This window comes from Poecilia reticulata, chromosome 14 (genome assembly GCF_904066995.2).
Source record: "Poecilia reticulata chromosome 14, P_reticulata-male-v2, whole genome shotgun sequence".
In the NCBI taxonomy this organism is placed as follows: domain Eukaryota; kingdom Metazoa; phylum Chordata; class Actinopteri; order Cyprinodontiformes; family Poeciliidae; genus Poecilia; species Poecilia reticulata.
Genome location: NC_088843.1, coordinates 13592254 through 13713161, shown reverse-complemented (window position 1 = coordinate 13713161; position 120908 = coordinate 13592254). Strand labels below are relative to the sequence as shown.

Here is a 120908-nt window from a genome sequence, read left to right as displayed (position 1 = left end):
TTGACAATACAAACACCTGCGTTTACTCATATAAATACCAACAAATGTGTAGCTCTGACACTAGTAGCTCTTCTCTCTCAAAATGAAACATGGTACTCACTGCCAAATCACAAATTTTTAAAATCTGATTTTAAGCTCTTGTGGAAATTATTTTGAGGTTTGCAAAAAAAAAAAAAAAAAGACGAGAAAATTTTTGAAGAAATTTAAATGGAGCCTACCAAAGTGTGCCCGTAGAGTCAAGTCGTAGCATTCTGATGCTAAAAATTAGCATCAATGCTAATGTAAGCTACAGTGTACTCAACAGTATGTGGAGAGTCACAAGCATGTTGAGTAATATGGCCTTACTCCATTCAGTATGTTAAAATTAGTGTATAAGCTAAAATTTGCCAAAATGGTAATGATAACATAAATGTTGCCAGTGGCATGTGGGGTATACTAGCATGTTGTCTTACATTGACTTACTCCATTCAGTGTGCTAAATATGGCTAATAATTAAACAAAATAGCTAAAAAGCTTATTTTAGGGAAAAGGGTACTGCTAATGTGGGCAGTAGCTACATTAGCAATGTTTGTGCTAATATTAATGCACTACTTTCTGATTTTTATTTTTGCAAAAGTACTTACTAAAGAATTGTACAGCTGCTGAAATTTGCAGAAAAGTTAAAGTTCTTTTTGTTTTTGCTCTTTTGAAATATTATCGTATATTTCTTAAGAATTATGCAGTTGGGGAATTTTGCAGAAAAATGAAAAGGTTTCTTTTGTTTATGTCATTGGTGGTGGTTATATTATGAAAAAGACATTCAACAAGTCAAATGTTTACTTCGTGGCAGTTCGTTACGAGAGAGAGAAACGTTCATCTCTTAACTCCAAATTAATTATTGTTTATAATGTCTTTTAACATACTGCTTATCTGCTTAGACACAGGAAATTCATAGTTGGTCAATTTAGCAAAAGTAAAAATACGATGTTTACATCGTGGCATTTGGTTACCAGAAAACGCCATCATCGCTGTCAGATTAACAAAAAATATTATTGTAAAAAAAATAAAATAAAGATAAAGATATTTTTTGCTCTCTTGAAATATTACTTATACAAAAAATAAAGGGAACACTTAAACAACACAATATAACTCCAAGTAAATCAAACTTATGTGAAATCAAACTGTCCACTTAGGAAGCAACGCTGATTGACAACGGGGACCCTCGTCGGGTCAATCAGTTGCTCTGATCATCTCTTCACAACAAATATTTTGTTTATACAACACAAGCTCTTTTGAAATTCAGCTTATCTGCTTGGACACAATCAACAGTTGGTAAATTTTGCAAAAATAAAAATCAGATGTTTACTTTGTGGCACTTTGTTAGCAGAAAATTTGTTCATTGCTTAGCAACAGATTAATAACAAATATTGTTATTGTTGAAAAAACATAAGATTTCTACTGTTCTTTTGAAATACTACTTATCTTATATTACTTAACAAGGATTGTGCAGTTGGGAAATTATGCAGAAAAGTCTTTTTTTTTACTTAGCTGGTGAACATATTATAAAACAGACATTCAACACAAAAGTAAAAATCTGATTTTTACTTCGTGTCAGTTCGTTACGAGAAAGAAATGCTCTTCTCTTAACGACAAAATAATGTCAAGTAATATTATTGTTTATAAAACATAAACTCTTTTGAAATATTGCTTATCTGCTAAGACACAGGAAATTTACAGTTGGCAAATTTTGCAAAAATAAAACTCAGATGTTTACTTTGTGGCACTTGGTTACCAGAAATGTGCTCATCGCTTAGCAACACATTAACAACAAATATTGTTGTTGTTAAAAAAACATACGATTTCTTCTGCTCTTTTTAAATACTACTTATCTTAAATTACTTAACAAGAATTGTGCAGTTTGGGAATTTTGGAGAAAAGTTTTTTTTTTTTGTCATTGGGAGTGAACATATAAAACAGACATTCAACACAAAAGTGAAAATCTGATTTATACTTCGTGGCAGTTCGTTACGAGAAAGAAATGCTCATTTCTTAACAACAAATTAATTATTGTTTATAAAATCTTTTGACATACTGCTTAACTGCCTCGACACAGGGAATTCACAGTTGGTCAATTTAGCAAAATTAAAAATCAGATGTTTACTCCGTGGCATTTGGTTACCAGAAAACTCAGTCATCGCTTATTGTTAAAATATATATATTGCTCTTTTGAAACATTACTTATGGTTTACTACTTAAGAATTGTGCAGTTGGGGAATTTTGCAGAAAAGTGACAAGGTTTTTTTTGTGTATATCATTGGTGGTGGTCATATTATGAAACAGAAATTCAACACAAAAGTAGAAATCAGACACAGGTCATTTGCAGTGGGTAAATGGACACATCTTGAAATCAAGGTTCATGCTAAATGAACCTAAAAATTAAGAACCGCTGAAATGCATAATTTATTGCCAAAACCTAGTGAAATTAAGGCTCATGCTGAGCATATTTAAACTTTTGACCAGGACTTTATTCCCTACACCCTAAATTAATATTTTTTTTTCTCTTTACTTTTATCCAATCTTTTTAAAAAGTGCTGATTTCCTATGCTGCTAGTTACTGGACATAAATCTCTGGCTGCCATCATTATGTGAGTAAATGAGCCACAACCACCAAAGGGAATTAGCTTGTACTAGCGGATGGATCCACGTTTAATAGGCGTGGATGTAATTGCTAATTTTAGCACATTAGCCATTGATGTAAAACCTTTAAGGGGTGTACCACTCTGCATTGTCCTATGTCTATTAGAATCCACTTCCGAAGCTATTTTTGCATTTGATCTGAATAAACCTTTTCTTTTTGGGTCTGTCAGGATTGTCAAAATTATTCCTTGCTCATTCAGAAAAAACAATGAGAGACATATTTCATTAGAGATATTGTTTTTATTCCTTTCTGCAAACCCAGAATTTCCCATACATTTTCTTAACCGAGGATTTCACTTCTTGGCTTTTCTTTTGAGATGTTGCTTCAGTATTGTCACATTCCCCATAATGCTAGGTACTTGTCAAAACAGCTGAATATTGTGACAAAATTAACATTAGCCTAAAACCAGACTTCCTGCTCACCAGCTTGTCTAGGCGTTTACAACACTACCAGCTGAGATTTCTGTTTAAAATATCCTATTTTAATTTATATTTTCTGAGACACTTAATTTTGGATTGTCATTTAATGTAAGTCATAATTATCAAAATCCCAAAAGATGAAGAATAAAATTATTTTAATACATTTTATTCAGTGTGACCAAAAATATTTAGTGATTAAAAATACACTAGATGTTTAGTGTATTCTTTTGAGATGTGTCTGTATTTTTTGAAGCACACCATTCCCTCCTGTAGCAACATCTAGACAACACGATGCCGCCTCCACATTTTACACCTGGGATGGGGATCTGAAGCCAGCTTCTGACTTTTTCCCCAAATGTAACGTTTTGACCAAACACTTTAAATTTCCTTTCAACAATAAAACTGGACTTGTCTCCAGGTATTAAGGTCTTTGTCCCTGAGTACATCTGCAAACTGTTATCTGGCTTTTTATGTTGCTTTTTGGGCCTATCTTTGCTCATGAAAGTGATTTTTTTTTTAAAAAGAAGCTAAAACTAAATACATTTACCTTTATTCTGGCGTTTATAAAACCAAAATGACATAATTCTAATTAAACAGGACAGGATTTGGCTGATTTAATCTCCGACAATGAGAGAAAAGTAAATTTTCTATCCAACATATGTAAATATTTGATTTTAACTGTAACAGTCTGTAAATTTCATTGCAGAAATCCTGGGGCGACAATTCATACTGTCTTTTGTTTTTGATTTAGCTTCATGCAAACAGAAATGGGCACAAAGAGAAACAGGACTGAGCCTGAAATTGCTTGTTGATGGCTTTGTTCATTTAAACCACCTCCTGGCATAGACATACTAAGCTATTGATTAAACCCACTTAAACAGAGAGAATGCTTATCACCCCACTTGATGTCAACATTACTTTACACCCTCAGCTCAACATCTCTTCATATCCCCGTGGGATTTTCCGTTCCTGCAACAAGCAAGACTGCTCATCTGCACGCGCATATCCACGGTGTGCTGCTATTCAAATATATCACCTTGAGAAAATTAAATCTCGTAAAGATGCGGCTCACCACGGATGGTACAATTTCATTACATTAGCCAGGAATGAAAGTGTCTATGTCTGTCCTCCAATTATGCTTCCCTTTACTGCATATTAGAAGCTCATGCTAAGCTGCAGTCGGCAGAGGATGCAGTTTAGCAGAGCTGGGATTCCTTTCATTCTATCTGGCAGGCTGCATATGTTAAGAAATCGCTAATCCTCACAAAATTTTCACATTTGGAATACGGGGAAAAAAAAATCTGTTGCCAAATTGATGCTCTCTGTCTGTAAGCTTCTTGTGCCTCCTACGGCTTAGCTTTTTCTTATGGATATGGCTTCAGTGGAAATTCAGCAGTCTGGCTCCTTCCTCGCGGCTTGTCACCCAGTTATTTACCTTTGATGCTACCCTGAGCGTTAACAACTTCAAGTTGAGAACTTAAGCTCGATCCTTCAGTCAGTGAGTTGTGTGTTACGTTTCCGAAGATGGGAGGCTGTGGTGGCAAGAAGCAGATGTGGCTGAATGGTTGAGCAACGCGCATGTTCTAGAAGTCCAGTGTTCAGAGTCTAGGCTGAACTCTGATTTTATTTTTCTTTTCTTTTTTCTGTAACAGAACGTCTCACTACTGGAGTAAAAACATAACCTTGCATATATTTCAAATTTTATGACATTACAAACAAGAACTCATGGCGTTTGCTCTTTTTTTTATTGTAGGAGAGGAGGACCAAACTGTGAAATTGAAGACAAATGCAGCTTTTTTTAAGGTTTTCTTCCAGGATTATCCTTGAATTTGACGTTATTTGAAATTTCACCAAATCAGAAGAAAATCTTCTACATCATGTTGCCATGTTTCACCATTAGAACAGTGTGTGTAGGGCGGTGTTCCTAAACACACTGTCTGCCACAAATAAAAAAGTTCAATTTTGGTTTCATCTGCCTTGATGAACATTTTCCAAGCTTGTAATATACCAAACACTGTTTGAAGAAAACTGGAAAGACGACTTCTTTTGTCTTTCTTGCAGTAAGTGCTCTTTTTTTTTTTTTTACAACTTTTCCATAAGGAACAGATTTGTGAAGTGTAAACTACTGCCAGTTCAACTACCTGAACAGTGAATCTCCCATAGCTTCCCATTGCTATTGTTTGCACCATGTTTTATTTAGTGGAGCGTAAAGGGACTGAATCCATATGCACGCCACACTCAGGTTTTAACTTGTCAACAAATTTATAAATGGTGGACAATTTTGCTTCCCTACTTTACAATTGCATGCTGCCTTACGTTGGTCTATTGCAGGGACAGTCCTTTAGAGTCGGTGTCCTGCAACTTTTCGACGTGTCTCTGCTTCAATACACCTTAGTCAAATAATCAGCTCATTAGGAGGATTCTGGAGGACTTGACTGCCTACCAAAGGAGCTAATTTAGCCATTTGATTCAAGTCTGTTGGACCAAGGACACATCTAAGCGCAACAGGACACCGGTCCTTCAGGGGTGGGGTTTAATACCCCTGGTCTATCGGATAACATCTCAGTATAATCCATTAAAGTTTGCAGTTCTAACGTGTTACAAAATGCGAAAACATTCAGAGGTTATAATGAATCTCTGTGATTCATTAGTTAAGAATGTCTGCTTCCCAACAGGAAAAGAAAAAAAATATGAAAATGATGCATTTCCAGATAGATGTGTGATTAAAATTAAATACATGCAAATAATATATCACTATGATATATTATTCCATGTTCATGTCTCTTTCCTGGATGTCTATTTGACAGTCAGATCAAAGGCATTCAATGACCCAATTGCGACAAAAAATAAATTCATCTGACAGTTTTAGTTGTAGGCATTCTTTAGATTAGAACAAAATGTGTTTTTATGGAAACAGATTTGTCTGGAGAGAGAGAAAAAATATATTTGTATATAAATAAAACAAAAACTCTACAAAATGATTAGGTCTCAGAGCACCATAGTGTTATTCCTGGGTAAAGCATAACTTTCATTCTCATGAGTACTGCTTTCAAAATGAGCCCTTTTCATTGCTTCTATAAGGTTTATTTATTGCAGCACATAAATACAGGGCAGTATTAAAGTACAGAAAACTACCGTTTGTGTCGCTGGATAAGCAATAATCAAAATGGCAATGGGAAGACGGGGTTTGCAGAGGTTGGAAAAATCACAGTGCAGCTTTTCGCACACTGAAAAATGTTAGCAACTTCACATTCGAAGACAGAGGTCTTTGATATTTGATGATGTGCCACTTCAAAATTCCTCTTTTTATTTTACGTCTGAAGGAAGCTTGGTATGGTTTTGCTACAGAAGGGAAGGGAATGGGAAAGGCTTATAGTGTGTGCAAAAATTCAAAATGTGTACAGCTGTGCTGCAATTTCTTTGATTACCTCCAGTAATCCTCTGGATGATACACAAACAGCTCCAGTGCTGTAAGCACACAGTGCAGTGGGTGATGAAAACATTTTCCTCGGGGGTTTTGAGTTCAACTAATATGTCAGCTTGGTTCCTTCAAAAAAAAAAAAAAAAACATTCATGCCCTCTGAACTTCTGTTGTGCATTTTTTTTCTCCTTCAGACAAAACCCACAAACATCGATGTTTTATTCTGATTTTATGTAATAGACTGTATGTAGTATAACTACATATTGGAATTATAGAGAATAGTATTGCCACACAGCAGCTTAATAAAAATGCACCACACAACAGGCTTTTTAGATTTTTATTTGTAGAAAAAAATAAGTAATTATTGATGAGCTACTTTCTAAATTTATTTGTTGTTTATTTTTGATGAACATTGATTGATAAACATTTGATGAACATAAAAATAAAATGAAAAGTGTAGCTGGGGCAAAACAGTAAGCGTTTTACAGAATATAAATATTTTTACAAGGAAAGTGTAAGACTTGTAATGTTTTACTTTATTGTGCAAAAAAATATATTGACGGATAGAATAGAATACACTTTATTAGGGAAAATTGTTTCTTTTTTGACAATATTAAATACCAAAGGCGATGTATGATTTTTTTTTTTAATTATATAAAAATACCTCAGTGTTATTTGAAACAATGTACAAAAACAAAGCATTGATCATTTGCTTCCATTTCTGTGAAAAATTGTTATAATATTTCCTCTTAAAGCCCATGTCTTTTTTTCATGAATTTTTTCATGTCTTTTCTTCATGAATTTTTGCACACACATGTCTTTTTGTCTTGTTTGTGCATTGTCATGAAACTAATTGCCTTTGAGGGATATTGTAGTAAAGGACACGTGACCAGTTACTTCTCCAGCAACCAAAACATTTAGCAGAGCACAGAAGACTCAACATAACTGGAACTCCACGACCTTACGCGTTTGCAGTCGTCTGTGTGTCCTTTAAAAATGAGATAATGCAAGAACCTGCGAGCATTAGGGTAAAGGTCATGCCAGGCTGTCATTCATCAACGCCGCACAGTGTAAAGTGACAAGGGGAAGGCTAAAAGTGCACCGTGATAACACGCAGCTTAACGTGGCAAGGAATCAACTGATAAGAAAATTCGACTTTTAATATTAACAGGTAAACACTCGCAGGCATGAAAAGAGCTGCAAGTCTCATTTGTGCCTCAAAAAGGCTCCTGAAACAGCGATTTGTTTGGGATAATTGAATGATGGTTTTTGTTCGTCCTGATTTAAACTGTGATTTGACAAATTTGACAGCAGGTTATTACCAGCTGATTTCAGGTGCGGCACAAAAGTGGTCACGACGCATTTTAAAAACAAGTCAAACAAGAAATCTACATTTTTCTAAGCACTAATAAACGGCCCACGCATCTTAGTGTCTACTATTTTTGCTGATAAGAGTACCTGCTGTCATCAAAAATCTGACAAGAGTCTTTTGCCTACACATACAAACATTGCTTAAAACACAGAAATTTTCCCAGCAAGACAGAACTTGGAAATTGCTTTGATTGTAGGCTGCAAATTTTCCTCCCAGCTTTTCACTGTAGTGACGGGGAGTAATCAATATAGCGTCATGGTCGGGAGTTGGTACTGAAGTACATTTAGGAGAGTTATCCTCACCCCTCAGGGTCAGATGACGAGTTCAAAATTTTTACATAAACAGGCAAATAATCCAACGATGTAAATGTCAATTCATGGTATCTTAAATACACAATTTTAATGCTGCATTTCACTCTGGAAAACATAATTGCAAGATTGAAAGAAGGTAGTTTTATAATTTTGTTTCCCTTTAGAAAGTTAGAAACGGGTTTAGCTAATTCTTTGCCAAGCTATTTTCACTAGATACAGAACAAAGCTGGTTGCTGTAAGGGGAAAACAAATTGCAGTAAGCAACTGCTGTCATGGGTTTCATTTTAGTCATAATCAGCATGAATGTTATCGTAAGCAAGGGTGAAAATGCTTTTTTTTTCTTCTTTTTTACATTGTACATATAGAATAAAAATTAAAGAAATTGCCTCTGGTATTCCACCAGAAACAATTCGACATAGGGCTTTATACTGACTCTACATATCGACTCTAATAAATGAGACTCTTCGGTGTTAAAATTCATTTTCATCAGTTCAATGTAATTTTTAATGCACTATACCCAACACATTAATCACATCTGATATATTGGGAAGGCTGACTGCCAATTAATTGGTGTTAAGGACACAGTAGAAACCCATCCCATAAAGTTTGACATTCGACAGTACTGACAGAAAGGAGTGGCCATTCCAAACTATGTACCACCCGTGGAAAAAAAATCAAGAGCTTTGAAACCTTTCCAACTGTCCTTTAAATCACGTTGATGACTACAGAGTCAGCGCACCCTTTATAATTAATTCTAATATGCAGATGGGATGTTCCACACAAACCTTGTGCCAGCTTTGGTCAATTTAATTTTCAAATCCCAGCAGATGATTTGAACTGTTGAGTCTTTTTTTTTTTTTTCTCTCTCTGGGCTTGTATCGTTATTCCTGCCTGTGAAAAGAAGAAAAAAATGAAAATGGCACAGCTGCATCAATATGATGACTCATCCGCTGTCCTTGAAACCCTGTCACCCTATTCAAGATCAAAAATGACAAAGTTTAGTGTTGAGGTGGTACAAGTGTTTGTGAATGTTAGCACAGTGTGAACTGAGCTGCCTTTGCTTGCTTGTTTTGCAAAAGGCTTGTGCATCACATACAGCAACACCACACAGCACAGTGTCCTTGGTTGAGTGGAATTTTTTTTCCTTTCCTCAAGGTTGAGAAGCAGAGATATTGGATTGCACACAGCAGATATTCGTCACTGGCAATGTAAACTCTACCTGAGTTCTCAGTTTGTGTCATCACGTGAAATGAGTCTACAATCTAACCCCTCTGCAACATTTATGGGAATGCACACATACTGCCTCTGTTGTTCTGAGACACAATATACAGTATAATAGTGTAAGTGCAACAGAGTCAAATGTGTTGTGTTGGTAAGAACTCATCAAAGGCTGCTGCATGTTGCACAGCTGCTACTCGAGCTGCTTTTGAAGTACTATGGCATTTAAAAATCTCACTTTTTCAAGTTTTGCGAGATCCCCCAAAATATTTGAAAAAAGTTATGTTTTTGGCAAAAGGGAACCTATAAACGGAGTTTCTGCAACCCACCAGGCCAGTGTTTTTTTTAGTCTGCATTTCCTCATCGATATGCATTTCCCCAACTACTCTGTGTCACCCAGGTAGTGTTTAACCTTTCATGTTGGTTGCGGTTTCCCTTTTAATACAGGGGATGGATTATATCAGCAAAATGATCTTAATCATTAACCCCAATTTAACAAATTTACTCAAGTATATTTAAAATATTGGTTGGAATTAAACACATTTGTTAAACTATCATTTTCTCTTCATAAATATGGAAATTAAAATTTAGCTGGATATATCTAATGGAATCCTCTCAATGCACTTACATAACTGTCAAGCTCCTCTTTTTTTCAGTTCAATATTATTCGCATTATTCCTAGAAGATACATTACTATATTAAAATCAATGAGTTGTAAAAGCATTTCTTTGCAGATTTGGTATCCTTCTCCAAATGTATAGGGTAAGTGTTTTCCATTTGTTGCCACTGTTTGCACTAACCTATGAGGAAGACGGCCGTTATTTATGCTTTTACATTGATGCGGCTGACATAAAAATGTCATCAACCGTTTCCCGTAATGTGCACATGAAAGAAAGTGACTTTGCAAAAACAATATTAATTTAAACATTCGAGTGTTATAACTTTTTACGTAGACATTTTTTGATTAAACAAGGAAGATGAACTAATAGAATAAGTACTTTTAAAACACTTTTGGCATTTGTAATCCAATTTTATGATGCCCTTGGGGATTTCATTGATTCAGTTTCTACTACAATACCAAGGTTTTCACAATCGCCGAAACCCCTACTTTGTTCGTACGAGCAAGGCCTAAAACCTATTTACAAATTCATTTTTTCTCACGGTCACAACCTCGAGCCTCATAAGCCAGAGCAGAAAAAACAGCTTCTACTTAAATCGCCTGTCACTTTTTTTATTTCAGTGAAATATCTCAATTAAAGAATACCTTTTTTTACTTCTAGGAAGTGCCTGAGGCACCCAGTTAAAAAATAATATGAGGACTCTGGCTGATCTTAGGAAGTTCTCATTGCAAGAAGAGGCAAGGTTCAACACTACATCTTCAACTGTCTGAATTTCAAAAAACACTGAAATTATTATAGATTCTTAGAGTTTTTTTGTCCCTGATCGGAAACGTTTACTTCTTAACAGAGTTTCATGGACCTGAAAATCTGCTTTATTTCTTTACTTACCTTTACTTTTTACATTTAGACTCATGTTGCACATTTTCTGCAATAAGCCAGCCTTACGTGTCAAAACAGGAAATGGTGTGACAGCAGCTTATTACTGTAACTTGTGTTCTACAATCTCTGTGTTAAATTGGGCATATGCCACCCACTTTTGGAAATTAAACTTGAACACATCTTCACTTGGCCTTGGCCATCCTTACCAGAAAGAAAAATGTGCTGTTACACATATTAATTTTCTTGTGTTTCTGGAGAATATGATTCTGAAAAGCGGACTCTTAGTCTGATCTGACTAAAGCACTTAGGCTTATCAAAGTCCAGATGTTTAGATATTTACTTGCAAGCCTCCAGAACAACTGGTTGGCATGTTGAAATCATCTAGTTGTCATCATGGACACTTGGTGACCAGATGCCATTCTTTGCTGCAAAGCTTTGGAAATTCTGAGTGGTGGAAAATTAAACCTTTTCTAGCATGATACATATAGTGAAATTGGTTTCTAATATATATATATATGTTACATTTTTACACATCTTAAAATGTGCAAATTCAGATGTTCCATTTTTAATTTCAAAGTGTTGAATCACATTGACTTTACAATTTCCGACATTAAAGAAATGCAAACGTGACGTAACTGAAACACGAATTTCCACATAACTCTCTCTGGTGTGATTTTAAAAAAGAAAAAAAGTCATTTGTCCATTTTACATGCCCTACAGCATTGAGAGAAACTCTGGCAAAATGACAGCAAAGCAAAGATTCTCAAATAAATTAGATCTCATTTATTGACAGTATCCCACTGTTTGGTGCAGAATTTAAATTGCCTGCACTGACACAATTTTTATATCCTTTTTAAAACCGGAGAGCTGGTGCAATTTTCGTAGCATCTAACTAGATTAAGAGGTGAGTGCCACACAACTCTCTCATCCATGACTGCCCGTCTGAAACACGAAAAGAGGCCATTTCTATGGAAATGCAATGTTTACACGCATGGAAGAAGTCTATTATCTGCCATTTTGAAAATGTTATGTGCACACCGCTTCCCAGGATTGTACCTCGTTTTGCACTCAGCTTTTTCTCCCTTGTTTTCCTGTTATTTTTTTTGTTGTTTGTTTCTACTTGCTCATCCAGAGGAAAACCAAATGGTGTTAATGCCTTTTGTGCCTGATTAAGCACAAACCCTTTCTGTCTCCTCCATGTCCAAGTATTGCGAGAGAGATGTCTCACTTGCTCTCCCAAAAGTACTCCTTTCAGAGTCTGAATTGGGGTGGGGGGCTTTTTCAGCTTTCAAAAGCATTTCAGCGGACTTGGAAAGATTGGACTCTTTTCTCTTCACTACTGCAAGGTGTGTCAGGAGTTCAATAGTGATTTGTGGAGCGTGAAGTTCTGGAGGAAAGTATTTGAACAGTGCAAGAGAATAAAATTATATTAATGTACTGACAGCACAAACCATGACCTGAGGAGATTAAAAAAAACGGTATCTCTTGGGAGGTGAAACAGTGATGTGTAATTAGGGCTTGTAGTCATTTAAAACTTTCCCGAGAGGTACGGCAGATATTTGAAGAACACTTTTGGTCCTCGAAGTTACAGTTAGTTAAATGAGAGTTTAGTTGACAGGAGTTTTCCTTTGGGTTTTATGCCTTGTGTCCACAACCTATACCACAAAAAGGTTGTTTCAAGCACTTTAAAACTGAAAGGCGCAGCAAACATAATAAATGGCTTTACCTGTGGAAACCAATTATTGTCACTTATAATTGAATAATTTGATCTTTTTATTTTTTTTTTAAGTTTGGAAGAAAAAAAGAAGAAAAGCCCTCAATTCCAGAGCTATTAGATTCACAATCAGCTTATCATCAAAGACTGTGCAAAATGGCCTTACTGGTCAGATAGCTGTTTGTTTTCCTGAAACATTTTAATCTCTAGGCATTTAGTTCTGTGTACTCCTGGCTATTAAGGGAGTGTTAACACCATGGTGAGACCGAAAGAACTGTTTAAAGCCTCAAGTAGAAGATTTTAGCAAGTTTCAAGTCTGGCAAGGTGCTTGAAGACGTCTAAATACAGGTTGAAGTCAACCAGCCCTCTGCATAGACAACAGTCTGCAAATGGAGGGCATTCTAAGTGACATGCCCAGGCCTGAGTGTCCAGGCAAGTTTACCCTCACAGCAAAATTTGAGACACTCAAAGTAGTCTTCAGATACCCTAAATTTTCCTGAATCTGTCTTGCTACTGTTGACTTAAGTGGATTTTTTATGGGAGAAGGAAGAAAAAAAATATTCTCAAAAAAACTGTTTTCTGAAATCATGTTTTTTATTTTTTTTCTTTTCCCTGAAAGAGGAACCTAAAGTTTAATCATTTGGACATGCTCTACAACTCTGTAGGGCATGACTTGGTTTCATTTGGACACCAAACCAAAGAACAGGCTTGGTTTAATCCAAATACAGCATTCCAGAAAAAATAAATTCATGCTAACATTGAGGCACAGGGTCAGAGGTTTTGTGGTTTGGGGATGCTTTGCTGCAGTATGACTTATTCTGCTCACAGTTGTGGCAGGTAGCTGTTCATACCGAGTCAGGTTTTGCTGGAAGTCTCTTCCCATTAGAAATAAGTGGTTCCTTTCAACTGTCGTCAGATGTTTTCTCAGGATGATGGATTGTTTCAATGTCAACAACTTAAAAAAAACAATAGTTTAGTTTTCTGAGCCAGAAAATCTTTTACCATAAAACCAGTAAATATAGTTGGATTAACTGGATCTCACTGTAATCTAGCAAAAGACTGTCAGCACAGTAGTAAGTTACTGCACGCTGCATGTTTATGGCCTTCAGATTGGTGACATCTACCCCCATTCAGGCTAAAATGACAATAAAACAAACACACAAACTGAGCTAAATACTAAACACGATGCCCTCTCTTGTTTGTTCTATGGAGACTGGCTTAAATATGAAGGAAGTGCCTGTGGGATAAGCAGCTCTCGCTTTCAGACAGGGGTTTGGCACTTGTACGCACGTCTGGACTCAGCGCTCAGGACACATGTCTGCTCGGCTCTCGTTGAAGCCGGCCATGCTTGGTGTTGAACACGCTGTCACACACACCATCTGTTACCGCCAGCTCTCTTGGCTTGAGCAAACATGGCTGCGCGTAGGTAATGGTGCAGACAAAAATTCTGACCTTGACACTGTCTCCTGTGTGTGACCAGGGTGAGATTGATGACGGTAACTAAGCCTTTTTCATTTTGGTCGGTGGGACGCAGGACGCAGAATCCCATGGTGCCTGGAAACCCGTCTGTCTCTGTGTGTGATAAGAGGATGGGTCTTTCTCCGCCTACGTTGCCTTATTGAACTTTCAAGATGAACTCACTGAGTGTATACATTTCTCTTTCTACTATAGTCTAGACACCCATTATCAAAAGACATTATGATGCAAACAAGCTTTACATGCTGAACTTAATTTAAGCAATTTTTCTTTAAACAGAGTTTAAATGAAAAGCAGTGTTACTCAGTCTTTAATGGCTCTGCATTATGCCCACATTTTCAACTGATGGTGCTTTGTAAATAAGAGTCAGGATTTTACTTTGTTACATCTTCACTCATTTTCTGTACAATCTTCATCCCATTCAGGATCACAGAGTTTAGTAGCCTCTTCCAGTAGAGTACGAAGCAGTGAGCTCAATGTTCTTTATCTTATTTTCAACCTAAGTAGTTTGGTTAAAAAAAATTAAATGTCAAGTTTTCAATGGAACTATCAAAGTCCTGGATCTGCAAAAGACAAAGCAAAGCAATTTGAAAATGACCAAATACACAAGTCATTTCACATCTTGTCAGCTTGCTGTGTGGTTTTCAAATATCATGTCAGTATCAAAATACCTACCGGATCTCTAGGGATTGCATGCTTGGTTTTTCTGTTAAAGGATAAATAAAATTTATAGCAATGTTTTTCTTTGTTGTCATTTTAACAGTCTTTGCATTTTTCTGAAGCTAAAACAGATCTGGTTTGGTCCCAAGGTTTTTATAACAGGTCTGGTTTATTTTATGAGAACTCTATCTTGTGCTTCTGAATCATTTAGATTGGAAAATGTAATATTTGAAAACTTAAAAACATGCATCAGTATATGCTCAGTATTTCAATCTACTTACTACAGTACTTTGAACTTTTACAAATTATATTACATTAAAATCACAAACCTCAATGTAATAAATTGTGATAGAAAAAAAAGAAAAGTAAAAGTCTGAGAACTGTGCCGTATACATTGTGACAATTTAGTCTTAGAATAAAAACTCCTGTTTTGTGTAGGCCTTAGAAGTTTGAAAGGGCACATTAGTGAACAAATGGCATCATGAAGACTGAACAGATGGGTCAAGAGTTAAGCTGTGGTAATATTACTTAGGTATGACACAAAATCCCAGCGTATATTTGCAGTTCACCACAAAATATAAAGGTGACACAGCAAACATCTGAAAGAAAGTTCTGATTTAGATTAAAACAAAACAAAAATATGTGGGAAGACTTGAAAATAGCTGTTCACAGCTGCTCTGCATCCAATCTGAGTGACTTTGAAACTGCAAAGTAGAAGAGGAAGGCATTTTAATATGACAGAGCAACTAAACACACATGGACTCCACACTTTTCTATGCCATGTTTTTCGAGCTTGAGCTAGCGAGGCAAAATTTTCCTTGACAAAGAGGTGAAAACGGGTATATAAACAGAGATTTTGATGTAAGAAATTTGACCCGTTGTGACATATTGGATCCATAATGTAAGAGGAATGAGATTCATCCACTTTACCTGACCGTGCTCACTTCACACCCCATTTTACACATGATCATTTCACTCATTGTCTACGGTTATTATTCGATCCGCTGCTGTCAATGCAGTATCAAGAAGAAAAAATGGTTTAATTGAACCGTTTGGATCGATGGCGCCTGATGCCGCCTATCTCCCTCTCATCTCACTGTGGGGAAACTGCATTTATAATGCCATTGACAATATTGAGCGAATTGACGGTGGATCAGGATAAACACCCCAGGCAGAGGGTGGGGAATGAAGTGCCATTTCTTTACAGCTGTGGCCTTTTGTAATGACTTCTTCCGACCATAAACATGAAAAATGAATGTCAGCTATGAAGATGAGTGAAGTTTGTTTAAGTTATTGTTTATTTTATTTTATTTTTTTGAGAAGAAGAGTATCTCCACAGCATCATACCCACCATCAGGGGTGCCTTCACACCAGTCCTGTTTATTCCCCTTATTCAAACTCTGGTTCGTTTGTCTCGAAAGTTTGTTTATGGAGATGTGAATGCGCAGTCTAACTCTGATTAGGACCAAAAAAAAAAGCTAACTCTGGTCCACCTAAAAACCGAGGTCCAAAACAAACGTGAGTGTTTCAGGCTCGTGGAGGAAATGGCTCATGGCCATTTGATAAAAGACGAAAGGAAATCCCACACTGACGCCAATCCATTTTTGTTTACATTTTGAGAAGAAGGAAGTTGCGCCAAAATGTCTTCTGCAGAGATTTTTCGCGTTTCCTTCAGTGGATCTTGGTGCAGCGCCACCACAGGCGAGGGGGATAAATGTGAAAGCAAACTGCTCCAGCTGAGAATGTAACAAATGTTTCAATTTTGGTCCCCAACAAAACACTGCAAGGTGTGGAAACAATCCATGTTTCACTTAGGTTATAATTTGATTGAATATTCACTTTCAGGTGTGACAATGTGTGGAAAAATTGAAGGAACATAAATACTTGTGTAACATAGATACAAGTGCTTCATAAAAGTAAATTTGAGAATATTTGTATCAAGGCATGGTGTCTCACTGACGGAACATTTTTTATTTTTATTTTTTTTTACAATAATTTATTGGATCTGCTGGTTTTAGTGACGGTGTAAACTCGTATAGCCAGGGAGAGCATGCACAGTAATTTTGCATTTAAGATGAAGGGAGGAAGATGCACTCATTGATGGAAACATAAATTAAAAACAATATTCCATCGTGAGCATGCTGTTATTCATTATCTTTACAGCCGCTGAGATTTATTGTTCAAATTTATAGTGCGTATTATCATCGTGGGGCATATCATTACTATTTTTTTCCCCCCTGGGCGACGGGAGTTGATAGGAGGGGCTAAGCTGCGCCCGCACCGCGCGCGCACAGCTACTCACCTCTGACTGAATCCCGTCTTCAACCTTTCATCCCTCAACTTGTCCCACGCGGGGGATGGACGCGACCGGTCGCCTCGCGTGGAGCCGCGGGTGAAGCAGAGGCGTCAGGGAGGGGATGCTGTTGAGCCGGCGGAACCGTCGGGAAGTGGAGAGGCGTCGGTTTGGGCGTCGGTGGTGATGTTTGAATTGGTGACTGCAGAAACTGCCAGCGTGTCGGAGAGTCGGGAGAGCTCAGCTCACTGGTGCGCTCTTACTGGAGAGGGAGAGGAGGAACGGACATATGAATGAGACTTATCTCCCCCCTTTAGTGGTTGAGAATTGTTTCTTTTTCTTTTCTTTTTTTTTTTTTTTTTTTTTTTTTTGAGGTTGTTTTAGTTTACCGCGCCGAAACAGTTATTGGCACAGATGAAAACGGGACTGACTGAGTGAATTGCTTTGGATGGAATTCTTGCATTGATAGCTTACGAGGCCAATATGCCAGAATGGGTCCTCTACAGTATCTATTCCTCTGTGGACTTCTGTACACCCCAAGCGACGGTAAGTTTAATCACATCTTTCCCCCTAACATCGTGAACTGATGTGAGTTCAGGATGCGACCTGAGACACAGTTTGAAGCTCAGAAAGAACAAACTGAGTGCCTTAAGAGAGATCTTGTATTTTTTTCCCCCTGAATTATTGGCCATGATGCCAGCGCACAGCGCGTTATAGTTGACTGATTTCAGTTCTGGTGTCGGATGTTGCTGTAGGCCAACTCTTTAATGGCTCCGTTAGACAAAAGTCTCTCATTTATTCATGAGGTCTCTTCCAGGGAACTCATTTGTCAAAGGAATTAAATCATATATGACATCTAGAAGTAGTTCATTTAACGTGTTTTTTTTTAATATACATGTTACGGAGAAAAGTGTTTTATTGATAGATTTTTTTTTCATTATTATTTTGTCTACAGTCCTGTTAGAATTATGTCCAACCTTTGTTTTATTATCCTGGTAGCCTAAATAATGGTCTGATTGTCAGATTAAACTAAAAGGAACTCAGAGCTGGTATGGAGACGATGGAATTGATGCACAGTTTACTCTTTGGAAGCTGAAAGTGCTTGTAGGTTGTGGCTTCATAAAAACGATTCTTCAGCGTAAACATGTGGAATTTGAGTAATTGTGATCCAGATGTAGATGTAAAATGAGGTATACTGCCTGGACGCTTGATAGATTGGGCATAACATTATAACCACTGACAGGGGAGGTAAATTGAAATTGGGTCCGGCGTGCCCTGTTCCGTATCCAAAGTGTTTCAGGGAACGAAGAGTGGTAACCCACCATCAAGTTTTATTAGTGAAAGTGGGGAGCAAAGGCTGGCCTGTGCAGGTCCAGTCCAGCAGATAAGCTACCATAGAGTGGATTGCTGAAGTACTGTTAGAATGTCCACTGTTTCATATGGGGCTACAATCTGGTCATGTTATACTTGGTCGCTTCATGGTACATTGATTGACCTGCTTGGTCCTTTTTGAGACTTCAGTTGTTGTTTGACTGCTGTTGAGCTTTGTTCCTCGTGATTGGGCCTCTTGTTTTTCAAAGCACGATCCCCATCTATATCCAGTCGCCGTATTCCAAGTCAAATGTTAACAAATCAGAACAAACACTGAGTTGATTGCCCGGCTTTACTTTTGCAAAGATTTGCGTTTGAAGAGATGCGTAATTCCTTTTGTACAGCATAAACTTCTTCCTCATCTTTGTTCAAAATTGTCAGAAGTAATTTATGTGAGACACAATGTTCAGGCAAATAACCCTTGATGTGTTGGAGAGAGTGATGATAAGATCCCTGAGAAAACAATTGTGTTTTTGATACACATGCAGGGTGTTATATTGACTTTATCATTTTCAGATCTGGTTGGTTTTAAATGTGTTCTTATAAATAGACTCTTAGTTATACTCTTCAAACAACAGCAGCAAAAAAACGAAAAGAAAAAAAAAAAAAAATATATATATATATATATATATATATATATATATATATATATTGCATTAGAAACCCAAGTTAAATTTATCTGAAATGTTCTGTCACTTTAAATTGGCTTTTATCAGTGTGCCCCTGCTTATAAACCCTAAAGAAGCAAATTTTCTGCCCTGAGCCCTTGATTTTCTGCTTCAGTACCACGGACAGCTCCCCATAAACACAAAATTGCAAGAAGAAGAATACTTGCATTCATCTAGGGGTCCCAAAACCCCTAGATGAATGTCTAGGGGTCCTGCCACCCTTTTATCACAAAAACATTTTACATGGTAGCTTTTTTAATTTGGAGAAGGGTTAGAGGAATACAAAAAATCATTTATTTCTATATTTTTCTTATCATAGTCGTTCATGCAAGACAGAGATGTTACTCATCCAGATATAATTTAGAAAGAAAAAAAACCTCCATCTATCTGCTCTGTCCTGGCTCATTTACATTCAGGGTCATGGGGTTGCATGGAGCATGAATCGTGCAGAAAACAGTCAAATTCCCCTAACACAGTGCCAGTCCATCACAGGACTAAAAGACTGACAGGACCCCACAAGCTCTGCCTGCTGTTGGCTGACAGTTACCAACCACTGAGCCAGTGTGCCACCAACAACTTTAATAAACTCATTTAAATTCCACCGTCTGACAGCTTCAGTCTGAAAAGTGTCAGTGCAGACAACATATTGGACAAAGTCAGTATTGCAGGAAACTGTTTGTTTCTGCATGATTTATGGATCTGCACAAATGCGGAAGATGTATTGTAGACAGTGTTTTAAAAGCATTTAGAGAAAAAAAAAACACGGCACCTTGGTTCACCCTGTGTTCCTGGTTAATGGAATGCTTTTTGTCAACATGTATTTATATCTTATTTATTACATTGCCTTATAAAAGTCAATCTTTAGCAGCTTAAACATCACCCTCTTGTTTGCTTGCACACACACCTACACACAGAGCAAATTTTATAATGTCTTTATATGCTGTGAAGGGGAGAAACCATATACAGTATATACCTCCATAATTTCTTGCTGGTGAGGAAAATAACATTGTTCTAGACTTATTGAAGGGTATTGTTGGGAATTCTTGTTTTTAGAAGTGATCAGACATTTTTGGGGGGATTTCTAACCATATAGACAGTCAAAAACAAGCATTGGAATGCACGACAAGCCATCAATGTAAAGGTCAGAAATAAAAGCAAAGTGTAAACTTTGTTTATCCCATGGTGATACGTTAGAAAGTGATAAACGTAGTCCAGCATTTGCTGCAATGAACCTGCTGAGACAACATGCTCGATGATGTCAGTTTCTGACGAAACGTGCTAATGGAAAAGCTAATGAGTTGTAATGACTTTTCGGCTCTTATCTGTGAAAGTAAATATGGAAGCTTCCACGTGGTGACACAGCCACTCTCAACTGAGAAGAGCTTGACGTTCATCAAGTTACTTTTTAAGTACTGACTGCAAAAAAAAAAATCTTATTTTTATTCTTTTTTTGTTCTGCTTATTACAAACTGAATTTGCTGTATATTTTCAGCACAGTCATGAAACTAGATTTTATGAACATAACACTTTTATATCACAACTATCACTTTTATGTGCATTCACATCTGGTGAATATCTCCAGGATTGAGCAGGATATACATCTTGGACCACAAAGGATGGAAAACTCACATCACAGGGCAATTTAGAGAAACTAGTTAACCTAATAGTCATGTTTTTGGACTCTGGGAGGAAGTCGTAGTACTCGGAGATAACACACCCATGCACAGGGAGAGCATGCAAATTCCTTGCAAGAAAGACTCCAGGTCAGGATTTGAACCTAAGATCTTCTTGCACCACTCATTTTCTTTCCATTCAACAATTATGCAGGATTTGTGTTGGCTCACATAAAATCCCTGTAAAAAAAGGTGTTTGTCGTAATAATGTAGCAAAATGTAAGTACATTTGAAGGGTTTTTAATAAAAGAGCTTGCCTTATTGCGTTTTTAATTTAGTTGTTGCTATAAGATTGGATTAGGACCTCTGCTACTGCTTCAACAGGACATTTTACTCTCTCGTCTCCTTTTTAGGGTCCCGTCTTCGCCAGGAAGACTCCCCTCCTCGAATTGTCGAACACCCTTCTGACCTTATCGTATCGAAAGGCGAGCCAGCCACCCTCAACTGCAAAGCAGAAGGCCGTCCCACTCCCACGGTGGAATGGTACAAAGACGGGGAGCGTGTTGAGACGGACCGCGAGAATCCCCGTTCCCATCGAATGCTGCTGCCCAGCGGGTCACTCTTCTTCCTGCGCATCGTTCACGGACGACGCAGCAAACCAGATGACGGCAACTATGTGTGCATCGCCCGCAACTATTTGGGAGAGGCCGTGAGTCGGAATGCTTCCCTGGAAGTGGCATGTAAGTTTGATATTCCATGGTCTTCCTCTGGTCGAAACGGTTCTTTCAGATGTCCGAGTTGTATTGTGGAGGAATAGTAGAGTGAGGTAACCTTTTGTGGGGTGTATGGAAATGTGAAATTGTGTAAATGTTGGATTGGGAAAAGGTAGAGTTCCGGTTAAATTAAGCAGAACACTTTGGGGCAGTTGTGCTACAGGATCCATCGAAGGTGTCATCTATCATAATCCACGCAACTTCACCTTCTCAGCTGAACCTACCAGCGCGTGTGTGTGAGTGCTCAATGCGCGAGAATGTGTGTGTATCTGTTTTTCAGGCTGCTAGCGAGACCTGTTTGGATGACCTGTTTGAGTAATGTATGGGCAAAGCTGTGAACCGCTCCGGGGAGGAACAAAGACGGGGGCAGGATTTTAACCCAGCTAACTCCCTTTCACTGTTTAGAGTTGGAAGGATGCAGCCAGCTCCCAGCCAGATCGCTCCCTGTGTGGGAGAACGGCGCTCAGGGCGATTCACATTTCCATTATGTGCTAAACTGAGCTGATTTCTTGCCATGAACAAGATGCACACATTCACACACGCTCGGACGCACACACCAATATACATGCATGCACACAATAAAAACAAAGAATGTCTGTTTCCTGCTCTCTGTTCTCACAGCTTGGGAATTGCAGGCCAACAGCATATTGGTTTGGTTTTAAATTCACAGAAATGTTGCCTCGTCTTTGTATTCACATCTTTATCACAGAACAAATATGACTAAGAAGTAGTCTGATGATTTCACTATGGTTTAAAATATAATTCAGTTCTCTTTGTGAATATTGACGTAACTGACACTGACATATTCATGATCTTACTGTGGCGTTTGTATAATAATGAACAGGAAAGAATAAGAAATAAAATAAAAGATGAAAACAATTAACCCAACTGTAATTAAGACACATCATCCAAGTTCTTTGTGTGCACCTCTTCACTTGGAGTAAGACTTAGTCTTATTTCTGTCTTTGTCTTCGTATCAAATCAAATTCTGTAAATTCAAATGGGAGAAGTAAAGCTGGTTCTGATTTGGCTAGGAAGCTATTTTATCTTCAGCCTTAATAAATAATATATACACTTGTAGTGGGTTTCTCCAATCTTGAATGCAGACAGATTTGTTCTCAATTTATTTTTATTTATTTTTTATTCAGTGTGAGATCATCCTATTGCAGTAAAATATTCATTATTTTAAGGCTTTTTGCTAAACTTCGCCAGAATTGCCAATAAATTTGTCTGCAGTACATTGTGGGGTTTGATTCTTCCACAGATTATGGTCTCGTGAAGTTACCAGGAGAGCCACCCCCCACCCCCTGCACACCCCTCTCTCTTTCTCTCTCTGTCTCTCTCTTTCTCTCTCTCTCTTTAATCAATTCAAACTGCACTCCATATCACATTTACTGTGCATCTTGAGCCGTCCTATCGCATTTGAGGGTTGTGAATAATTTCCCCACTCTCGTAAAGAAGCCACAGACCCAAAACTGTCGTTACAGTTTCAAAAGGGAAAATGTTATGGCAGCTTCACTGATTCCCCTGACTGAATAGAGGCTGAATTTGCTAACACAATGACTGTGTCAGAGTGATTTTGTGGGGATTTGCTGGATATCTGTGAAGACAGAAAAGCTCATTTGTATGTTGTCACTCAAATTAGCATATGTAATTCTTTTTTTTCTTCTTCAGATTAATTGTTTGACGTGAGGGTTGACGTCTTCAACAGCAATACATCTAAAAGGAGATATAAGGTGTTTGAAACCTACATCAACTAAAAGTAGATGTAAAATAGAGCTTTAATGTTTGCCTGCGGGCATCTCTCTATCTGGTACGTTGAAAAGCTGAAATGATGTGAGTCTAGGATGATGTACTATCGCATGCAGGACCCCTGAAGCCATTCATTGGCTTTCATCCAGCCAGATGTATGTGCATAGAACCATTCTGGAGAGTGAGAAGATTCTGAGGGATCAATGATTGCTCATGGAAAGTCAAATCTTACACGCTCTGCATTCTTTAGCTGCTTGGAGTCACCACAGTAGCTGGATGTGATCTTATCTGTAATAGTGATGCAGCAGTTGCAGATTTTATATAGTAGACTGAAGCTTTGACCTGCAGAAACTGATTTTAGTTTCTCTTTAAGTTCTATAAATAGCAACGAGAGCCTTTATTCTCTACTTTGTCATTTATTTTCCATATTGGCATTAGATTTGACATCACAGTATGGGTGTGTGAGAAAGAGAGCAGTTGGTGTTACACAGCTCTGCAGCTTAGCACGATCACACTTAAAACAAAATTATAACAGAATCTAAATGATTCAAGAGTTAAAACTGGAAGCTGTTTTCATCATCTTCCTGTTAGCTACTAGAACTGGTATAGGAAGCATTGCTAAATGCATATATATTCCCTGCATACCCTAAAGCAGTAGTGCTTATTTTTTCCATACAGGCCAAAATTATCAGGTTGAAAGATGCAAACATAACTTTAAGGGTCTTGTTATTATTACATAAACTAAACCCATAATATTTAAAGAAATTAAAAACGCAATCAAATTCTTGTTGAGAAGTGATTTTTGTAAATCATTTTACATCTAAAGCATAAATGGGCTTTGCAAGAATTAATTGCATTGCTAAAAGAGATACACAATGTCCAAGATGTTTTCAATATGTAGTTTTCCATTGTCTTTACATAGATTTTTATTCATTGTATTTTTTGTCTATACTCAACAACAAGAATATGTTACAGGTCACTCGTTCAAAATGCTTATTGTATTCCAACAAGTTTCCTCAAGGCTGCTTTAGTGTAAACCTTATTGGATTAAATTGAAATGAAAAGAAAAATTTATATATTTTCAATTTAAAACATCTTATATATATATATATATATATATATATATATATATATATATACTACCTATTTGTATATATACAATACAAATATGTAGTGTTTTTTGTAGTGTTTTTTTTTCCCTTGCAGCTTCTTTTTGTTCAAATACTAAAGAACCATGTCAGCCTTTTGTTTTCTTTGTGTGGTGCAGAATATCATATTTACAGAGATACAAAATCTTCTGACATCTCCAGGGGCGGCAGGTTCTTGCCGCTCTTCCTGCGGCCAAAGTGGGATGGGAGCATGCGGGCAGAAGAAAGTGCTGTGGGGATGAGAGATCTGTTTCTTTAAGAGTTCGCACACATCTGCAAATTTTCTAATGGGCTGTGGCAATGCGTCTCAACCAGTGGTTCAGAAAATGTAGCAAAACCAGAGGGGTGCTGCTCCCCTGGGCGCGTTTCTGCTGTACAAGCTCAATTTTGGTGGCTTGTCATGCATTTTGTGAGCCTTAGTCTGACTGAAAAATTTGACAAGGCATTATTCACTCCATCTGATGCAAAACACTTCAGCTGTTTAAGATGGCAGCGGAGCTTAAAATATGTAAATTATGCAGAACATGCCAGATAAATCTACAGCTGCCAGCTTGGCAAAACAAATAACATACCTCAGAACATTTGTTTTCCTATTAATTAACTGCTCCTTACAGAGATTTCCATTCATACTCAATTGCTAGTAGAGCCAATTACAAAGACTCCACATCATTAAAAAAAAAAAACATTCATAAATACGTTTGATTATATTGTATGTTTTGGTTTTTATGGTGTGAAAACCGATTGGATAGGTGTTGTGTCTTGCAAAAGTATTTGAACATTTAAATGTTTTTCTCACTTCAACCACAAAACTCAATGTACCTTATTTTCCGCACTGTAAGGTGCACCTTGAATGAATGGCCTATTTTAAAACTTTTTTCATATATAAGGCACACCACATTATAAGGCGCATAGAATAGACGCTTCAGTTTGGGTTGTTATTATTACACATCCACATTTGTAAAGAAGTGGTCCCCGAGTGCTTTATATAGTAGACTGCCCCAGTCGTTGTTTCACTCACAGTGTTGGTGTTGCGATATTGTGCCCAACTACTTTCTGGGTAACATAGACCAACCGACACGCTGCCGCCGCAGTCTTTGTCTCTCTTCCCCCGCCCCTCCGCCCCCCTGGCTCTAAATGTATTATCAAACTTTATTAACAAACCAGCGTTCTGACAACTATCCCAGCATGCATCGCGCACTTCTTCTTCTACGGGGGAAAATGAAGTCGGCGGCTGCTTACCGTAGTTGCTAGACCTGTTGTGGCTCAATATTGGTCCATATATAAGGCGCACCGGATTATAAGGCGCACTGTTGGCTTTTGAGGAAATTGAAGATTTTTAGGTGCTCCTTATAGTGCGGAAAATACGGTATTCTTCCTCATGTCTCCCCCTACATGGCATAATTCAAACTGTAAACAGGAATTTCTTGTGGCTTTCTTTAACAATGGCTTTCTTCTTGCCACACTTACCCACATTTCATATCAGTTGGTGCATTGTTGTTATGTCAACAGACTCTCCCACCTGAGCTGTGGATCTCTGCAGCTGCTACAGCTTTACTATGGCTTCTTTAGCTTAGTTGAGGCGTTCAGATTTTACAATATCGTTTTAACACGCAACCCTGCTTTAAACTTTAGGCCTAATCTATCATGTTTATTTCATAACATCTAAATAAAAGTGGGTGTGACCTGACAAATCTGGAAAAAAAAATGATGTGAAATATATTTTACATTTTACATTCAGTCAGCACGATTTGTTTCGTAGTCTCCTACATATTTGATGCAGTCTTGATGCTTCTGCCTTTTTTTTGCTAGTCATGCTTAATCACCAAGGGGCAACATCAACATATTTTTTATTCTCTCTCCATGGTTATTTAATCTCTATTAAATCTTTTAGTGTACTGCAGTTGTAGAATGATGGATTTGCAGTGGAAGTGTATCACATAGCTTGCACCATATTGAAAATTAATGCAAAGACCCTTCTGTGACCTCTTTCTTTTATTATGGAAATAGATGCAACAAAATGAGCCCACCACGCAGAAGAAAATTTGATCTTGACACCAACAGGCAAATATTTAGCATTAACAAAGCTCCAAATCTGAAGTATTTTCACCTCTCCAGAAATTCGATTTCCTGAGCAGTCACGTTGGCTGCATATTCAACGCAATGATAACATCGACCATTTCACAGCGAAATGAGGCCACGGCTGTTCACGATTTGAAGGTCTCATAGTTTACCACCCTCTTGTTTGGTGTTTTGTGGCGTGTCGTGTCACTTGATTCTCCGACTCTAGATTTTGACAACCAGAAGTCACTTGTCTGTGAGTGCGTTGGCCGTCCACTGTTGCAGCATTTTACATCCTCACAACCAAGCCAAGTCAGAAACTGCAGCTGAGCTCTGCATTCTGAGCAACATTTGGAAAGAAACTGTGGAACCTCGAGGCCACCAGTGGACTGGCACTAATCATCACGGCGAGTGGCTGTTGATGGAATTAGAACAGCTCCCTTTAAGTATTAAGAAGAGACAGTAAGAAATAAACAGTGATGTGTTGAAGGGAGCTGTAGGCAGAGGAGAGGCTAATGTAAGGGTGTTTATTAGCAGAATGCTCAAGAAGATGGGACCCATTCTGCTTGACTGTGCCAAAAGCATTAGAACTGTAGTCACTCAGCCATGTAGCTAATAATCAATGTCTCTATTGTATTATGGTGCAAGACATAATGGATGCTTATTTTATATTTCGTCACAGCTCAAAAATATATTTTGCTTTGAAGGTTTTGCTGTTGAGTTGTTGCTGTTACACAGTAATAATAAAAATGTTGTGATCTATGCAGCGAGTAAAATGAGAAGTGTTGTTTTTTTTTGTTTTGTTTTTGCCAGGTGATGTTAGCTCAGCTTTTAAAAAGAAAAGTTGTGTAGTTCCAGAATTGTACTACGTTATTTTAAGGAAGCATCAATGCCAGTGCAGTTGTATCTTGATTTTCCAATGCGAACCACACCTAAGATTGATGGGGAAGTATAAAAAGAGGGCAAGATTTCAGACTGCCTTTCTATTTGAACTGAGCCAGCCTGAATATTTTTAGGTAATATTTGAAAGAACATCATGTAATGGAGGTGAACGGAAAAGCAGAGGGATGGAGAAGCGGGTTGTGTCGGAATGAGGTGCTTTAACTGTTGGATGTTAAGACAAGCAAATCTTTACTTTTTACGTTGTGAACCTCTTAGTCCTCATTATTTATATTTGTGGCAGTTAATCTATCAAACTCAGTCACACTTTCTGTGTATGAATATTTAAAATATTTATTCTCTAAACATTTTTTTTAACCTCACCAGTTCACCTACAATTTAACCTCTGCTTGTGTTATGTCTATTAGCTTGTAATTGAGTATTCTGCATGGATGGGCATTTCTCTGGGTCACTGGCGTTATAGAGTATACAGCATACATTATAGCCAGTTGGTTTGATTCGAGAGGTGAAAGTTTTTCTGCCTTCTTCAGGCATGAAATTATCTCATTTCACAAAGCACATCTCAAGGATTAGACTGTTAATCCATATTTATTCTTTAGCATCGACATAAACTACAACTAACTGATTATTAGTCATCTGCTTTTGTTTGACTATCCAAGCATATCAGTGTAATTTATTTGGTAGGGATTTTGTTTTTAAATCGAGTTTAATATTGTGATCGTAAATATGTTTTGTTTTTTTTATTACCACGTGTGCTGGATTTGAAGCGTTGAGTTTGAAACCATGTATCTATGTGTGACATTTCAAATAGGAAATGTATTTGAGTTGGTCTGTTGTGTTGACAGAGTTGTCAAATTTACAAATACAGATTTTTTGCCGGCCTGGTTGGTCACACTGGATTACAAAAGCTTTGAAGAATCCTCTAACACTTTTAAATAGTTTTTAATGCAGCATTTTAGGTACTTGGTAAACAAAATAGGCTGCACAGTGGCGCAGTATTGGTAGAGCTGTTGCCTTGCAGCAAGAAGGTTCTGGGTTCGATTCCCGGCCCCGGTCTTTCTGCATGGAGTTTGCATGTTCTCCCTGTGCGTGCGTGGGTTTTCTCTGGGTACTCCAGTTTCCTCCCACAATCCAAAAACATGACTGTTAGGTTAATTGGCCTCTCCAAATTATCCCTAGGTGTGAATGTGTGTGTGCATGGTTGTTTGTCCTGTCTGTCTCTGTTTTGCCCTGCGACCTATCCAGGGTGAACCCGCCTCTCGCCTGGAACGTTAGCAGGAGATAGGCACCAGCAACCCTCCTGACCACACTAAGGGACAAGGGTGTAAAGAAAATGGATGGATGGATGGTAAACAAAGTAAAAGAAACAGGGCAGACAAGATACAAATGATTGCTAAGCCCTGAGAATGCTGCAACTAGCCCACCATTAGCTGGTAAAAATGCAAAAGATGGCATCTGCTTTGGAGATTCCCAAAGCTACCTTTATGGGGATACTGTTCCTTTGATTTTGACTGAATTAGATTTTTCCTTGATTAAAACCTGAGACTGAAAAACTCTGCACTGAACAGAAATTCTTTTGAGATTTAGGACAAATGTACAGAGAAGGGAGCATTTACAGTGCTTTTGTTTTTAACTGTGTTGACCAGTCAGGACAAGATTAACATATTCAGAGGTGATTGTTATAAATGAAAAGGTTTGGGTTTAGTTTTGAAACCATCTTCCATTTAACATCCTCTGACGAGCTTCATTAAACGTGTACTATTTATCTTTACCTTATCTGATCTTTCTCTTTGAAGTACAGTGTAGATTTTTGTTTATTAATCATTAGTTATGATGCACATGTCTATGACGGTGAAGAACTCAATATCGTCATTTATTATTGAATCAACAAAACACGATATATAAATGAATTCAGTAAGCACCAGCACTCATATCTGCTTCTAGTTGGAAAGAGAGCGAGTGTCATTTCAGATGAGGTACAAAAAATTACAGTGCATTAATTCATTTTAATTTATTTAACTACTTTTAGCAGCTATGTAAAAACTCTGAATAAAGAAGGATGATGAAAAACAAGAACTTCAAGTAGAAGCCCTGAAGAATTAGCTCCAAGTGTGCACTAATGTACCCATGAGTTTGCTGTTTATTATTAAATCATATAGCTTTGGGTGCTCAGCTCTGCCAGCCCTGTTCTCGATTTCTGCTGTTGACAGTGCAGTTAGGAAGGCCAACTCCCGAACTCATACGATTAGACAGCTAAGGAAAAGCTTTAACAGCCTACGGCTTTCATCTACATAGAACTGAACGTCTTACTAGTCAAGTGGCTTTTAGCACTTTTTAAGATTTACACGAAGTTGAGCAAGTATAGTTTAAAAAAGAAGAGCTTGTAACCTGCAACACGATGCATGGTGATGATATTGTAACATACTGTTTGACCAATCTCGCTCAGTTTAGATTCATCATAGGCCCTTAGCCTTTTCCTAATAGATCTATTTCCTTATTTTTGCTCTTGTTTTTTTATAATTTGCAAATTCATACAGCACTAAATGTTTGATGCATGCCTTAGACTGGGAAGTTAAAGAAGCCTGCTGTTTTCTTCATTTTGTCAGAGTCCACTCAAAGGTGGCCAGGGTATGGAAGCATGACTAACTAGTGCATTTTGTTCCCCTTTTTTCTGCTGAAGACAGTGAGATAAGGGGCTAGCATCTGGTGCTAACTGGACCGTGCTCTCTCCTTGGAGGTCTGTGCATTTTTAGCTTCGGTAAGTTAGCTAAGGGCTAGCATCTGGTGTTAATTGGACCATGCAAACACCTTTAAGAGCTCTGGTGCACTTTCTTACAGTTGGTTGGAAGAAGCATATGCCTGGCGTGAAGGAACACACTAACATGATTTACTCTGTTGAAGGTTGTTTTAGCTGTTAAAATTGGTTTTGATTATTTTTAAGAGGCAGCAGCATGATTGCAGGATCCCAGGGTGGTTTTACACACATATCTACAAACACTCCCATTACTTTTTTATGTGACAGGTGTTTTATTGCAATGTAGACATGGATCAATATGAGATTCTAATGGTATGATAAAAAAAAGAGTAAAAAAATACCACAGTTCTACTGGATCAGGGTACAAATTGGTAAGAAAAATGTATTATATGATCTAATAGCACTTACTTGAAAAAGCATGCAACTCAAGTTACCTTAATGAGTGTGATACATGGCTGCTTTAGTATCCAGACTTTGTTTATCCAAAGTAGATTTATATTAGTCACCACGCAGCACAACAAAACAAAACAAAACAAAAAAAAGTCAGAAAATGGGTCACTTCAGTAATTTTTTGCAACTTATGTAAGATCTTCAACTACACAAAAAGAAAATATCAGAGTGAGGAAAAGTGATCACATTGTCCTCCAACACCCTAAGCCTAGAGCAACATGATTACAGATATAGCTTGGGGTAGCCAAGCCTCATAGAATGAGGCTGTCAGGTTTTACTGTATAAAAACCTTGAACAGAAAATACACTGTATCACAATATCACAATATAATGCATTTACAGTATTATGTAAATGCGTATTTACATAATACTGTCAGATGAAATATTAAGATTTTATTTTTTAAGCAAAATAGTTTTGGCAGCCCAGAGTAACTTTGTTTAATGCATTAAAACGATTCCAGTCATTCAAGAACTTTGTTTTCCATCTCATGGAAATTACATTAAACTATAATTACATTTATAATGTAATTATAAATGTTCCAACTTTTCAACTTTTGAAAATATTAGTGCGGTAAACTGGCTTACGGTTACAGAATATATAGTTCAAATAAGGTCAAAATGTATTTTACACATAACTTATCAAGCTATTTTAATTTAGATTTTAAGGTATTTTACTGTACTGTAAAAAATACCTAATTTGCCAAGTTATTCAGTTGTGTCGAAAAAACATGTGTTAATTGTTTAGTTTTTTCTTTACATTTCAGGGTTGAATGCTACAATTTTTAAATTGAAATGAACTGATCTAAGTCCTCCAAGTTAGATTAGCTAAATACATTACTTTGTATTCTTTTGTATTTTACTCAATTTCTATTAAAAGCACAGCTGTAAATGCATAAACACTACAATTCAGACCAAAGCACCCATGGCTGAAAAAGGATTTTATGATGCTGAGACTGGCAGCAATGTGCTGTTCATTAGCTTTTAAGAAAATGTTTGCGTTCAAATATTGACAAGCCCAAAGAACAGGAAGTCTTTATGTGGATTACCTCTATCCATTACCCATCACAAAAGTGGTAGCTAGAAATTCCCCAAAGACTCCCAATTTTCCCCAGAGGAAAAATGATTCGATGAAAGGATTCCCCAGATCGGTGGCTGGCTAGTGTGGCCAGTATTGGATTTCAATAACCAATTACTTGAAGGGAAAGCGGCTGATGCTCTGCTAACAATAATATCCAGATACATTTTTTAGCTTTTTGAAATAAAATAACAATTTTTTAGTTCATAAATAAAGGTATGCTGTGCAAATGCGTCTAAATAAGCTCCACAAATTGTCTTCCATTTGTCTTTGTCATGTTCATGAATAATTCTGATATATGACTATACCTTTTTTTATCTATATATTCTTATTATCATTACACACACATGTTTAAAAGGCAGATTTTTTGTGAAACAAAATTGCTAAATCATTTAAGAACTTTTTTAACCTTTAATGTGACTTTAAACTGAACAATTAAAAAACAACAGACTTATTAGTGAAAAAAACCCTGAAACAATAAAGTGGTTACCTTAACTAATACATTTTTAAGCACTCTTTTTATTAGCGCTCCCAGTCCATTTTTGCAGGGCTTTATCATCATGGCCAATCTTGACATAAGACTTGCTGGCTCTCATTTACAAGACCACTCCAGATCTTTTAGATTGTGGTCTTTCGTGGACAACCCTCTTCAGATCATCCCACACATTTTCAACCAGATCCAGGTCTCTGCTCTAACTGGGACATTCCAACACTGTTTCCTTCCTTCTATTACTTTAAATACATGTTTTGGATTGTTGTTGTGCTGAAAGATGAAATTCTCCATCTTGAGTTTCCTAGAAGGCTGAAGAGTTTGTGCCAGCATTGGTTGATATTTTAAACCTTTTAGAAGCCCTTCCACTTTTACCAAGTGTGCTGTTAACTTTCAGCTGAAGAAAAGGCACCCAAGCAAATTCAGCTGAGCTTAAATGTTTTACTTTATAAATAAAAAAAAGCTTCCATGTCACCCTACCATATAGCCTGGGCATATGAAAAATACAGGGCACTGTTGTGACATGTGATACGCAGCCAGTACTTATAAGCACTTGATCACCCTCTTCACTATGCTTCTAGCTATAGCTAAAGTCTTGGAACGTTGACTTATATATTTTGACAATAAGAGCCCCATGGCTTTTGCTGTAAGATGAAAACATGTCAGAAAAAGTTTTCTAAAATAGCTGAACCTTAATCAGATGCAACTGGAATTATGCATACAGACTGCGATTTAACATGTGTTTGAATGTGGTGGTTGATTCTGAATACATAGATATGAGAGCATTTGCTTACTTAAGTAACCATGTTTTAAAGTTTAGTTTTTAACAAAAAAATCTCCACAAAAGATTTCCATTTGTTTTCTAGTGCAGCTGAACAGGTTTAGGTCACATTAAAGGTGGAAAAATGTTTGACATTTATGTCAGTCTAATCTTTTTATATCCCAAAAATTGCCATTGAAAATGTGAGCTCAGACCTCCACTCTATTCACTCTAGATAATTCAAAAACACGCATATTAATTTGTAAATATGATCGTAGTTTGGAAAACACATGGGAAGTGAAGAGTCTTTTCGTAGTGAAGTGTAAAATTCAGTTGACGTAAATTAAAGCAGCAGTGGATGTTTCTAAATGTAATAGACTATATGTTAGCGGTCATACTGGTTCAGGCTGTTCATGTACACCCATCGTGGCATATGACTGAGGACACCTGTTAAAGTGAAGGATTTCTCTATACTGAAAACTGTATGCCAGATGGAGAATCTTCAGCAAACCGCTCAGGAAACAGCAGCTGCCAGCTTCAGATTTCTCACCTCAAAGAAAAAAATATTTAACTGTCAAAGTTAAATTGAAGTTTATCACTTAAGTGGCTTGCCAGAGAAAATCTGTATTAGAGATGTCCTTTGTAAACACTTTATTATTGTGCATAACCTGCATCTGTGTTTCGTTTATTATGAACTATCTTTCTTTTATATAGAGAAAGCAGCTCTGTGTTTTGTGCAGATTGATAGATTGTGTTTGGCAAGGAGAAGGCCACAAAATTCATTTTCAATATGACAGATTGCAGAATTATTCATTACACACCTCTGTCTGTTTTTCAAAGTAAGTATATTGGACACCATACATAGTACAATATTGGCAATAATTTAATGCAGTCATGTTCCAACATCTACATTTGAAATATGGCTTTACATCTTTTTTTAGATGACTTGGCACTGGCTTAAGCAACTCCATTAGCAAATCTCAAATAAGGCATTCACACTTCCTCATAGATATAGTTGTTACTTATTAATCCTGTCATTCGTGTGAGCTGTACAGTCTTCACTGTAAATATGAGTCATTAATATGACATGTAGTTATGAACAAAAAGAACAGGAAGTTTGCTGTTTAAACAAAATGTTCAATAAGATTGGGCTCACAGTTTTGGTAAAAATTTTTACACGACCAGTTTTGTTGCCAAATTTCATCGAAAGTGGTTAGTTTTCTGAGATAATGACCACAGTGCTGAGAAATGTTCAATAGAGTTGAGATATGGGTTGTGGCAACACCATTCCAAAAGTCTGAAATGTCCAGTCAGTGATTTTCTGTTTTTCTGGTTTTTTGTATTGTCGTAAAACCAAATCCAATGCAAGTTTCAACCCTCCGACTTTCCAAAATCTTCACAAGAAATAAAAGTTGGCCATTGCAATGAACTGACAGGTTGCCACTCACAGAATAAAACTGTACTCCAAAAAAAGAGTACAGCTTGACAGAAATTTGAACAAGCCAAATGCCTTGTAAGAAAATGTTCTGTGGTCAGACATTACAAGGTTGAACTTCCTGGCTACAATGACTGGAATGATATTTGCATGAGCCAAGGTAAAGCTTTCAAACCAAAGAGCATTGTATAAACTGCAAAATGTGGTGTTTGTAGTACAATCCTGTTGTCTGTATTGGTGCAATTCAAAAGATGAGTGGAATGTTGAAAAAGGGTGACTATCCTTAAATTCTGCAACTTCCCCTCATCTCAACAACTAGATCAGCGGTGCCTGAGTCCAGACCTGGACATATATCATCCTGGAACTTTTAAATGTAATCCTTTACAACACACCTAAATCAAATAGCTGAAATACCTCACCATGTAGCTCTGCAGAAGCCTAGCAATAAACCATTAATTTAATTCAGGCGTGTTAGAGAAGGGATGTTAGATGATTAAACTCGGATGATGTGCATCTCACCAAAACCCAGTTGTCTGTCACTTTTAAATTATTCCCTTGCATAAAACATGATTTTAGTTTGAGGGAATCTGCATATATATATATATATATATATATATATATATATATATATATATATATATATATATATATGAAGTTTGAATAAAACTTGAGATAATATCTGCCCATACATAGTAAAGTCACTTCAGTATTTCCAATTCTTTCACTTGTCTGGGATTCGTGATGAGAGTGAGAAACATCTTCAACTAGCCACAGGGACTTTGTAGATAGTTCATTATTCATGCAGTCTACCCACCAATTCACCCAATCTAGGCCAAATCGCTGCAATAACAGCTAAGTGACTGCTAAGACTTCCGTTTGTCCATTCATTCATCTCCATCACACAAGTCGTCCCAGGAATCCTCGACCACTCTTAGCTATTCTTTGATTCATAAAAAGTGCGGAGTGACGGTTACGGGGCAGCATGAAAGTGTCATCAGGCTTCCTCGGCACACACCTGAGTGGATAAAAAGGACCGAGAATATCCGGAAGTCTGATTTATTCATGAAATCCCCTGCACCTCCATACCTATGCACTTAAGCATGTGTTTCCTAATGCCTTTTACCTGGGATGGGTTATTTAATAAATAAATGCTCACCACAAGACAAAGTAGGGCTATCTGTCCGGTCACTGCCTACTACATCCTGATGTGTGCCAGTTTGTTGTTCACAGATGTAAAGGCAGCACTCTTCCCATTTTGACTCATGTAAAGTAAGAAATGCCTGTTGTTGTTGCATGATGGCCAACTTCAGAGTGTGTAAGTGGCCTGTGTTAGACATTTGTTGCATTTCTTACCAACAAGAGCATCTATGTTCGTCGTTTTCTGTAGAATACATTTTATTTCCTGCGTAAGTCTATTGAGTTTGGGGTTTTTTTTATGCCTTTTGTGGCATCATATTTTTCACCACTTATACGCTATATTCTCATAATTTTACACTGTGTAGCTTCGTTTAACAAATATTTATTGTTTAATGTCAATTGCCATTATACCTTGTTGACTTTTGTTTTATTTGTATTGGGGACCTTTTTAATAGTGTTTACAATTGTAATTCGTTTCTCAGGTGTTAGATTACAGTGGCACTTCCTGGATTATGGATTTTTACTTTGTCATTCATAGCATACTGTAAAGAGTGGTAAATCCCCAAGTCAGCAAGAAAATCCTCGTACATAAAAGTGATTGTGAACCCTTGTCATGAGCTACAGTGACCAAAGGAGCTTAATTTCACGGACAATTTATGATAAATCACTTTAAAAGGATGACAAAGCGTGCAATTGTACTTTTAGTTGAAGTTAAGATTTTTATTCAAAAACCTAGTGAGCACACCGTTTTATTTCTCTCTACCTTTTAGACACCTGCATACTTCCTTTTTTAACAGTGAATAATATACAGAGCTTCATGACCGTCCGTCCACCCATCCATCCGTCCATGATGAAAAGAGAGAGTGCCTTGCCAATGTATTAATACCCATTAAACTATTTAATTTAAATAAACACCTGACACGTGAATTAAAGCCCTCTCGCTGTGATTAGAGCTGCAAGATTTTTAGGGTATGTCTCTATTAGCTCTGTGCATTTTAGGGGGTACAATGTTTGTCTGTTCCCATTTGCAGAATGAATGGAGGACATCTGTGAACACCTGTGAATTATTGATACTGAGTAGATTAGATCTGCAGTAGAACATTCCAACAAATGACGTGGTTTGATTGAAACCATTACATTTGAACTATTTCTGTAGTTTTAGGGTTGTGGTCCTGCTGAAAGGTGAACCTCCAAACCAGTCCTAAGCTTTCTGTTTATTTCTGTATTCATACAGAAATAAACATATTCATTCATAAAATATTCATAATGGTGCCACTGTCATGTTTCATAGTGTGGATGGTGAGTCTGGGGTACTAGTTCATTCCTTCTACCGCTGCATACAAACACACAATGTTTTACTTTTAAGCTAAAAAGTCTAATTTTGGTCTGTTCAGTGCATCTTTTTCCAAATGTTTGGTGTGTCTGCTACATTGCTTTTAGCAAACCTGCAGAGGGGACATCTGGTGGCAATTTAGTAATCTTGTCACTTGTCCAGAGAGATCAGGTTTGTGTAGTTTACTGTCAAAATATTGTCCCACCACAGCTGTGGATCTATGCAGCTCCTCTACCTTAGGTAGGTTTCTCTGGTTTATACTCTGCCATTTTAGCTGGACAACCATGTTGTCACAGCTGTGCCATGCTGTTTTGATAATAATGCAATGTATTGAATGGTGTTCCTTTTAGATGTTTAAAGTCTGGGAAATTATTTCTTTTTTACTTAACTCTGTTTGAACCTTTTCTACAACTTTCTGCCTAACCTGATTGCTGTCTTTTGGTCTTCATGATGCGGTTTTTTCATTCTCTAAGACCCTTTGAGGCCTTCACAGAACAGCTTAATTTATGCTAAGGTTAAATTACACACAGATCAACACATTTTTAGGGGAATTAGAGTTAAAGAGGACTTAAAATAAATGCACGCAGCACTTTTTGGGTTATTTTGTAAAGCATTTGGAAGTCTTCCTATTTTTTCAGAACTTTATAATTGTGCACTGTTTTGGCTATTACAAACATATATATAAAAAAAGTTGAGGTGTATTAATACTGTTACAAAGCACAGCAGTATTTCTGGACACATTAAGAGAGCACTAGATTCTAGAAACACAGTTCTGTTTTGCTGCATGATACATAAGATACCTGGTCTCTTACAGAATCAGCTGTCTTAGAATGACACATTTCCTGATAGCCTGAATGCTAATAATACTTTAATATTCTGATTTTACCATTACATGATCACTAGACACTATAAACAAAGACCAATATAAGTAGACAAAGCAAAGCTTTGCTTTTTTTTTTTTATAGAGCAAAGGTGACATGTAAAAAAAAAAAAGGTGGTCCCCTGGTTAGTGGGTTAGCATGGCCTCATGCTCCAGCGGTTAATGTGCACCAGTCCGTTACTGCAGATGCTGTCCACATGGGGATGGCAACTGAAGAGTGACCAACCTAGCTCAGTGTTGGAAGGACGGATGGCATGTTCCAGAACAGATGTTTCCAGCTTTTTTGTGTTTGTCGTATGAGCTTTAATCTGGTCAGTGAAGGGCATTAGAGTATACCAAAAAGCACAGAGTATACCAAAAAGGCTGTGTGGGGACCCCAGCTGTCAACAGCCTTGAAAAGACCCCCCCTTTTAAATGTCTCCACCAGAAATTCTAAACTCTCTCCCATATTTGAGGCCCTCTCCAGTTAAATCCATTCCCATAAAAGCAGAAAAATCCAAAGCTGCATAGTTTGTAATTGGCTGAGAATTAGGCCACATGGAGTATTGTTAAAACCTGCAGAGATTATGCATTATGCTTAAATCTTTGGAGATTATGCAATGCAGGGATATTATGCTTCCATTTTCTCTGATTGCCTCTTTGTATTATTTTTCCTGCCTGCACCATGCCAAAACATCCCAGTCCTTTCATCCCCCTTCCCTTTTTTTTAATACTGTTCCTCATTCTGTTCTTACTCTCCTCTCAATTCCCATCTGCTGAGCCTCTCCTCTCCCTCTGTTATTTTCTCCTCTTCTCTCTCCTTGCCACCTCCCTCTCCTTCTCCTCCTCAGAGCCCCCTGGCAGTCTCCCCACAAGTGATGTTCTCCTGGCCAGATGATGCATGCATATCTCTTGTGTCTCGCTGACGCTAACACTCGTCGACATTTGCGCAGCATTGTGGGATTCTGCTCTCGGTCATATTTCATGTAATGATGAAAATGATGATGGTGATGAGGATTCAGGGAGTGGTGTTTGTGTGTGTGTGAATATGTGTGATGGTGTGGTGGTGCTTCTATTTTTGCCCTTGTCTTTCCTTCTATGTCAATCATCGCAGTTTGACAAGATGGTAGATAATGGGCTGTCAAAGAAAGTTTAGGACGAGTTTTCTTTTAGCTTAATTACAGTGTATCTCAAAAATAGTGCACGTCCTATTAAAGTGCCATGACCATAATAATTATTTAAAGCTGTTTCTACCTTCAGTAGAACCAATGTTCTCCATATTTTGAAAAGAAAGCCAAAAGCTTTGCTGAAACAACTTTAATGTATTCAAGATTTGATTTGGTTAACACTTAGCATCAATTATAGAGGATCTAGCATCAATTATATAGCATCTAATGCCTCGTTTCCACTTAACCATACAGTACTACTTTAAATGAAATACTGGAAATGCTGTCCTGAAATGCAGTTCAGGACAGCATTTTCACCACCAGTTGGACTCTTGCCAAGTTAAACTCAAACATGTTGTGCCATACTGGTGACAGACTAGTATATCTCAAACTTGTTGCAAGTGTTGATATTTTTCCATCCCCCAATTAATAGATTGTGTTGTGTGACTTTAGTAGCTCCACCCTAACTGCCCTGCATTGTACTACAAATTCCTCCTTTTAATTTTTTTCCTGTCCAATTCCTTAACCATTCTTAAAAGGAAGGATGGGGATGTGGTCGGATATACGAAATCAACTTTTTTGAGCCTCATATCATGTTATACTGTCATTTCTTCATCAAAACATACTCAAGGTATTGCTGTGATTCTTTAAGAAATCCTTAAATCTCCTGTGGCAACCTAAAACGCTTACTCATATAAAGCGCAGGCTATTTACCTAAAGTCCCTAATTGGAGCAGTAGTTTCCAGCTGAGCTTCCAATCCACAGAGGACCCCTCCTCCTTTCCTATCCCACACAGATCCAACAGACTAGCAACAACAGCAATTAGCAAGCAATTAGTGGAACTGTGTTTCTGTTGAGTTTACCATGCACACTACTTCTCAATCTGACGTTCCTGAGAGCGATTCTAAACAGCAACAGAAAGAAACATCGTTGTGATGGTATGCACAAGGAGGACTGCCATGAAAAGGAGAAGCTTCTTAAAGAGACAGAGGCCCACATTTAAAGAGTCAGATATGGCTTTGAAGTCAAATGTCTTTTAAGTTATTTTTGATATATACAACATTTAATAACACTTGAAGATAGCATACTGACTTGATTGTGGTATAATATGGCACTATGTGCCTGGAAAATACATCCCCCCTCCCTTTTAGGTATTACTTTCAGTAAATGTTTCAATCTGCTATAACATTTATCCCTAAAAAGTTATAGTTAGCTGCAGGTTAAAATGGTGTATATATTTAAATATATCCATCTGAACCTGTACATTTTTTGTGTGTATATAAACGCTATGTATGTTAAATTCATCAAGGTAGCTGGCAGTCGCTAGAGTATATCACATGTTTAACGACCAGTGTTGCACGGAGCGAAACAGCTTTGTTTTCGTTATCTGTTTTGAATTTTAAATCACACCCCTTTTCACAGCTCCCTGCTCATGCTGGATGTTTTTTTTTTGTTTGTTTGCTTCATGGACAACAGTGTTTACTTGAACTCGCTGTTCCGATGAAGAGACGGGAAGTGAAAATTGTCCCTAATAGAACAGAATTTTTGCAAGTGCACTAACAAGGGGAAATGTGTTCAAAACGAAAACAAAGTAAGAAAGGAGCAGGCAGGATAAACACACTCAGGGAGTAGAAGTGGGGGTTTGGGGTATCATTATTGGATGAGTCTGGGGCATGGCAGACTTTTGGCCCTCCTGCCGTGTCTCTTCCGTGCACATTATACTTGTGTGTGCGTGCATGGATGTGTGTGTGTGTCTGGCTCTGGTGCACATTTTAGTTGCTTGCCGGTATGCAAAGCTGTGTCAGTGGATATACCATCTATGGAAGAGAGATTTTTTCACAGTCTTCGCTACACCCTAATTAATCTTCTTAAACCTGCTAGGCCTGTCTCCAGCAATCTTACACATCAGAAAAGCCAGCTCTGAATCCCACCAGGATTTTCTCCTTGGAGGCTGTTGGGGGAGAGGGGGGGGGGGAATACTCCAGCCTCACAGCTGACAGCTTTCTGTCAGGATGTGCAGAAAAGCTTACTGAAAAGAGACAAACACTGAATCCATCATTTTCTGAGATGGATTCAGACTGGAGGAAGGCAGAACGAGAGTAAGGATGTGGATTTTTATTGTTTATTTGAGAACTCTCCAAATTAGTTTGGCAGTTTCTGATCTGTTGTCCTCTTACTCATTCTTCATTTAGTAGTTTGGATCTCAAGTTTACAAAATTATGATTAATAAAAATGTAGCTCCCTTCTTTTTAGTTCCTGTTTAATCACACTTTTCTATTGCGAGGAGCTATTGCAAGCAGAAAGTGGAATCCAGCTTACTCGCCTAACTTCTAACTTTATGTAAGTATTCTTAGAAACAACTTCTGAAGGTCTGCACAATAGAGAATCCTCTTTTGAATTTCTAGTCTGCAAGGTTTTGGTTGCACTTAAGCAGATTACTGTGCAACGATTGGTGAATAAGGACTCAGCACCACTGCAAAAATGAAATGTCTAATAGGTTCTTGGTAGTATGATACTGATACCTACTGATTGATATGAGTGTGTGCACTCATGAGGTTGACAAAAAAATTACCTAATTTTATTTTATATAGATTAAACTGCATATAAAACAATACTACAGTAAATGGATTTATGTTGTAGACTCGCTACATCAAAATGTACTATAATTTTTTTTGACTATAATGTGCTGCTTAAAATATCACAAACACACGCTACACTTGCAATTGCCCCATTTTGACAGATTTTATAAAATCAGTTCAATCTAAGTACTTCTTGCGTTCAAAAGATATTTTAGGGTTTTCAACATCAGGTTCTGTTATAATAATTTTTATATGTTTTGTACGTTTTATTTGCATGTTCCCTCCATGCAGTACAAAGACCAATATGGCTAATAGTTTTCATTAGCCACGTTGGTTCATAAAATTACTATCTGATCTAAATTAATCACTGAGGTGATTAGGTGTAATTCATCATCTGAAATACTTAGACTGATCAAACCTGAATACATTTTTTAAAACACAGATAGAGATTAATAAATCTTTGTTTTATTCTGTGCTTTATTCTGTTGTGGTTCTCAACTTCAGCAAACACCAGGGGTTCATCATATTTATAATAACTGAAGATGTCAAGTGTCTTATTTACTTTTGATAGGATGGCAAAGTTTTCACCATTATCTTACTTCAAAATTTCCTGAATTATCCCTTTAATACATAATCGTATTGGCTTCATTTTATATAAGATATCACAGAGCAATGCGAATCAATACAAAATATGTTATAATGTCATGGGTAACTTGGATAATGAATATGACACACGAATACATTAAATATATTGTGAATAACATTTTTTATAATATTGTTTATTTATGAATTTGGTTCTTCATCTCACCACAATTAAACCTTGCATCAAATTACCATTTTAACACTTCTAATTTTGCCCTTGATAGTGGCTAAAAGACAACAGATGAATTTATCACACTGATTAGAGTTTTTGACAGAGTGCTCAAGCTTGATTAAATAATATCAGAACCAGACGTTTAAGTGCTTTCATGTGTTTTGTGAAAAAAAAAAAAGAATCAAATTTGTCAGCCACTTCCAACATATTCCACGAAGGGAGCAGAGAGGTGGTCCTTTTTTCCTTTTTGGTGGTTTTAACAATAATAATTTAGATTTTGATGTATGCCACCTGCTGAGTACAAAATTAATCAGCAGATCCATCAGCACTACATTGGCTGACACAATATGGTATAAATTACATTAGATATCAATGTATTTTGTATTTGATAAAATAGAGTAAATGTTGAGTTTCACTTTCAATGTGACTTAATATGTTCAGGGATTAACTATTATCTGGTTGCCTAACCACAAATCATGAGAAATCACAAAAAACATAAATATATATTTGAACAAACAAAGAGATTTGTTGGTGCAGAAAAATTCATAGAACTTTCATTAAAAGGTTTAAGGAACTCCACAAGATATTATATTATTTTCCCTTTAATATTCATTGAGTTTGCCTCATGGTATCACCATAACCAGTGACAAGTACTAGTCTGATTCTAGTGCAATTGTCTGTGGAAAATGTTTCTCAGCATAGCATCAAATATGAACTTTTTCCCCTGTCTCTCGTGCATAATTTATTGAATTATTTCAGTTTTTCTAAAATATTTACAATATTAGATTTTTATTTCATCTCAGTCGGGCCCCTTGTGATACATTGTCACCAGAAAATATAAAACCTTGTAAATATTTAGCTCCCTTCCTAAAACATATTCACCCACAATCTTTTTCTGACTCAGTGGGACAGAGGAGGGTTATAAATATCTGACATAATTATTTTTGCTTGACTAATCTTGTGTCACTTAAGGATGGGGCTGTTTCAGTTGATTAAACCAAATTAGGTAGTACCATTTAATCTGCTCTCTTAAAGTGTATCAAAAAATAAAGCAGCTTCATTTTAATTTTGTCAATACTGCATATCATTAAAATTTAAGGAGGATCTTTTCATCAGACATGGGTCATTTGTTCCATCTAACATGAGGTCAGAGGTAAAGGAGTATGTGTGGAACTTGTAAAAGGAACAACTAACATGACAATTAGAAGAGAACCATTTTACATTACAATTTTACTTCAAATGATAGCGGATACTTTTTTGCATAATGTTATTTATCTATACACTTTTTCATTCAAATGCAAACTTAATATCCACAAAAACTTTAAATTGTCGGTTGTATGCCTCTTACATGGATGTTGACGCCTCTTGAATTTTTTTCACAGATGATCAAGTTACAACTACAAATTCAGCTACAAATTGTATTTAAGTGGAACTGTACTATGTGATAAATAAACACAAAGTAGCACTTCATTTTGAAGTGGAATGGAAAATATATGTGATTTTATCATTAGAAATCTCAAAAGTGTGGAGTGCATGTGAAATTGAGGCCACCTCAAATTAATGCTTTGTAGAAGCATCTTTGGCTCTATGCAGCTCTATTTCTATATACTGACATGTTTGCCCATTCTTGTTTGTAAGATGTGACAGATTCAGTCTGTTTGAATTGAGAGTGTCTGTAAAAGTCTTGCCACAGATTTTTGGTTGGATTTAGTTAGATTTATCCAAATCATTCCAATGTTGTTCTGGCTGCATATTAGAGGTTGTCATTTGAGTAGATGAACTTTAGCCTCATGTGTTTTATCCCAGGATTACCCTGTATTTACGTCTATCCATTTTCCCATCAGCTTTGACTAAGATCCTCGCGACCTTGCAGAAAAGCATTACCATTGCAGGTTGTGGTGTGACGTGTGGAAAAGTTTAAGGAAAACATTAGGATGTTTTCACACCTGATGGACCCACTGAAACCTCTGAAAAAGACACGAGCACAACTTCCTTCTTCACAAAATGTAAACAAAACTGGAGTGCCGTCATATTGTAGTGTTTGTAGGATTTCTCTTTTGTCTGTGTTAAAAGACCGTGAGCCATTTCTCATGCTAGAGCTAGACACACGTGTTTGTTTTGATTGTATCAACCCACTTATTTACCTGAAAATGAATTATCAAGGATTGTAGGCTAAAATCAATGAAAAAGCAAAACCGGAATGACGAACATGTACCCCACTCAAAAGTCAGCTGCAGTTGTGTCACCCGCCACCCTGTCTCTGAACAAAAGCATCTCTGAAAAACGAATGAATGAATTATCCTTGATTTCCAAAGCAGCAGTTGGCAGATTTCTGGTCCACCTTTTTTTTTTTTTTTTCCTCCGTCAAACAGTCACAGCATTCCATTTGCATTGACAGTCTCAATCAGCGGATTGACTTTTCTGAGCTCACATGCAATTATGCACATTCATCCTCACCCTGTGTGACAAATACACCAACAGTTATGATGAACTGACAAGCAATCAGTTAAATGATGTTTTAATTGGAATTTCAGCAAATACTTTCATAAAACAATTCTGGAACCGTTGTACTTCTTCTGTGTGCTCAATTAATCCCTGATTGGCACTAATTGCTTGCTCAAAGTTTATCTCAAATAATGGTGGATATAAAGTAATCTGAGCATGCTTAGCTGTGTCTTCTTCACTCCTTAATGCCACTTTCCTGCCAAACAAACCAAATATTTAATGACAGAGTCCCTAATTGCTTCCTTTCCATCTTCCTCCTCTCCCTGCTTCTGATTAACAAGGACAGACAGGTGCAGACTGTGCTGAAGAGCGACCGCATTATAGATTTACATTCACACGCAATGGATTATACAGTGACACCTCTATAGCCTTTCTCAATCAGTAAATCACTATGCGCCAGTCCAGTAGTCACGCTCGGTGTTTTCCAGCCATTAGAACACTCTGGTCTGGCTTCACCCAGGCTATTAGAAGCTGTTAAACAGGCTGCAAAAAAAAAAATTCTGTGAGCTAATGATGAGAATGCATCTGTGGAATCTGAACTCCACGGTGCCACATTTAGAAGCACTTAATTAATCTTAATGCATTCTGAAATAAGCCAGCCAAACAAATATCTTATCCATAAATTACTTTTCTCTGTTCTGGACCACGTACTGCTACAAAGCACGCCCAAGGGAAGCTTTAACTCTCACAAATTAATGTGTGTGTGTGTGTGTGTGTGGGTGTGTGTGTGTGTGTGTGTGTGTGTGTGTGTGTGTGTGTGTGTGTGTGTGTGTGTGTGTGTGTGTGTGTGTGGCATGTGCCTGCAAGCAGAGATCTAGTGAAACACACATCCTCTCCTCAAGAATGGATTTGTGTTTACCACCTAATCAGCTCTTTCAATCAAATGAATTCCTGTTTTGCTTCTTTTTTTTTTTTTGATCATTGTTATCCTGCTGTTGAATTTTACTTCCACCGAAATTCCTGCTTTCTTGTCGCATGAGGGAGCAGAAAGAGCTGGAGACCAATTCCAAGGGCTGTCATTCTTATTTTGTGCTGAATATGAGCGGACTTGTTTTTTTTTTCTTTTTTCATTCGTTTGTTTGCTTGCATATGTCAGAGTGCGTGTTTATGTGTGCGTGTGTTCAATGCCCGCTACCATGTTCTTATCACCTTCTCACACACCTGCCTCCCTTGAAGGCTAAGCTTCCTCACTCTCGTGCATCCTCATCAAAGCCAGATCCAGCCACAGTTGTCGCTTCCTTCCCTCCTTCCGTCCTTCTTCCTGCATGCCTCCCCAAATCCACCCCCACCACCCTCTCCACCCTTCATCCCCCACCCCTCTCCATCTAGCTAGTTTGGCTCCTGTTCAACAGACACCACTACCCTTGTATCTGCTGTCGGGGCAGTCAGACCTTTCGGGTATATTGCTGTCCCTGAGAGGAAGATTCATGCAGTTTGGGGCCAATGTGTGTAGCCTGTAAAGGTGCCACAAGGCTTGGAAGACCTACTAGGGATTAGGAAGGATGATGACTGCTAAAAGGGCAAAACCCCAAGTTGCTGGCACTGATGGGAATGCTTTTATGATTTTTTTTTTTTAGCAAGCCCGTGTGCAAATCAGATATTTTGACTAAGAAAAAAAAAATAATAATGAAATCATATAATTGAGCCCATCATGAAGTAAATGTATCTATGTGGGTGGAAAAAAAATATTTGTTTTTTTGAACTTTGCCTTCCAGTTTTTAAGTTGTAAACAACAGTAAAGCTAATTTCATTCACTGTGGTGTTTGAGAGCAATGGATCAACACAGAACGTGAAGAAGTACAGCCAGAGATCGGAATCTGCTCATTTTTCCTTGATCTGCTTGGTTGATCAAATTGTTTTTGCTTTGAGGTGGATCATTTAACAACATGTACTCTGATGCACTGCACTTGAGTTTCAGAAAATTATGATAAATATTTGAAACTTATGCTTTGATCCAAAATTGGGAATCATCTTGCAATTTCTTAATTTTCTTTTGAATTCTAAACTACTTCTTCTCAGAATCTGCTCGTTTCTGAGCTCCTCTGTATGACTAGCTAACTATTTTATTTTATTTTATTTTTTTTGTGTCGTGTTCCTGTGTTGGTGAAGACCACATCACTACGACAAACAATTTATGCCAAGTAGGGTTTGATTACTGGAAGGTAATGCAGGTGAATAAGTAAGAGGATAAAACACAGCTAAAGGAGAGCATTAAGCTGAGAGACACTGAAGGAAGGTACAAAGGGAACAATAGAGCTGAAAATACTAAAATGAGAATACTGTGAAACCCTGAGATTTGTGGACGTTAGGAACCAATAGCTGAAATCAGAAAATACTTGAGACCCCCTCTGGGAAAGTGTATATATATTCCACAAGAATACATATATATATATATATATATATATATATATATATATATATATATATATATAAAATGTGTACCCCCTTTTTTGCCTCATCTTCCAATTGCGTTTAGTTAGTCAACACTTTATAGCAGTCATAATTGTGTTCATTCTTAATTAACTCTGCCAAGTGAGGGAATCGCTTTGGATTTCTAATTAACTGATGTCGAGTACATGAGGAAGTAGAATGAGAAACTACATTTTTTTCTCTCCCCTCAGGCTGAGATTTTAGGAACAATTTTTGTAATGTCTCATAAAGCGTCAAGCGCAGGGTTTTTGTAGTCCCTTCCCATCCTGCCTCTGATTGGATTGATAGTTTAATGGTGTGACTTTCATTGGATTACCACTTCTTTTTTATTAGAGCATTTCCATCTCTCCCACCCCTCAACTTATGGGAGGAACAATTTTCAAGTCGCTCCACAACAACGCAAAAACTTTTCCATGCACGTAATGGTAGCAGTCTTACATCTAGTCAGTACAACATCTGTATGTGGGCTGTGCATCCACCCTCTCCCTCCTCCCACACATACACGTCTGTGCTGTCTGCTCTTTCCTCCCTAGAGAGCGGCAACATTAATAACTGTAAGTGGATAATGCTCTAGCTTGAATTCCGATCAAGGTTTAATAAGAGCATGATGCAGTTGGCCACTGGCAGCAGGAGGCACTTTGCGTGTGTGTGTGTGTGTGTGTGTGTGTGTGTGTGTGTGTGTGTGTGTGTGTGTGTGTGTGTGTGTGTCTGGGGGTTTAACAGATATGTTTTGTGATTTCACAAAAGGTTTAAGTGTATTACTGCCTGTGGGTCCAAGGGCTTCAGTGGTCATCCTATGACCTTTTGCCTCACTGTGATACAAATGTAGGTAAATAAACAGCTAAATGCCACATGGCTTAAATACACTCAGGGTCACACTGTGGTCAATAATAATTTACAAGCAATTTCATGGAAGAGGTATTCTTGTAATAAGGGGTAGCAATGGATTTGTGCAGCTTCTGGACCTTATGGATGTGCTCATGAGTCCTATGTATTTTGTTCCTCCCTAGAGCAACAAAAAGTATTCACACCCCTTGAGCTTTTCTGAATCATGATCACATTACAACAATGCAAAGTCATTATTTCTGTTTTTTGGATATTTTTAGATATACACTAAGTAAAATCAGTTCAGAAATTTGAAGAGGAAGGAAAATCATTTTTAAACATTTAAATAATAGTAATTTGCAGCAAGTTCTTTCATCAGGGGTTATAAGAAGATGGATGGAGCTGAAAAAGAACAATTCTGAAAAGAAGAAAAAACAAAACACTGAATGACCTGAAACTATTTGACATTCTTGAGCCAATCTGACTGAGTTCAGGCTATTTTCCATAGAGGAATGGACATAAATTCCAGCTTTAAATGTGCAAAGCTGGTATGGACATGTCTCAGTAGACTTGCTGTTGTAACTTAATTATTTAAGTTAATTATTCAATCAATTTAGATGCAACTATCTGCTGAAGTATACTGCAGTTTGGTGGAAAGAAATGAGCAGATATAGGGTACTACCAACAGACAGTTATTTGACAGAAGCAGGCCTTTTAGGCACTGTTAAAGTAAATCAGACGAGTTAAAATGTACTGTAGTGTCACACATAGACACTTAAGATTATTAATGTCGCTGTATCCTGTAATATAATAGGAAGCCGAGGGATACAAATGGAGAAATATTCATGTTGCGATGATGTGTGTTTTGCTGAGTCGGAGTCAGAGCCATTAAATATACTGTTCGTTCATTGCTATTAGCTGCAAATGCTCAGAGGAAAAAAAATAAAATAAAAAATCTGACTTTGACATCTAATCCTCTTACTCGAAAGAGGACTAATGCACTCGGAGTCTATGCAGCAAGTGCATCTGACAAACAAATCCATTTTTATGTGTATACGTTGATATCAATGAGAGTCCTATCAATGAGAATCTCTTTGGACTTGTTCCTGTCTCCTCCCTCCCTCCGCTCAACCAGATGGCCTCCCTGCTAACGGAGCACTGACACCAGATGTGCAGCTCCCGTGTCGATTCGGAAACCAGCTGGGCTGAGTGTGCCAGTGGTTCTGTTAATGAAAATGGCTAGACCTGGTGTGTGAGAGCGTGTGTGTGCGTGCGCGCGTGCGCTTGTTGTTTACTGTGGTTCAGTGGCATGTGACAGTTTGGAAACTCTCTGTGGGTGGAGGGGGGAGATTTTTTCAAAGCGAGCCACAGCCAGTTGCGCCGCAGCTCAAGTCAGCCATGTAGTGCTCAACAGCACACCCACCAAGTTTGGAAAAATACAGCCACCTCTTCCCAGCAAAGCCCCTCTCTGCATCCCGCTGTATCAGATTCTGTTTTTATTTTCGTTTCTCTCTGTCTTTTACAGCCACCATATTCCTTTATGCATCAGCACAGACTCTTTCCTAACCTATTTAGCTGCAAGGGGATCACCGGGCTTATTACTAATTCATGCTCACTGCCTAAACAAAGGAGTAAGAGTACACACTATCTCTGGTAGAATTTGTCTGGCTGTGACTGCTTGCAATATAATATGTTCATTTACATGAATTATTGCTCTAATTCCGATTGCTCGCAGATACGATTGTGGAACCAAGGTAGCACCGTAATGAACATTTAATTCTGATAAAACCTCGAACCCCGGCTAATGAAGTTGTTACTACATGCCACGCTCCGTCATTTATAAATTTGCTCAGAAACGATTCATTACTACACATCATTCCACTGATCAATTAAATGATAAGGACACAAAGGCACACTGTTTGCTTGGAAATAACTCGGACAGCTTCCGCAGTATGACAAATCAGCTAATTGAAAATATTGTAGTGGGAATAAGTATTACTTCTTTTAAAAAAGGTAACCCTCCCAACTCTCCTACCCCCCCAAAAAAGAGGAATGGAAGTCCTGCTGCGATTGCCTTGTTATCAGAGGTGACTATGCTTTGCGGGCGATCTCCCAGGATAGGAGGTTTCGTGGTTGGGGGGCTTAGGGGGGAATTATTAATACCAAATAGCTGAAGAGGTGGATGAGATTCCTCCAGCTCTTGAATGCTCTGACAGATGATACTTGCACCTACAGGATAAATTATAGGCTTTAAGTTTTTTTCTAAGGGGATGTGAATTTCGCTCACCTTTCTGACTGTCATATTTTTAGCATTTGTTGAGCCAGAAGAGCTGCACGAGAGAAACATAAAAAAGAAGACTCCTTGAGGATTCATCCCATTAAGCCAGCACAGCCTGAGATGTGACTTCAGGTATTGAAGATCGTGTAAGAACCTATTTGCTTGCACCCCAACTTTTCCAAAAATAAGACCCAGTGGATGGATATTAATAAAATCAATTTTATTTTCCAAAAGGTACGTTAGGTTTAAATTTTTTACAGGATATACAAAGCCTTCCACATTTATTGGCAAGAAAATGCCAGCCTATAATTTGATAGGAAAAGTCAAAAAATTAGCTTGGACTTTTTTTTTTTCTTTTTTTTTAATGACCATTGCAATAAAAAAAAGCAAAAAATAAATATTACAGAATTTATGTGTACTTTATCTTTATCATTTTTTAAAAATTAGTTATCCACAACTTTGGGTTTCTTGACCACTTTTCAAAACGAGTAGGACAACAGAAAATATAATTTAAATAACTCAGTTTTCGCAGATTTTAGCTTTTTTAAATAAGTCAAACTGAAAATTGTCAGAAGGGTAACTATAGAATTGTGCATGTTTTGAACCTTTTGTAGTTACAAAGTTGTTTATGCGTGACAAATTGTATGCATACTCTGTCTATGTGAATAACTTGGCAGGAAACGGTGTTCACATCCAACTGTTTTGGATGTGACACAAAGCTGATGAGGTTAAGATGAGTAGTGTATAACTCTACCAGGTGTACGGTGGCTGACCTGGTGGAGAAGAAGCAACTAACTCAACAAACTTACTATTAATCACTTGATTTGTGGGAAATGAAGGAATTCGTCACATGGAATGTATACAATCGGTAAGCGCAGACAGTATGCCTATACTCAAGTATAATCTTGTATAATGTGAAAGGATAAAGTGATCCATAATGGGAGGTTCTTGGTTGTGTATTTATTACGGAACTTCAATCTAATAGGAAATCTTATGTTGTCTTTGGAATTCCCTCTTCAGAAAACCTTTGGAGTAGTCGGCTTCAGGCTCAACCCAGGTCTTATTACACACGTCTTGACGGTATTTCATTGGAAAAACATAAAGTGGACCAAGAAAACAACTCAGACTATAAGTCATTTCACCCACAAAAGTTTGGACTCTTCATAGAATGCACAAAAACCTCTGAGATATCAGTCTCCTTAGCACACTTTAAGTTAAACATGTATTCCTTTATCAGATCTAGCTACACAATGTCAAATTAAAAAAAAAAGCCATTTGCTTTCACATCACACAGTGTGATTTGTGATACCTAATTATTACCATTGAAACAAGTAACATTTGTCATACAGAGAACCCGATTGCAGCATATTATATGTTACGCTGAGGTACAGAAAATGAAAATCAAAGCCAGGTATACTCTGGGCTGTAAGCGAAGCAATAATTTGCTGAGGGACTGGATGCTCCAGTGGGTGTGTTGTTTTGTGGTGTCCCATCAATTACATTCCCTGAGAGAAAACACCCGACTGTTTTCTGTTTTTTTACCAAAGCCAGGGGTTAATGAGGCTTTTCACAGAAGTCTCTGCCACCAAGTAATTGGAGCAACTTAACAATCATAAGTGCGGCCTTTGGAGCTGTTGGGAGCACAGACTGAATACAACTTTATTAACTAGAGGAAAGCCATCTTGTATTGATTGACCTCCTTTTCATTCGTTCCTTTTCTCTTTTTTTTTATTTTTGACATCTACTCCACACCTGGTCCGCGTGCTCCGGCTTGAAAGAAAACATTGAAGACGATCACAGAAGGACATCGTAATTAGAGGAGAAAATTCACAGCAGGGCATCGTAATTAGAAGAGAACATTTTCTCACGTTCTAGTCCGTTTCAAAGCACCTGGAAGCTTACCTTGAGGGGGAGAAGAAAATCTCTCATTGGTTTGGGCATTTGTAGAGTTATTTTTCGCTGTTTGAATTTGAATGTATTTAGCCTAAGAATAAGAATTATTCTATTATTGCAGTCAATTTTGGTGCCTTCATTTTGGTACAGTAGTTCGTGAAAATTCATTCTGTATTCCAGTTTTATGTGGATAAAAACAATGGCCAGGCTGTCAACAGAGTAGCCTGTTTACATGCTGTGGGGGTTGTTGTTTGATTTTTTTTTTTTTCCTCCTTTCCAGAGGAGACAGGATTGTCAGTTTCCTTACGCCTCGTAGCAAGAGAATATGGCTTGGCATCTATGTCCATGCTTCCATCTGTCAGTCATTCATTTCATTTCTTACACTCACGACCTTTCTGCTTTTTGATACGTGACACAGTTGCCGTCTCGTCTATTCCTCTCCCCTTTTTTCATCTGACCGCAGACGATCGGGCTTGGCACACGACGCTGTATGCAGATCAGACGGAGGAGTCGGTGCAGACTGGCTCCAGCATGTCAGCGGCAGAGAAGTGCAGCACTTCATAGTGCAGCATCAGCCTCTCACAGCAGTCATTTTCACTGTGATTTAAGGGCTTATTACACAGCCTGAAGGAAGAGTCCCATCACTCTGCGGTGCCCCATAAATCATCAGAGGGGAGCACTCCGGGATGAATGATCGCTTGTCCATTAGAGGTCTGACTGACAGATTACGAAACCATCAACAAACATGATTTGATGAAATCAGATAAAACATTGGGAAGAGAAAAAAATCAAATGGATGTGATCCGTCTTTATATTTCGAACATCTGAGCTAACAGTACCCATTCCCCTCATATGTAGCATGTGTTTACTGGCGGGGTGCTTCGCTGCATCTGTCAGCCTTGAAAGAATTTTCTCAGTTGTTAATAGAGATCAGCAGGAAAGCTTGCCTTTTATTTGTTGTCACTTAAAAATGTATAAGCGCAAATAAAATTGCTTATTGTGTTTAAAATTGCACTTGCTTAAACTGTTTTTTTGTCTTACAACATAATTACTCTGACTTACTGACAGTACGCAATGGGGAAATCAGATGTAAAATCACATTCGAAATGTTTGCTTATTCACTGGTTTTCAAGAAAACATTTAGGGTTTAGTTAAAAGAATGCCTCTGAACAGATTATTATCAATTTGTGCAATTCTCCCAGCTGCTATGAGGCACATAGAATCACACTCTATTCTATTTGATTTTCTGCAACTAAATGAAAAATTTGAAGGTTAAGTATTGTATGGAACTTTATCACGATTTCTAGTTCAACCTCAGCATAAATCATATAATCAATATTACCTATCACGGAAAAGGCAAAACCATAAAAATACTAAGTTCTGCAATGCCACAATCTCTCTTCTTTGGCAGATTGTCAACATGCTTTAATCCTTTGCCATCTAATAATATCTACCTTGATTTATTAGTTAGTACCAACCATTATTTTATTTCAGTCTCGTTTAAAAAAACAATGCAAAAATGTTGGTATTTGTGTCATCTCCCCCCCACCTCCATTATTTCTGGAATATAAAGGAATTTTAGTGTTTTTATGTGAAGTTGCAGTAGAGCCAGTAATATTTAGTCAAAATGCTGCTGATGTTTGACTAAAACTGCGCGGTTGGAAGCTGCGCTCCACGACTCACAGATTCACAGCTTATCATGTCTGAAAGTGAGCGTCCGTCTGCTGCCTTTAGCCCAGTTGGCAGCCTGGTGGCTGTTGCTCATCTGTCCCCAAGCCAATGTGAGCACATCACCGATCTGGACCAGGATTAAAGGACCTAATACTAACAGCTGTGCTGAGATTAGCCATGTCAGTATTTACAGTTATTTTGTCAAGCAGCGCAACCACACACCCTGCTCAAATAATGAACAGCAATGTTTGAATATCCGCGTGTGTTCGAATTAAGACCTTTCCGTTAGACTGATTTTGAAAAGCACTGTGTACATTTGATGATGGGGAGAACGTTGGTGGATAGGCACTTGGGACTGATTTGGAAGTGCGTGGCGAACGGGACTTATATAGTGTTAGTGGATAAACAGAGCTGGCAGAATGCTTGGAAGCAGCCGCCTCCTTTGTTTCAACAGAATGTAAATTATAAATACAGAGGGGGAAAAAAACTGAAGATTGACAAAGGAATATTGAGAGAAGCTAACTTGAAACATACATTTTGTCTAGATAGTTAGTTTGTTTTTAACTAGAGGTACTATGTCAGACCTGGAGAATAGAAAATGTTTTTTCTCTTGTTAGATTATTATCTATGACTGTGATGGAAGGAAAGGAAATGGATCTTGGAAATGTTTCTGAGGCAGCAGGTCTGTAAGTATTAGCTGCTCTCTTCCAATGGATCCCTGTGTACATAGAGGATACATCCTGGTTGGCCTTAAGCATACAAGAGGGTAGGCATAGATGTGATTAACATAGATTTGGGGTGAATAATCTCCTAAACTGCTCATTGGATCATTGATGTTGGAGGCTGGGGGCGGCATAAAGTAGGAGCTTATTGCGAAGCAAATTACAAACCACCTTTAATTTCCTTATACTTTCCTACTAAGATGCCAGACTTTCTTTTAATCTTTTAAAGTGGTTTGAATCAATAGTTTTTAGGGATTTGTAGAGGTCTCTGAGAGGTTTATTCAGACTTTGGGACACTTCTTCACTAGCTCTCTGTCGTGCCTTTGGTGCCGTGAGTGCTAAGCAAATGGAAAACTAATAAACAGAAGACAAAAGAAAGACTGTTAGGTGTAAAAATAAAAATAAAAAATCTCATCAGTATCTGAAGCATGTTGTTTGTCCATAACAGGAAACAGCTTGTGTTGCAGTGGCAGGCTAACTTCATTTTGATGGCGACAGATGATGATTAAGTAGCATCTTTCAGTACCCATCTAGTTAACTATGAACTCACAAAGATGAAGAAGAATTTAGTGTGGAAAAAATACTACTACCACTAACGGTCACCGAGACTTTTGCCCTTAACATTAAAAACTTTAATGACAGGTAGTGTAGCTGCTCTCTTCCTTAATTACTGGGGACCTCTGAACTCTTACCAGGTCACAAGACACAGACAATAGACCAACAACAGGCATCAGAAGCTCCCATTACCAATTTAAAAAAACAAAACATTTTCAACAGGCTTCAGTCAATACCTGGGATCAGATTAGGACATCTGTACTATTGGTAGCTTTTGTGAAATTAAAAGACTTTTCTCAATTTGAGACCCCCACTTTACCGTTAATATGTGTCTTTACACTGTTAAAGTAAGATAGAGCATCTCATTTCCCTGAAATGTGAGTTCTTAGTTGGGTGTCATGAGGGACTAGCATATGTGCCACGCATCCCCCTGTTGTCAGGTCACATGAAGCTACTATATGAATCCCATATTTGATCTCTGTACTTCATTTGCCCGTTCAAAGTTCTTCAGCCAACCATCAAAATCAAAGCAAAAATACTTCCTGTGTATTATCAGTTAACGTGCTAACACGACATTACCATATTAATTAATTTATTTTTGTGCCGAATGCCAACAGTTGCTTCGTAGCTCCAGGTATTCATTCAAATACATTTGCAGATATTTATATGCTGTCCAAACAAGTACATATTGAGGCCCATCTGTATGCGTCCGTGCACAGAGGGATAAAGCCAGGATGCCGCGGTAAACACAGCTCGGCAACCATCTCCAGTGGCCATGATGGGTTGTGTTTGATCCTGTTAGATTGTGCAGATGTACAGATTATCCCTGGCGGTTTTCACCGTCTCTTGCATCCACGTAGGCAGAATCAAAGCAGAAGAAGATATAGAACATGTCAAAAATTCCTGACAGCGTCCTGACGGCGTCTTTCAAAGAGAAGTGTATAAAAATACCAGCTTTGTCTATGAATCATTTACAGAACTGCGAGGGAACACTATTAGATATGATTTTGATGTTTTCCATGACTGTGAAAACACAGCGACAGCCCCTGCTTTCAGTCAGAAAAGAAGAGAGCCTGCAAGAAAGCTCTTTCCCTTGGTGACCGCTGCTTTAGTGAAGCAAGGCGGATAAAATGCTGGATTCTGATCCCTGACTCATTTTCCAGCTCATGTTGTACATCTCGACAATATTGCTGTAAGGGTCTACGATATCCACGGACTGAGAGAAAATAATGTTATCGACCTTTTTTATATTTTGCTTTCATCTGCCCCCCCACCCCCTCTCGTTTACTCCTCAAATAACTGCATGAGCAGCATCTCGGTTTATGAACACAGGGCATCGGTGCCTCCCAGGCACATCATTTTAAAGATTTCTTTAATAGCCGTGAAAACCGGAAGAAAATAAATAAAGCTAGGATAATAGAACAGAAGAAAATAACGGGAAGAGAAATTAACCTACCTTCAATCTTTGAGCAAATCTTACGTTAATGGTAACTCAAATAAACACATCTGGATTTTCCAGCGTATATAATGATGACACTGAGGCTGAGAGTCAAGAGGAAAAAAAAATTGCATAGGTGAGTGTGGGAGATGCAGCAGTGTGTTCTTGGGAAGAGATGGATGCAGACAGTGGTTATTAATTATTGATGTGCAGATGTGGTCTGAGGGAATGCTGTTACAGTAACTAGAGGCAAGGCGAGTCAAAGGCACAGCAACGATGTGGAGAAACCAAAGGAGGGCAGATCCAGTCCATGCCATCCACAACTTCAATTTACATTACACGACAGGAGAATGGAGGTTAATTAAACATGACAATGGTGGAGTGTTTAACTCTTCATAGTGGCTGACTGGCTTCTAACTCAAAGGCCAAAGCATGCATAACTAATGCGGTATGAACATACAGAAAAGTGTGAATTCATGTGCACACTTGCCATGAAGGGAGATTTTATGAATAAAACTGAGTAAACCACATATTTTTAATCCTTTGTTCGGCGTCGCTAGCAAATAGGGGGGGAACATGAACTCCTGCTCATGTGAGCTCAAATCTCAGCAGAAAGTAAAACTGCATCTAAAAACTCTGCAAAAATTTCGTGTTGCCACAGGCAAGCTCACATTTGGACATGCTTCTATTTCCAACCTTCACATTAACTCTAATTGGATTTGACACTAATGATGCCAAAAAGCAAAGCAAAGCAGAGCTAGGTTTGCAAGCTGTCCGCTTATACTTTGGGAGACTGCTGATTTTGGCTACCCTTGACTGCCGGGTCTTCCGCTGCTTTTTACATTTGTGTCAGTTGTCAAAATGGCAATGAACTGAGACTAAAACTGGTTCACATGCAATCTGAATCATTAGGAAACATGCCGGATAAGACAAGTGAAACTTTGACCTCTCAGCCTGCAACATTAGGTAGCAACTGGGAGAGTTTAGTTACCTGGTATTTTCAAGAATATACAGTATATAATGATATTTAAAATTGTCTTTTTAATGGTGTTTGGACTTATGCTTCACCAGAGGTTGCTTATTTCCATTTCCCTCCAGTAATAGCAAAGTCGCCACCTTCAATTTGAGCCTAGTCTGTAATTCACCATACTAGTAATGACTGACCTGTAACAAAAACAGTAATTTAAAAATGTAAAATTATGTCATAATGGTGTTATTTGTACCACAATTTCTAAATCAAATTCCCCATCTCGTACGTAAACGTGAATCAATACGTTTCCCCCAGACAACTCTGTCAAACAGATGTTTATTAGTCCGACAATTAGTGGGTTTGTAAGACTGAATGGAAGCAAATGAAAAAACTACTTTTATGCTTTATAAACTTGATTTTTTTTTTACTTGTGAATGTCTGATTGCACAACACTGGCATCAGTCTTTCTTTAGTTTCTCATTGCATGTTGTTTGGCCTTAAACAGTCACTATGAGATTAACCTATGCAAGCGGCTGCTGGATCTGCTGTTAAACTACTGACAACCACACAGCAGCTGCAGTAAGATGCACTCTTGATTTCACCCACTTAGCTTGAGAAGAAAAAGGAACTAAATGATGTGCTGGCGCAAGACAAATAAAAGTAATAAACTATGATAAAAATATTTAGTGCAAAAAAACCCTCTTCAAAAACCATTGCGTTTTGCCTCAATGCCAAGATACCTTTCATAATCATGAGGCAAAAATCACTTTTGCAAAGAGATTGTTTTTGGTATGTTAGGAGAAATCGCTCCGCATTACCTGTTTACTTTCACAAAAGTCTCCTGCGATGATAATCTTCAGTGAAAGCAGGAATGCAGTCAGCGATCTAATTCATCACTGTCCACGTAATTTATCACCCTGATGAATACCAGAAAAAACTGACAGAAATTCATTTTGAGATTTCAAGGTTCTCTGGCTCTAAAATTTGATGACATCTGCTCCGTAAGTGACTGCGCTGTTTCACATTAATGCCATGGTTTACCACTCAAGAGTGTGAGAGAGCCATAAATGAATGCCAACAACCTTAAGGTTTCCATGTCTCCATTCAGGGTTACATTATTCATAAAAAGTTGATTCAGTTGTGTTCTGTACTGCTGTTGAGAAGACAAAAATGTAATAGCTAATGTAAGTCTGGACTGGGCTTCTAGCCTCAGGGGACATTCTGTAAATGCTCCTCATCTCCCTGCTGATCTTAGTCCTGACTGATTGCTGATGACTTTTTTAGGCCACAGACATGTTAAGTTGTTTATTTATGCAAGGAAGGGGAAAAAGAAAAGAATCCCTGGTGCAAATGGCCCCTTTCGCCCTGAAAATGTTCTCCCCCATGACTGTGTGTCAACATTTCCGTCTTGGTTTCTGTTCCTGTGTCCTGAACGATGGTGATGTGTTTGCAGTCCACAGCAAAGCTTGCAATATATGTATACAGTTGTTTTCTATTTGTTTCTGTGCGTGTTTGTATGCATGCATGTGTCCGGATGTATTTTCTGTATGCGACAGATGTGGAACATCCTTGACTTATTGAGAAAGTGACACACACCCTACAGGCTATGTTCTTGAAAGAGATTCTTCAGCAAACTCCAAATCACAATTTAGCAGACCCCTGTCACGAGAAATCTGATGGCTTTAAAGCTTTTTTCAACACAGGACCACTGACTGCACACACGACTAACTTGTTCATAATTCATGACAACAGGCTCAAGTCCTTTGTGAAGGATTCATACCACTTGAACCTTTTTCTGCATTTTGTGACATTACAATCAGAGATTCTTTTGTTTTGTTCCGTTTTTTTAAACAAAATCTGCTTTTGGCATTGAGTGTTTTGTAGCAAATATAGCTGCAAGCTGCTCAGAATGCACGGCCCTTTCAAATTTGCATGCATTTCAAAAGGATCTGAACGGAAACTCCTTTAAAAAAAAGGTTTTGATTCAGTGTAGATGGATTGAAAGCATCAACACATCATGATGCTGCCACCTCCAGAAAAAGTCTTCAACATCTTTTTCTGCATGTTTGCATATTGGCCAATTTTGATTTCATCTAAACAGAACACCTTCATACACACGTCACTAGAACTATGAATGTTTTTTTTTCTTTTAATAAGGGCCTTTTTCTTTAACCATTTTTTGATAAAGGCCAGATTTTCAGTGTTTAACAATTTGTTGTCTTGATTCTCCCACATAAATTGTGAATCTTCAGGTCTTCCAGAGTTACAATGGGTCGCAAGGTCTTCACTGAATATTGCTCTGGTTATTCATCCTGTCAGTGTGAATGCCAATGCTGAATGCCAATGCACGGCACATTTTCAGATTTGTATGTATAAAAGAAAATACATTAGAGCTGTGCAAACTATCAGGATGATATAATTGTATTTTTGCATTTATTTATTTCAGAGTTTTTTTTAAAAAACAAAGAAAACAAATAACCAGTAGGACAAGAGAAAACATGTGCATACAAGAACAAAAAATTTAATTATTGCTGCTTTTCTGTTTGAAAAGGAGTAAGAAGAAGTGAACACTTATTTAATCCTTCTCTCAGTTTAATAAAATATATCACAGATTATTGTGAATTTTATACATAAATAGTACCATTTGATAATTCACAATGTTCTGCAATTTTAGTAAATTAGACTTAAGGAATTATTGTGTGTAAGAAAACTAGTATCATGCATTACTCTGACGACTCTTTTTACAATACTGTAGTGTGTAATATCGCAAATACAAACTATTACTTGGATGCTGTATCAGGCAGAACACTATATATGTCAAGCCTTTGTACCGTATATGTTTAACTTTGCATATTGAGAGTTAATCATAATTATTGTTGTCATTGTAATGTGAATCAATAGTTTTTTTAAGGTTTAACGTAGTCCCGGAAACCAAACATAATTTCCCTTCCATTTTTTGTATCTGGGCTATTTTGTGTCAGTACATCAAATAAGAAAAATACATTGAAATTTGACAGCAGTTTGCGAGACAAAAATGTTATAAAGCTTTAGTGGTGGAATACCTTCGCTAGACGCTGTATTTTTGAGCAGAGTTCCTGTTTGATATGCAGCCTGAATGCAGTTTAAAATTCTGTTTGTTTCCTAGATGATGCAAGCTTTATCTACATGCGGCACCGCACTCCGTCACTGCATCTGTGTTTCCCAAATGGAAATACAGCCATCTGTTACACACAGAAAACACACAAGGTGTTTGCATCTTCATCTTCCCTCCCTACTCATTAACAATTTCCCTTTTGCCTTCAGTGGTGTTTTCACTTCTGCCACAACCATTCTCTTTGTGTGAGTTTGTACAGCATGAAATTATAAAAATCCCCTCAGTGAATTGTTAGCTTACTTGCCCACCAACACACACCTATAGACGAGGCACACTTGACTATGTGTTGTGGAAAGTAAACAGACTGCTGGCTGAGTTAATTTTGTTATTTTGTCACCCGACGCCATCTGTCCGTCACACCTTGTTTATTTCTCGCTTTGTGTAATGAACTAAACAAATGTCTTCCTGTTTCTGATTAATTGATAAACAGATTCAATTAGACATATTTACTATACTTACGATAAGCTACATTATTTGTAAATGAGCTCAAATAGTAATCTAAAAGAAAATGCTGCTTGTAAAATGGATAGGCAATGTGGACGGGAAAGATTTGTTACCTGTTAATAGCCAATCACGCAGAAAAGAAATGATTCCAGGTTGAAACATTGTAATCTAAGCATATGTGATCACGCTTAGATTCATTTTTGTTCACTGTACTTTGTGGAATATTTTTTTTTCTCCATATAGCCAGTGGACACCAAATGTCTCCTTTCAAACAAGAGCAAAGAGAGCACTTCACCGGGTTGCTCCGCAGTATGGAAGGCTACACTTACAAGGTGCTCACAGCTGCATGATGTAAAATATCATTTTCATGATGTAAGTGAAAATAGTTAGTCTTTAATATTTTTTAGCACTCTCCATGCAACTCTTTAGCTCTTTTGCCAAACTGAAGCTAAGATGGTGACTGTGTGCTGCACCACTTTAAGGTTTTACTGAAGCTTCCCCTCTCTCTATTGCCCCCCCCCCCCCCCCCCCCACACACACACACACACACACACACACACACACACACACACACAGCAAAGCTCAGAAACGTTGAGAGAGACCTCAGGTGTAGTGAAATTTAGCATTTATCTCAAGCATATTACTACAGTCACAGATATTGAAAACTTAAGCTATAAGCAACTCAGATTTTTTACTTTTGTGTTTCCTACCTCTCTGTATTTTCCTGCCTGTCTTTGTCTGTAGCAGCAGTAGGAGGGGCTTTCCCAGGATGCCATTCAGACTAGAACATTCACTGCTTATGAAGCAGGTGCATGCAGTGGGTATTAAACCTCCTGATGTTATGCAAATGGAAATTTGACTTCATAATCATAATTGTTCATCTTAACACTGTTGGTGTGTCTGAATGGTTCCCCTAGGAAATATAATGCCTACTTTCTGAATGACTATAGTGAATTTGTTATTAAAACTCTTCATCTTACATGTCGTACGTTATGAAATAGCATAAAAGGATTATTTCAAACAAGATGGAATCTACAGGAGCATCGTTGTTTTTATTGAAACGGCGGAAATCTAGATTTTAGATGACAATCAGTCATCTTTTGAGAGCAGATGAGCATACAGAACCTGTGGTGAAATTACGAAATGTCCCTTTTCAAGAAAGTAGAAATATAATTGCATGTCCACATGCTAATAAACTGCATGTTAACACAGCAGGAGGCGGTCACTTTTGTATGAATTTGGGACAAATTGTAATTTTGACCTATAAATGATGTAAGAAAAGGAAATCAAGAGACGCCATGACTAAAAATATGGTAAAAAATGTTAATATTCGTCCTGCAGCTCTTTGTGCAAAACGTCTAGCCAAATGTCTTTACAAAGAGGTGATGGTACGAGAAGGAGCACAACTTAGCAGCAATTTCTAGGCCACAGATTTGACCACTCAAAGTTTTGGACTTTGTTGCAAATGTTAAATTATTAATGTTATTTCATCACAATAAGAGAACCAGAGACAGGCGTGTAAAATGTGTCCTGTGGGCAACATATAGATTTAAGTCCAAAATGTGTCTGTCAAAATGTTTACTAATTGCCTGAAAACCAAACTCGTTGGGGCAGAGATTAAACTTTAAACGGAACAACCTTCAATATACAGTAAGATATATCATGGTTAATGTGCCCCACATTTTTCTGATCTTTACTTTTAAAAAATGTGAGGTTACACATAGAGGTTGCTCACAGCAGTACTTTCATGATTATCAGCGTATTATTTATTTAGAATTCAGATCTCCAATGACAGATGCTAGCATACGTCTGCATTCTGCTTTCTCCAGTTTCTTCAGTTTGTAATCATTTAAATCGATAGTAACGTAAAATATAGTTGTGTAACAGAGAAAAATGCCTCATTGTCTCTTTTCTTCCTTCAAGGATGCTTGACGAGATACACTGCACAAAACGTCTCCAATTTTTTTTACCATATATATTCCCTCTTTTGATCACGTAATGAGTCTCTGTATAGTTATTTGTTTTCACAGACTGCCACCTTGTCACGTACCTTTACCACCTATTGTTCCATGAAATGAAGCCCATTTACAAATTATTCTCCTTCTGATTTGATAAATGTAACTAGCAAATGGGTGAGACCCCTGAATGCCTTGTTTGAATAATTGAGCAGTACTCAATCAAACAGCATTAGGCAGCGGTGGCAGGCACAGCATCTGAAATAATTACCACCAGACAGCAGACTACACATTACTGCTGCCTCTGCGGGGGTTCCTCGTTTGAGAAAAACAGATTAGAACACCAGCACCTCCACCCCATGTCTCGCATGCCATCGTACGCACCACCCACAGAACACCACATGGGCCTCTTAGCGAGATCAGGCAGGGAAAAGGGAACACCCACTACAGCATGGAAGGCGGTAGGATGGCGACCATTCATACATACTGTCAGGACTGAATAAATCACTGCCAGACTGCCAGCAGCGCTGATGTATTTGACCACGCTTTCACAGCCTTTTAAATTGACAGCAGCCTATTAAGAAGAAATTGCATGCAACAAGTAATTCACTTCCAATTTACACGGACATGATTCGGCACACTCCATCATAAAGCAACCAAATTATTATTGGAAACAAAATAAACCCCCAAATGTTTTAGTGATTTCACATTGTTCTGAAAGTTGGTAATGTCTACGCACTGCCATGAATATAATTTGGTCTGAGAATTTCGGAAATATTTTAATCTAAATACACATTTGCAAAAACAAGCTAGTATTTCAGAAGGCATATACACACTGAACTCGTTTACATTTTGTCACATAACAACCACCCACCATTATGTATTTTAATAAGATGTCATGTGGTAAACTAACACGTATGAAAGGAAAATTACACAGTTTGGGAAGGATTTGCAATAGTCCATTTTTTTACAACGTAAACACTGGAGTATGTACAATACCTGAAAATCTATCCAAACGTGAACATCCACCTAATGACGGGACAGCTGTAGTCATAGCAACAGCCAAGAGGCCATGTTGACTGTAGAGGAGCAGTGGAGGTCCAGAGCACAGCTGGGAGAGTCTGCTGAGGGAAACCACGACTCTTGTCCCACATCCAACTGAGATCATGTAGAAATATCTGTTAAAATGCATTCAAAGAAAATGGACAATAATTCTATAGATATCCCCCCCAAAAAAAAAAAACTAACTTAGTTGTAGTGTTAGAATTTACTCATAGCTGCTGAATAGAAATGCACACCACACTTTTCAGATTTGTACTTGTCAAAAATGTGGAAAAAAACTTCTTTATTTTCCTTCAAAACCACAAATCTACACCAAATTGTATCAGTCTGTGACACATACTTCAAATAAATCCGTAAATAAGTTTCTCTCTGTTCTCTCTCTACGCTCATCAGAAATGTTCAAAAGACATTTTTTTTGTTTGTTTTTTTAGTTTTCACTTACTTCTCTGTCAGTGTCTTTACACTTCATGTACCCAATTATCTAGTTTTCAAGTTTTCCCCCTGTTTACGTCTGAGTTTTGAAGCCTCCCGGGACACGATTTAGAAAAGCATTGTCAACACGGGGACAAGCAACGCTGTTGTGTGCCTGGACGGATGCAACGTTGCCTGCAATGGAATGGGTCACTAAGCGTACACTACAACATGACAGCCAACCAGGCATACGTCTGTGCCAAAGTAGTGTTGCAACTGAGACTCATTTACTGCGGGATGTGATTGACAGCTGGGCCAAAGGGCCACTGGCTGCTTCCTGATTTCCTTTTCACTCGAGGTGTCCTCGGGGACTTGGAATTCATGCTACAGTATATCTACAGAACAGCTTATGGCATTAATGAGGATAAAAGGCAGACTGAGCACCATGCAAGTTTATGCTGCTCGGAGTTTTACAAACTATCACTTACAGTGAGATATAATTAATCTCTCCCACTTTTCATTAATTCCTCATACGTTAAAGCAGAAATGACAGTCTGCAGCTAATTTTTTTATTTTTTTTTATGCAGAAGCCCATAGCTCTTTGATGAGAAAAGGTAAGACGCATCGGTATTTTATTTTTGTGGCTGTGATTGATGTCACACACTGTTCTTTATTATTTAAAACAGGCCTACAGCAAGGCTTTGCGCAAAAACATGTCACAAGCTATTAATGCAAAGGAGTTACAAATCATTGCAGGATCCAACGTACAATCTCTATTTTTAAACCTAATCCCAACGAAGGCGTACAGTGTAGTCTTTCCTGCAGCTACTTAAAGCGGCGGCAGCTTTTAAACAGATATTTGTTTAACAGTTCTGACAGCATTATGGAGCTTTGAAGATTTTTTCCTTTTAACTTCACCTTAACTACCTCATACATCTGGTCAGGATGCGTTCTCTTGGCTTGTGCGGTAATTGTTTGAAACGTACTGTTGGAATAATGAAAATAAGACACAGATATTCTTAGATAAATGAAAATGTTGACTTGGAAATGATAAAAGTGTTCAAAATGGAATTCTAATGAACTAAAAAGTGTGTAGATGTGAGATAAAAATGGAATAGTGTTATATTTTACCCACGCTTGGCTTTGAGAGCTATTTTTTTTATATATATAAAATAGTCGTCGCCCTCCTTCCAGCTGGTGTGGATTCCTTGCAGGGAGTAATGAAGGAGTTTCCATATTAATATATATATATTTTCTTTGTTTTTTTTCAAAACGGGTACTATGACTGTGCTGGAACACGTCTCTGAAATTTGTTGCTATCACTGAGATGTTTTGAAATGTGTGTGCCCTTGCTCCTAAATGAGGCCTTTCTGCAATTTCACAGGTCTTTATGAAGGACTGTTTGATCCAGTTGATACCCTTAGTCACTTGTACTTTCTTTTCAAATTTGTACGCGGCATATTGCAAATGCATTTTCAGGAGTCCAAGGTCTGATGCCATGTCTGCTGCAAAAGAACAGGCTCTGCTTTTTCTTTCCAAGGTTTCATCAGAAAAACAGACTCAACCAAATTAGCAATTTTATCGGAACAACTGATTTCTTTCAATCTCATCACTGAAACATTTCTTTGCAGTACTTTTATTATGGACATCCTTCAGTTTGAGGCCCAGAGTGAACCTTCTTATACCCCTGAGTTGATGCTGGCATATAAGGCTTTAAAATATCACTGGCTCGTAGCTCGGCTCATAAATATTTTCACTGACCACAAGCTGCTTATATTTACCAAAGCAGAGATTACATGCAAGGTTTTTTTTTAACTCATACTTATCACATGAGCATCAAGCATTATTCTTAACCAGAACATTTTTTTTTTCTTTTTTTGCTAAGCTTCTGAGGTAGCCACATATAGAAAATGTGTATTTTACATCTGCTCTGTTTGCAATGTTGGAGGTTGTTTCAAATTTATTTCTTTGTATATAATTTTGTTTATTCTTTTATTACAGTACATTCAATAAACTCAAACTAAAGGAAACTAGTTTATAGTTAGAAGGTAATAAACTGGGGATTTTTCTCCCAAAAAAATGGAGAGGCCACCTTGTGTGGCTGTATGAAATATGAAGATTTTTTTTTTTTTATGGTGAATTCTTTACAGATTTTTTTTAAACATATACATTACTGTATGCACTTGCACTTTGCAATCTACCGCCAGGGCTTGGCCTCTATTTTAGAAAACTGTGAAATACTTGCTAAAGAAAAGATCATTTATTCTAAGAGTGACCTTTTGATTCCCAAAACCAGCTGGAGGAAGTCAAATATTTAAAGAAATCATACATCATTACTTTTATAATATGATTCTGTGTTACATCTGCTTTCAATTCTAGTGTTGCGAGATGACTTCCGTCAGAACCCGCAGGACGTGGTGGTGGCGGTTGGGGAAACTGCGAGTTTTGAGTGTCAGCCTCCGCGCGGGCATCCTGAGCCGACCGTATTCTGGCGAAGAGACAAAACTCAACTGGATCTCAAGGATGACAGGATCATGGTAGGTTCACTTTCCAAAGAAGGACATGGCGGTAACAACAAAGAAGAATAAAATGTGAAGCTATGTTGCTAACCTCGAAAAAAAAAAAAAATCATAGAAACATGTCAATCATCTTGTTTGCTGTTTAATGAAAAACTGCATGTTAACCTTACATTTACGTTAATAATAGCTTTGAACTGGTTAGTTAATTTTGCCTTCTTCAGGTCCGAGGAGGAAAGCTGACCATTTCAAATACTAAGAAGAGCGATTCAGGGATATATGTGTGTGTGGCCTCTAACATGGTTGGAGAAAGGGAAAGTGAAAAAGCACAACTTTCAGTATACGGTAGGAAATCTCTTCTACACTCTGTGCATAATTTAAAAACCGGCAAAGTGCAGAAATACTCACTCACTCTCGATGCACCGACAACATTTAACCCCTTTGCCTAATTAACACCTACGCTGTATACGATCCTCATTTAGAAAGACCAGCATTTATGCAGCGCCCTGTGAACCAGGTGGTTCTGGTTGATGAGAGTGTGGAGTTCAGATGTCAGGTCCATGGTGACCCGCCGCCTGCTCTGCGCTGGAAAAAAGAGGATGTGGATGTTTCTCGTGGCAGGTGAGGGCCGGGAGTGAATGTGTGCAGTCCATAATAAGCACGTCTGTCAGTGAGCACTGCAGCAGTGAAAATGAGAACATTTAAGCACGTCTAAGTGTTAGGACAATTAAAGAATGATACTTAAAATTCAGGATTCGAAAACGCATGTCAAACATTTTAATTAGCAGCACATTTTCTGCTCAAATAACACACAAAAGTTTGAGAAATGGGTGTGTGTGTGTGTGTGTGTGTGTGTGTGTGTGTGTGTGTGTGTGTGTGTGTGTGTGTGTGTGTGTGTGTGTGTGTGTGTGTGTGTGTGTGTGTGTGTGTGTGTGTGTGTGTGTATGCGTGTGTGTGTGTGTGTGTGTGTCTGGGATGTGATGTGTGGATGCTGGTATAATTCAAACCACATGAGGCCTCTACAGTACAACATGATGCAATCCAGTGTAAGAACACACACAACTGATATCAGAATTTACTGCAGAATGTATCACCAAACACTCTTACAGATGGATTGGATATTAATAATTTCAAGTCATTGTTGGACTTTGTGGGGGTTAATCCATCACAGTGGGCAACATTAAATACACTGATCAACCAAAATATTATGACCACCCTCCTAATATCGAGTGGTTTTCTATTTCTTGTTAGAAACATTTCTTATTATTTCACGCTGCAGTTAGATGTTATCTGCCTGGCTCAGGAAATCAGTAGAAAATTCATTAAAGAAATAGCGATGTATAATTGAATATCTTAACTGAAATGGAAATATGTGCCGTGTCTATGACCATCAACGTCTATTGCAATTATTATTTTCACTTTGTTGACCAAATTGAGACATGTTTTTAAACCTTTTGAAAACATATGCCAGTTGCTGCCAGGGTGCTCTGTTACGCTGTTAGCTTATCTATATTTTGCTAACATATTTGGCCAATAAAAAGGGTTCATCATGGTGGAACCTGTCACAGCAACTAACAACGTACAACAAGCTGCAGAACTGAAACAAAAGACCAGGTTATATCCTCCTATTGTTCAGGGATGTAGTAAAGACTTTTGGGTGTAAAAGCAAGGAAGTAGTGGCCAATGGAGCAGCACATAGAATAAACTGTGATGCTTTGTTATCTCCGGCTATTCTGTCAGACCATTATTAAAATCCAGTAATATACAAGCATTTAATATAAACTGGACGCCATGCTTCACCTTCACACAGAAAAGTTTTTTTTTTTTCCCCGGCTGCTGTTTAACTAATTCTCCTTCTCCTGACTCCTTTGAAGAACTTTGCACCACTAGACAATCTTATTCTGTTTTTCACTGTCGCACCTGTTTTAATTTTCCTGTTGACCTTTAACATGTTGCTCATATTCTCCTGCAAACCGCTGGGGCGCCACCGCAACAGAGTGGTGAATGTTTTTCATTTGAGCAGTTATTAGTAATAATGTCGTGGCTGATATGTTTCAGACGACTATTACTCGGCTCTCTGTCTGGCAGCCTCCCTACCATCCTGGGTTGTGCCCTCTGACTGTAAACTATGTCCTACTTCCAGAACCAGCTTCCCTCACTTTCCTCCTTTCACTTCTTTCATTCTTTTCCAAAACCTACCAGCCTCCTGGGACATGTGTATCTGGGTCAGGGATGCGCTGTGAATGGAGTCCTCACCAGACTCTGGACGGACCTCCATAACCACCCCCACCAAACCCATCCCCCACATCAATATTCTGCCCACACCCTTTTGGAACATCTTTTCTCGAATGTGACTTTTTCTCACCCTCTGTAGCATTTCTCTGCCTGACTTGTCTTCCATCTTTGAATCAGTATGGCTGGCTAGACAATTTCACAAGATCTTTCATGCCAAAGGGGACCCAGGAGAGGGAGACCTAACTCCTTGCTCCCCTACTCATTTCGTCTCTTGGCCCTTCGAGACGCTTATCTGAACTCGGCTGGCTGAGATGGTTCTCTCACTCTTAACTGCGCTGCTGCCGTCTCACGTTTGCTTCGCTGATGGATACACTCAAATACATGGAACATCTCTATGAATTAGTTATGTTTTACTGCTTGGCCCAATCATCACATTCAGTTTCTCAGACTGTGCCACTCCCTTACTGTCAGACTGTTTGTCTGTGCCTCCCTTTCTCTCTCTCTCTCTCTCTCTCTCTCTCTCTCTCTCTCTCTCTCTCTCTCTCTCTGTCGCAAAGACACACACTCTCATGAACTATACAACAACCCACACTACAGTGTGGGCTGTGCGTCTTTATGAATATTGAAATAGTGGAACAATCAGCGTTCTAGCTGAAAGCCCCTTTCATTTTTCTGTGCCTTCATCTCTGAGTTTAATTGCTCTTCTTTTCATCCCATCCCTAGCAATTGCCTGAGGAAGTCTGTTGTTATTCTATCAAAAAATGACACTTCCTTTTTAGAGTTTCCGTGCAAAACGTCTCACACACACAAGTTTACACACCACAATGTTTGTTTTCCTTCACAGAAATAACTTTTGAATTTGTATTTACATGATTTAGAGTCTTTACTTGGGTTACACTTGTAATGTTTAACGTCTCACACCTCTTCTCCAGGTATGACATCAGATATGACAGAGAGGACTCCCTGCTGAGGATAAAAAAGGCATCTGTCAGCGATCAAGGGACGTTTACGTGCGTAGCAGAGAACCGTGTGGGTAAAGCCGAGGCCTCGGCCTACTTGACCATCAGAGGTGGGTAGCTGCTGGTGCTCTCTTTATATATATTTTTCTTTTTACCAAAGTTACTTTTAGCAAAAAAAAAATGTAGGCCATTTCTTTGGGGAGGTGACAATATGCCTCTCAAAACTTGCAAATCGTTATATTTCTTTTTTGATTCATAATTTGTTTCTGACACCACACATACAGCTAAGGCTTTCAAGAAAGTTACAGATGACAATTCTTTTTTTTGTTATCTGGATAACTTGCCTGGCTAACAATAGGAGGTTTACTCTCATGTTTTGATATGATTTGTTGATAGTTTGGCTATTAACTTGATACTCCATTGTAATTTGGGAACTTAGTTTTGTCAGGTATTCCCAATGTCCTTCATTTATTAAAAAAAGCCTTTAATGCCAGTGACGCCATGTATCTGCTTGAGACAGTCATAGTGTGACAGTAATTACACATTGTTTGGGTCCCTGTGTCGAGATACATGAAGGTTCTAAAAGTTAATCATTTCAAAACAACTTGAATTATTCAACAAACTATTTCTTAAGGGTGACTATCTGAGAAAATGGTACATAATAATAAAGTAACTAATTAACTTTATAATATGGGTTGAATGATCCATTTGTTATTGTGTTGTTATATGAAAAGTATAACGGCAAAAAGTAAAATATTTGGTGTTTTATTGACTTAAACATAAGACACATATATATTAACATATATATTACATTTAGAAAGTGTTTACATAAGTATGTGTTTAAAAAAAATAAATACGTTATGATTTTAAAACATCATATACCTTTAATTTCACTATTATTAATGCTAATAACATTATTGAAATTTTTATTTTAACAGCAGAAAGCATATTTTTGGTGTGAATTCAGGGATTCACTCAAACCATTGCTTTTTTTCCTACCATGGCAGTCTCGTATCAGCTCATACTAAATATAATTATTGAAAATCTCTGTTCAGTTGGTTTGATATTTTTTATTGGTCTTTAAATCTCCTTTTGTTCTAGGTCTGTATCACATGCTGCATATCTGTTTGGTTATCAAACAGATCTTTCAACTGCATACATGTATTTATTTATTTATTTTAATAAATTTTGGATTGTGGTTTTTGGTATTGCTACGAGGGTTAGACTCCATGCCATCCCCTGCTTTGGTGACAGAGTTACCCTTCTTGTCCCTGAGCTTCATGGATGGAAACCCAGCTCCATTTCATTCATTTCTGATTTTCATTTCTTTCTTTTCCTGTCCCTCTGTTCTGCTCCTCTGCTTTCCTTCTCTCTGTGTTGCGTGTCAATGTCACCCACACCATTGTTGTGTCACCAGCTCGCCCCGTTGGTAAGTAAGAGGTGATCCCATTGTGCATGAGCTTATTTTATTTCTTTTTTTTTCGTTGTTGTTTTTATTTTTCAATCACAGACATGTTCAGTATGCATGAGCTCTTGTTGCATTCCACAAGCACAGTCATCAAGTATTTTTTTAAGACATGCATATCTGCTCTGTATCAACCTCTGACTTCCACTGGAAAACTTAATATGTATATTCTGAATTCTTCCAATATGTGGGTTCAGGTGTGGTTGACGTGCCGTAGTTGAAACACTACAATAGAGACAACGTTTGAAAATTTATGACATTTCAGTGGCTTGTTTGACTAGTAGAAATAAGAATTAGTTCAATGAAAAGAAAACACCCAGTGCATGAAATTCTTTAGCTTGCAGCTCTTCATCTAGTAGAGATACACATACTCATGATATAGCCTAACAGTAATGAGAAGTCTACTAGAATACATTGCCTTTTTATGTTTTGTTTTTTTTGTTCATTTTCAAACTCAGAGGCACCTCAGTTTGTGGTGAGACCTCGGGACCAGATTGTGGCTCAGGGACGGACGGCTACCTTTCCCTGTGTGACCAGAGGCAAACCTCAGCCTACAGTCTTCTGGCAAAGAGAAGGCAGCAAGGTGAGCAATTTGAAGAGGTTGGCGCTTGAGTTGCAAAAATAAAGCTTTCATACTTAGACTTGTCAAGTTTAAAAGCTGGACTTAGACTTGTCTTCTAAGGGCTGAAGACTTAACGTAGGTTTATGGAGGGACAACAGGGTAACTACTTTTTTTCTGAGTTTTACAAAAACATTCTAAACATTTGAGTAGAAAATATTAACTTTAGACCTTCTTTGATAATATTTGACTCATTCTTTGATAGTATTTGACTCTTATTTTGACTCGTATTATCTGTGATTCTATTCTTTAATAATATTTGAGTCATCACATATTTAGGCTTAAAATGTAATGTAACAATACAATGCAGAAAATGGCCCGATTTTGAAATTGTGGCATAGAGCCAGTGTTTTTGTGGCATCTAGACTAATTTAGATTAGTTATATCTCAATATCAAGAATTCTTTGATTTATCAAAAAAGGAATGGCGTCGCAAATATTAAATGAAGATTCCTTAAAACACAATTTGTGAACTTTTATAGTTTTAATAAATTCCTAAAATTACCAGTTTTAACGCTTTGGCATTTTTTTTACCAAGTTAGCTCGTCTATTATGTAGAAGTATTAGACTAATCATCTAGACAGTATAAAAAAAGTCAAAACACTGATTGGGAAAAATTTTAAATCAACATGTGATGTTGAAAATCCAAGTAAACACATGTCAGATTTATTTAAATCAATGTAAAACACTATTTATATTTTAAAGTGAAGAGATTTTAGGGGATTTTGTAATCAGGTCCGGTGACGTATTGAAGCATCTCTATTGTCGCAGCTCCATTTTTGATAGTGGGATCAAGGGTGTGAAATTAAATCCCTAATCCAAAAATATACAGGATAAAGGTCCATTACTTTTGCTGTGACATCACCATATTTCTTTTCTTTACAATTTCAAATATCAGCTGATTATCTAACAATGGCACTTCAATGAAACATTAATACCATCAAATGGTCAGAAAATATTTTGCTTAGTAATTTATATTTGGAAAATTTAAATTCCATTTTGACTTTTGCTTGCAAGGTTTTGTCAGCCTGGTGTTTTCGCTCAATAGTATAAAACGGAATAATGTTGTTTTAGCATCATTGTTGAAGAATCTGAATTGTGTTGACGCTATGATGTCCACATGCGAGCCCTGCATTACATATGAGACCTGCAGCATTCATGGGGTGGAAAAATATGTGCCAGCCCATTTCATCTGTTCATCAAATTGTGAAGGCTTGAGGGGTCAAAGGTGTAGAAAAGTGATGCTGGAGCATTTTTTTTACCATGACATCCTATCTTCCTATACAGCTGAAACAAAATGCCTCAAAATCCAGGTAAATACACTACAAATAAAATAATAGATAATATAAATGAAGAGAATAAGTAAGTGCATGACGTGACTTTAATCAGACTTACCAAAACATAAGCGTTAAACCTCTCACTCTCACTGATTTCAACTTTCAGAATATGTGGCACATTTCTCTTTTGCTTCAACCGTTGGTGCACAAACCAATGTCCATAAAGAGCTAGCGCTTTAGCTAAAATGTTTGGATTAAAAAGGAAACGGCTTCAACTAAAAGGATCAACACAGGTCAGAACAGAATGTGGTTCTGTTCCACATATATATAATGAAGTGGTCATTTATTATCAATCCACGCCCGTCTGACGAGCCAATTCACTTTGCGAGAGACAATGTCATGTGCTGCATTAGCGTCATTAGACATAATGAAAGCAGGCTAATGTCCTTTCCTGTCCATCAGTCGGTCCGCCTGGGGTGCAGAGGCACAGAGCCCTGATGCCTCAATTTCATGGTCATGAGTGCAGGTTATCACAGCAGGAGCAGTACTTTGGTGAGAAGCTGTAATTCTAACCAAGCAAAAGAAACATTGACCCCCTTTATTCAACAAGATTGCACATAGCATTTTAGAATATGACATGTTTTGATTGTAGCACTTATTTCTTTGTTTCCATTGTCATCCAAAATGGATTTCAAAAAATGTCTTCAAGAAGAACATCTGAAACTTTGACACCAATGCACATCAGAATAAGACATTAAATAGATTAATTGGTTGTGACACTATTAACTATATAGAAACTAAATGATGCTACTTAGTAGTTCAGTAATATGACTTGGCTTTCTTTGATGCTGCTGGCGTTCACCAATGCAGCTGAATTTTTCTTAATAAAGTAGTATGCATTTGTCAATTCATGTTTTTTTATATAATATACATTTGCTTTAGTGAAAACTCACACATCAGTAAAAAAGAAAAGTAAACATCTAATCTCAATTTAAATTTTTTCCAAACGTTTGCTTTTGTAGGATCTGCTGTTTCCCAACCAACCAGCACAGGGGGACGACCGAGTGTCTGTGTCTGTGAATGGAGAGCTGACCATATCATCTGTGCAGCGCTCAGATGCAGGCTACTACATCTGCCAAGCCCTCACAGTGGCAGGCAGCATCATGGCCAAGGCCCAGCTGGAGGTAGCAGACGGTAAGGCAGGACTCAGTAGCACATGCACACCATCCTCATTTACAGGAAAAGAAAATGTCTGCTTTTGGAGCACGGATTTTTAGTTATGCGATCTACTGCCGGAGTAGTGCTCGATTCAATCCCGAGCCGCTGATTAGTGAGTCGAGGTTTCTCTACTTCAGCAATATTGATGAAACTCTAGCACCTCGCTCGCTACTTGCATTATGAATGGAGTGTGTGTTTGATGTTGGTCTAGCTTCACCTGTGATCCCTTTGGTGCTTTCATTTCATGAGAAACACAAACACATAAGCTGTGCAGCATGGCTGATGGTGCACAGCAGCATCAGCCCACACTTGTAGTTTCCTGACAAAGATTTCTTAAGTTCTAAAAGCCAGTCACCCTCAATCATCTTTTCACTTCCAACTCTGTATGATGGAAAAATTAAAAGGCAGAAACAGTCTAAAACCCCTCAAAAATGTCTGCTTTGTGAAGAGACACTTTACACTTTTTATTTTTTTTATCAAAGCTTTAATGTCAGCATTAAGTGCTCAGCTGCTGGCAGCTGGGAGTTGTTTCCACTCCTCATTTCATTTGTTTCTTGGCTTTTTTTTTTTTTCCCGCCCACACATTATTAAATTAACATCTGTGGAAGGGTTTTTTTTTCTTTTTTGGGGGGGTGGGGGAGTCAGAATGACTCCTGTCACTCAGAGGAGATGGATCAATATCAAAATGTTAGGTGTAGAAAGCGAGCGTTGGGAGAAACGTCTTTGACAGATGGGTGTAAACAGAGACGGAGAGTGTTGGCTTGAGGCCTGGGTGGATTTTGGAGGCTTGCAGAGTTCCATTTGTGGAATTATTTAAGATTATCACGTGGCGCATCGTACAACAGGGTTTACATGTGGATAAAAAGTTTTTAAAGGTGCAAATATGCATTATTTATCACTGAATTCAATTTGCATCTGACAAAATCGATTTAAACTTCAAAACATGGCATTTGGCTGGATTAAAATATTCAATTACTCATATGTTCAGCATCTTTGTATCAAAAATAACTTACGTTCATAAAGCCACTTTATTTCATCAGATCATGCAAAAGAAAAGAGATGTGTATGTGGAGAAAAGTACGGGTGTTAATGCGTTACATATATGGTATTGAGTGAAAAAAGCAGAAACATGGTTTCTAGGCTGTGAGAGTTACTTCTGACAGAAACATTTTATTACTTTGGTGGTTTAAAGCTCATTTCGATACAGAAGTGCCCCCTGAAAAAGAACAAGACTTTAATATCGTAGTTTGCTCTGCCATCACTTGGGATGATGATGAGTTGCCTTACAGAAAGGATATTTTCGTAGAAATGTTCCTTCTTTTTCCAGCAAAGACCAATCTTATGACTGAAAAAAGAAATTATTTGCTTGCTCCCAGTGAAAAATGGATAAGAAAATTTTAAAATCTCTTTCCATCCATCCAGCTGTCCATCATCAATTCTTTTGTTCCCGATCCATATCTCATAACCTTTGTCGTATGTTGAATAGATGGACCGGAAATTCAAGATGCTAGTTGTTGTCTTTTTTTTCCAGATGTTTATTCTCGAAGTCTGAAACAGTGTCCACATTACAGTAGACCTGTCCACCTCTTTCCAGTTGAAACCTGCGGTCTCACTCTTATCCAGAAACGACTGAAATCTTTAACACATCAGCGAATTCTCAGCACAGTGTCATTTTTAAGCAACTCTCTACATAAAACCAAACTATTAATCTCCTGTAACAGTCGCACCCGACTTCCCTTCTAGAACATTATGCTGCACTTCCCTGTACCTGATATTCTGCTAGAAATGCTGTCTGGCTCATTGTGCTGTGGGACTTGTGATAAAGGAAAAGACTTCGGGAGCATGCTGTACACTCTTCTGTGAATGGAGACTCACTTGATAACAGTGGTGAGGAAATTGGAAGCAAGGGGTAGTTACGAGGCTAGGAGAGAGATTCGGCACTCCAGAAATTACTGTTTCAAAGTCCGGAGGCTGTATCCTGCATGATATAACAAGCCCTAAAAAAAAACAAAAAAGAAAAGCTTTAAAAGAAGTGCCTCGTTGTTCGGCTTGGCATGCTAATTCAGAGTTTAGTTTTATCTGTGTTTGCTAGCGAATGGAGGGGGAGGGCGGAGTGCAGCCATGAGTCACGCAGTAGGATGAGGGAGGACAGGCATGAATGTGTGAGAGGTGTTACAAAGAAGCCATGGTAATTAGCACCACGGGTGAAGCATCGTTAATCCTCACCTAGTAATTAAAGCTCAAAGGTGTGTGATGCAGTGCCATGAGTACACCACCCCGATGCAGAAAGGCTGTGCAAAACAGTCACTTCCCCTCACAACAAATCCATCAGACTAGATGCTAACATGTTGGACGTGCAGCCGCTGATGTAATTATTGCAGCTGCAAATTAACACCTTGCGAGAAGGTCAGCTACCTTTTCCAGAACCGTAACAAGTAGTTAGAAGAGTGAGCTGCTGTTTTGCTCCATGAAAACCAAACAACAGTGGTAAGAAAAAATTTGAATAACACCGTTTGACATCGCCTTTTACCATCAGCCTCCAAGGGCCGCCCACCACCCATCATCCGACAGGGCCCGTCCAACCAAACGCAAGCTCTGGGAGGCGTGTCCATCCTCCGGTGCCAGGCCTCAGGAGATCCAGAGCCGACAGTCACCTGGAGGAAGAATGGGGCGAATCTGCTTGGACAAGACCCACGGTTTTCCTTACTCGAGCACGGCAGCCTTCAGATCCAGAACACAAGGGTGGGTTGAGTGGATTTTCCCGAAAAATAATTGTAGCTTATGTTTTCTTTGACACTGTTTATTGTTTTTCCACAGCCCTTAAAACAGTGCTTGTGCTTTGCTTCTTTGCAATGTCATACTTTTGCAGCTTTGTAAAGAACCTCAACAGGATAAAATCACACTTTTTCAACTATGCATCAATTTGCTATTCAAGCGGCTTAAAGTAATATTAAAATCTAGTTAGTCTAGTCAATATGCAGATCATTGTATGCCGATTCATCTTCACACATATCAAGAAAGTAGTTACTGCAACCAAAATACATTGAAAGGTTTGATAAATCTGAAATTTTATTTTAGGGAATATATGTTCAGGGTAGAATTATCCGGTTCAGGTTTGATCATTCCACATATTTCAGTTTTTCAGATTTAAAACCACATTGACCTTCTAGCTTGTTTATATTACCAGATGCTGGTCATATTCTAACAGCAACTAACCAGTGCAGAGTCAGACTTTACCTAAAATGATGTTGTTGTTTTTTTTATTAAATTACAAGATCGTGTGTCTCGATATTTGATTTCACCCCTAATTTTGACAAATCCAAAGATGCCAAAAAATCCCTAGCATAAAGCAGAAATTATAAGCGATAACTTATCATGTAGTCCCCCTGACTCTGGGTTAAACTGTTTTATAGAAAGCATTTGGCTGGGGAGCACGATGCTTTCACAAGCATCCCTTTCAGTTTGTCAAACCTGAAGTGTTAAACATAATTGCAGGAAAACAAGTTTCACCCAGAAGTGGTTCTGTCAGGTCCTCTAACCTGATGCAGCAGATGGGCTGTTAGACGGAACAATCTCAGAAGTCCTCCGTCGAAACCATCTGGAAAATAGGGACTTTCAAAAGTGCTTGTGATTGGATGGAGCACATGGTGGGAGAAAGCCACTGCTGTTGACGACAACGTCTAAAAGCTCCATGAAACTGACGAGGCAAAAATGCTGATGTGTCCCAACAAAATATGAAATGCTTTGCTTTGTCACAAGCTTGAGTATTATCTTAATTCAAAATCAAAAGCCACCAGAAGGACAAAAAAATCTGGATTATTATTGTTTCTATATTTGCGTGTCGAATCCGATGCTGCACTTTGAAGAATAAAGGGAGATTTGTTTGTTTGTCAGGTGATCTCAGCCGAGCGTAATTCAAGAGGACAAGTGCAGTCAGCTTGCTTTTAAAAGATGAATAGCAAGTATTGATTTTTATAAGTCGTTAAACGCTGCTTTTTGGTTTAAATCTCTGAGGCAGCAGTTCGACTCAAGGACTAGGGTGCAGGAACTGGTGAGTCGAGCCTGAAGGTGATGATATAATGGAGAATCTGCTGCACACAGTGTCATATTAAAGCACCACTCTTATGTCACTTCTTCCTCCTTTTGGGAGAAGGAGGTAGAGGAGTGACGTAAGTCTCCCTAAACGTTGTCGGTATTTAAAAAAAAAAAAAAATCGTCGTCATATTTCTCATTTCCTGTGTCAGCACTGGATATGGGAATGTTGATGGTTATGGGAATGGCATGTGACCACTATTGGAGAAAATCAATTAAGAAAATTAATGTGAGCTTTTAATGGCATCTCTCTTTTTTTTCTTTTTTCATTGGCCAATGGTAAAGTTTCCACTTATCCACTCTACAGATTTCCCCGTGCCAAATGCAGGCCAGGGGAGGTTAATGCGTTTTTACTGTTGTGCTGGCTGCAAACCTCCTTCAAAAGCCCAGACTGACGCAGGAGCTTGTAAAAGCCATCAGGGATCACAGTTACAAAGGCTGTTGCACTCAGCTGAATACGGGGACAGAGAACAAACTTGAAAGCAGTATCATGTGTGACATGGATCTGTGGAAAATATTTATGGGGTGGATTTAATCGGCGGCGCTGTCTTCCAACTGTTTGTTTTTTTAATGCTGTGTTGCAACGCCGGAATTAGACTGTCATGTAGGACATTAAATATGAGCTGAATAATAATAATATCATTAATAATAATCATAATGTGGCTTTCACAGCTGTCTGACTCCGGACTCTACACCTGTGTTGCCACCAGCTCCAGTGGAGAAACATCTTGGAGTGCCTACTTGGATGTCAAAGGTCCGTGGAATACCCCGTCCGACAGATTAACACACTGCCGCAGTACCTTGGAAGCGTATTTATACTCCTGGAACTTTTGTCACGTTTTGACACTTTACACCCATAAACCTCTGTTTTTAAAAGACATTTCATGTGGCAGGCCAAACACCATGTGATGCATAATTGAAATGTGAAAAGAAAATACATGGTTTTTAGATTTTTCTTTTTTTTTTTTTTTTTGAAAAAGGAAATCTGAAAAGTGTATGCATTCAAATACTTTTGTAAGTACTTTGCAGAGCAATTTGCTGCAAGATGCAAATCCAGCTGTAAGTGTTTGGAGGGGGGTGTTTCACACCAGCTTTGCTCATCTACAGACTAAAGTTTTGCTATCTGTTTCTTTGTGAAATATTTCAACTTCTGTCATAGTGAATGGAGAGTCTATGTTAATAACAATTTTACGGTTCAAATTCTTTAGACATGAACAGTAAAGTTGCACACCACATTTTTCAGCTATTTCTAAAACAAAGCAAAAAAATAAAACCATAAATCATTTTCCTTCAGCAGATCTTTCTGTTGGTCTATGACAAAATCCCAATCGAATGTAACGAAGTTCATTGTTGTAATCCAGCAAATTGTGAAAAAGTTCGAGGCGTATAAAACATAGCCTTCCCTTTGAGTTTGAGAGTTATTAATTCAGCCTCTCTTCCTTCCTCAGACTCCACTGACCTCATGGATTTCATGTCGCACAACACAACCGCCCTCCCCGGGCCGCCCTCCAAGCCAGAGGTCACTGACGTTACCAAGAGCAGTATCTCATTGTCATGGGAACCGGGGCCAGAGGCGGGTTCCCCAGTGTCCTCCTATGTCATTGAGGCTTTCGGGTATGTCTGTGACCTATGCCCACGAGCAACACTTAGTGACCCAAACTTTCATGGCAACAGCAGATGTAAGGGGTCTCTGTGGGGAATTCAAGCAAGCCAGGGCAGGTTCAAGCAAAACAAGTCTGCAATGTAAAAGTGAGGAAATACTCATGTGTTTGGGGGAGATCTACAGATTTCTGACCAAAGCCCATCTCTGGGACACAGGAGTCATCTCCTTCCTGAGCATTATGTTAGTGTTGGACATTCCCATTATGTCTATATTCGGATTTGACATGAAGAGATTAGCGAATCCGTATCTGTCTGAAAGTCGTGTTATTTTTGGAACTTTGTAGCAACATTTGAGCAGCACTTACATGGAACTCCATAGCAGTGGCGCATACGTCCGAAAAAATCTATGCTCTTCTGGCTTACCGGGAGATTATATTATGCATGCCGCATTATTAGATGCAGAGAAATGCTGCCTATCTTCCTCAGCAACAGAAACACAAGGCACATAGGCAGTAGTCTATTGCGTGTTTAATTTGATTCATTCTTTATTACAGTCAGTCAGTGAGTAACAGCTGGCAAACAGTGGCCGACCACGTGAAGACCACCGAGTTTACCGTCAAGGACCTACGACCAAACACCGTGTACCTGTTCATCATACGAGCTGTGAATGCTCAAGGACTCGGGGATCCAAGCCCAATGTCTGAGCCCGTCCGGACGCAAGGTGAGAAGATAAGACTGAACTGCAATAAATCATTTGTGTTAATTATCTTTGACCTACGTGGCTGCATCTCTCTCTTTTTTGTCCCCTCTCCCTCAGACATTAGTCCCACAGTGCAGGGCGTAGACCATCGTCGTGTGCAGAAGGAGCTGGGAGATGTTGTGGTCAACATGCATAATCCTGTGGTCCTCAGCTCCACTTCAGTGCAGGTCACGTGGACGGTGAGAATATGTAAAATTAGGGGAAAAAGCTTAAAGCTGAGCATTTTATCCCTCTTTGTCAATGCGACGAAAACCAGCTTAAGCTTTCTGCTTTTGCGCGCCTGTGTGTTTTGAGCAAGTTGGCATATGTGGGGCGAGAATGTCATCACTGGTACACATTCAGTGTGAACACCTGCTGTTTAAATTGGTTTGAGGTGAAGCTAAAATAAAGACTAATGTTTGTGTTCAGGCTAAATACATCACCATTAGGAATTGCATGCCCCACCTTTGAGTGCAGTCTGCAGGCAACACTTTATCCAGGGAATAATATTTTACTCTGCTGGCAGGGTCTCTATGGCACCTTCCAGAGTAGTACACATCAGATAGGTTGGAACCAGACTGTTACCTAATGCTTTCCAAAAATGCCATCCGTGTGTGATAAACCAGATTTTTTGAAACAGAATGGTTACACAAGCGCTTGATCTTTGTCCATTTTTGATAAGAACTAGCATATTAATTACTGCCACAGGTTTAATTGTCAAAGCCGGATAGAGCCAGGATTGATTTGGCCTAATTTTTAAGAAAGAAAAAAAAAACTAATAAAAAGAACAAAAAAAACAAACTTTTGCTGAATGCAATAAAAGTCCCGAGAGAAGGATTGCATGCATAAATTTACTGTTTTTCCAATTTCTAATATTGTATATCTAATAACATTAATTTGGCATTCCGCTACACAAGATGAAAATAGTGTCACTGGCCCAGTTTCCTGCTGGTTTTCCTCATTTCATACTTATTAGATCACAGGTCCAATCTCAACTCAACCATTTCTTATCCACAGGGTCATTCTGGGGATATGCTGGAAAAAGTTAATGTTTTTCTGAGGAAGAAGATTATGCGGGTTGTCCACAGTTTGTCAATTATAGCCGCACATTTCAATAATTTAATTGACATTTAATGTCGTAAATCAATACAATATAGTGCATAATGTCTGAAGAGGAGGGAAGTTTTCATACAAACACATTTGTTAAAGGTGTGCCATGCATTTACAGCCTTTATTCTGATACCTAATGACTTTAAAAGGTTATCTAATTAGTATAATTTGTAAATAAAGACCTTAGTCTCTGTTTCTAAGTAACTAAGCATTCGGATGACTGTCGATTCCCTTCTATCCCTGCCTAAAGGTGGAAAACCCATCCCAGTTTATTCAAGGCTATCGGGTTCTGTACCGACAAACCTCTGGGCTGCCCTCTCCTGGGCCCTGGCAGATCCAGGACGTGAGGATTGCCTCGGAGAGGGACGTCACACTGCCTGGTCTGAACAAAGGCATCGTCTATGAGATCAAGGTGCGACCGTACTTCAATGAGTTCCAGGGGGCGGACAGCGAATCCATGACGGCGCGCACCATGGAAGAAGGTAAGCGGCGAAGATGTATTTGCCTCTCTGGCGAAATCGTTGTCTTTTCAGCTTAATGATAGCGAAAATAATTTGGCATGGAGCTGTTAATCCACAAGCAACTGGTCTCACGTTGCGTTTCGATCTACTTTTGTGTTCAGTTGCCACTGGTAAAGGCTTCGTGGTTTGATAGTAATGGATAATGGCATTTCAAGTACACCCACCCACCCACACTTACTGGTGCGGTGTTATATCCCCTGTGTGTGAAAACAGGTCTCCGAGACAGCACAGTGGGGCTCTGTGACAACTTAAGGCCTGTGTGGAATGGTGGGCAGAGGGGGAGGGCAGAAACTATCTCTTGTGACTGAAGCTCAGTTAACTGGGAAAGCTCTGTTTAGCTCTGGACCCCTGCTGCCATATTCCTGTCCAGACATGCATTATATGAACCCCCGTTGCTAACATGTTTACCAATCAGCCTTAAGGGTGATAACACTTGTCTGTTTCCTTGTAGCTCTGCTGTTGTGTAAGTCAATTGATCAACTACTTGTCTCTCTTGTCTAAGGTGTTTGTTGCACAAACTGAATATAACATGGTGGCAGAAAAGTCTAAAAAAATATGTGAAGTTATTCTGTGTGCGTGCGTGCGTGCGTGCGTGCGTGCGTGCGTGCGTGCGTGCGTGCGTGTGTGTGTGAGTTGTTCTATTGACACATCTTTGGAAAAATTGTTATACACTTTGAAGTTATTCACATTTTGGAATCATACATGGCACTTTTTCTTTCTTTTTTTAAATTATTTTACCAATAACATTTATAAATAGTTCAGCCTGCAAATGTATTCACCCCCTTCTGTCTGATATTCTGAATTAAGATTCAGGAAAATTAATTATCTTCATAATGACCTATCTAGTACTGTGTAAAAAATTTATGTCAGTGTTGTTACAGAGTTTTATGTATCAGCCAGGCTCTTGAAGGCTAAGTAACACACTTTACAGGTAAGCAATAAGGTTCTTGGAGATGTTAACAGCGGGATTAGTTTATGAGGCAAAATCTCAAGATTTGAGCACATCACTGTTTACTAAAACAGATGCACAGATTAGGGAGAGAATTTACCCGCAAAGTAGATAAGAGGCTCATTGCTAAAGCTAGGGGAGGTAAATATATTGAAAGGCCTGATGGAAGAATCATTTGACAGAACAATCATTCATATGGTATTCCACAAATATGGCTCTGATGGAGATTGGAAGAGAAAGCCACTGGTGATAGAAAGCCAGAAGGTCCCATTACAGCTTGCCACAGGACACAGTAATTGTGTGGAAGACAGCGCGTGTGGAGGTAGAAACTTTAGTAATGAGGCAGGAAAAGGCAGCTTGGTTGACACTCAGGAGTTAATTTAAAACAAGGAAGAAGAATTTCAGGACAAAGCACAGCCCTCCTTAACTCTGCTGAAAAAGACAGTGGCTCCCTGTGCAAAGCACCTAACTCCAAGTTGCCATACGACCTGTGTACATGTATAAACTTTGTGTGAGTACGATTGGGTGAATGTGGCTCTTGTGTAAGCCACTTTACATGGTCAGTATAACAAAAAATGTTTTATATAAATTAAGTCCATCTATAAACATGAACAAACATTTTGGTTACAACAGAGTTCTTGTTCTCAGTTAACAATATAGTTATCAATTTTGTCTTATTGATACACCCTTATGAATTTGTTGTCTTGAAGAATATGCCAAACTACATATTAAGCAATACTGTTCAGTCCATGTTAGCCACTCTTTCAAATATTGAATTAACATCAATAGCCGCCTCATTCGGCTCGACACTTCTCTTATTTTTAATGTAGGATGGTTTTTTTACAGCACAGGTATTTTCCGGTAAGTGATTGAGTAACATTTAAAACTTCTACAGAGTCCACGCCTCCAGGAAGCAATCGTTTCTCAATAGCCGAACGAGGTCGGACTCCTTTGTACGAAGCAAACAGCGTAGAACAAGGTGATGTTTTTTTTTTTTTTTACCAGGCTAAATAAAAGGTAAAAACATGCCATTATTAGGCATTAGAAGAAGGTTCACATTCCAGCATCACAATACCTCTAAACATATAAACGGAGCAATAATAATGGTTTAGATCAAAACATGATGATGTGTTAGAATGGCTCATCAGTCAAAGTCAGGTCTAAATGCGCTTGTCAAATAAGTATTTAGATTTAAACCAAATTGAAAGCCAAGCATCATTTTCTTCCACTTAACAGTTCTGCACTAATTTTGCTGGTTTATCACAAAAAAATCATTTGTGGCTGTTAGATGATAAAATGGGCTATGTTTACTTTTGCATCACTTTGAATATCTGAAATATTTGTAAACAAACAGTTTATTCCTTATGGTTCATATAGGTTGGGAAACACTGAATAATGAAATTTCATGTAGAAGAACAATACATAAAGCAGATTTAGGTGTTCATAATAAAAATGAATCCAAAGTCCAATCTTTTTTCTGAGTATCCTTTGAGCAGTCACTGGATCTGCTGACATGCTCTTGAACTAATATAATTGGATCTACAGCATGCTTAGAACACAGCTATAGCCAGCTCCTCTCTTACAAACGATTCTCCCCAAGGACAAGAATGAATTATCGTGACTCATTCACATTACCCCTTTTACCTCCGAGTGACTCAAAGGAAACTTCAGTTCTCTGCGATCAGGTATGTCACTTGGACTGCAGCAGAAGCAGTTTGCACTTTGACAAAGCTGGGGACGAGATCATTGATATTTGTCCGGTGCGTCTGTGTTTGACCGTGAAAAAATCACAAGGCCTTCCCAGAAGAAAGGCGAGCTAAAACTATACCAACAACTGATGCAGAAAGAAAGCCTCACCTCACTGGGGCCCAATTAAAATGGCCACACAGGATCACTGGAGGTTATTCTCCCACTGGGACACATGCTGTATTTACTTGAGATACTGGGAGTGAGGTGGTGTGGTACTGGAAGCAAAGGCTTGATCCACCCATTATCCAGAGCCCAAGATGTGTATAGCAGAGTTCTGCAGAAATATCAGTAAAAGACACTTGTTATGCTTCAAAGACACATTGGCAGCTTGGCTCTCCTTCTGCAAAACTTGATTATGTCTCAGGGTAATAAATAAAAAAAATCCGTACTCCTGGGCTGTGATACCTAATGAAATGATAAAAGGGAAAATGTTTGCTAGGTTCATTGATCTTTAAAGCACTTAAGTGAATTGTTGGTCAGGCTTTTTTCCACCATCACTGTCATCTATATGAGCCTCAGGCTCTCCAACACTGTCATTGACAAATTAAAAGAAATAATAATGCACTAGGGAAAGAGTCACCTGTAACTTTGAAGAAGAGAATGACAAATAAATGTTTAAAATTTGGGTTGTTCTTTATTTTGCAAGAGGAAAGACATGGGCATCCGTTATGGAATAAATCTTATAGAAACACATTTACCAGCCCCTTTTGTAAGGTACGCATTGCTTGTACCTGCAAACTAACAATTAGGTTGCAATTTTTTTCCCCAAAACCAATTATGCTAACTGCCCCATACCCTGTACATCAGAACATTAAGCAGCTTCAGAGGTTTTAGTTTAACTGCACAGATGAATAAATAAAAAATGTTCTCTTAAACGCATGACTTCTTTCAAATAAGCCAACAGCTATGCTGGTTATCAGCCTGATACATGCAGACAAGAAAGATGCACTTTGACATTTTGCGCTGTTGTGATCATTTCTAGTAATGTTATCTTGAGTCATTACTGGTATTGTAGCCATTATTCATCTTGAAGGAGTCTCCTCATACCTCTAAGGGTTTCAGGACTATACTTAATGCTTCCTGCCTTCTAATGCAGAGCGCTTTTACGTGACTGGAAAACCTCCATCTTCTTGAGGCAGGTTATCTGAAATGAAATCTGAAAGCAAAGAGGGAAAGGATTTGCCTAATGGTGCATTTTCATCGATAATTAGAAATACAAGTAGTCCTATGTTAAATCCCTTATATGGCATGATCTCATTTTCTTTGAACTACAGAGTGGAACAGATTGCACGTCTGAGCAAATAGTTTGATTACTTTTTTTTTGTAGGAATATTAATTTTTTGCTTAAAGAATAATGATAAAATAGATTTGTAATATTTTGAACATTATGTGTACCAATGCCAAAAACATGGCAGCACACCTATCATTTTGTATTCAGTTATTTAACTACAGTGCTGTGGAAAAGTATCATTTGAATGAATTTGGATTATTGTGGGAGTGGTAAGGGTTAGTTTTCTTGCTTTGTTTTTTTTTTCTTTTCTGTCACAGTTAAATGCTTAAGTAAATCTTATGATCTGAAAATTACTGACTAACCTGTTATAGAAAGTAATTGTTTCCTTAATATACAAACTTGCGATCAAACCCTTGCCAGCAACAACTTTCATCTCCACGTTTCAAAATGTCCAGGTTTGAAGGAGCAAATTAACCGAAGGTCATCAAACTACCTCTAAACTTGTTCCAATGTTTTTTTTTCTCAAAGTCTTGGCAATTCTCAAGATGTTTTGTTCTTTCCACTTTTTTTTTTTGCAAACGTGCAACAGATCTTTATGTTCTTTTTGACCTTGCAATTTCCTGCGGATGCTACATTTTGAAGTAATTCTTGGTTGGCTAGCATCTCCTCGCATTTTTATTTCACTTACAAATAATGTGACTGAATGTGATTTGCTGTAGTCTCAAAGTCTCAGAAATGGCTTTTCAGACTGTAGATGTCAGCGACTTTGTTTCTTATTGAATGCAGCATGGCGTCTGGCTTTTTAAGAAGCTTGAACTTGCATTCTGCTGCCAAATAAGATCTATTGAAGTGATTTCTTGCTTCTACAGAGCAAGCAATAATCAGGCATGGGCAAAACTTTAAAAATGTAAATACAGAAATAAAATTGTAAGGGCATCACCTACTTTTTTAAAGGCTATATTATAAACAACAATACATTAAAGGAATACCTTGTTTATGTGATGAGTGTAGACAGTTATATTGTACAAGACTGAGTATATGTGTGTCCATTTGCGTAGTTGTCCTAGTAAGTCTCTCCAACAAGAACAACTAAATGTATAAATTCAACAAAGTAGTTTGAAATATTTCGGTAAAAGTATTAGATGATATTGTGTGATGAGGGCGAATTTATTGCCATGCCGCCAAATACTCTGCAGGGATGCTATGTCTGTCAGAACCTTCTCTTTAAGTACAAGCTAACTAAATCAAGTCGGTATTGCATTACGAGCAGAGCCAGATGCTGAGCTCTCATGCCTAATACAAGCCCTACAGGACTTAATGTTTCCTCTGAAAGATACTTGTTTGTGCTTCCTACCTGCTCGTTTTCAGATGCAAGTCCATCTGTGATATGGACTCACATCTGCAGCCTGGCCAAGATAATGCATCACCTGCTCTGGCCTCTCCACGCAGCTTTAAAAGTGCCAGCCTTGCGCGCTATCTCTGTAAGGTGCAGAGAGAGTTATTATTTTACTGCCTCTTAATCGGGGTCAGAGTAGTTCTCTTATCCTCTCAGACAGAACATAACGCTACTTTAATGGAAATTATGAGAAACTACTCTTATGTGCCTGGAACTACCCTTTTTTGAGCAAGAGGAGATGATTTGTTTAGTTGCGCAAACCCCGTGCTTGCCTCTCTCCCACCTGTTTTCCCTCTAAATCTTTGAGCTCTTCAAATAGGTTACCGGGCTAATTTGGTGCTTTAAAAAAAAGAAAAAGAAGAAAGAAATAAGCCAAACTTATTAACAAGAGAGAATTTTTTCCCTATAGGGCTCCATATTTGTGGCGATGAACCATCTCATCTTTTTCTTGGCATGGGGTGTATGTGTTCATATCTAAACTTGCTGATCTTCTTGGAATGGCTGTCATTTTTGCAATTAAGAAAAGCACATTTTGGACCTCAAACACTTGGCCTGTGTCACTCAGGATGCCATTAAGATATTGGAATCTTCTACTCTGTGAGATGAATTGTTTTAGAGCCCATCTGCCAGACTATATTTGAAAGTACCTTGTTGTGGGACTTACTGTATGAATATGAATTGCGGCAGAGAGTGAGACAATTTCTGCTTTAACATGATAAGTAATATCCAAGACCTTGCTTCCTTTTATAATATCAATAAGTTATTTCCTTGTGTTTTTTTATTAAAACTGGTTTTTACATGGAAGTTGCTCTTTGGACCTCTTTATCCCTTTGACTAAAAATAACAAAGAACCAACTAATGTCTTTCAAATATAAATATAATAACAAGTGCAGGTTTTTAATACTAGTTCCTTTCTTGTCATGGAATAATTTCACTGAATCTTCATGACAGAAGATGAAAATGACTCTTCTTGGTTTTTTACAAGTTAAAATCTAAAAGGCTCCTCATTGACCCATATGTGCTCTATTTACCTCTAAATAAGATGCGTCCAGGACTCTGGTTGTAACTCTGGAGGTGTTGCAGATATTTATAAAATGCCAATAAAATATATTGTAGTTAGATAAAAGGGTTGTGAATATGTTTGCTAGCTGCTGTAACTCACACTGATCCCCACTCTGACCCCTTTAGCTCCCAGTGCCCCTCCACAGCAAGTGGCGGTGTTGACAGTGGGGAGCCATAACAGCACATCCATCAGCGTGTCATGGGACCCCCCTCCCTCCGACCAACAGAACGGCATCATCCAGGAGTACAAGGTAGGTGCAGCTCACCCCTCCCCACCCAGACTCACTTTCCTCAGTCATGTGTAACAAAACATTACGCTGAATTCTGTCGACTGCGTCTGTCTGTGTCAGATCTGGTGTTTGGCCAACGATACACGCCTTCACATCAACAAGTCTGTGGACGCCACCATCCGTTCAGTTGTCGTCGGGGGTCTTCAGGCTGGAGTGCAGTACCGCGTGGAGGTGGCGGCAGGCACCAGCGCCGGGGTGGGGGTCAGAAGCAAACCCCAGCTCATCATTTTGGGTAATCCACTCCCACTCCCGATCCTGGGGTCAAATGAAATGACCTTATAATGGGGGGGGGTACCTGGGTCTCTATAGCAGATCAGGAGTCTGGAAAAATGATTTAGCAATTTATCGCCCCAGAAGAAAGAAGATTGTGCTTTACAACGCAGGCATCTGTGGAGAAATCAATAGTGATTCATTAAGTGTAGTGTCTGGTAACACCGTGCCAAGTACTGTTAGCCATATCAATAATCCTCCTCAATATGTGGGCAGCTGGTGCTAACACATTGAAGGCTGTGTTTTTGTAGGAGCTTATCAGCCTATCACATCTTCTGAAATAGCCAAAGGATGCCCAGACTATATAAGCCCTGAATCAATATCGCAGACCAGGCCAGATGCTCTTCATCTATGACTTTTGACTGATATATAATAACACCCTTAACACACAGAGAAGGGGAAGCAGGTCGGCGGACTGAGGCTTAATGATGGAGAATGTACGTTCGTTTTTGCGTGTGTGTGTGTGCGTGCGTGTGTGTGTGTGTGTTTGAAAGGGGAGGGGGAATCTGCTGCTGGAGACTGTGAATCTAATTTCACAGCACAGTAGCTGCAACAGAAAAATCAAACTCTGTCGGAGCTGCTCTGTCAATCTCATGTCTTGCAGCTCAAGTTGATAAGTGCACCGCTGAATTGATTAAGTCTATATTGGATGCACTGATGCCATTTTATTTTTTTTCTTATTTTGTTTTATTCTCACAGATTTTTTTTCTTTCCCCTTGTTTTCGGTTGACCTCTCTTGCTGTCCATCTGTTCGAGAAGTTGTCATGATTTTCTCTGTACTGCATATTCAGAATTTTCATTCCCCTCCAAATATATGTAAAGACTATATATATATATGTACATATATATAGTCTTTTTTTTACTTTACCTTTATAGTATGCAGAGGGTTTGTGTTATTCTTCCTCATGACAGCTAAACTGTGTGATATTCATGTTTTGTTTTCACTGAGGCATCATTTGGCATTCAGATGTTCCCCTTGTGTCTTTTCCGTCTGTGTGCATGTGAAACTTCTGCTGTGCCTTCAGGTGGAGAACTGAAGGATGTGATGACAGGATCGGAGGGCAACAACAGCATCTCAGACGTGGTGAAGCAGCCAGCTTTCATCGCTGGTTTGGGAGGGGCCTGCTGGATTGTCCTCATGGGCTTCAGTGCTTGGCTGTACTGGAGGAGAAAAAAGAGGAAAGGACTAAGCAACTATGCAGGTAAAAAAAAAAAAAACTTCCCTCGTGCTTCTAAATCAACACAAGATCTCAAAGCACAGTAGGTCTCTCGCCTGCAGCGGAAGCTGATGTCGTCACAGATGTGACTCCATTTGAGGTGGCTAAAGTGCAGAACAAAAGAAAATATATTCTACACAGATGGAAATAGGCCCTATTTACTTTAATTCACTGTGCAGCCATGTGTATCAGCTCTGCTGAGTTCCATCAGCGCCACACCTCAACACTCTGATACATTCATGCGAGATAAGTAATTTAACATCTATTTCCATTATCAGACTATGGCTGGTGGTGTTTGTCTATTAACATTAGGTACGTCTAGGTTTAGGTATTAAAAAAAATAAATAAAAAAATCTCTTACTATTCCACAGATCAACCCCCAAGCCTTATGCATTTATGATTATGGAGCTACAGCTTGTACTCATTATTTAGAGACTGATTAATTACCAAAATTCAGTAGGGATTTATATCATCCCATCTATCCAATTAAATGTGTTCATCTGCATTCTAAGACATCCTGTTTACCAGGAATGTCCCAATACAAATCAGTCATTAAAGAATAGGCTTTTGCCCACTCAGTCCCAGTACCATACTTCATTAAAATCAATGTCTTGTGTAGCCTATGTTTAGAAACACTAGCTTTAAATAGCACTGAAGTTTCTCAATAGATATCATCACACTACACTACACTCACTTATCACTGATGCACATTATACTGCTATTTCTTCTCTCTTCTTTCTAGAGAATGACAGACTTTATTACAAAAGTAGTTTTTGTAGGACATTCTGCTCAAACGTACTGTTAGCTTAAGAAAGCTAATAGCATTATTTTTCTTCAATTTACAGCTGGTGTTCAATTTATTTACTCATTGCTCCTGCCGATGAGGTTCTTGATGTGCTAAGCTAATATTAGCATGTTTACTTCCCGTTAATCTTATAGCATAGTTTAATGCGGTTCCAGTTAATTATGCATGGATAAAGTAACAGTAACTTTTTTAATCAAGCACTTTTTTTTTGGAATGTGTTAAAATGTTTTGACCAGGCATGTTTGCCACAGATTATAGGTCCCAGCAACAGTCTCTCTGTCACAAATGCTATAAAGTGTAAAATTATTTTTAAGCTTAAAATCAGCCACATAAAATATAGCTACAAGGTATGCTACATTGTAGCATACCTTCATAAGGACCTTGATCTCCCGCTGGTTACATTACTATATATATATTTTCACAGTTCTTTGCCCTTTTTCACTCTCAATATAATTGTCTATGAATTTATGTAAGATTTTCCTACAGTAACATCAGATTTCACATAAAACATACAGAAACATGGTCCTATCTTACTAGAAATTTGTTTTTGCTGCCTTTTAGGGAGTTGAATTTTGTAACATGTCAAGATAATTATTGTTACTCAGTGCTAGTATGAAGATATTCACATTAATTTTTGTTAAAGTCTGATTGTCATAAGAAACAAATAAACAAGACAAAATGGACATAATCAGTTGAATTTCCTTTAGCTGTAGCCCAGTGGCTTCTGTCTTATACGTACACTTGAAATTCATGAATCACCTTCTATACTATTTCACCCCACTTTCTTGTCTCTTTGAATTACAGTTCAGTCCTTCACCTTTACTCGAGCTGGTACGTCTCCATATTGTGTGTTAATAAAAAAATATGAAACTCTTGAGCTGCTCCACAATGGACAAGACTGCAGATTAATTCTTTCTCTCTTTTCTCACTTTTTTTCCCCCTTCAAGTTACGTTCCAAAGAGACCGAGGCCTAATCAGAAATGGAAGGTGAGAGTTTAAATTTTTCAAACCAAGGAGCTCGCGCTGAAGGAGCTTTCCTGCTGACATTTCAGCGTTCTGGCTGGCTCGAGCCCCATTGTAAAACCTGAAATGAAGAGTTCTCTTGTGATGAATGGAATTTGCATACTCCCTTCTCCCCTGCTTATTCATACTGTATCGGTGTATGATTCGTGCTGGTGTTCGCTTGATGAAATCATTAATCACTCCTTTGAAGTGAGTGCTAGCAATTAATGCAGGTGGGCAGCTGTTTCAGTCGCTGCCTCTCTCTGCTCGTGTTGAGGTTGCTGGCAGAGTGAGAGGTCGCAGGGGGAGAGGAGAGGAGATGAATGTGATGTTTTAAAAAGCTCAGCACAGCAGACAGTCACGGTACGTACAGTGCAGAACATAGACGTAAAAGAGCAGCAAGTCGTGACCTGGAGACTCTTCTAAGTGGAGCTTTAAATTCTAAAAAATCTCCAGTGAAAATGTTTGTCCACTGGGATGTTTTCTGTAAAGCTTTTCTTGTAAAACCACTTTTTTTCCCCCCACTAACAATTTTAGCTGATTCCAATCTCTCGCTAAGAGCTACAATAATTTTCACAGCTTTCCTTTCCAGTGACAGTCATTAAATACTCATATTTGGAGCATAAGTCTCTTTGCGTGTGTAAAAGGGAAGTCATTATAAAAAAAATAGCTTTACTTCTATTTAATAGTAAAGATAAAAAGTTCAGAATTAAAACTATAACTCCAGCTCATATGAAGGGACAACATACAATAGTGGTTTTATGAAATGGCAATGACACATGATTTTTAAGAAACATCTTTGGAAATACAAAGAATTTCCTTCTATGGTTTTAAAAGATAAATTTGACATAAGGTGTGACCAGCCTAAGTGTAGCAAGATAATCAAATGTAGTCCTTACTGATAAAAAAAACAACTTTTAGTTTAGTTACCAATATAAATCTATGAAGTCTATGTGTCTAAGTCAACTTTAGACACCACACTGATACAGCTGTTGCTGAAATTCCTGCAGCAACAGCTTCCGCATTGAGTGCTTCTGCATTGTGCATTCAAGTAAAAAAAAATGTGATGTTTGAGTTATTAAATTGAGCTGAAAATCTGGACATGAGCTGGTTTCTTTATACGTTTCTTGCTCTAATCACATTGCAGCAAAATGTTCCAAGTAAAAGCCTGCTCTGTTTCCTGGAGAGTAGAACCTAATGAAAAATTCACTATATAGTGGCACATAAAACATATGAGCACAGAATGTTTGCTGAATGTGCAGGCATCAGCAGTGTCTTGCCATTTTCACTGTAGCTCATTTGAAAGGGCAGGTAATTGTTTTGTTGTTTTGTTTTGTTTTGTCCACACCTCTCAGTCCAACTTACAACTTTCCCACCTTTATCTCAAATGCATGCATTCTTACCTTTAATAAGCACAAAATGACGTACTAGGTTTTTTTTCACTTAAACCACCAAATGGGCTATTCGCTGTCTCTGTTGCCATGGAGACGGCACTCCGGTGTGGCTGATCTGCCAGGGGCTGTCTATGATTCTCAATTTAAAATGTAAATTTCTGTTGTGCTAAGGCTCTAAAGTGGATTTAGTGTGTGTTTAGACCTGCCGTGTTTCTCGAGGGGGAGAGCGAGGTGAAGAAGAGGGGTGGGGTGGTTAGAATCAGTAACGGGGGGGAGGGGCTGATTTATAGACTTGCCATTTTATGTCTCTCTGTTGTTTATTGTTGCCTCTGTGCTGGGGCAGCTCCACGGTCGAGAATATGCTGAATGAGTTTTCACATCAATTTGTTGTTGATGCAGCAGGAAGAAAATGAGCATCACCGTTGCATATGGGAAGCTGAGTAACAATGTAACAGCTTCTCCCACCCTCTCATTCCTGTGTTGTTTTTTTCTTTTCTTTTTTTTTTTTGTCAAACTCCAAACGTCCTCATTACAGTCGCCCGGGGCTTTTGAAAGCGGGCGATCCGGGCCTTCCCTGGTTGGCTGACTCGTGGCCTTCTACAAGCCTCCCGGCGAACGGAGGCTTAGGGAGTCCAAAGAGTGGCAACAACTTTGGCCGAGGAGGTAAGAAACACGAGCGGCGTCGAGAGAGGGGAGGGCAGATGCGGTATTAGCAATGCCTTGGTGGACAGTTTTGACGTTCATCCTTTGGGAAGCATCATGACAGCGCATCGCATTTGCAAACACATGCATCCGAATTAACAGAGCCTCTGAGGGGTTGCATTCTCCTGATTTGATTTGACAAGCTTGATATTTGGCTTAATTTTATTTATTTTTTGCTGTTTAGATATATTTTTGGCAGCCCTTCTCTTGCTGTTGTGCATGTTCCAAGCTTGCATGAGATTGATACTCCAGGTTCGTGGTTTTAATTTGAGTGCTATGATTTAAACTAGTGAGCTACAGGCTCCTGTTCTGTGAAAAACAGTGGAGCTGAAGGTTAGCGCGGTTTGAATATCCCCTCTTGTGAACACTCCACCAGGCTCCCACCGAGCGTTGCATGCTAATTATGCTTGTTGATAATCACTTTCATTTATATCAACTCTACTTTGGACTCGCCTTTTTATTTTTTATTTTTAAGCTAATGCAGAGCGCCAGAACAGCGGGGCGCGTTAATGACCTTAAAGATCGTTAACTTCATGTCAACTTATCTCTCCGTGTTGTCTTCCTTTTGCCCATTCCGCTGCCCCCCGCTCTGTCTCCACCCCGCCTCCCCTCAGATGTTTTACCGTCTGCAGCCGTGGAGAAAACAGGCACCATGCTGTCTGATGGGGCCATCTACAGCAGTATTGACTTCATGGGGAAGGGAGGCTACAGCAGCCCGGCGCGAGGCGTCCAGCCAACCCCTTACGCCACCACTCAGATTCTTCAGTCCAACAGCTTCCATGAGCTGGCCGTGGACAGGCCAGATCCCCGTTGGAAGGCGTCTCTGCAGGCCCAGCAGGAAATGGCAAACATGGGCTACTCGCTAACTGACAGGCGACCTGGTGCTGGTATGAGCCACGTGAAAATGTGTTCAAAAATCACCAAAAGCTAAACCCCAGGAAAGAACAAACGAGAAAGGAATGAATTTATTTACATATTCACTAAAACGGACCCTCAGGACTGTGCTCTTAATTACTCTTCTGTCTCCATCACAGTTCTACCCGGAGAGCTTATCTAGCCCAGAAATGTCACGCAACAATGACGCATTCCTTTGGCTTAATTTGATTAGCGATGGCAGAAAATCCCTCAGCGTTTCTCAGTTATTTATTTAGCATATATACGTTTTGTAAAGTCACAGAGGCATATCCGTCTGCACTTTTGTACTTCTGCACAATGTTCAGCTAAATGTCAGACTCGGAAGAGATAAAGCGAGCCAAAGAAGGGGAGCCGTATGGAAGCATCTTAAAGCAAGTTGCCGCGGGATTTTTTTAATGCCTCTTTAAGAAATGTCAACATTTGGGAAATGTTTTAATGTGCTGTCAGCACAAAGAAAAGGAAGAGATGAACTTTGAGCAGAAAGACAGGGGTTTTTAAAGATTCCAGCTGTCGGCGCTGATGGAAGATAACTTTCAAAGCAAACTTGAATGTGTGTACATTTTATATAAATTGATACTGAAGAGTAGAATACAAAGTGGCTTCTCAGAGTTATTTCTCTCTCTTTTTTTTTTTTGGTTTCCTACCCTTAGGTGCTAAGGTTGCAAAGAAAAAGAAGATCAAGGGAGGGACGAAAACCTCAAAATCAAATGGGACTTGCTGGGCAAACATGCCTCTGCCTCCTCCACCCATGCACCCTCTGCCAGGCACAGAGGTTGACCTTGACCAGTACCCGCAGGACAACCATAAAGGAAGGTAAGACTTAGATTTCATCAATCCTGCCTCTTCAAGCCAAAGGCAAAAAATAACGGTAAAAGGAAAAAAAAATCAAAAAACAAATGGAACATCAGGGGCAAAATTTACCAAAACCTTTTAAATATGTGGCTGTCTGCACACATTTGTAACATTTACATTTGCTCACTCTTCTTCTGCCATGTTCCAAGCATGTCTTTTAATGGACTCTTATGTGATAGACCAACACAAAGTAGTGCATAACTATAAAGTGGAAGGATATGTGGTTTTCAAAAGTTTTTGCAGAAAAAAAATCTGAAAAATGTGGCTTAGTCATCCTTATCCTGATTTCCTTCAATTGAAATCTCACACTGTATGATAGGATAGAGTAGGACAGCACTGCAAACCGACCGAGAGTTAGCTGTCCACTTAACAAGATGAAGAAAGGAAATCAATAATCTGGAATAACAAACATGACTGTGAAGTGGTATATGTAGGCCTTAACAGGTTTTGCCATAAAACATGAGTAGAATAGAGCAAAACATGTGGAAGAAGGTTCTCTTTAAATGAGACCCAAAAAGAACTACTAACTCTAAACAATAGAGCACAGCATTCTGAAAATGCCAGTCATAGTGAAGGTGGTCTGAGGTGACCAAACAGGTGACTGTCACAGCTCAATAATTTTGAAAAAATAATTCTTAATGACTATGCACTACTTTGTTGTTTTCTACCACATAAAGTCCCAATCAAATACATAAAAGCTGGTGGCTGTAACCTGACATGATGTGAAAAAGTTAATATGAATATCTTTACATATTCCTGTGCCTAAGGGATATGCAAAGACCTCCTGACCCCACTAAGGGACAAGGGTGTAAAGAAAATGGATGGATGGATGGATGGATGGATCCCTGTGTCTTCCCATAAAATGCCATAACTACCTAAATTCTTTGTCTCTCCACATCACATCTTTTCCTCATGACTCCAGCAGCAACAGCTGGGCCCCGCCCATGTCTATCCAGACCTACCACCACCAGGATTTGGACAGCGAGGCGGAGGACGAGAGGGGTCCCACTCCACCGTTAAGAGGAAGATCCTCCTCGCCAGCTCCCTTCAGCCAGCCCTCATCTTCCTCTCTCAGTTCTGCCCACCATGAAGAAATGCAGTCCATCTTGCAGGCCCACTTGGATGAGCTCACCAGAGCTTACCAGTACGAAGTAGCCAAGCAGGCATGGTAAGGATGCATGAAAGCAGCAGTTCTTTAAATTATCGTGTAGATTAAAAGATATGTTACCCTTTTCAGTCGGTTTTCAGAAACAGCACTCCATTAAAACTACCCTGTTGAAGTTCTGTAGCAATTTTCTATCCATCCATCCATTTTCTGTACACCCTTGTCCCTTAGTGGGGCTGTGAGGGGTGCTGGTGCCTATCACTGCATTAGAGTGCTTGTTATTCCCCTACACAATTAGCGTTGACTATGGAATATTTTGCCATCACTGTGTTGTTTAACTATCCCTTTCAATGACTTCAAAAAGCAGCTAAAAGTTTTTTGTACCGTCCTCTTTATTGATTGGAATTTGATTCCTCTTCAAAGATTTTTACATTCCTCTCCACACTGTGTTTTAGCAGGTCGTTTTCTGTACGAAAGGTGTTGCCATTTCCTCGCTTTGCGCAGTTGCAGAGAAACCTGTAATTTTATTCCATCGATTCATCTCGTCTCGGTTTTGCATAACAATGGCCAGCATTCGAACGTCTTAGGATGCTGGTATTTGCTCGTGTCATCCCAAACCTGCAGTCGATGTCTCCGGCGAACGATAAAAAACATTCTTGCCATTGATTACACCTTCGACGAAGCACCGAGGGGAACTTGATAAGTCGGGGCTGACACGTGTTGGTGGGGTGGAGGTAATGACTGGGTTTAGTCTTACATGCTGGTCTGACATCAGTAAATAGAGTTGGTAATTATGCATGCATCTCCTCTACGGTGGGATTGGAGCCATCATGGAGGACAGCTGTGCGGGAGATAACAGGCATGTTGCTGACAGCCCTGCCCATCCAGATATCCTTTATCCAGTCCAATTACAACTCCATTGTGTTAGCACAACACACACTACTGCTGAGAAAGTAATCAGCGAAAATCACTGCAGACATTCGTACTCTTTGCACATTGCATCTTTACGCTTCTGAGCATCCACTGACTCTGCATTCTAATGCTTGTTTTGCGGTATTTCTCCCGCTCTTTATCTGACCTCCATTGCATTTTGATGGATCGACCGTGCTTATTAATGCGCCGTTTGCCCACATTTAATTAGGCATATGAAGAGCAGCGCTAATGTGTCCAGCACGCCGATGGACTTCATGTCGAGTACGCTGGGCTCTGATCTGGGAGCAACACTCCTCTCTGAAGATGACGAGGAAGAAGAGGAGGAGGAGGAGGATGAAAGATATGCTGTGGTGTCAAAGAACTTGTGCGGCTTTGAATACACTCCTGGCCACAGCGTGGATAGCCTTGAAGGCACAGGTATGTGTTCTTATTATTAAAGAAAATGAACATGAAAGTTCATTATGACTTTGAGGAGATGAGCATGGGGAGGTTGGCTGGATCAAGGTGTCCCAAGAGCATTTAATCTGCTAGTGTAGTTACAATTTGACTTGTTGAAAATGAAATAGTCCTATTACGCTTTCTGTATCTTAAAGGAGTTAACTTTAGTTATGCTTTATCAAATGTTACATATTCAAAATCAACAGCCAGTAACGTATTTGTCATTTCTTACATATTGAATGTACATAGTGAAGCAACATATAATTTTATTGTTCTTTAAGGGAGGACTATAATGTAAAATCAATTTTTTTGATCTTCATAGCAGCATCAGAAACATACTGCTGCTTTTGATTCTTTCATACATGTTTGAGGAATTCTTTAATTTCCTTCAGCAGCCATCTGGAGGTGCATAAACGCTAAAATAGCACTATGTGCCTTTTCTGAGGATGTTTACACCTTTGGTTTTTTGGCAGAGGTGTTTATAAATATCACAAATTGAACAGAGGAAGGAATTTAAAATACGATATTTAGGAACTTAATTTTCTAAAACTTAGAGGAGTTATTCTATTTCTATTTTTATTTTATTTACTCATATTTTAATTCATGTCTTTGTTTACGGACCTATTTGTATCTTAAGTAGAAGTAATGAAGGTAAAGTTTATACTATAATATATACAAAAGATTATATATGCTTAATTTAATTAATGAATTTGGAAAGTACCACATCATTACTTGAAAATGATGCATCTCACTGGTCTTTTATTTTTCTTGCTCTCTTTTCTTGCACAGTATGCTGCCAGAGTCGAGTTTAAGAACTGTGCAGAATACGAAGAAAAGTCAGAAAAAGTCCAAAATCTTACTTTGAAAGTTCGTCAGAAATTTTGAGGAACTATTGATCAAGACCATTTTAAACAATAATATATAACGTGGTTCTCAGTGGATGAAAAATGAAAAAAAAAGAATAAAAGGTACTTCAAAACACAGCAGTGTCTTACCACTTAATATACAAATTGTGCCCATTTGACTGGCAAAGTAAAGGTGATTTAGAATGGAACAAATGTGCTGCATGTTTCTGAAAGAAAGGGGAAAAAAACTGTTGACAGCCTTCTGTTTTCACCCTGTTGCTGAAGAGTCACTACAGCCACTCAAAGCACTTTGTCAAGAAATTGCATTTATATTGGTCAATTTCTCCAAACACAATAGATCCATGTTCAGAGAAGAAGCAAGTGGATTACTATTTGTAGCGGGCCAATTTTTAAAAGATGAGAGGAGGAAATGTCAGTGAATAAATTCCATGCATGATAAAACAAAACATTATTTAATATTCTGTTACACACTTAGTTTAAACAATGAAAGGTTAACCCCACCATGCTCCAATATGGGGGCTGTGTATTCAGCAGGGTTGACATGCTAGCTTTCAGTCAGTCATAGCAGTTTGCATTTACGCTAAAACTTCCAGTTAGATGTCCTCTAATCCGATCTCCTTCTTCTACGTTTTTGACCCAACCCTCTAGTTGCAAACTGACATTTTTATGTTTCTCTTTCATTATTTATTTTTTTTACATTGTTCCAAAAAGGCCAGACATGTGGAGTTCACAAGTAATCGTGCCAACAGAAATGAGGATCTGTGCAGCTCAGTCAGAGTTACCACGGGTCTCTTGGCTGGTTTTCTGATTAATGTTCTTCTTGTCTGTCAGTTTGATTGAACAACAATTTATTGGTAGATTGGGAGCTCTGCCATCAATTATCAGATTCCAATACGACTAGAGCCACTGTGGTGGAAACAGAGGCAGCAAAATACTAAAACTATTCATAGACTTTGAATCATTGCAGCCCCTGTTTTAGATGATGTATTTCAGGACATGTCATCATTCTCGGATAAATGTAGAAGCCATAAAATATTTTACAATTTTATGCATTTATAAATAGGTTTCCGCCTGAAAGCTATTCTTTAGAACTCAGAAACTTGATGGCTTCTCCCACAGGGACAGAGCTGCACCGTTTTTAGACCCCGGCGTTTGATAAGTTACGACTGACGGGCACGCTGAGAAATACGTGTGTGTTCATTACTTTTGATAACCCATCGCGGGGCAGAAACAGTGCGACTATAAATATTTACACACATTAGCAATGCAAACGTGCTATCGTCTCAGATCTTACAGACACACATTATAAGTGGAAATATGCATCTTTGGTCTGGTTCCTTGAAGCCACGGGGCGGAGCCACATCGCTTTTTATTATCCCACAAAGGATGGCTTGTCCTTAAGGCTGTCAAATTCTCTGAACAGCACACCTACTGTGAGCTCTGTTGTCCTCTGAGATGTGGGAAAACATCTTTGTGCCTCGTTTTGAGACAGGTCTGCAGTGCATGGCGAAAATATTCACTTAATTTCATCTTTTTGACGTTTTATCAATACCCTGATGATAAAACATCAGGATATTGAAATTGTATGTGAATAATCTACACAAATTACCGTGTGATTGTGAACGAGAAGGGAAATGATAGTTTCTAAACTGTTTTCCGAATAAAAATCTAAAAAGTGTGGTGCGTATTTGTGTCCGCCCCTCCTTTTGAACCACATTTTACTGAAAACACAACTGCAAGTGTCTTGGTTTATTTCTCTTCCATGACTTTGACATACACACCTTTTTTTTTTTTTTTACCCATTCTTCACTACAAACTAAAACTGCAGCTGGAAGAAGCTCGTCTATATAAATCAATTTTTAAATGTTGCTACTAAACGCTCAATTGATTCAGGTCTATTTGCTTTACCTCGGTTATTCTAACACATGAATATTCTTTAATACAAATTATTTGTAGTCTGGCTTTTATGTTTAGGATTTAGTCATGCTGGGAGATGAACAATCCATTGCCACAGCATGATGCTGCCATTACCATGATTCACCTTGGTGTTTTTAGGGTAATGTGGAATTTTAGTTTTCTGTTAAATTCAGCATTTTGAATGCAAGCCAAAAGGTTTAATTGTTTGCCTTCTAGCTACAAACTAGATGAAATGCTCTCCTTATCTTTCCTATCGGTGCATGTGGACCAGCATGCGTTGGTAGGTTTGCAGCTGCGCTATGCTTTCTGTATTTGCAGATAATTGATTCAACACATAGAGAATTGTTTTAAAGCCTAAATATGCTTTAAACTTCTCTATTAGTTTATCCCTCTGAGTTCTTCACAGAACAGCTGAATTTCTACAAAGATTCACTTAAATTACATTGAGGGTTACTAAGTTTCTGTAGGCAATCAGTTACACTGGATTTGATTTAGGGGCACTGGGGTAAAAGAGGCTGAATACATTGTTGTCCTTCTGCTCCACAGGTATTTACTACTACTATCAAAATACAACAAAAATAAAGCAAGTTTGCGTTCGTAAAATAAAATAAAAAATCTGGGGTATGAATCCTTTTGCACAACACTGTTAGCCTTCTACTCATTGTACAGCTGATATATTTTATTAACTGTGGATGAATCATCATCTATCATAACTGACTCATTTCCTCTTATCACAGGGAAATCCTCCCTCCACAGCCACACTGATAGCTTTGGCTCCTCAGACCACGGCGCACATGGCACACATAGCCTCGGACACCAGGGGGCACCGCTTACTGGCCACAAACCTCAGACAGACAAGGTTGGAACTCTTCCCAGACGAAGAGACACCAACACAGACTGTGAGTTTTGGACGCCGGCGCTCCCAGACGACTGTTTCTCAAACACGATTCCTCATTTGTGATCAGGCACATGTCATGACGTCTCATTTCCACGTTGTCGTGTCTTACCATCCACTCGACAGCCCACGCGCCGGCCACAAAGTCCCTGCACAGCATGGGGTCCCACATGCAAAGCCCGTGGGCAGCTGCAGCACCGCACCCCTCGGAGGAGTGCATGGTAACCGTGTCGACGCTAGAGAGACAGCATATGGCTTCCTGGAGTGGCACGACATCGTCCGGCAGGGCCACCCTGGGTAGGGGTTCCCACAAGAGACCTGGCGCAGAACTCTCCCACGATGGGCATCCTCCCACCAACGGCACAGAGAAAAGGGAACACTGTAAGTGTCGATACTAAAACTCTCATGGAGACGGAGCAGTGTGAATGCAACACAGAGGGGTGTTTCCAAAAGAGCATGGTGATTTTTGACTTGCAAGGAAGCTCTTCCTAAATGCATATGCTTGGAAAACTTTGATCACAGAATATAGACACAAATATCTGGAAACATGGGGGATATTACACATGTATATGAGTGTCTTTAAAAGAAATGTTTTCCGTTTGTTCTGAAAACGCATTTCTAGCTGTGGGGAAATGCAAAATCAACCTACATACCAAAAACCTGCTTCCAGCGCTGAGCTGTTGCCAGTGGCCCCTTGGCATCATTTCTTTCAGTTTCCCCTATCAAAAACATTGGCTGTGGTTCTGAGAAAACGAAGCCAGTTTTACCTAAGCACCAACACTATTCTGAGCCAGATCAAACACCAGCTTTCATCATGGACTTGCGGTGGAGTAATGCAGACCAACAGCCTAATAAAATGTGTTGAGAGCCGTGTTAAAAACTCGTGTTAGTTTTGCTTTTAGGTTGCCAAATGGGAGAAGCAGAATGGATGAAAAGACTAAGTTTAAATTGTTAAAAGTCTGATTAGCTATGGAATAGCATGAGCTCATTTTCTCACATTTGTCTTGGACTTAAACTGCATTGGTGGTAAAACCATATGTAACAGATACCAGTTGGTTCTTTACACACCTTTGTTGATATTCCCCTTTTGTTTTTCACAGGGATCTATAAAAATATGCTCCTCTCTACCTCAGTGTTTCTAAGAGTGTTTGCACACACGGTAGTCTGGTAGACTGGGTTTGATTGGGGACCAAAATTACAACATTTGTTACATTTTCAGCTGCCAGGGTTTCTCTTCCACACTGCACTGTGTCAACAACCTAAACCCTTCAAAAACCCTGTTCACCACCTCACCTGTGGTGGCGCTGCAGCAATAACTACAAAAGGAAATTACATCAAAAAAACTTCATAAAAGACATGAGCACAACTTTCTTTTTTTTTTTTTTTTTTTTTTTTTACAAAATATAATAAAAAATGGAGTGTAGTCGGATTTTAGCTGTTGTAGCCGTTTCTCCTGCTAGCTCTAGTCTCTCACATTCTTTTGAATTGTATTTACCCAGAATGCCCTGCAGTATAGTCAACTTCCATCTTTTGCAGCAATCTTATGCATTCAAACCACACCAGAGTTCAGCCGAACTGAGACCTAGGTTTTTAAGCAGACCAGAGTTAACTTTTTTTGGTCTGCCTCAGAGTTTGATTGCACGTTCACATCTCCTCAAATGAACCAGACTTTCTAGACAAAGGAACTAGAGTTTTATTAAATTGAACTAAACAGTGCTGCTGTGCCAACTCAACAAGTTAATGCCATACTACCACCAACTCATTGTTTTGAAGACCAGTGAACTTCTCACACAGATCTGATGGGAAGACTGATGGAGCTAAAGAAAGAAAGAGAGAAATATACCCTCCTAATGTCGATTTCAGCCAATATGACCGACTGATATGGCAAAGATTTTCATAGCTGGGAGACACATATGCCAAACGGCTTGCCTAACAGCACGTCCTGTTTCATTCGGCTTCCCTTTAACGTGGTGGTGGAGCAGTAATCTACAAAAGCTTCATCGTCTGCTTCATTCTCAGATGTGTCCATACATTTAGTTACATAACTGAGTCTTGTCCAAGATCCAGGAGTGTTAAACCCTGGTTGGGTCAGATTAAGCAGCGCTGACCTTCACAACAGCTTTCTAAAATTGCTGTGTTTAGATGCCCACATGTTAACAGGCTTGTAAACAGGTTTACAGCTTTTCCTTTAGAGGAAAGTGTATAGTGGTGCATAATCAAATTAAGGTCAGCCTGACCTCTCAGCTCATAAATTCTGGATTCCGAGCAAACACTGTACCTCGACGTTTATAAACACTAAGAGGATCTATTGCCGCAATGTCTCACAATAATAAAAAAGGCCACAATATGTTGGAGTGAAGTCAGCTATCCAGCTGTTGTCAGCATGTGACGGTCAAATGGTGAAGTAGGTGTAAGCTACTGAGTCGCAAATGTGAAGGCAAGAGCTTTAAGTTTGACATCCTATTGCATCAGCGCCTGAGAAGTAGAGCAACTGCTCCCCCATTTTTGATAGGAGAAGATCTGATCACTTCCTCGGATTGGATGAATGCATAAAGTCTAAAAAATATTTTATCTACAAACTGAAGATAGATAAAAAAAATAAATAACTGCACAGTTTTAGTCTGTTCTTCCCTCCCCTTTGAGTTGGTTCGATCCAACTTGCCTGTGTGCCACACTAATTAGGAAAATAAAATAAATTAATTTCATGAGTGAGTGGATAAATACCACAGATGTTGGTTGAGATGCCTTTTACACTAAAGACACTTCCAGAAGTGCATTGATGCCACCTAGTGGTTGGGATGAGAACTAAACATGGCTCAAGAAAGCGGAAGTGCGGAGCACATGGGGATCCGTTTTAATGCGTCATGTTGTCTCAAAAGCTTGATGTCAAATTACAGCTCTAATAAATGGCCACATTTATTTGTTTTCAAGGAACAAAATCTGTTCAAAAAACATGTCCGTTTATTTAAATACTTCAACCTTTAAGGATAAAATACAGAATAAATATGATGATTATGTTAAATATAAAAATAAACTTTTTTTTCTACCAGGTTGACTTGTCATCAATTCAACAACAATAAATTCTAATAGTTTTTAAGAATAAAATTTAAATGGAAAGCCTACATGTCTGCATTAAGAGAAGCTGAAAAGTCAGATGGTGCATTCAAGTACACAAACCCAACGATGCCCCAGATGTAAAAGCAAAGGATTTTGAGCCCATTTTGTAATTCTGTTTTCTTCGTCTGGCTTTCTTTTCAGAGTCATTGTGAGGCATCCATCTCCTGCAGATGTGGTCCATCCCCAGACCTCTTGTTTTGTAAGCGCTATGAGATTTTCTCCAGGCAAGGATGGTATTTAGAAGCCGGAGAGGACAATAAATGGAAGAAGAAGAAGAAGAAGAGCAAAAAGCGTTGAAGGAAACATAGAGCTGTAAATGTCATGTACAGACACAGACACCACTTTCACAGTGTTATTTTTACCCCCCCTTCTCTCCCCCCCGTCTTCCCCTTTTCTCTCTTTGAAAGAGTAAATAATATGTTATATGTCCGCTTCTGTTTTCTGTCACATGGTGATCACACAGTGGAGATGTGAAGAAAAAGGAACCACACAACAACAATGACTTGTTAAATGATGAAAGGACTTGCATAATTTGTAAATATATATTTTTAATGTTATTTTGTTTTTCTCTTTCGTTTGCTTTGCTATGCAAGCCGAATCCAACCGTCTCTTTTTGTGATTTATTACTGTGAATCTTTTTTTTTTTATCTTTTTTTTAATCATGCTCAAACTGTTGGCTTTTTTTTTAACGAAGCTACTGTATTGTTGTATTTTGCACAGAGCATTTTTTTTTTTTAACTTTTTTTGGGTGAAAATAAGCACAAACTCGTTTTCAGCTAAGCTGAGGAGGAGAATCATAATGGAAAAGAGTGAGATCTATATTAAAAGAGTGGAGAGTCGGGGGTCGTACTGTATATTTGGCTGTGCTGTAATCGTTTGGGGAAATAACAGGTACACACTTGAAACTAATATGCCAAAAAAGAAACAAAAGACAAAAAAAAAGAAACAAAAAAAAAAAAAAGAAAAGGAACTAACATTGCTTTCATATCTCTTGCTGTGAAACTCGTTAGAGATTACGCCAAGAACTCTTCTCAGCGGGTGGCAAAGAGAACATTAACTCTGATATCCAAAGGAAAGACGTAAAACATTGGCTGCATCTCTGCCGTTCCGAAGAAGAACATTTTAATAAATAATATATCATCGTATTGTTTCCAGTAACATCTCTTGACATGATGTGCAATATCAAGAACGCAATGTGACAGTTATGGGAAATGAGACGGTAAAAGCGACTTGGTGAAAGTCGGAGATGACGCATCAGACAGGTGGAGTAAAGTGACCTAATTTCACCTGCAGGTAGAAAGTGTGTAAAATATAGGACAGCTCTATGTGACTTCTAACATATATGACATACTCTGCTTTGAGAAAGTATCGGCCCCCTTGCATTACAGATTTCTTCAGATCAGTCGCCACACATGCTCGTCTACGTCAGCAGCCACGCAGGAGTTTTTACAGTGCTGTGAAAAAGTATTTGCCCCCTTACGGAGTTGTTTTGTTGAGGCATTTTTGTCAGGCTGGAATGTTTTTAGGATACTCACTTTGCTCTGGGTAGCTCAGTTTCTCTTAATCAAATGGCAATTTTGTTTTTTGTGTCGTCTTTGTCTTACATTGAAACAGAAGAAATCTGTAAGGGACAAGTACTTTTGTCGCAGCATCTCGACTCCTTTTATCGAACTTTTCGGTTTACACTAAAAACATCTTCATTTCCAGATTTTACTGACAGCCAGATGTTAATATTCAAGATGTCCAAATGCAGCTTGTTAAGATATTTCTGCCAAATGTATCCAGAGTTTTTGGTCGCCACACCTGTTGGGATGATTATGTTCTGGGATTTTTTTTTTTTTTTCTTGTAATTGCTCACCATGTGAAGGATCTTTCCGTGACAGATTGGTTTGCCTTCAGGAATGCACAGCCACATACAGAAGAAGTTTTGTTTTTTTTGTTTTTTGTTGTTTTTTTTTTTCAATCCTTGATGCAAAATAAAACGTGTATGTGAAAATGAACTGAATCTCTCCCTCACGACGCATGAGTCCGAAGCAACCGTTGCATTTATTCAGAAAAGTGTGCAGGGAAAGGCAGAATCATTTTGGTTCCAAATTTAACAGCAATATTATTATCACAAGAGCTGGATGGAGTTATTAACGAATATACGGCACTCAAAAGTGAAAGGAATATAATAAAACCATTTTGATGAAATCTGGAAAATGTTTGATCTCAGTTTTGGTATTTTTCAAGCAGATTGCAGCATCTTTGCCCGTATGATAAAATAGATTTGATAGGCTTATTTAGTTTGATTTGATTTTTGATCAACTCCCACAACAGATATATTTCCACATGCTTAAGGGATTGATTTCAAGAGCACAGCCGCCTCCACGCATGATGATTAAAAATTTATTTTCAGTGCAGTACCTCAAAATTACATGGTAACATTTGAAAAATATACTGTTTACATTTATTTACTGGTTTATGCAAAAGTGATTGGTTCTTTTTTTATCAAATAAGCTGTACAATTTGTATTGAATACATAAAAATGAATACCTAAAGAACACTGTACTTTTATGTATTTTTTTTTAAGTCAGTGTGCATCAAAAATAAGAACCTTAATATAAATGGTTTTTGTTACAAGAAAAGATACAATTGAAATTAGGCGATTTTGTGTTTATCTTTATAAGAACAGAAAGAGATACCTGAAAATGACTAAACTTTCTGTGATCTACAAACTAGATCATGATTGAGTCCATGTTCATCATGTCATCATGCACAGTGTGCAGGTTGATCTGAGAGGAAAAACAAAACGACAAAAAAAAACCCTGAGATGACAAATTTTTCAAGTGTTGTCCAATTGGCAAAAACAAAAGAGTTTTAATAATAGCCATATGAATTCTTTTTATATTTCTAATTGTTCTGTTCCCTCCACTAAATAAATATTCATTGTGTGACATTATGCAACTGCAATAAAACACCAATTCATTTTAAGATCTTTTGCACTGGTTACTAGTAAATGCTGGCAGGTTTCGGACGTTCATGTGCGAAACTTTGTCTGCGATAGATGAAGGAAATTCACACAATTTCAGTTTGACTTTGTTCTGTCATCATCGTTGCTGGACGACAGGCCCGCTTCGCGTTCCACAAAGATAAATTCGTTTTTGCTCTCGGCGTCGGACTGCGTGGCCCCCAGGTGATGCAATTGCTGCTTTGTGAATTGCGGAGAAGCATTGCCTCTCGTTATGGATGCGCAGGGATTAGGCCGCTCTGCTGATGTTGTACATTTTGTCTCGGCTCAAAGTGCCTTTGACCGTTTAAGCTTTATATCTAGCTTCTTGGGCTCCCAAAAGTGCCATGAGGCCAACAGAATACCACACGGTCTGCTCTGTCGCCTATTACTTGTCGACGAAAGTTGGGTTTCTCAGCCTCGTCGGAGCCAGATCGACAAACGCCGTACTTGCTTCTTCTAATTTACCCCGCTTGTAGAACACGGGAGTTTAATGGAGCAACAGGAACAAATAGGCCAGCCCACAGAGCCCAATTACAGGACTCTGTTTGTACAGATATTGCTTCACTTCTGCCTTACAAAGCCGTTCCTTAATATCCCGGTCTATGAATGATGTGCTTACTTTGTGGATGGCTGTGGTTCAGTAAAAAATAAGTGTACTGCAACAGAATTATAGCTGATATATATATATTTTTTTATCCCTTGGTGGATCATTTGACCTGTAAATGTTTTAGTTCTTTCAGCAACACTGAGGAACGGTGAAAATACTTGCAATTGTGGGATTTTTTTTTCTATAGAAATCCCTGGAAATATCAATGACGTATATAAAAGCTCTTTCTATTAGAACTTAAAATACAATTTACGTTAAAATCATTACTTTTTAATTGCATCAACACTGATCAAGCTATGCAAGGGAGCATACAGAAGAAAGAAAAAAAACTCCAATTAGAAGATGAGACCAATGATGACTTTGGGTTTGACTCACATAGCTTGGAGCAAAATATGACAATATTTTGTGTATTGCTCTTTATTTTGCACATCCAACCAGGAAAGAAAAATATTTCAAAATAAGGCTTCGACAGCATGACTCTAGTTTAATGAGTTGCAAATTGTCAGGAGTGGCAATAAATAGTTATTACCTGCAATTTTCGCCATGTTTTATCTTGGAAAATGCACTCAGTACTGTGTGGAGGGCTCCCACTGGGCACCTGTAAGATCCAGTTGTCTAAATGCAAACAGACAGGGCCCCATCGATATGCTTCAACTGCAAGTTTTGTAATTCTGGATAACGCAGAGACAACGAAATTGCAAACCATGACAAAAGGTCAAATTATTAAGGGTTTTATGAGACGTCAACCTTAAACATCAAACATTAACAGGCTGAACATGCAGAAGGACAACGGAGAAATGTCACGTTGGAGATGCGGGCGTCTCAAACGTTCGGAGGAATCGTTCTCGGAAAAACAACAGCATTTCTTATAGACTGAAAGAAAAAAAAAATCAAGGCGTAATAATTGTGTAGCTGTATTAAAACCTTCTAAATCTTAGATTAATCCGTTTATAGACTTCCAAAGGAGATAAAATAATAATGATAATCCCTCAGGGCAATTAAAAACCAATGAAATACTGGGAGCTTCTGACTTCGAGTTTACTGTTTCACACTCACGGGCATTTCATTAGGAAAAGAGCTGCAGAGGAAGAGCCAAAGTGCCTTCTGTGTGTACCTGGGATTGCTTCCATTGGTCAGATCGAGGTTCAGCTTTGTTCTCAAAATGTGTGGCCACCCACTCTCATCTGAAGGTTTGAAGCAGTGCGGGAGATGGCTTTTCAGCAAAAATGTCCCGACCTGCCCCTGTAATAAGGCAAGCAACAACAACAACAAGGAAATCAAAGAAGTCGAGTCTCTCTTTAGGTGTCAGGTGACAAAACAGCAAATTACGGGCGAGAAACTCCTATGAAACTGACACCCAGGAAGTGGGGAGAGTTTTCTAAGGAGTCTTTGTAAGTCGTTTTATCAGCAATAAGTACCTGAGAGGTTCGACACGGTTTCCACTGCTGCTTTAGGCTTTCCGTCAAACATTCACCACAGGACTAAATCTTGGACTACAATGAACACCCAAAGCACTGAAATCCATATCTGGGCAGAAGATGATGGGTTATAATGTACAGGACAAACCGTCAACACAGCAAATATATGATTGTGCTTCATTTTGTTAACCCGCTACATATTGGTGCCTTTGGTATTAATTGGCATTTTGCTCACATGGCCACAAGATACTGTGATTAATCATTTGCCTGGTGAGTGCATCCACTTTTAGATGATGGGTAAAATATAACCTGATGGTCCAATAAATGGCAGACAAAGCAAATCTTTCAGGTGTTCAAGTCTGTTTTATGTTCATGTCTCTGTGGATTGTGACTTGATTCTCTGATTGTCGCTAAAACAAATTCAGGACAACGCCTAAATGTAGCTGCACATGAATTTAAATTGCAGAGGCATGAACGAAATATAGGTGGTATAAACAAAACATCACCATATTAATCTGCTGAGACGGTTTAGGATCAAAATCCGGCAGACTATAAAAAGACTCACCGTCTGGAAAACCACATTGTGAAAAGTAATGTGGTTTTTTTTTTGTTTTTTTAAAGCTTCGGCTCTCACTCGTAATGCAAAATTCATGCTGCCTCCTCAGACCGAGACACTTGAGGGAAAGATATAGGTCAAGGGTGAGACTGGTTCTGCAGCTTACCCTGACCTTTGACCTCCGCTTGAAGGATGTAAAAAGACAGCTTCACCTTTGAGAACGGCCGTCTGCCAGGTTCAACTTTCAATAATCTTATGCATTCAAAGGGAAATTCCCGATAAGAATCAAGCGATGTCCAGGAAATGGACAATTATTATGATATTCTGGTGCACATTTGTTACATCCAGGACAGTTTAAACCTGTGCACTCGCGTTTGTTTCCAACATGTAATGCCGTCGACGCGTGGAGCAAAATGTCAAGAGCAAACACGGAAGGAAAATGTTGGCAACGCAATTACGGCTCCTGAAAAGCTCGAGTGTATGTTTTGAAACACAAATAACATTAAGAATCCCAAACAAAGCCACAATGTTTCACAGAATGTGCCTGACTGTATTCATTAGGAGGGTGTATTCAGAAACCTGTTCCCGGCAGTCAGATTTTTCCACTGATTACACAGTAGGTGAAATGACTATATTAACATAAGAAAGGGAACTGTTCGCTCTCCTTTTTTAGAGGCCCGCTGCAGTGTTTCATGAAAATTTTCCCAACATGTGGTGCACAACCTTTTCACTATGATTATGTGTAACCTCGCCTCAAAAGGCTGATTTGTGACTCATGACATTTGGCTAATTGCAACATTCAAACCGTGTTGTGATCTACATGCTCCGCACCTGAAGCGGCGCTTTGTGGCGCAGATACCCCGAGGCTAAGCTAAAGGCCACAGGGTTTCTGGCCTTTAGCTCCCTCGGCGACCAATTTATTTTCATGGTGTTCGCTCTCACGGCACATCTAGTTCTATTTAAGCTGCCGCTTGTCCTTATTGTGAAACGGACACGAAGGCCGATGCGACGTCTTGGAGCTTCCTGACGCAGGAACATATTGGCAAATAAAGATCAGTCAGGAGGAATTGATTCTGTTGAATCTGTGCAGAACAATCAGTCACTACTTGTTGAATAGGTCACCCACGCTCTGACAAAAGCTTGTGTCATTTTTTACATACTATTTTCTTTCAGTGAAGTGTTCTGCGTCATGGCTTTCATTATACGGGATGCACACATTTGCAGATGACGCCCAAATGTCCATTCACACCTTGCATTAATATCCAGCTGTTACGACAGAACTTTATTAGGCTGTGAATCACTGGAAAAAATGTTCAAGATGGTTTCCCTTCACCTTCAGACCACCTGCATTGGTTTGGCACTATTATGAGAGCTAACGACTGCAGTTTCTGCTGCCTGGGGTACAGCCAATCGGCACTAAGGAAAATAAATGCAGCTCCTGGATTGGCTGTTTTGCAAACACCAGCCAATAGTGTCAAGTAGAAATGCGCCCAGGTATAGCAGGATCTGAAGCTACATTTTCTACAGGGGATTAAAAAGATCCACTGGTATGGATGAGTTTTCTCTTTAAGTCTGATGGCTACACTGATTGTTCTGGAACTAATGTAAGCTCCCTGCTGTTATGGTGTTACCATAAAAATCACCCAATGTCAATATTTTTTGTTTGTTTGTTTTTTTTTTACATCCGTAGAGATTTTATTTGTTCATACCTTGCGCTAAGCTTTGTAAAGTCACACATTATTATCTCTTAGGTCTCCTGTCTAAATTGTTAAGCTATATAACTAGCTAATCAGGAGTTTGGTGGCAGAAAAAAAACCTCCTTGATTAATCTTAACCATGGTTAAAGTCTGTCCAATTATATAATTGGCAGTCGACCCAAAGATGTATATCCAAAGCAAAGACACACCTCCAGTTAAATCCCATCACACACGATAGCACCTATTGTTTAACCCGCTTACACTGGATCATGTTTCTTTCTTTGCATTCTACATTCTACAGCAGAAGCTAAAATTGATGTGGTGTTTGCAAACAATCATTAAAAAAAGTTTGTTAGATATCCATTTGTGCACGAAAAGTTACGAAAGAAGTTAAGTCATGCCTTTTGCTGGCTCTAATGTGACATTATATAAACCTCTGCAGAACTATTACCACATTACATACACTACTGTTTTTTCTTATTATGAATCTTATTATTTTAATCATTTTCTGCTGTTGCTTTTGTAATGTTTGTTGTTTTGCATTGGAAAGCAATGTTTTACATTCCTTGGTTTCCCCCCTGAACCCTCCGTCTTGCCATCTTTGTCTCTTTATAATTGCTGTGGCCTTTCCAAATTGCTGAGCTAAGCACACACACACACACTGTCCCATTAGTTTAGCTGCAATAGAAGAAAAAAAATCTTATTTTACCCTTTTGGGAGACCGAATCTGCCACTGATATTGCAGGGCAACCAGTCCCTCCGTACTATCTACCTACGCTGCCAGAGATGGGTATTTAGAAAAATTGAACAGAATAATGATAATGAACAAATTAGCCAGGAGACACGATAATAACAGATTTAAACAGAGTCTGTTGTGGAAACAATCTGTGCCATCTTACTGTCTGCATTTTCTTTTTCCTTTTTTTTTTTTTTTTTTAAAAAAAAAGCTCCTTTTGAACCATTTGTGCATAAACAGAAATTGTGATGCAAAATAGATTGTTATTATTATGCAAAGCGCATCCGTCAGGAGGCAGACAAACCACTCAGTAAATGTGAGTGTATTTTTATTTTTACTGCCTGCTTTTATCTGCTGTATTTATATCCAGGATATCATTTTAATTTGATGGCCTGCTAATGTAAACTAGCGCAAACCACTTTGGGTAAAACTTTTAGTCGGTCTCTCTGGGTTACTTCGCTAAATATTCCTGTGGGGGGTCGTGGAGGGGGGGATGGAGGGGGGGTCGGTTAAATCAACTTTAGCTCAAGCTCAATTTTTAAACTACAAGTCAGACCGATCAAGGCTTCCTGCTCCAGATGCCTGTTGGAGCCAAGGTGTCTTTCTCTGTTTGCCTCTCGTCTGCAAGAGCAAACCTTCTCTTGGCAGTAAACGTGCGGGTTCCCAACTGGTATACAGTCAACATTTATAGTAACAGACAGTGGATAGAGCTCCAACAAACACATTTAAATTCATCACTGCTGCTGAAAACTTCATTATCTCCGACGCCTCTTAATTCTTCGCCAACTGCCTGTTGCAAGAGAGAGTAATCTCCCTCGAACACGGCTGTAATAAAATTCGAAATCATAAAATTGCCCCCATTTTGCACGAATCCCCCCCCCCACGTCAAACTCGTAACTTCCCTCTCGACATCGCCGGCGTATAGTTCTCAACCCCGGCGCCCCCTTTTTTTATCGCTGAGGGTGCCTCAGAGAGCTGAGAGGCACTCCCTATCTCTGACAGCACCTGTTTATTGTTTCACTCCGAGAAACCAATCAATGTTTTCAATGCCTGAAGACCTCTTTGCCGCAACGCTGCCTTCCCCACTTCCTCCGCAAACCTCATTAAGCTGGAAATGCGGTTGCGTGAATGGCTGCACGTACCTGTTTAAGAGGCCGTCGCCAAAAAAAAAAAAAAAAAAAAAAAACCCCGCGGTGATTACTGCAGCGACGGTAGAATAAATGAGCTTAAAAAAAAAAAAAAAAAGAAATAGTGGGAATAAAAAAAAATAGGATAACTGATTTGCGGTTTCACAGTGAATTATTGCCAAAAAACAAAAATTGCAATATTTGTTGTTTTGACAAGAAGAGAAATTTGGTCAGAGCGCTTTGTTCTGAACCCTGTAGATCGTCGCCCCGATAAAGAGTTGCTCAGAGCTGACAGCCATCAATTTCCATTTTTTTTTTTTTTTTTTTTTTTTTTTTTCGTCAGCCCTCTGTGCAATTTCGCCACATTTGCCCTCGCTGTCATGGCTGCCTCTTTGTCAACAGATTGCAGCGAATTTGCTGGATAAACACGACAAAATTGGAAATAAAAGTTGGCGGCCCACGCACACACGAGCGCGCGCAGATGCACACGCGGCACCCTAGAAACCAAGGCAAACACTTAAATAAACCCCCTGTAGGCAAGTTGTCCTTGAAAAGACGGAGGAAGGAGGAAATAAACAAAGACAGAAAGTTGAAATGGCAACTACAGAGACGAAAAGCAGTCATTCATGTTGCGGGAGAAATACTTTTCCTCTGAGGAGAAAATAGCCTCAGCTGCAAAAAGTTCAGTCTGCTTTCAGCTGGGCTATTGAAATATTTTCCTCAATCTTGTTGCGTAAGTGATATGTCAAAATCATACATTCACTTTCACGAACCACAAAGCTATTCACAAATGTCAAACATTTGCTCGTTTCTTTTCATGTTACAACCACAAACCTCAATAAATGTCACTGCGGTTGATGGATTCACCAGCTCGCTCTCCATGTTCAATTGTGCTTGTGCACTAATGCTCTCTATTAAACAGCTGAAGTCTCACAAAAACAGCTGGATTCCTAACTGAGATTTAATCGCATGCCGTTGCATTCTGTTTACTAATTAAGTGACATCTAAAGGTTATGTAGTTAAGGGAACTGGTCACTAGATGCTATTTAGTGATATCATATCGAAAATTGTTTTGACTTGTATTATTTTTCCACCTATACGTCCAATAAAATTTGGAATTTTAGCATGACAAAATGTGGAAAAAAAAAAACAAAAAGACATTCTAGTTTGTTTCAATACCCGCCAAATGATAATCCGTTTAAGAAATAAAGGAGACGAGCTTCGGTTATAAATAGATTCTTGATTTTTCTTGGGTTTTTTTTATTGATTTGTCATGAGTGTAGTGAAGCAGACAAGATTGTCCTTTGGAAGCCATTCAAGCTTGAAGTGACAAGTGGACAAACTACAGAAGAAGAAAAAAAAAGTCCATACACCACAGCTATTGACAGGTGTACACGCTGTAAAGGAGGTCTGCCTCTTTCCACAAACAAGAACACACAAGATTTTCTCTCCGGCTCTTTTGAAAGGGTGGCCTAACACCTACCGCGAACTGCCGAAAGCAGATAAAAACATGTCATTTCTGTGTGCAATTAAAGGTAACAACCGTCACTTCGAAAGTTTTTTCAGTAAAAACAGAATTGATTTTCATGGTTGCCTGTTTACCGCATTAAAGCGTTTTGAGCTTCACAAATGTGTTGAATTGTCATCATCATTGAGACATTACAGCGTGGCAGATCAGAGTCACAAAGGACTGCTGGGATGCAAAATGATGCAGGTGCCATACACGTGCATCTCATTAATATACTTGGCAATACTGTTGAGAAAAATATTTTGTCATTAGTGTTCAGTAAAAATCTCAACAGAGAACTTATGGCCATTGGCGTGGCAACTTAAACTTAAACTTAAGAGCAATCGAGGAGAAGTCCAACTGTGAATGGTTGGAAAAGAGAAGATTTTGGGGTGGCCCAGTCAAAGTCTGAACTTCAAATTGAGGCGTAGCATGACTTCAAGGAGGATGTTTCACAAGAAAACCCTTCAGTACAGATGAATTAAAGCAAGTGTGCAAAGGAGAATGGGTCAGGTTTCTTCCACAGTGATTTAAAAACTCATTGCCAGTTATTGCAAACAAAAGTGGCGCAACCATAGATTTTCTTTCCCCCCCCCTTCATGAATAAAATAAATTGAGAACTGCATTTTGCGTTTGTTCAGGTAGTAGTTGAACAATATAAAAATCTGTTTGATATTTTGAAGCATTTATAAATGCTACAAAAAAGCAAAAAAAAAAAAAAAAACCCCGGAGGGATTCTGTAAAGAGGGAGACACTCTCAGACCTCAGCCGGGTCTAAGCAGTCTTTGAGCTCATGTGCCGACTTGCTGAAAGACCCCACCGGTGCACCATTGTCAAAAACAGGGTAAGATTTGCAGAGTGATGTCACACAGGACAGTGAAGGTCATCCGAATCACGATCTGAAGTCAAACCATTTGCTTCCCTGCGCAATGATGAGATTAGCATGTCTGGGGTGTCTGTCCCCAACATGAGCGAAATTGTTATTTCTCCTTGTCTGCCATTGCTCCCAGTTATGGCAGCACTAAAAAAAAAATAAAAAAAATAAAATACAATAAAACAGCAGTCAATACTATATGGAAGGTGAACCTGTAGTCTGGCTGCTGGCAGTCCTTGAGGCGGGCAGCAGGACGACACGGCTGCCATAAAGAGTCCAATAAATGAACCCAAATGGCAGATGCATATGTCATGAGGTCTTATGATGCGTTGCAGAGAATAGAATATTCTCCCAGTGTTGCCGGTTTGTTTCTGGAAAAAAGGAAACTGCGTGGAAGGTGACAATATACATCTTAAGCTCTGTACATGTAATGTAAGTGATAATATGAGTCTGTTGGACCATTTTTATGTGACTGAATGTTCAAATAAATACTTTGGTGAAGGTAAATTGACTAGTAGAATATGATTATTTGGTTATTCTTGAAAAACCAATAGACAAGAAAACCTTTTGTTTTTTTTTGTTACTTAAACCTGACAGATTTAGAGTTTGACAGTGGTTTAAACCAAGTCGGCTGAGAGCTGAATACGAGAGCGAGAGAAAATACATGGAGAAATTTGGAAGAATTATGATATGATATCTAAAAGGGTGAAATCTGGAATTGGGTGGTTTGGCCTGATGAGGTGTGCTGCTAGTTTTCAGCGGCGCTTCAAAAAATTGGTGTCAGACCTGTAAATAAGCGGCTACACGTTCCGACTTCCGTATCACTGAGGTATTTTCATGCCGCTCCTGCAACAACACATTAACCAACTGAGTGGACAGCTGCAGGATCTCAAGTGATGTCGGAAACGGCTTACAGCAGCATGTATTCTGGAGGATAATCGTATGGCTTGTCCAGCACAGATGGAAAATTGCATGCGGTAGGCCTTTTTATGTAGGTTGCAAATTAAAGTGCCTGAGGTGCAACACAGCAACCCGGGCTTTTGTGCAGTTTTTCCCGTCCTCATGAGGTCAATTCAGCAGAAAGGTGTTTTCCCTCACCCTTTAACTCCCTACTAAGACCCACATTTCTTTTTTTCTTTTTTTTTTTCCTTTTAATCGTTAAAGTCAAATAAAGATAAGCAAAGTACAAGCTGTGCTGGGGTTATTAGGAAATGTTTAAAGCGGCAGACACTATATTATGTTGTGACAGGATATTGGATTTAAAGAGGGGAAACAAATGTTAACTTAATCTATTGCTTGGGAAACACCAGGTGCTGTGCAGCGTTTCGATCCGCTGCTTGACGAGGCCACAACAGAGCGAGCTCGGATTGTGATGACTCCGGAGTCGGGAGTCCTCTGGGAAAACAGCCCGAAATGTCACAGCGGCAACGGCAAAGCGGGGCTGCTTAGGGGCGAGTCTCGTCAATAAATCAAAGCACACTCTATTAGAGAAATTTACTGTTATTACGTGTGGATGATGCACAGCCAACTGTCTCGAGCGGAAGACGGGAATCGATAAACAAACGATATTTCTTCTGTTCAAGTCGGCGCATGCTTCCCGTGCGAACTTTTGGATGGGAAGCAAATTGAAAACCACCAACTGGAAAGAGATGATCCTCTGGTTGTCAGTTCACCTGGTTTTGTCACGGTAACAACATCGGTCAGGTTTGCTGAACCAATCAGACGTGCGATCGCAATTACTTCTGCTGTAAGTAATTGTATTCAGCTAATGAACATCTCCCTGAACAACAAAGGAAGACATCTGAGGGTAAAAGTGATTAAAACTTAAAAGAGAGAATGTAAATAAATAATAACAAAAAAAAAGTTGTCATGTTTTCTTCCTTCAGGGTAATAAAACAATTTGCCTTGCTCACTCCGATGTGTGCCATGGAGTTTTTTGACGGATCACCTTGTTTCCAAGGGAACTTTGTGAAACCTTAACTGTAAAATTTGTGCTTGAAGGAACTTCACATTGCTGCTGGTAAATTGAGGTTTTTCGTCACAGCTCCTATACACTTATCATATGCATAAATATAATACATAATTTTGGATTATAATCTGCCCAGGGGCAAAATTATAGACTCATTATATTGGCTAAACCACCCTCATCTCCAAATGTCTGTTTTCAAGCTGTAAATAATCCTTTTATTGTTTTTGTCCATCGTGAGGCTTCTGGCATTAGTCATCCTTGACATTTACAACATTTCTTGACAGAAATTCTCAGGTTTATTTGAATTTGTTGGTTTCCTTGTGTTTTTCAGATTTTCAACAGGGTTGACGTTGGGTAAATTTCACAATCTGCTTAAAATATCCCGTTAGTCTGCTAGAGTTGAGTTACTTGAGAGTATTGTAATGTTTGGGCTAGAAAACATAATGTGTCCATTTAGCCAATTCAACATCAACACGGAATGAGAGGCTGTCAACAGTAAAGAAGTGAAAGCTTCAAAATAGATGCTTAATACGTAAAACACTTTAGCCAGAGTAAAATAAAGGTTTGGCATTATCAGAATGGTACTGATGTGGCACTTAAGACATGTAAAAGTTTCCAACTTCCTGTCAAATCAACAACTAGATAGGTTAATTGGAGTTTGGACACAACTGGGTGGTCCAACAATACAATACCAAACACACAACTAATCTGGTTGTTGCACTAATCCATTGGCATTGGGGGACATTGCCTGCCCACGGAGTCAGCCGTGCCCCCCCCCCCCACCATCCCGGACTGAAAGCTGTTATTTTTACCTCAGAGTGGCCAACTTTCTATTATTCCTATATCAATTTGATACAGTAGGGGCTTCCTCACTTACAATATCTGTGCCTTCTGTCACTTTTTCAGCCATTAAAACGGTTTAATCGTAGTTAACACTTCATGACCTGATTTTCCGAGCCGCCTCTAAATGCAACATGAACGCTTAGACGCTCGCGCTGGGTTTACACCTGTGCCGCAGCGACGGAGACCTGCTGCTAGAGCTACGCAGGTGTGTGTTAGAATCATGGCAGCAAACCAGCAAAAAGCAAAGAACTCTGCATAGTTTCCCCCCCCAAACTTACCGAGTGAGTTGAGTAAAGGTGATGGATGCAGCAGGTAATGTTAGCTAAAAGATGACTAGCTAACACCAATACACCACCTTAAAGCTTATTGACTAGTAGCCTGTAGGCTACTGGTGTTATGTTCAAAAGTACTTGTTACATTGAGTAACCTTTTTGGAAAAAAGGTGCCGATATGAGTAGTTTTACTGCACTGTACCTTTTTCTTCTACTTGAGTAGTATTATTATTGCTATGTATTTATTTTGCCCCCCCCAAAAAATAAGCCAATGCCTCCCCCTGTTAAACTGCGACTAATCTAGTGCAGGTTTATATTAAACTTGCACTAGATTAACATGGACTA

At 38.7% G+C, this 120908-nt stretch overlaps 1 protein-coding gene across 2 annotated transcripts; it reads left to right on the top strand.

The window, feature by feature from the left end:
• Positions 1 to 16729: 16729 nt before the first annotated feature.
• Positions 16730 to 108167, top strand: LOC103475879 (roundabout homolog 2-like). Of its 2 annotated transcripts, none has more exons than XM_081615622.1 (27): positions 16730 to 17606; positions 21126 to 21452; positions 66888 to 67045; positions 67249 to 67369; positions 67507 to 67645; positions 70192 to 70328; positions 72142 to 72266; positions 74601 to 74772; positions 77333 to 77538; positions 79561 to 79642; positions 80337 to 80502; positions 81045 to 81211; positions 81308 to 81429; positions 82590 to 82821; positions 89374 to 89498; positions 89598 to 89769; positions 90833 to 91009; positions 92634 to 92660; positions 92777 to 92816; positions 94761 to 94888; positions 95542 to 95814; positions 96493 to 96655; positions 97620 to 97862; positions 98941 to 99149; positions 102691 to 102852; positions 102975 to 103229; positions 106107 to 108167. In XM_081615622.1, coding segments are annotated over exons 1-27 (4185 nt in total). In that variant the 5' UTR covers positions 16730 to 17551; the 3' UTR covers positions 106109 to 108167. The 2 variants fall into 2 exon arrangements, with proteins under 2 accessions (XP_081471748.1, XP_008426041.2); XM_008427819.3 differs by having other exon boundaries at positions 16735 to 17606; positions 97617 to 97862.
• The last annotated feature ends 12741 nt before the right edge of the window (positions 108168 to 120908 follow it).

Coding starts and splice junctions, on each gene's coding strand:
- LOC103475879 (XM_008427819.3), top strand. CDS start 17,552: ATGGGTCCTCTACAGTATCTATTCCTCTGTGGACTTCTGTACACCCCA. Junction 95,815..96,492: donor TGACAGGCGACCTGGTGCTG/GTATGAGCCACG, acceptor TCCTACCCTTAG/GTGCTAAGGTTGCAAAGAAA. Junction 102,853..102,974: donor AAGAGACACCAACACAGACT/GTGAGTTTTGGA, acceptor TCCACTCGACAG/CCCACGCGCCGGCCACAAAG.